At 41.6% G+C, this 135,552-nt stretch overlaps 2 protein-coding genes across 5 annotated transcripts; one reads left to right on the top strand and one right to left on the bottom strand.

The window, feature by feature from the left end:
* Positions 1-31,226: 31,226 nt before the first annotated feature.
* On the bottom strand, positions 31,227-40,419 carry LOC113600107 (uncharacterized). Its single transcript, XM_053207113.1, has 3 exons — positions 40,338-40,419; positions 39,791-40,141; positions 31,227-31,619 (listed from the first exon to the last, which is right to left on the bottom strand). Exons 1-3 carry the CDS (start codon positions 40,417-40,419, stop codon positions 31,348-31,350), a joined length of 705 nt encoding a protein of 234 aa, XP_053063088.1. The 3' UTR covers positions 31,227-31,347.
* ERCC6 (ERCC excision repair 6, chromatin remodeling factor) lies at positions 39,740-116,444 on the top strand. 4 transcript variants are annotated; one of them, XM_015088018.3, is made up of 21 exons: positions 39,740-39,895; positions 44,687-45,122; positions 46,967-47,087; positions 49,650-49,761; positions 53,787-54,504; positions 72,376-72,501; positions 78,394-78,552; positions 85,194-85,329; positions 94,399-94,569; positions 95,018-95,194; positions 99,809-99,925; positions 103,933-104,028; positions 106,504-106,719; positions 107,643-107,753; positions 108,160-108,279; positions 108,709-108,803; positions 110,483-110,628; positions 110,714-111,421; positions 113,168-113,372; positions 113,961-114,039; positions 115,411-116,444. In XM_015088018.3, the coding sequence occupies exons 2-21, from the start codon at positions 44,701-44,703 to the stop codon at positions 115,828-115,830; spliced, it is 4,455 nt and encodes a 1,484-aa protein (XP_014943504.3). In that variant the 5' UTR covers positions 39,740-39,895; positions 44,687-44,700; the 3' UTR covers positions 115,831-116,444. The 4 variants fall into 4 exon arrangements, 3 of the variants coding, with proteins under 3 accessions (XP_014943504.3, XP_053063811.1, XP_053063812.1); XR_008292398.1 differs by lacking the exon at positions 78,394-78,552 and having other exon boundaries at positions 113,701-114,039; positions 115,411-115,480; XM_053207836.1 differs by lacking the exon at positions 78,394-78,552.
* The last annotated feature ends 19,108 nt before the right edge of the window (positions 116,445-135,552 follow it).

Below are 135,552 nucleotides of genomic sequence, written 5' to 3'. Positions count from 1 at the left end.
CAGCCGGCAAAGAGCCCCCGAGGTGAGCCGCCGCTGCGTCCATCTGTTCTCGCAGCTGGAATGTGGGGCTGCTATCGGTGGGGGGCCCGGTATAGATCCCCCCAACCCTTTCTCCGGCCCCACCCCCTTGGCCCCTTCCACCTTCGGGAAGGGAGGGGGAGACGCAGAGACTGCTGGGCCGGGTTCCGACAGACCGGCCCTTCGGGAGAATGTCATAGCAGAGAATTCCTGACTATTAGCTTCTGGGGATCGAGGGGAGAAGTCACCCTCCTCCCACCCGGGGCCCCGAATATCAGCCTTGCCCCTCCCATCCTCCCGTACAGCTTCGCCACCCTCTCCCAGCCCGTACTCCCCCTTTCAGCTTTAACTGTCCGGGTTTCCCAGCTCCGCCTCTTCTCCTTTCCCTCCTCCTGACCCCTCCCCATTCTAACTCCTCCCAGACCCTCTTAGCACTCGAACAAGTCCTCCCTCAGTTTCAGTGAGGTCCCGCCCCCCCGTCTCCAGAGCTGCCTCCAAGTCCCAGGTGGGCTCTGGGAGTTACGTGGCCGGGGTCCTCTCTTGGCAGCTGTAAGAAAGCCCGTGGGAGTGGGTGCGGCGCCCACTCCCATGGCAGGACCCAGCAGCTTTGCTCTCATCAGAGGATGGAGGGAGGCTCACCTGCCGGGAGGGCTGCAACGCCCAGACACCTCATTCTCTGCAGACTGGCTGAGCCTAATGTGTTCCCCCCAAAGAGCGTGGACCCTAGATGGCACACGGAGTCCGTGTTCCAGTCTGCGGGCTGGCAAGGGAAAGGCTCTGAGGCAGCTGGGACTGGGGGACTTGTGTTGTTGAGATTACAGTGTGTCCTTTCCAGAGTCAGAGAGGAATTTTCCCGTTCTTCTGGTCTCAAAAGTAAACTAGCATTAGATCCATCTTCTTTCTCTACTGTGCTCCCCACCCTGAGGGAGGCACTGGTGATGCAGTGCAAAGAACTTGGGCTTTAGAGACAAATGACTGAAGATGGCTCCCACCTCTGCCACTTACCAGTTAGGGTGTCAGGGAATGACTTCACCTCTCTGTCCCCCTGTTTCTTTATTTGTAAAACGGGGTAATCATTGCATCAACTGCCCATAACATAGTAAGAGTGATGCAAGTGCTTGCTATTGTCATTATTATCTGTAAAATGTGTTCTTTTATCTTCCTTTCCCACAGTAGTGGGTCTTGTAAAGAGCAGGTAAAAGATACAGGGACACCTTGGCTTCCTGGCTAGTCCTTGTGATTAGGTGGGCGTTGTGATTCCAGGCTCTGTCCTAGCTGATGGGAGGCCCAAGGGCATTGGGAAGTTATCTTCTATCCCTGAGATGGCTGTGGGGTGAGATGATAGAGACCAGGGTGTCAGGATGACAGCCGGCAGCTTTGGTACCTGTTACTCAATCTCTCCACCTACCCAGGCACCCCAGAGAGGAGGAGAAACCCTTCCACTTCAGGAGTTCCCAGCATGTGCTCTGCAGTGGCCAAACTGCCCCATGTCTGAGACAGGAAAAGAGCCCCTTATGGAGACAGATCTGGCTCTGATTGACCTTGGGCAAGTCACAGCCTCTCTCTGGACTCCAGCTTTTGTCTCTGTTAAGTAAGGGGTGAGAGGAAAGCCCCTCCCCCGCTGCATTTCCTGGGGAAATGGGTACTGGAGAAGGGCTTTTCAGGGTGACAGAATTATTTTAAATTTTATTTGAAGGCCTTGAGTCAGCACACACTCTTCAGCTTATCACAGTGTCCCTCCGACTGATTTTGCACATTTAGGTCACCTACCTGCTTGTCCAGTCATTTGAGTTTGAAACCTGGGGATGAGAAAAACAACTTTTGTTTTTCTAAGTTGCTGCTCAGGCATTTTACAGTTTGATAGCCCTACTCATACCCAGAATCTGGACATTTAAACACTTAAAAAAGTTTTTCTTAATGTCTATTTATATTTGAGATGGAGGGTGGGGAGGGCAGGTGCAGAGGGAGACAGAGACAGAATCCGAAACAAGCTCCAGGCTCTGAGCTGTCAGCACAGAGCCTGATGCAGGGCTCGAACTCATGAGCCAGGAGATCATGACCTGAGCCGAAGTTGGACACTCAACTGACTGAGCCACCCAGGCACCCCCAGAATCTGGACATTTAGATAAGGACTTGAGTTTAGGATTTCTGACTTAAGTTCTCACATGGCTTTTCCTGGGGCACCTTTAAAAATAACCACTTAAAAATAAGAACACAACATGTTAGTGACCTCTGCCTCAACCACTTTATAAGTAAAAAGTGCTTGCTACCCTACTGTCTATCTCCTGCTCACTGGTGACCTGGGACAGAGTCTGCCCTTCCCCCATTGCTCTTTGCAGCCTCCCCTCTGCTTCTGGTAAGTAATATCTGTGACTCTACTTCCTTTGTATGGGTGTATTGAAATTGCACCTTCAATTGAGGTGATCCCATGGGTTTCACTTTCCCAGAGTGAGAGCTCAGCTGCTGGGGAGGTGGGGGGGTGGAGGGTGGGGGGCTACCTGCTGCCCCTGTGTGGGTGGCTTACACTTCCTCATTCAGCAGATCATAATCTGCATATTCTCAGTTGAGTATACCAGCTCCAGCTTCCCAAAGCAGACCTCTGGCCTCTTCTGACTCTCCCATTGTGAGGCTTTTAAAGGGTCAGAGGGTTGATGGGTGAGGGGCAGGGGAGGGGAAGAAGGGTGATGGACATTGAGAAGGGCACTTATTGGAATGAGCACTGAGTAGTTGTATGTAACCAATGAATCACAAGAATCTACCCCAAAACCAGGAGCACACTGTATACACTGTATGTTAGCCAACTTGACAATAAATTATATTAAAAATAATAACTAACTAACTAAATAAATAAATACAAATAAAGGGTCAGTCTTCCAGCCTGCAGAGCAATTGTTATTTATGCATATATTGTTTGCCCTGTCTGCTTTAATGGGGGGGGGGGACGGTTTAAAGCAGATGTTTTTCTGTCTATTGGCTGAAGAACTTAGAACTTAGAGGAATCTTAGAGAAAGGAAACTTTTCCAGAGACTTCAAGGTGCAGACACCTCTCCCAGCCCACTGGCCCTCATAATTCATGACTCTTCTTGAGCGTGGAACCAAGTTATCTCTGAGATCATGCCCAACTCTCCAGTCCTCCGTTCACCAATGGCAGGAAACAGACTCGTTTATTGAGGACTCTGTGCCAAGGGTGTTATGTGTGCTGTTATTTAATTTCACTCAGTCCTGGGGAAGTGCAGGTGTTCTTTTCCCTGTCTTACTGATGAGGAAGCTGGGCAGAGAGAAATCATGTCACTTACCTAAGGTCCCAACAGTAGAGCCTGGATTTAAACCACCTGTCTTGTGATTTTCATGATGCCTACCTATTTCCTGTGCTTCACTGTGCCTCTGCTGCTCCAACTGCAAGGCAGCCACACCTGGCAGTGTAGGGGAGAGGGACAGATCAAGATCCATGGGAGGAGGAAGGCTTGGCTGGTCCCTAAAGAAGCTCCTGGGACACTAAACTCCCTCGCCCTCAAACTTCCAGTTCAGAAGACAACCCCCTACCCCTTTGATCAGCAGCCCCAGTAACTAGGGAGCAGGCATCTCTGGGAGTTGAGGACCCCCTGCTTCAGGGAAAGGCTAGGGCCCTAGCCTTGGCAGAACTTGGGAAGGATTCCCTTCCCTGGCTGGCAGGGAGCTGTCCAGGGTGCTGGTCCCTGCTCCGTCTCTGGCCAACCAGCCTTATACAGAGGCCCTGCTCCTCTGGGCTTCCTGTGTCTGTGGCTTGCTCTTCAATAGAACTCTTGGTAAATTCCTTTCCAGAGACTTCTCTATCTGACCATAACTTGCAGGCAAAAGAGAACTTCCCATAAAATCCTGTTGGAGAAAATGGCAACATTTTCTTCTCTCCCTTCTCAATTAGATATAGGAACTGTTGCTACAGAGTACCTATCTGCTACTCAATGTAAGTCAAATGAGGAAAGGAAAAAAAATTATTTTTTAGACACATAGAAGTACTTATAACATTCTAGACACTGTTCTAAGCATTTTACAACATTAACTCATTTAATACTCTTATCAAACTTCATATTGCCTTTTTACAGGCAAGGACACCAAGGGACAGTAATTTAACCACAGTTGGAGAGTTCATAGGTGGTGGAGACAGGATTCAAATGCAGGCTATCTAGCTCCAGCATCCAGCTCTCAACTGCCATGCTGTCCTGATCCAGGGTGGCTGAAGATTATGAGTCAACTTACTTGAAAGTATCTAGTTCAATGCCCGATACTTAGTAGGAGCTTAATTATTATTGTTTTGTGTAGGTAGAGACAGCTTGGTGATTTCCTGACAACTTTTCTTCTCCTTTTATCCATTGGATACAGTTGTGGCCTCTGTCTGCTAGAACTTAGTCCTTTCCTCAAGCTTGACCTGGTGTCCCAGCGTTGCTTGCTGTGGACTTGGGGAGTAGTGGTGTCCATGAGGAAGGTGTGGAAGGATAGCCTTCCTGCACCTGTGCCTGGGTGAGGTATGGCGTGTGTATTCCAGAATGGATCTTGAGGGACTTGTAATGTGGGTGCTGCTTTGGAGGAAGGCATCAGCCCATCCTGGAATCTTTTATAGAAGGTCATGGGCCAAGTTAATTCCAGGGCCACTCCATTTATTGTTTCACTGAGACATCTGGACTCAGAGACTCAAAATGACCATGTTTCTGTAGAGAAGCAGGTTGATAGTGGTGGTGGCGGTGTGTGGGCGGGGCACCTGCTTCTGATTTATTATTTCTTTGTCTCCCTGGAACCACTTAAGTGCAGGCTTAGTTCCAATGAAGCTCAGAAGCCTCTTTGGATTCCAGTACTGGGGGAGGGGTGCCGTTTACCCTGATCTTACTACTCACCCTGTGTGCTTCCTCAGGAAGGCCTCAGGGCCTCAGAATCACTTAATTAATTTAGGCTTCCTCAGTCACATATTCTCAGATTCAAAGGAACAGAGCAGTCCCTGTCAGCCTTTCCTGGAAGCCTGTGAGTCTGGTGGCTAGAAGCCAGGAGGACTACGTGCCTGCCTGCCTGCCCTTGGCTAGTGTGTCCTCAGGACTCAGACCTGTCTTGTGCACTGCACATCTGGGTTCTAATTGGGGAATAAGGGGGCTGAAGTTCCTGTACTGTGAGCAGGACTTGGAACACCTCTCTACAGCTCTCAGAGAAAAAGCTGCCCTTACCTGCTTTACTTCTGGCTCCTGACACTTAGGAAGTGGGAGCAGGGCCTCAAAATCACTCCGTTTCTTTTCCCTCCTGTTTTCTCATCACAATCCAATGGGTCTCTCAGGCTCATTTTCCTCCTCCATTGAGGCCATCCCTCCCCAGACCCCTAATCTTCCCTTAAACCTAATCTTCCCCCAAACTGTGGAAGTCAGTCACCTCCTAGTTTGTCCCTTGCCTCCTGACCTGACCAATCCACCTGTGCACGGATGCCAAACTTCTTTTCTGTAAAGTTTCAGGCAGGTTCCCGTGTGATTATGGACCTTGCAGGGCCCCCTGCTGCTTAGGACTGGACTCCAGCTTCTTCTTCCAGCATTGTGGCTTTCCATAATGAGTCCCCAACCTTTCATGTCTTTCTTGTCTTCCCTAACAGTCCCCTGAAACTCCTGCCTCTGCACCTTTGCAACTGCAGTTCTCTTAGCCCATGCCCAGCTTTGCCTTTCTCTTTCTCCTTCTCTTTCTTTCTTTCTTTCTTTCTTTCTTTCTTTCTTTCTTTCTTTCTTTCTTTCCTTCCTTCCTTCCTTCCTTCCTTCCTTCCTTCCTTCCTTCCTTCCTTCCTTCCTTTCTTCCTTCCTTTCTTTCTTTCTTTCTTGAAAGAGAGCGAGAGAGAGGGAGAGGGGCAGAAAGAGAGACAGAACCTTAAGCAGGCTCCATGCTCAGTGCACAGCCCCTTGTGGGGCTTGATTGCATGATGGTGAGATCATGACCTGAGCAGAAATCAAGAGTCTGACACTTAACTGACTGAGCACCCAGGTGCCTCTAGCTTTCCTTGGTTGCAATAGATGCTTCCCTGATTCCTAATATATTGTGAACACCCTCTCCTTCCCCCCACCATGACTCCTACTGCATTTTTCTACTCCTCTTCAGGAATTTTATTCCACACAGTGCTGGACCTATTCCCTCTACTCTCTGCCAGCCTGAGAGCTTCTTGAAGGCATTATCTACCGAGTGTGTCTAAAAAACAAGATTTGCTTGTCATGTATTCTGCAGAGCATCAGCCACAGCACTTTGCACAGAAGTGGATATGTCAGTGGTTTTTAAATCTATCTCTACATTTATTAAAATGAAAATTAACCATGTAAGTATACGTGAACAGAAATTGCTCATAGAGATACTCATAGAAATTAGAACATTGTGAATATTTGTTTGTGGCCCCCAATCCTGGTCCTCTCTGCCCCCCTCTCAGAAGCTACTACCATTAACTGTTTTTATGTGTATTTTCCAAGATCTTTCTAAACCCTTTTCTAGACTTATCTATGAACACCTATAAAATGCAACATAAGCAGCCTTTATGGTTAAATATGTATATTTTGACATAAAGGTTGTTATAAATGTGTCATTCTGCAGTTCTCTCCTTTTCCACTCAAGAATATTTGTCCATAAAATTTAGTCCATAAAAACTAACTCAATTTTCTTAGCTGCTGCAGAGTATTTTTTGTTATGAACATACCCCAGTGTTTACAGCTATTTCCCTATGATAGACATTTCAGTTCTTTCTTTTTTTTTTTAAGTTTATTTACTTTGTGATAGAGAGAGAGGAAGGGGCAGAGAGAGAGAGAGAGAGAGAGAGAGAGAGAGAGAATCCCAAGCAGGGTCCACACTGTCAGCGCAGAGCCCAACATGGGCCTTGAACTCACAAACCATGAGATCATGACCTGAGCAGAAATCAAGAGCCCGACGCTTAACCAACTGAGCCACCCAGGTATCCCCATTTAGGTTATTTCTAATGTTTAGGCATGATGATGTTGCAATGGATTTCCTTGTGTTTGGGTAGAGGTGCTTCCTCAAGAGATACACAAACACTTTGGTCGATCCCAGAAGTCTATGCACATTCTAAATTTTGAAAGAAATTTCCAAATTGCCCTCCAAAGCATCTGCAAAAATGTATCCCCCACAAGTAGTACAGAAGAGTACACAATTCCCAACACCCTAGCACATTTGTTCTTTTTTGTCTTTTTCCCTTTTGTCAATCTAATGGGAGAAAAATGGTGTTCAATATTGTTTTAGTTAGAGGATTATTTTAACTGGCTGAGTACCTTTTCTTATGTTTATTGGCCATTTGTGTTTCCTTTTTTTGTAAATCGCCTCTTACTTTCCCCATTTTTCTATTAGGTGGTTTTTCTTTTCTTCCTGAGTTATAGGAATGTTTGTTATGTAGAATATCATTATTAAATAGAATAGCTTGATTAAATAAAATATATTTCCCTTGGGCATGTCTGTTGTGGCTGAAAACTTTTGTTACTTCTTCCCTACTGGAATTGATGGTTGATACTTATTGGGAAGGATAGTTTGGGGTGGATATGAAGTTGCAACATCAGTTAAAACCATTCACAGCCTCCTCCTCATCAGTGGGAGAGAGTCCAAATTTTTTAGCTAGACCTAACAGAGCCCCTGTAATCCATCTATTTCCACGGTCACCATACAATACCCAGATCTGATTCCTGATTCCATCACTTTCCACCCATCTAACTTGGAGCTCATTTACTTAAATGCTCTGGATTTAGGTTCTGTCATTTAAAAAAGCATACAATTGTCCCTTCTTTGCAAGTTTCTAACTCTCTGACCTTGTGCAAGTTACTTAACCTTCCAAACCTTACTAATACATCTATAAAATGGGTGCATGGACAAGGCCGCACAGGGTTTAGAATGAGGTTCCTTGTGAAGTAAGGTGATGCTGCTGTGAGTTATTCCGCCTCCTATCTGTCTGGATGCCTCTTACATATCCATTGTGATCAAATCAAGCCTCTTTGTCCTACTTCCCAGATAAAACTGTTTCCTCTCTCCTTTGTGCCAAGACCATGTGTCTATCACTATATTTGTCACACTGTATTATGAGGGTGTGTTCACGTGTCTGTTTCCTCTACCAGAAGATAGGGTCTGAGGTGGGTGGGTTGCACTCAGTGCCTGGGATACAACACCCCATAGATGACTGTGCAATGGAAGAATTAGCCTGTGTGCCACTTTTGGAAAAAAAAATAGGGCTTCCTCATTTTGCCAAAATTTTGTTGAGTTTGGAATGGACAGAGGCACACTTAGGGGAAAGCTAAAGTGTACCTGAAAAATGCCCTAGATGTACCCTGGAGAGAGCCAGGAAATAGATTTGCCTTAAGGCACACTGACACTGCAGCCTAGCCTGAAAAGCTCTCCTGATTGACTAGTTGGGTAGGCAAAAAGATATTTAAGGGAAACTACATTTTACAGTCAGGGTTGGCATGACTGGGAAAATCAGGAAGAGAGATGAAGGCTGCCAGAGATCCCTTTTGGTTTTTAGAGGCTTGTCGTGATCAGAAAAGCAAGCACTGATCAGTCAGAGTCACTCCGATATTTAGACTTGAAAAGTGTAAGTTTGGGGCAGGGAAATCTCAGAGCCCTGAACAGAAGGTGGGCAGATGACTACTCCAGAAGGATGTCCCTTGTGGACGCGGGCTGTGTCAGTATATCCCCATCACCCAGCGCACTGTCTGCATTTAGAAAGGTTCAGTGAGAATGCAAGGGGGATACTTGTTTGGGAGTGAATTGTTCTGAATGGGTATGTAGCGACCGCCTACACTGAGAACTGTGGAAACCTTCTGTGCTTGTGTAGTGTGGCCACAGGTTCAAGATCATTCATCTTGAAGCCTCTGAAGACAGAGACCTTTTCCGAAAACACCCAGATGCAGACAGTGGAGATGCATGGAGGAGGCCCATTATGGTAAGACCGCTGGCCCTTCAGGGCCTGCCTACCGCTTGCCACCCTGAGTCTCCACGTTATTGCGGTTGGATGGGTCTGAGTTTCAGACATGGGCCTGGAAGGGGCAGGGACACTACAAAGTCAGCCCAGTCTCTCTGACTTGTGTCTGAGTGGCCAGAAGTTTGTTCTTTCCCAGGCTGCTTGCCAGGGCCTTTTCCAGGCGTATCTGTGATGTAAGAGAGAGGTCAGCAAACAGCCCCAGTGCGAGCCCTGGCCCTGTACCAGATGCTGCAAAAGGCTTTTACCATTATTAGCTTTCAATGTCATAAAACTCCTATGAGCTAAGTCCTCTTCTGGGCCCCACTTTATAAGTTGGCAGTGTAGGGAGTTGACTAATGTGCCAAGGTCACCCGGCCGTCTGATTCATGTCCATGGGTTTATCCATTTGGCTATGTGGCTTCCATTCTCTGGAGACCTGTGGAATTTCTCTGTGGTCTTCAAAGCACTGCTCTCCCACAAATCCTGTGTGCAGGGTCATGACTACTATCCTCCTCTGGGTATTGGGGACCATCTAGCTCCAGGCACAGAGGCTATATCTGTTTCCTCCTTCCTGAGACAGTCTTACCTCTGTCCTTATTATTTCTTGCTAGGACTATTGCAGTAGCCTCTTGGTAGATTCTCCCTGCCCCTGGTGTTACTTCCAGCTCCTGACCCCCTTAACTGCTCTCACAGTCAAGTTTTTAAAACATAAATCTTCCCCACAGTAGGCACTTAATAGATATTTGTTAAACTGGTCATCCTCTTGCTTTAAATCCCCATTGCCTATGGCCAAGTTCACAAGCTAACCATGGCTTTCAGAGCCCTAAGTGTATGTCCCCAGCTCCTCCTCATGCTGCTTCTACTAGCACTCCCTGCCACATGCACATGGTGGCCTGCCCAGGACACCTGCATCTTGCCATGCCCAGTCCCACTGTTGTCCATGTTCACTTTCCCGGCAGAATGGGTTACTAACCGTGGGGGACATTCTGGCCCACGTACACATACCTTTACCCTTGCATTGGCAAGAGGGATTGTAGGGCTTGATTGCATGTCTTCTCCCCACCTTGGCCTATATTCAATCCATCTAACATCTCCCAAGCCCACCATGGGGCCTCACAGGAAGAAAAGCATCTGGGAATAGTTTCTGCCACACACACATATAGATGTGTATACTGACCTACTACCCAAAGTGAGGCATACTCTTGTTTCTACTATAGTTATGTGAAGTGCTGGTCACAACCCACTAACTTGCTTTTACAACCAACAAATGGTTGGCGACTCGTGGCTTGGAAAGCTTACGCTGGCTCACTTATTCCTCACAACAACCTTATCGTGCTGGTACTATTATTTTCTTCCATTTCATATTTGATGAAAGAGAGACATCTCACACAGCTAGGAAGCAAGAGCCAGGCTTAGAACCCAGGCAGGCGGCCCTAAGAGCCCATGCTCTCAACTTGCACGAATGTAGCTTTGCTGATGGATCAGGGCTCCAGGGGCTGGGCAAACGTGGTGGATAGGAGGCCACGCAGAGCCCACTGCAGGAGTGAGTTCCAGCTCCCTACACACCCTTGGGAAGTGACCAACAGGAAAGTAAGAGCTAGAGTATCACCTCCCCTCTAGGGTTGAGCTATAGCTCCGGGGTGACTCTGTCCAGAGCATTGGTCCTGCACTTCCAGGAGTGAGAGGGAAGTTAGCTTGTGCCCGAGTGAGGAGCATCAGGATCCTCTCCTCCTCTGTGGTCCATGCTCAGGGAGTGAGCCTAGGGATCAGGTAGAGAGCATGGATGCCAGGGAGGGTTGATGATGGCTAATGCTTCATATACATGAGCATTAATGACCCCCTCAGGTCTGCCACCACCGTGTCCCCAGCAGCGGGCACCATGTCTGCACACGTGGAACAAATGAATAAAAAGTCACTCTTTCTGGAGGTATTTACAGGGAGGAAAGTGACCAGAGTTCTGACCCCTTCTTGTTGAGGGACAAAGATGTTAAAACACATCTGAAGAGCCTCCGAGGCCTGCTCTGTGGCCCAGTGCCAAGATGAGGCCCCAGAAGGGGGTCTCTGTGAGAGAGCAAGTCTGGGCTGGGAAGTTGGGAATCCCATCCCTCAAACTCCCGGTGATGTCGAGGCAGGTTCTGGAGCTAAAAAACAAACAAACAAACAAAAAAACAACTATATTGCAATGGAAAGAACTGGCCCCATGAGGTGTGGGCAGGTGGCAAGGGACACCTCTGATTGACCCTACCTCTAACCATACTGGCCACATGAATCCAATTCCATAGTGAGGCCTGACTCAGGGTTGTGTGAGAGGGAGAGGGGATCCCCTGACTAGTACTGGAGCTCCAGGCGGTGACGTGGGCAGGGACACAGGGACTTTGTAGGTGCAGATGTGGTCTCCGTCTCTCCACAGGTGTGTGGGGACTAGGCAGCCAGGAGTGGCAGCTGTGGGGAGGACAGCGAGGCACTCAGATTCAGTTGAAAACATGATCAACTCTGAGTGTCAGGAAGACTAACCAGAGCATTGTTTTCTTAGGCAGTAAGATGCTAGTTTCTTAATTTAATTTTTAGTTAAAGGAATTTTTTAAATTGTATTTTATTTTTGAAACAGACAGAGAATGAATGGGGGAGGGGCAGAGAGAGAGGGAGACACGGAATGTGAAGCAGGCTCCAGGCTCTGAATTGTTAGCACAGAGCTCCATCCGGGACTCGAACCCATGAACCTTGAGATTAAAACTGAGCCAAAGTCGGATGCCCAACTGACTCAGCCACCCAGGCGCCCCTCAAACTAATTCTTGATGAGAAATGCACACATCCCTTATAAGGACTGTGCCCATGTCTTGTGTCCTGTGAGGCCTGAGCAGTGTTTGGTCATCAGCAGGCTGCATGCTAACAAAGAGCGGACAGTCTGTGGGTTTGTAAATGGACAAGAGACAGGAGGACAGGTACCATTTCCTCACTTGAACTTCTCAGATGCCATCTGATAGCAGATTGAATGAATGTACCTCTTGTCTGACCCCAGGTATTGAGCAAACTCCAGCCTCCTTTGTGAGTTAGTCTGCAGGGTTGATGGGCTCAGAAAGCCTCTGTTCTTCCTCTAGTGGCCAGAAAGAGAATAGCAGGCCCAGGCGTTTCTGTGAATAGCCCTCCTCAGCCATCCCTAGTGAGCCCTGGGACACAATGAGCACTCCCAAGGGGCTCAGGAAGGGTCCAGGCTATACCCCACATGGGAGACCACTAGATAAGATCCTCTATTTGTGGTGAGAGTGAGAGATGCCCAAGTTGTCCCCTCTGCCCCTGTCCAACAGGCCCAACTTCAGACCCTTGCAGGAGGGATGGAGAGATGCACCTGTTACAAGATCAGTTCCGGGCATTTTGGAAAGAGAGAGGAAGAGAACTCATTCCTGAGCGGGGGTGGAGCATGAGTGGGCTGTCCAAGGCCAGAGGTCAGGGGGTAGAGGCACACCCTGAGCAGTGCTGTCCAGGTAGAAGATGGAGACCACATCCGGAGGAAGGTGCCTCAGGTGGGAGGTCATGTGTGGGAATGGGGAGGGGATGAGATGTTGGCGTGCAAAGCCCTGGGACTAGAGGGGCTGTGTGCCAAACCTCTGGGAGCCAACTAGCTTTCTGTGGCGAGTTGAAAGGAACAATATAAAAATCCCTATACAGTATTTGTTTTTTTTTTTTAAGGGTACAGTCCCAGATATGAAATGACTCCTCCAATCAGTAGGGCATTTTTACATCTCATAGCACATAAAGCCAGATGGCTTTCTACAAGTATGATGTCACATTCCATTCCCATTAACCATGAGGTGACTCTTTTCCCCCCAGCTGCACCCAGAGTTATTACCTTAAAAAACCAACAATCTGGGGCACCTAGATGGCTCAGTCAGTTGAGCGTCCAACTCTTGATTTCGGCTCAGGGCAAGATCTCACAGTTGTGGGATCAAGCCCTGCATTGGGCTCCGGGCTGAGTGTGGAGCCTGCTTGAGAGTCTCTTCCTCCCTCTCTCTGCTCCTCTCCCCTGCTTCCTTTCAATCTTTCTTTCTCTGTCAAAAATAAAAATAAATAAAATTAAAAAGAAACCCTAACAATATAATAGGGGGATGATGTCATCTGTTTAATTATTGCCCTCTGATGATTAGACATCAGGACCATGTCCTTCCAGTGGCCTCCAGGCCCTATGGTCTAGATCCCAGCCTTACCTCTGCAGGTCCTCTGCATGGCTGTTCCACGCACCTTGGGTCCTTTTCATGTGCTCTCCCCTCTGCTTGGAAAGTAATCCGTCTGCACATTTCATTTCCTCACCTTGTGATCTGCATTTGTTAACAAAGCCTTCCCAGACCACCTTGCTTAAAATTGCACCCAGCACTTATTATCCCCCTTGGTTGCTTTTATTCTCTTCCAGTGTGAATCCTCATATGCATAGTTTACAGATTTTGTTTACTATCTGTCTCCCCTCCCCGGAATAGATGCCCCCGGAGGACACATGAAAAGGGGGAAAACTGACTCGTGTTTGGTTGCAATTTCCTGAGTGGGCATCAGAGTTACCAGGAGGGCTTGTTAGAATGCAGAGTACTAGGCCCCACCAGTTTCTGAGTGGGTTTGGGAATCTGTATTTTTAACAAATTCCCAGCTTTGTTTGCCCTTGCCTGAAATTATCTTAGACCGTTCCTGAACAGGCTGCTGGTTCTGAGACAGTACTTTGAGAACCACTGGCCAGTTTAATTCCATTACTGGTCTTTGCTGCCACTGCCTGGTGACTCTTGAGAATGGCACACTCTTTCTCTCACGTGCCAACTATGCATCCATTCACTAGCTCTTGGTTTTAATGTTTATTTCATTGAAAGTATCTTCACTGGGATGAATTCTTTTCTTGAAAATTCCTTGATGATTTTATTTATTTTTTACAAAAATTTTTAAATGTTTTTATTTATTTTTGAGAGAGAGAGAGAGAGAGAGAGAGAGCAAGCAGGGGAGGTGCAGAGAGAGAGGGAGACAGAGAAAAAGAAGCAGGTCCAGGCTCCAAGCCGTCAGCAGAGAGCCTGTCATGGGGCTTGAACCCATGAACCATGAGATCATGACCTGAGCTGAATTTAGATGCTTAGCTGTCTGAGCCACCCAGGTGCCCCAAGATTTTATTTACCCACTGGGCTTTAATAATCCATATTAAATTTCACCAGTATAACTTCTACCTCTGTGAATTTTCTTTAGGGGAGGATTAATCCATTCTTTAATCAATTAAAAATTTTTTCTATGTTGTTTTACCAATTGTATTTTGTGTTGACTATTTTTCAAAAATTTATCCCTCCCCCCCCCCCCCGCCAGAAATTTGGTCAAAATGTTGCTGAAGTTAGGGGCATTTGGGTGGCTCAGGCGGTTAATTAAGTGTCCGGATTCAGCTCAGGTTATGATCTCACAGTTTGTGAGTTTGAGCCCCACGTCAGGCTCTGTGCTGACGGCTTGGAGCCTGGAGCCTGCTTCGGATTCTATGTCTCTCTCTCTCTCTCTCTCTCTCTCTCTCTCTCCCACTTTTGCATGCTCTCTCTCTGTCTCAAAAATAAATAACTTTAAAAAATGTGGCAGAAGTAAATAGACAGGGTCAAAATGTTCTGCTTTGTCTGGGTAATTTCAGAATTATAAAATGACCTCTTTCTGAGATGACTCAGGAAATCTGAAATCATCACAGTTGGAAGACCTAGTTTTGAATTTAGGATCTGCTGTTTGCTGGTGTGATTTTGGGTGAGTTATTGATATTCCATTTCCTGAGGATTTAGTAAGATGAGGTCTGTAAATCCCTTGGCACATTGTAGGTGTTTTAGGATCTGCAAAGGCCTGGACTGTGTCTGTCCCTGCCCGGGCTGGGCTATGTTCTGATGCTTTGTTCTTCCAGAAATGGAAACAGCGTATCACCTGGAGACCAAGTGTAGTCTGAAGTTGTCACTCTTGCGTGCCCAGACATACATAGTACCATGTAACATCCACGCATTATCTCCAGGGACAGCTCAGATTCAGAGACAATCCACACACATGGCTCTGGTCTGCAGAACTGGTCAGGGGGGTTGCTTGGCAATGGGCTGGGGTGGAGGGACTCATTGGGTTTTCCTGTAGCCCTAGTCAAGCCCCTCTAAGCAGCTGTTTCAGCAAAAAGTGGGGATTGTTCTGACCAACATCACCTTCTCTGGGGCAGAATTGTAGGCCCACAGAGACAGCTATGAGACATCTCCTTAGTTCTATTAGGACCATAAAGAAACAAGCTCTTTCCCTAATTTATTTAAGACATATATCAAAAGCGTAAGCAAGCATGTTTTTAAAAATGGATTATGTATGTCTTTATTATATGTAACACATTAAACTGGTCTTTAAAGAAAACAAGCAGAGTTTTTAAAGAAAGGAGCTTTCAAACGTCTACCTGAAACAGAAGATACGTGTCCTCCTTCCTCAGAGCAGATTCGTAGACCACTTTTCTTTCAGAAATCACAGAGGTCTTGGTAGGTGTGCTTTGATGAAGGACAAAGGACACTCTACTGTCCATCTATCCCCATGAGCGGGAGGATCACTTCCCAGCTGTGCTCAGCCCCAACCAAGGCATTTTCCCAGGCCTCTCAGAGCAAGGACCATATTATTTTATTTAGGCTTGGGGAAATGCTGACACTAAATGCCCAACTATTTAGTGATTGAAATTTGACTTTTGCTTGCCTAATTTCTAATTCCCTAAGTTCTTCAACTTCTGTCAGTGGGTGCATCATTTTATGAAGATATTTCAGATTGAGAATGAGGAACAGGGTCCTGTGCTACATTAAACAAAGTTAAACTTGGATTTGGAAGTCTTACTCTTACTGTTGAGATGTATTTTACTGCAGAACTTCTTGGAAACCTTAATGAACTAATCTACTGTCTTCTTTTTTTTTTGAGAGAGAGAGAGAGCGAGAGCGAGTGCACCAGTGAGGGAGAAGGTCAGAGGGAGAGAGAGAGAGACAGAGAGAGAGAGAGAGAGAGAGAGAGAGAGAGAGAGAGAGAGAGAGAGAATCTCAAACAGACTCCACGCTTGACACAGAGTCTGCCATGGGGCTCGATCCCACAACCCTGGGATCATGACCTGAGCCAAAATCAAGAGTTGGATGCTCAACCAACTAAGCCATCCGAGTGCCCCTAATCTAGTGTTTTCTAAACTTATTTGATCGCTAAGCCTTTCTACTTTTCTTGAGGATCATTTTAAGGGATTAAATGTTGGATAAGTGTTGGTGTGTTGAAAAAAAATGATTGGGGATTGTTGCTCTGGGACCCTTCTGTGTTCTGAGGTTTCCAGTTTGATCCATGACCATTCATAGATCATTCCCAGCTCACACCATGGGGCTCTAGGGAGGGTCTCACACTATGGGAGAAGGTCAGAGGTTGGGCTTCAAAGGACAAATGTGCTTGATAGTCCATGAAGAATGAGTCTTCCCAAATAAGGAGCAGGACTTTATTTGTCTTTGTCTGAAAGTATCTTTTACTTTCATAAACACACCATGAGCAGAGCACTGAGTTAGGTGCTGGGGACGAGGGTGAAGGTCAATAAAAGTGTGTGATGTGTATATCTCTTCACACAGTCCCACCATTTAGTGGGGTTGGTAAGACTAGCTCTTTGTTGAATTCTGTGTTTCATGGTGCTATTTATGAGCTGTCTTCCCCCATCCATTCTTGTCATGGCTCGCTGGTAGACTGTATTTCTCTGCCCACCCTGAGGTGAGGTTTGGCTGATGGAACTGTGATCAGAGGCTTTCATGTGCTTGCATGATGTAGTTGAGAATCTTGTGCTTCTGTCTTCTTCCTTGAGAAACTTGTGCCCCAGTGACATTTGTCCTAGTCTGGAGCCAACCCTACCCAATCCCAGATAAGTCACAGATGCCCACCACCTGGAGGGAGAAATAAATGCTTTATGCTATAAGCTGCTGAGCTGGGCTGTTGGTAAGCAGAATGGCTGTGATGGAAGGTGCTAACCCCTCCTCTCCGTGGGTCCTTGGAAGTGATGGGAAGCACTGTTACTTATGAACTGAGAGCCCTTGGTCTCACTTTGAATCGACTGTGGTCCAGATCCTGGCCATGCCACTCAGAAGCTGTGGGATAGGTGCTCAGATGCGGGGAGAGCGAGTTGTTCTTTGAGTACCAAGGAAGGGGCAGCTACTGCGGTGTGAGAGAATCATGGATGGTTTCCCTGAGTTGAGACTTGGTCTGCACTCTTAAGTTTCTAGTTCTGTCTGTTATGCACTCCAAAATTTATTTTCTAACAAATTCTCCGGTGATGCAGAAGCTGCTGGTCTGGGGCCACTTTGAGAATGAATGCCCTAGTTTCATAATTGAAGCTGGATCCCTGTCCCATCTGGGTTGCAGTCTGTGGGAAGGTGAAAGAGCGATGCTTCCCCTGATTCCAAGGCCCCAGTCTCTCTCTCTCTCTCTCTCTCTCTCTCTGTCTCTCTCTCTCTGTCTCTCTTTTTTTTTTTTTGCCATTATTCTCCACGCCCCTGTTGGGCTCTTAAGAGGATGGTTCTTCCCAAAAGGGGACTGCCCATGAACCTACACAATCCTCCAATGAGAGAACACATTGGCAATTACACATCTAGTATTCAGGGGTCACTTTTACTAGATGACCAGGCATTTTGTACCTTCTGTTAATTATCTCTCCTTTTTGGTTCAACATAGTCCAGCCATTGGTGGTAGTGGGTGCAAAACTAGGAAATATTGAAGATGACTACGTTCTTCTCTATGTGAACCTCATCTTTCAGGCTTCCTGTAAGTTCTTAGTTTGGAACAGGTAGGGCCTAAAGTAGAAGGCGGTTTTAAATTGGATAACTTCAGAGGTGCCTTCAGAGTCAGTTAAGAGTCTGCCTTTAGTTCAGGTCATGATCTCACGGTTTGTGGGTTTGAGCCCCACATCAGGCTCTCTGCTGTCAGCCCAGAGCCCACTTCAGATCCTCTGTCTCCGTTTCTGTCTGCCTCTCTCTCCCCCTCTCTCAAAAATAGATAAATAAACTTAAAAAATAAATTAGATAACTTCAGAAATATGATTGTTGCACTGTAATGAAATGGACTGCTGGGACTTATTTTATAGCCCAGAATGTTTTGGTAAATAGTTCCATGAGCACTTGAGAAGAATGAATACTTTGCTATGGAGCATTCTACACATGTCAACTAGGCCAAGTTGGTTGAAAATGTTCAAGTTTACTGTATCTTTGCTCATTTTCTGTCTGCTCGGTTTATCAATTATTGAAGGAGGAGTATTGAAATTACTGAGTAGAATGTGGATTTATCTATTTCTCAATAAAGTTCTATTGGTTTTACTCCACATATTTTGACTTCTTTATATTTATGAAATGACCTTCTCCACCCCTGACATTATTTGCTCTGAAGTCTTCTTTGTTTGATATCGATATAGCCAACTGAAGCTCTCTTTCATCTAGTGTTATCTTGGCATATGTTTTTTCTCACCTTGATCTTTAATCTATTTCTGTCTTTATATTTAAAATGCATTTCTCTTAGCATGTAGTTTTGGTATTGCTTTTTACCCAGTCTGACAATTTCTGTCTTCTAATTGGAAGTGTAAACCATGTACATTTCATGTGATTTTTTTATGTGGTTAAGTTCAAGTGTATCATCTTATGATTTGTTTTCTAAGTATTCTGTCTTTGTTCCATTTTAACCCTTTTCATGTTTTCTTTGGATTGAATGTTTTCTAACATTCAATTTTATCTTCTCTGTTGGCCTATTAGCTCTTTGTTTTGTGACGTTAGTAGTTGCTCTAGGATTTATAATATACATTTTTAAATCATCAGTACCTTCAAGCGATACTAAACTATTTCACATAGAGCAGTGGTTTTGAATGAGAGGCCATTTTGTGCTCCAGAGAACAGTTGGCAATGTCTAGAAGGTAGAATTCAGGATGCTAAAAATCCTTCAATGCATGTGAGGAAAATCCTCACAATGAAAAATTCCCTGGTCCAAAATGTCAATATTGGTATGATTGAGAAACTCTGACAGATAGCATAAAGAACCTCATAACAGTGTATTTACTGTCTCCCCTAGTCTTTGTACTATTGTCATATACTTTACATATGTTATGATTATTATAATACATTATCATCATTTTTGTTTAAACTATGTTATCTTTTAAATCAACTTAAATAAAAGAAAAAAAAAAGCATTACACACATAGCCATATAGTTACCTTTTATGACATTATTTGTTTCTCTATATAGATCCAGATTTCTATCTGGTATTATTTTGCTTCTGTTTGAAGGATACCCTTTAACATTTCCTATATTGCAGGTCTACTCATGATACATTCTTTAAGCCTTCCTATGTCAGAAAAAGGCTTTATTTCACTTTTGTTTTTGAAAGATTCTTGTGTTGGGTATAAAAATCTAGATTGATGTTTTTCTCTATCAGTACTTTAAAGATGTTCTCCACCGTGCTCCTGTTTGCATCGTTTCCAAAGGTAAATCTTAGGTTACCTTTATTGTTGTGTCTCTGTACATAACATGTTTTTGTTTTCCTCTGACTGCATTTGAGATTCTCTCTCTCTCTCTCTCTCTCTCTCTTTTTTTTTTTTTTTACTTTTTTGAATAATTTGATGATAATATGTCTTGGTGTAGTTTTCTTCATATTTCTTGTGCTTGGGTTTGTCAGGCTTCACGGATCTGTGGGTTCATTGTTTTCATAAAGTTTGGAAACTTATCAGCCATTATTTTTCAAATTTTTTCTGCTTCCCCACTCTTTCAGTGACTCCAGTAACACACAGATTAGGTTGCTTAAAGTTGTTCAATAACTCAGGGCACCTGGGTGGCTCAGTCAGTTAAGCATCTAAGTTCAGTTCAGGTCATGATCTTGCAGTTCCTAAGTTTGAGTCCCACGTTGGGCTCTGTGTTGACGGTGCAGAGCCTGGACCTTTCTTCTCATTCTGTGTCTCCCTCTCTTTCTGCCCCTCCCCTGCTTGCACTCTGTCTCTCTCTCTCTCAAAAATAAATAAGCATTTAAAATTTTTTTTTTAATTTTCCTATAAGTCAATGATGCTCTTTTCATTTTTAAAGTTCATTTTTCTCTGTTTTATTTTGGGTAGCTTTTATTGTTTACAAGTTCACTAATCTCTTTTCTTTATAATTTATATTCTGCCATTAATCCTACCCATCGTATTTTTCATTTTACACATTGCAGTTTTCCTCTCAGAAATTTAACTTGGGTCTCTTTCTAACTTCCTTATCCTCATTACGGATCATGTTTTCCTGCTTCTTTGAATGTCTGGTGATCTTTGAATGTCAGACATTATGAGTTTGCCTCCTTGGGTGCTGAATGTGTTTTATTATTATAAATCTTCCTGAGCTTTGTCCTGGGATGTAATATAATTCACTTGGAGACAGTTTGATTCTTTAAGTTTTGATTTATGATTTGTTTGGTGGATCTGGAGTAGTACCCAGTCTCAGATTAACTATTTGGCATTATAAGACGAGACTATTATCAGTACTTCTATCATGAATTATGAGGTTTTCCAGTCTGCCTGGTAGGAACAGGCGCTATTCCAGCCACTGTATAAGCATAGGCATTATTTCCTCCAATCTTTTTGGATGGCTTTTTCCTCAGACCTGGGTAATTTACTTACACAAACATAATGGTCAACACTCTGCTAAATACTCAAAGGATACTGTAAGTCTGTAAGTCTCTGTAGTTCTCATCCTTTTCTGGTACTCTGCCCTCTAAATTTTAGCTGCTGTTGTTGTCCCAGATTCTCAGCTCCCTGTTGTCAAATCAGAGAGTCTTCTGGTTCTGTTTGGGTCCCTCCTCTTTGTATTAAAGGCTGAAAATGCCCTCAAGGTGGAAAGCTGAGGCAAGTTTAGGGCTCATCTTGATTGTTTGCCACTTCTTAAGAATTTCTATATTTCATTGCCTGGTGTCCAACGTATTAAAATCCATTGTTTCTTGTTATTTTGACTGGATTTTTGGCTGTTCCATTTGAGAGGGTGAATATGGTCCTTATTACTCCCTCTCAAAATCTGGTTTTGTTATATTCTGATTTTCTCATTATTTCTGACTTCTTAGCATCAAGTATAGGATCTGGAACTGAGAAAGTGATCAATAAATGCTCACTGGATGGACAGGTGGGTGGATGGATGTTGTGTTGTGTATAGGTTAGTGAATAATTGGTTGACTAAAAGCAGAACATGGTCCAATTGAGCTGCCAGGACCAGCACAGGGTGACAAAGCTGAGAACCAAAGACTGGGAAGAGGCTAGAGAACACTGGACAGTCAATAGAGTCCAGTGTAATGTCAGAGAAAAAGCCCACTCAGACCCAGTCAAAGAGCTGGCATGGACATGAAAACTAGCCAGGTAGCTCTGTGGTATTTAACAAAGGAGCAAGGCAAAGGAGCAAGACCATGAGAGTGTAAAGTCTGTGTGAAGTTCTGATGTGATGGGACTGTTCCACAGGCACCTCTGTGCTCCCTCTCAAGGTGATAGTCAGGTTAGCATCAGCAAGAGGTATAAACCAGCTACTAATTTTCATCTTTGGCCTTGGTTCTTTTATTTATTATATTTTATTTTTTAAGTTTTATTTATTTTTTTAGTAATCTCTACACCCAACATGGGGCTCGAACTTATGACCCTGAGATCAAGAGTCATAGGCTCTTCCAACTGAGCCAGCCAGGTGCCCATGGCCTTGACTCTTTTAAACAGATCGTATACTGGGGCTAGCTTGGGGTCTATGAGAATGCAAAAGAATCTGCATTATTTAAAAAAATAACGATTTAGGGGCACCTGGGTGGCTCAGTCGGTTAAGCATCTGACTCTTGACTTTGGCTCATGTCATGATCTCACCGTTCATGGGATCAAGCCCTGCATTGGGCTCTGCACTGACAGTGCTGAGCCTGCTTCAGATTCTCTCTCTCCTCTCTCTCTGCCCCTCCCTTGCTCTCACTCTCTCTCTCTCAAAATAAACACATAAACTTAAAAAAAATTGAATGAAAGGCTTTAAAAAATAGCAATTTATTTGTGTTTTCTTTTTTTACTTAGGATAGGGAATACGATGTAGGACCTTGTTTAGCCAGAAGGAGTTGTATCTGTAATGTCAAATTTTAAAAGCCGTCGTACTTTGAGAAGGAGAGAGGGAGAGAGGGTTAAAAGATTTAAGCAGAAACATCTTACACAGTATTTCACACAGAAATAGATTTTCAAAAGGTTAATTTATCCCCCAACTTGACTCTCTTTTGTGAATTTCCTCCCCTCTCCTGTACACACACACACACACACACACACACACACACACACACACACACAGACACTCACACCACACATGCGAGTCAAGTACTTAAAGCTCATGGGTGTTGTTGTGAACAACATGTGTTGTTAAAGCTCATGTGTTGTTGTTTTCTTGTGGTTTGTTCAAGACATGGAGGAACAATAGAGATGTTTGGAAATGACTGGGCTATTTTACCTGTTGAAATAATAGTTTCAGATTGCATGCTTTTTAACAAAATGTCCAAAAGTTACTGACGTCTCTGTCAACCCAACTACTTTATAGACAGCCTATTTTATCAATCAATGGGCAATCAGGACTAATGTTTGGTCTCAGTGTCTTAATGAGGCTTAGAATGATCCTTTACTCTTTCTTTGGCAAAATTTGTTTTCTGCATCCTTGGGGAAAATTCCGGTTCTCAGGCATGATCTTTGAATTTTTATGTATTTCTGTTTTTATTTTTTTACATTAAATATGATTTATAGTCAAACTGGTTTCCATACAACACGCAGTGCTCATCCCAACAAGCGCCCTCCTCAATGCCCTTCACCCACTTTCCCGTCTCCCCCACCCCCCATCAACCCTCAGTTTGTTCTCAGTATTTAAGGATCTCTTATGGTTTCAGGCATAATGTTTATAAATTCATTCCTCTTTCCATTCTCCTCTCTCATTTAAACCTTCTGGGTCATTCCACTGAAAGTTTCTTGTTATCCAATGATCACTACAATTTCTCGTAGTCCTGAGGGAAACAGTACTGTGATTGTCCTTCCTTGCATAAAATCACTGGCAATTTGGGACAGAGTGGCCCACAGGGACACAACAGGAACCTCATGAGAGGCAGACAACATAGGGCCTTTTAATAGTAAAAGGTGGACATTTGGGGCATGGCCCATAGGGGCTTTTGCAGACACCGTTCAGTTCTTGAAGCAGTACTATGAAGTGGGTGCTATAAAAACAATGGATCAGTCCCTAATTCTTGAGACACTCTCTTTCCTGGCTTTTGCGACATTTTCTCCTTCTCATTTTTTCTCCTACCTCAGTTTCTCAGTCTCCTTCGCTCGTTTGTCATGCTTGACCTGTAAATGTTGGAGGCTCTAGAGCTTGAGCCATCTTTTTTTCCCTAAATTTTTTATGGTTTATTATTTTTGGGAGAGAGAGAGAGAGAGAGAGCACGAGCGAAAACAGGGGAGGGGCAGAGAGAGAGGAGACAGAGAATCCGAAGTAGGCTCCAGGCTCTGAGCTGTCAATATAGAGCCTGATGCAGGTCTTGAACTCATGAGCTGTGAGATCGTGACCTGAGCTGAAGTTGGATGCTCAATGGATTGAGCCACCCAGGCAGGCACTCTGATCCATCTTTTCTATTTATATATTGCTTTAGCGCCCTCGTGTTGGATCTCATGGCTTCACTTTCCATCCACCTCTTGAAGACTTCCAAATTTAAGTTTCTTTCTATTTCAGACCTCTTTTCTCACCTCCAGGGAATCAGAGATTGTATCTTTGTTACTTGCTGCTGTCTCCTCAGCGCCTAGAACACAGCAGGTGCACAGTAGGCATGGTAAATAGTCACTGAATGAATAAAAGATGAGGAAATCAAGGTTCCAAGATATTAACTCTTTTCCCAGGGCACACATCAGTGACTGAGTCAGGACATCAGGCCAGTCGTGTTGTCATATGGCCTCAAAGTCTGTGCCTTTTTATATATTCAATGACTGTCATGAGGAAGCGTCCCAGAAACCCCTCCACTAGTTGCATGAATGGACAGGGAGTGTGCACATGCCCAGGAAAGTGGACCAGATCTGATGTCCTTGCTAAGGATTCTGGGATCGGCCGCTGGAGGTGGGGTGGTGGTGTGTGCCCAGAACGCTGTGTGCTGCAGCTGAGTCTTGCGGAATAAGTCAGGCATCTAGCCACACACAGCATGGCTGGCAGTGTGTGCAGAGGACTGGAGATGTCAAGGTACTGGTTCAGATGCCAGCGCTGGAGTGACGTGGTGTGGTCCCTGCAGGGAGGACACTGTTCCCACAGAACCTAGCTATGCATAGCAGAGGGGCCTGGCTGTTCTTTCAGGAGGCTTTAACCATGGAGGGACTTTCTAGGACTGATGGGAGTGTGCGGTCCACCATCAGCATGGAATCCGTCAACAGAGAAAAGGTGGATTTCAGCTTTTCAAACCGGGAAGTTCGGAAAGCAAATAAGCTTTCCAAACCAGGAAGTACCTGGGGAGTGTATGGTCAAGAGGCCATGGTCTGGCTTGCCATGCCATCATGATTCCCTGAGGAGGAGGTTTGGTATCTTGATGGCTGAGGGTGGCAGGCGAACGATACCTGTGGCACAGATTACCTTCCAAAACAGCCTGCGATTTCCAGACAGCACATGGGCCCTCAGCTTCTTCCTGATTGAGTCTGGGAATAATCAGACTGCAAAGGGAGAGATGTGAAGAGATTTTCGGGCTCAAGGGAAGCAAGGCTGTGTGTGAGCAGGTGTGGGTGCACAACAGAGAGGAAGGGCTAATTCTAGGTGGAGGCTGCCCACAGGATCTGATGACAAATGGGAGTGGAGAATCGGCAGCTCGGTTAGTTAGACACAAGGCCGTGACAAACCCTTTTCTCTGGGGGCTGGAAACTTCTGAAGGTCCTGCCTCATGGAGATCCTGTCCTGGCCACGCTCTGTGACCCTCCTCTCCCCAGTCTCCCAGAAGCTGATGCTGCATCCCAGGAAATCCCGGGGGATGATGTGTTTGGATGGAAACACTGTCTCCCTGGGAGCTCCGTGTGAATAGAAGGAAAGGGATCCCTGAGGGTAAAAGGTGCATGAACCCCCACACCTTTGATTTTCTCCACCCCAGCACCCAATCCCAAGTCTCCATAGAAACAGACCTAGGCAGCCCCAATGCAGCCCTTTTTCTATTTCTTCTGCTGTGCTAGGCCGAATATACCCGAGAGCTGCCCACCACCGTGCACTTGGGCAGCCCCCATTTTGCTTCTTCCGAGCATGCACAGATCTGACAAGCTACAACCTTGTATTTTTCAAGTTTTATGATGTCAAAGATGACTCATTAGGTCGATGCTAGCTTTACTGATTAATCTTACTTATGCACATGTCTTAGTTCTCCCTGAAGGTTTGCCGGGAGCATTTATTTCTGCTACACTAGGAACAAAATCACAGGCAGGTCTCTGGAGCATTGCATATTGCAGACTCCATCTCTTTGGCCCCCACATTAATTTCCTTCAAATGACACCAAGGGGCCAATATGTTGCACACACACCTTTGCTTTGACGAAATTTTTGCTTTCATTTCTAATCATTTGTGTTAAAAGCTCTGGTTTGGGTTTGTTTAGACCATTTGGGCAGGGAATTGATCTCCAAACCATTTCCAAATTGCTTCCACTTTGGAATCTTGCTGAGCCTGGCATTTTCTCCCCTGGACCAAAGGCCTCAATGCCTCTATCAGTCAGAAAAAAACAAAACAAAATAAAACAAAAAAAAACAAGACGCATACCAACTCCCATCCCCAGTAAGGATTTAAAAATTACAAATTAAAGCTGTGATCCCAAGGCATTAATTGTTTGAGAGGGTTTTGCATTCTTTTCTTGAATGTTATTTTGTTAAATTTGGGATTTGCCCTGGGACCTTTGCTAATTTCTGTACCTTTGTTCCCTGGATCCCTACCTGTATCAGTTCTGTACTGACTCAGGCGGGAACAGCCAGCTACAAATAAAACACCACATCTCTTGAGTGGGAAATGTGACACAGTGTAACTTTGTGAACCATATTACCACTGGACTTCACAATAGTTTGGTGTGATAGGAGGGAGATAACCCAGAGGCAGGGGGAAAATGTGAGGAAAGAAAACAGCCGAACATGGGAGGGTCTCAGTGAGGATGAGAATGAAGGAGGAGAGGAATTTCCCTGAGGGTGGAGGGTTCAGAAATGGCTCCTCTGGTCTGGAGCTCTGGAAGCCACCACTCAGCACGTGCCAGGAGCCACAGGAGCCAAGGAGCTGGGAGACAAGCCTGTTCCCAGCCCACTCCTGGGGATTCCAGTTCTGGTGGCCTGAAGGGAGCCTGGGAATTGGCCTTTAACAACTACATCCACGATGCTGATGCAAGTGTGCCTCACGCTACATTTTGGGAACCACTCTTCCAAGCTAAAAGAGTGTGCTAGACCCAGGAGGTAGAAGGAAACCCTGGCAGACAGACCCCTTTGGGACCCCACATGCCAGCTTCACATCCATCCATCTCATGAACACTAAACAGAACCACATCTGAGGCATGATTAGGCAGGGAGGATGTGGAGGTACAATGGGTTCTTTTTGTCCCTGCCTTCAGGCTGAGTAAGAAAGGAACACATTTGCAGGCCTTATAACACAGTGTGATCCATGCCCACACTAATAAAGCATCATGCTGTATTTTTAAAGTATTATTTATGGATCATGGAAACAACTGTTAATCAAGAGAAAAAACAAGTGCCATGCTTATCTCCGCTGTTTCTTAAAATCCAGACTTCCAAATACTTGAAGTGTGAGTGGCAGATAGGGATATGGTTTGGAGCGTTTGGCAGGTCCCAATGGGTGAACTGAAATGCAAGCCCTTGGGATTTGGGGGCAAAGCCCTGCCATCCTCCACAGAAAACTACTTTCTTCTTGAGAGAAAGCTCTTGGCCTGTTACTGGGTCTTAGCAGAGACTGAACACTTAACCATGGGCCACCAAGTTAGCATGCGATCTGAGTACCTAGTAAGAGCCAACCAATTTCCTTGTCTTTATGATCACTACTTCTTTTGAACTTCTCAGAAGCCCGAGACATTGCACCTGTCATAACCTTTTCCCACTGTCCCATTCCAGTGCAGGACTGGTGAAATTTAAAAATTGCACTGAGTGAGCATACTAGGGACTGTCTAATCCTCCTGACCCAGTTATGGGGTCCTCATTGTCCTAAGATCCCGTTTTCAGGTCTGCTTCCTTGAACAACTCCTGAACCTGACTGTTTTAGGTCATGATCCCTGGGAACCAGACTCTCAGGCAGAGGAAGTTTATTGGAAAGTACTCTTGGTAACCCCACAGTATGGAAGTGAGGGAAGCAGGCAGAGGGAGGCAGTTCAACTGGAAATGCATTTGCAAGAAAGGCAGCACTAATCCCTTCAGAGTCCTGGAGGTGGGCTGGCCCTTTGCAGATGTTTTGAACTGTGGCATAGAGGCTGCTTTCTGTGCACCTGCATGAGTCAGTCATTAGACGTTGGACAAAGTAGCTCCTGTCAGCTCAGTGAACTATTTTTGTGGAAGGACTCACAGGCCCACCTGGCGGTTATTTCCCTAATCCCCAAATGCATATCTGGGAAGCATATACTTGATGGTTGATGAAATTCCCACAGTGGTTCCTTGGCCTATGGAGTACTAAGAGCTCTTGCAAAAGGGAAGGCCAACTAGGGGTTTCTGGAACCGCTGCCCTCCCACCTCCAGGCAGGACAGTAAATCAAAAACAGTGTTGTTCCCTGAGGGAAGAGGCAAAAGGTAGCATCCCAGGGCCTCAATCTGGAGGGCTATGCCAACCGCAAAGCTCCATGTAGAATAAGCCAAGGCCCATGTTGACACTGCACTGTGTTCCAGTTTTTCCCTCTGCCCAGTCTGGTTTCCTTCATTCTCTGTAAGTCTCCAACGCACAATCTCTGCTTTAGCACCTATTTCCTGCAGGACCCAACTTAGGATACCGCCCATGACCTTTTACCGAGAAAAGCAGTTTGTATAATTGCACCCATTGTAAAATCCCGTTTATGCGAGGCAGTAGAGAGGTAACAGTTAAGACTCAGCTTCTGGAGTCCAACTGCCTGAGTTCTGATCCAGACTTGCAGCCGAGTGACCACGGGAAAATTATGCAGTTTCTCTGGGTCTCAGTGAATGTGCTGTAAAATGGGGATAAGAACTATACTTCTCATCGGTACATATGAATACGTAAGTACTCCTAAGTGTGGTAAGGATTAAATGTTAACATGTGTAAAGCGTTTTGCATAGTACTGACCCATGGCAAGCCTACAACTAAAATTAATTGTAATTATTGTGTCAGATTGTTTACTTTCATATTGCATAGATACCCGAAGGGTGTAAACGAAAGTTGACAATGGTTGTCTGTCAGGGTTGGGATTTCTGGGTTTTTCTTACTACTTTTTGGTGGTGACTTTTCTATAATAAAGGAAACATTTTATTTTATTTTATTTTATTAAGTTCATTTATTTTGAGAGACAGAGAAAGTAGGGGAGGGGCAGAGAGAGAGGGAGGAAGAGAGCATTCCAAGTAGGCTCCACATTATCAGCATGGAGCCCAACTCGGGCTGGATCTTACAAACCTTGTGATCATGACCTGAGCAGTAACCAAGAGACAAGCGCTCAATGCACTGAGCCACCCAGGCGTCCCTAAAAGGAAACACTTTCAAGAGAACTGACCCCTGCTTGAACCCTGTCAGTGTGGTATACATTGGCTGGTTCCCCCCGCCACCTCCACCACAACTTGGACCTTCCATCTTCCTGGCCTCTGGTTTCTGCCTCCGCCAGGTGTTGAACTCCCCACAGGCACTACTTTTCAAATCCTTCTTCAAATATCTTGCTCTGTTGTTGTCAGGAAAATAGTGCCTGTCTGCATTAATTTCCTATCGCTGCACAAAAAATTACTGGATTTCTAGCAGCTTAAACAGCATCAACTATCAGCCACTTCTGTAGGTCAGAAGTCTGGCACAGCACGACCAAGAGAGCATGACTGTGCAGAGCATCATGGGCTGAAAATCAAGGTGTCAGTGGCATGGAGTTCTTTTCTGGAGGTGCTGGGGCAAACATCCACTTCTATGCACGTTCTTATTCTTGGCAGAATTCAGTTTCTTGTGGTTATAGGACTACAGTCCTTGTTTCCATGCTGGAAGTCAGCTGGAGGTAGTTCCCAGTTCCTAAACACCACCTGCATTCCTCAACATGTGGACTTGTCCACATGTTGGATACAGTAGTGGCAGGTTGGAAATCTCTCCAACCAAAGAAAACACTGCTTTTAAAGGGTTCAGGTGATTATATCAGGCCCATATAGAAAATCTATCATAATGTCAGCTGTGCTGTATAACATAACCTGCTCACATGGGTAAAATCCAGTATACTCACAGCCCCGGGGACTATGCAGGGCATATCCAGCAGTGTGTTGGGGGAATCGTGGGGGTCATTTTGGAATCCTAGCCTGTCACATTGTCCTTGTGTCCAGGCTCAGTCTGGGACTCCTACCTCTATAACCCCAAACTTCTGGACATAATAATGAGTGGAAAAATAAGGAAAACCAAATAAAGAACATTCTTGGGCTTCTTCAAGAGCCATGGGAGCTGGATTGGGTGTAGGGCATGTGGGGAGAGCGCTGGGGAAAGAACTGAGCGTGGCAGCCAGCTGGATAGAGGGTTTAGAGTTGGCACTACTTGCCAGGCTGATGAGCTGCTCCAGGGCCTTGGAAATGACTTCAGGAAGTGTCCTCAAACTTGAATCAGCTCTGATGAGGTGGTGGGGACAGGGAACAGAAGGAGCAGTGGGAGAGACACTCTCCAAAATTCTCTCAACCATCTTCACACTCACATGTTGGCAAGAGCAGTGGTTCTCAAAATCTCAAACTCATATGATCTGAAACACCCATTTCTTTTTTCTAATGTGTATTTATTTATTTTTGAGAGAGAGAGAGAGAGACAGTGCTCGAGCAAGCATGAGTTGGGGAGGGGCAGAGACAGGAGGAGAGAAAGAATCCCAAGCAGGCTCTGCACGGTCAGCACAGAGCCAGACTTGGGGGTCCAACCTATGAAATGTGAGATCATGCCCTGAGCTGAAATGATGAGTCAGATGCTTAACCAACTGAGCCACCTAGGCACCCCCAACGCACCCATTTCTGTAACAAATATTTCTTCACACCCCCTACACACAGTGTTTAAAAAATTGGTATAATGCCCAAGCTGGGTAAAATACAAGGGAAGTAATTCATAATAAGTTAATATTCATTTCAACATGGAAATACCCCGGCAGGCCTACACTTGGACACAAACAAATAGTAACATGCTTATACCTGTGTGTGGAATCGCCTTAAAAGTGACAGGCTACAGGAGAACTCATGTAGGTGTTATACTTGAGATATAGAAATTAAGAGGGCTGTTGCCACTGGGGATGTGACTTTTAAAATGCTGCCAAGCAAAGTCCTAGCTTACCTCACTCACATGGTGGTAGCATGTCCTCAGTAAAATTGTGCAAAAAAGGACTTTATGTTTACATGGAGCTCAGGTAGAAGCCCAGATAATTATAAATAGCTTTTTTTTTAACCTACACAAATCTTTGGGAGTGTATTCGAAAGTCAAGTGGAATGGGGCGCCTGAGTGGCTCAGTCAGTTAAGCATCTGACTTCAGCTCAGGTCATGATCTCACTATTTGTGAGTTCGAGCCCCATGTCACACTCTGTGCTGACAGCTCAGAGCCTATAGACTGCTTTGGAGTGTGTGTGTGTGTGTGTGTGTGTGTGTGTGTGTGTGTGTCTGCCCTCCCCCCACTCACACTCTGTCCTCTCTGTCTCTGAAAAATAAATGTGAGAAAAAATTAAAAAAAAAAGAAACTCAAGTGGGATGTAGGACAATTCTCCCTTTTATGTCCCACATGCTGAGAATGTCAGAATTCCAGATCCCTGCCCCTGAAATGCCTGTCGTGCCCCCTGCTCCCCTCCACAAGGACCAGGACATTAAGGAGTGCCCTGTGAAAGCACGTGCCAAGGACACACAGAGAATGTGCATCCTGTGTGTTACTCTGTTCTTTCTTTCTTTCTTTTTTTTTTTTGAAAGGCCAGAAAACTGGAGCAGTTTCTGCAGAATTAATTAATAAGACACATAAAATGGGGTTTCCACCAACTTGCAAATTGCACCTTGGGTGGAGGAGCTCTCTGTGGCCTCGTTTCTGCTGGCCCTACACTTCTGCTAAAACATCTCACTCGCTGTGTGACACTTTCATTATTTACTGCTCCGAGGCTCAGAGAGCAACGCAGCCAGGCTGGTCTCCGCTCACTCATTCATTAGTTTTAATTAAACCCTCTAATTTTATTTATGCTGCCACAAACTGATTAACAATTTGCCAGCCAAGAGCAGGAAGTCTTAAAAAGCATCTTGAGGAATCTGTGGGTCTCTAAACACAGACCTCACAGAAATGAGGTGGGTTGTGGGTAGGGGCTCTGCCAGGCGGGAGGAAGCGTGCTTTTGAAGCTTCACCACTTCCGACAACCTGAGAACAGCTGTTGGCTCTGAGATCTGTGGTCCCCAAGGGGCTGCTGCATTGAGAGTCAGCGACCATGTCTCTTTATCTGTAGCACCTGACGGTCCTTGTGGCTCAGGGAGAGAGGACAAAGCTGGGAGTGGCATCTGTGTCCCTGGAGGGAAAGGGTCAAAGTTGCAGGAGCAGCTGAGATGGAGATCTTGGGAAATGGATGGTGACCTGGCCAATTACAAAGCTATCTTGGGGGGGGGGGCGCGGGCGGTGCTGTGCTGAAGTTGAGGACAAAGAACAAAGAGAATTTCCTGCAGACTGAAGTTGGGCATCAGGAGAGCTTTATGAAAGGGCTGAATTGAGCTAAATCATGGAAGACTTGTAGGATATCCATCACCACAGAGGAGAAGGACATGAGCAAAGACTCAGACATTTATTCCTCTGCTTTCCAAGCGCCAGGCACATGGCTAGCACCACATATTAGGGAGAGAAAAATGAGTGACAGAAGGTAATAGGCTGAATTGTGCAGTTTTAACTTAGCAAGGTACAAATGTGATTTTTGCTTCCCCTCTGATCACCATTACTATCAACTTTGCATTTTCAGGTTCTTTTGCTGTTCCTGAAAGTGGAGAGAAAGAGAAGGTGGTCTCTTGCCAGACAGTATTACCCAGGTCACATCTGGCCAGTATTCTAATGTGGTGTTAAAACCGTTGCGTCCTTTCGGGTAAATATGCAGGTTATTTGGGTGTTAGGATTCTCTGCCCAGGTCTTCAGAAGCAGCGGGCTGCTGGCAGAGGAAAGCACGTGGCATCCGTCCCTCCTGGCCTCCCCTCCTGGCCCTAGGTGTCTGCGCCCACCAGGCATGGCACAGGCATGTGCCTGTGCACGGAAGGGCCCCCCTTAAGGACCACCTGCTCTCAGTGGGGGAGGAGTGGTTCTCTTATTGTTTGCTCATGCCTGCATCCCCTTAGAATGTCAGCGATCTGTGCAGCCTTTGGAGTCCCCGTGGGTATGCTTGCTCTATAGGTAACAGTGCAGTGACCTGCGGGCTGCCTGTGCCTTTGTGTAAATGACAGGTCCTCTCTGCTATGGTGAGCCCTAAGAAGCACAAAATTGTGCAAACATTACCATTACCACTAATTTCAGAACATTTTCATCACCCCCAGAAGAAACCTGTACTCTAGCAATCACTCTCCAACTCCCCTTTCCCCCAGGCCTTGGCAACTACTAATTAAAATGGTTTTGGGGGCACCTCGGTGGCTCAGCTGGTTAAGCATCCGACTTTGGGTCATGATCCCATGATTCATAAGTTCGAGCCCCACATCAGGCTCTACACTGTCAGCGTGGAGCCTACTTCAGATTCTCTCTCTCTCTCTTTTTCTCTCTCTCTCTCTTTCTCTCTCTCTCTCTCTCTCTCCCCCCCCCCGTCCCCTTCCCCCCTCTCAAAAATAAATAACCATGTAAAAAAATAGTGGTTTTGATTTGCCTTTCTGAAAGGACTAATGATGTTGGGCATCTTTTCATGTGCTTCTTGGCCATTTATACATACATTTTTTGAGAAATGTGGATTCAGATGCTTTGCCTGTTTTTAATTATTTTGTTGTTGTTGTGTTGGAAGAGTTCTTTATATATTCTGGATTCTAGTGCTTTATCAGATATGATGTGCACATATTTTCTCCTATTCTGTGGGTTGTCTTTTTATTTTTTAGACAGTGAGTGTTCTTTGATGCACACAAGTTTTACATTTTGATGAAGAGCAATTGATCTAGTTTTTCTTTTGTCGCAGTGTTTTTGGTGTCATATCTAAGAATCCATTACCAAATCTAAGGTCTAAGCTTTCTTCTAAGAATTTATAATTTTTGCTCTTACCTTTAGGCCTTTACTCCATTTGAGTCAACTTCTGTCCATGGGGTGAGGTAGATTCCAATGTCATTCTTTTGCATGTCAGTATCCAGTTTCTCAGAACCATTTGTTGAAGAGACTATTCTTTCCCTATTGAATGGTCTGGGCACATGTATTGAAAGTCAGTTGACAGCAGATATGTGGGTTTACTTCTGGATTCCTGATTCTATTCCATTAATCTATATGGCTGTCCTTATGCCAAAATAATACTTTTAAAATGTAAGTTTATAATGTCACTTCTTTACTTAAAACCCTTCAATGGATTTGATTTGAATAAAATCGAAATTCTACTCTTTAAATTTGCTAGGTTTGTGCCTGTCTTAGCCTCTTTGCACTAAGGATGCTTCCTGTGAAGAATCCTCTTCTACCTAATACTCAGGTAGTGATGTTTGTTTTGTCATTCAGATTGCAGCCAAAATGTCTCCTATTCAGAAACTATACCCACTAAAGAGGTATTCCAGTCACTCTCTCACACATAATCCTATTTTATTTTCCTTAATAGCATTTAGTACGTTGTATTTTTATCTGCTTAATAAATTTATTGGGTTTTTTTTTCCCTCTCTGGTAGAATGGAAGTCTCAGGAGAGCACGGCCCTTGTCTGCCTTGTTCACCTCTGTGTCCCCCACAATAACAGAACACCTGGCTCAGAGAAGCCGCTCCATAAGATGCATCTCTTAGAAATGACATTACTCTAACCCATTAGTTGGTGCTCTGCTTTCCCTAGTGGCCATTTGTTGAATAGCTCTCTCTGCGAGTTGGCTGCTCAAAGGGGGCTTCACACATAACGAATAAACAAGTGCACTGCCCCACAGTATTCAGCATACTAAGATCACGTGATTCTTCTTTCTTCTGACAGATTTTATCTGGAATTAGATATCCTGTAGACATGTCCACATCCTCAGGTTATTGCCAAATTCTTCTTTGCATTATACTCTCAATTAGTTTCCACTCTTAGGAAGACTAGGTCAGCAATAACTTTTATTCTCATGTGTTCAGAGTCGTCATGATTCCCGTCAGAATCTCCTTAACGTTCAACTGCAGACCTTAGTTACAATGCTGGTTACCGCTGATAAAATTACACGGAGCTAGTGGAGTCCGCTAAAATCAGGGCACGCTGAAATTAACCTGTACCTTTTCCTAAAGTTTGAGCAGAGCGTTGTTCATACATATCTGTTCTTTTCTTCTTCTTTCCTATTTATTTTTCATTAATTTTATCATTTTTGTTTTTAATATTTAATTGAAGCATTGTTGATATATTAGTTTCACACATACCACATAGTGATTCGACAATTATATACATTATGAAATGCTCACTACTTTAAGTGTAATTACCATCTGTCACTATACAAAGTTATTACAACATTGTTGATGGCATTCTCTATGTTGTACTTTGCATCCGTGTGACTTATTTTATTTTATTTTTTTAACTGTTTATTTTTGAGAGAGAGCGAGCCAGCAGAGAGAGAGGGCCCAAACCCACAAACCGTGAAATCATGACCAGAGCTGAAGTTGGACACTTAACCAACTGAGCCACCCAGGTGCCCCCTGTGTGACTTATTTTTTAACTGGAAGTTTGTACTTAAAAATTTTTTAAATATTTATTTTGAGAAAGAGACAGAGCACAAGTGGGGAAAGAGCAGACAGAGGGGGAGACGCAGAATTTGAAGCAGGCTCCAGGCTCTGAGCTGTCAGCTCCCTCCCTTCTAGCGACCACCAGTTTGTTCTCTGTATTTACGAATCTATTTCTGGTTTTTCACTTGTTTGTTTTGCTTGTCTTGTTTTTTAGGTTCCACATACAAGTGAAGTAATATGGTACTTGCCTTTCTCTGTTTAACTTATTTCATTTAGCGTAACACCCTCCAGGTCCATCCGCGTTGTTGCAAATGACAAGATTTCTTATTCTTTTCTTTTATAGATCAGCTCTGGAGAGTAAGGTGCTTGCTGAAGACTACTGAAATGGCCCTAAAAGGTTAGGAAAAAAGCAGTGCCCAAAATTAATCAGGGAGGGATTTGAGAAAAAGGGCAAAGATGAAGTTGGACAGAACATATGGAACAGTGAGACTAAGAGAGATAATGACACAGAATGCCATGGTGGAGGTGTGACCAAAAAAGCAGGGAAACTGTTCCTCATCTCCACTCTGTACTCCCCCACCATATATACACATGCACATAAACACACATATATACATATATATTTCAATGGAATCATATAACCATTGCTCATTGTTATATATTATTCACCTTTAAAATTATTTGTTCATTTATTCAACATATATTTAACATTATTTTTTGTAGTGTTTGGTAACATAATTCTAAATAATATGCTTTTACTGCTATTTTTAGATTTATCAATTTTGCACAGTGTTCAATGCACTTCCAGTATATTTCTATTGTTGTTTTCATTAGTTTTTCCATGTTTATGGGGGATGGGGAACAAAATTGGGGCGTTGACACTACCCTGAAGTTTTGAAAAATGGGAGTCAACTTAGTCCTTCTGCTTTGTAAGCATAGGGAGAGAGTTTCTTACACTGAACACTAGATAGAAAATAAAGGCACAATGAAAATTCTGGTCATATTTAAATGAGTTAATATTTGTAAACCATTCAGGACAATCTGGCCCACAGTCAGGGCTGTAAAAGTGCTTGTAACATAAAATGTGTTAAAATCCAAAGTAGTAAGTGCTACAGTAGAAATATTGAAAATACCGGTTCAGGGTGTGGAGCTGCTACAAAGGCCTATTTCTGTTTAGAGGGTCAGGGAAAGCTTCAGAAAAAAGAAACTTTGGGCTGAGTTTGGAATGGGTGAGAGAATTCCAGGAAGAGAGACCCATGTGCAAAGTCACATTGACCTGAAAATAACAAGTTAGGGTAGGCTGGGAAAAAATAAACTGTCCTCCTCCTACCAAAGCCCCTGGTTCACAGATTTTGGCTATTTCTGTAGTGTAAATACTCCTACATGGCCAAGTTGGAGTTTCCAATGTGAGGCCACTGATTCACACGTTGAGGCCCTAACCTCTCATGCGACTGTATTTAGAAGATAGAGCCTTTAGAAGGTACTTAAGGTAAATAAAGTCTTAAGAGTGGGGTGGGTTCTAATCTGATGGAGCTGGTGCCCTTATAAGAAAAGGAAGAGACACCAGAACTCTGTCCACCATGTGGGGACAGTGAGAAGGTAGCTGTCTGCAAGCCCAGAAGAGAGTCCTCACCAGAATTGAATTGCACTTCCCAGCCTCTAGAACCGTGTGAAAATCAGTATCTGTTGTGTAAGCCCCCTGGTGCATGGTATTTTGTTATGGCAGCCTGAGCAGACTGAGACAGTTGGGAAGAGGTGCACACAAACGGCTGTCTAGCCAGTCCAGCCGACTGCAGCACATCACAATTAGAGTAGTAAATACTTCCTTAAATCTTGAGCATAGGCATCCAGAGAGAAAAGGACAGAAAAATTAGATTGGGCAGGATAATGAAACGGCTTGGACAACATGTTAAACAGCTTGGGTTTTATCCTGTGGGGGTGAATCTGAGGCAGAGGAGAGACGTGATCAGAAGTGTCTGAAATCCCTCTGGTATTGGCATGCAAGTGTATGGGTAGGGAACAAGACTGGAGGTAGGAAACCGGTAGCAGCGGTCAAGATTGAACAGAGGGGATGGAGAAGATGGGATAGGTGTGTAATCTAAGGCGGAGGCAAAAGCAATGGAACTTGGGGACTGAGTGGATACAGGGGGAGAGGAGAGAGGTTTTGGTTGACAAAACCATTCAGGCACCTAAGCTCATAAATGAGTATTATAAGTAAGTTACTAAAACCCTTACTTCTTGTATTCTTCTGCCTAGCCCATTCAAGCTGCTAACAAATTACCACAGAATGGGTGGCTTATAAACAACATAAATTTATTTCTCACAGTTCTGGAGGCTGGGAAGTCTGAGATCAATACACTGACAGATTTAGCGTCTGGTGAGAGCTGACTTCCTGGTTCACGGACATTCTTTTTTTTTTTTTTTTTTTTGATGTGTCCTCGCATGGCAGAGGGGGTGAAGGATCTCTCTGGGGCCTCTTTTATAAGGGTGCTAAATTCCATTCATAAGGGCATGAGTGAAAAGAGCAATCCTGAGTATTCAGGTGGGCACAGGAGTCACCAAAATCTGAGTTGTTGCTGCTAATGTGACCTTATTACTACTCTCAGGCCACAGAGGTCAGGAGAAACTTGGCTTAGAGAAAGCGCATAGATCCTTTCATTAACTAAACACAAATTCATCTAAAAAGCTTTACTGAATTAATAGTAGCTCTGTCTCATTACACCTTCTCCAAATTAAAGGGATCCTAAAGGGATAATTACAATTGTGTGGAGTATGACGCATATTTCAGTTTGATGCTCCAAACCTTCTCTCCGTCTCTCTCTCCCCTGCCCTGGGTTCTAAGAAGCTGATCTATACAGAGTAGCATCAACAGGCTCTGTTGCCCTCCGGCTTTGACCAATGGGAGGCAGCAGCAGATGAAATAATGGAAGAGTAGTGAGTTTAGCCTATTTATTTCCCTTGTTCCCCCCGCACCGAGTGACCACGGGTTGGTGCATTTCTCTCGTCAACTGGTTTTTCTCCATTCAACCATTCTCTTCTGAACCTATGTCTTCCCATTACGCTTTTCATGCCTAGGGATGATGTATTCACTTGTTAGTTCTGCCAAAAAATAGTACCACAGACTGGGGGACTTAAACAAGAGAAATTCATTTTCTCACAGTCTGGAGGCTGAAAGTCCGAGATCGAGGGTTGGCAGGGTTGGTCTCCTCTGAGGCTTTTCTTCTTGACTTGTAGATGGCTGTCATTTCCCTGTGTCTTCACATGGTCTTTCCTCTGTGCATGTCCATGCCCCAATCTCCTCTTCTTATAAGGACACCAGTTACATTGGATTAGAGCCTACCCTAATAACCTCATTTTAGCTTAATAAAAGTTTTTTAGGGTCTTTAGAGAAACTTTCTCCAAATACAGTCACATTTGAGCTACTGGGGTTAGGATTTCAGTGGAATTTGGATGGGTGCAGTCCAGCTCATAACATATAGGAATAGCTCCTGAGGTCTTGCTGGCCCCAGGGTATTGTGCAATCTTGAGTTGTTTTCCTAACCCTGTCCACACCTTTGTAAAAGTTATTAATTCTCAACTATCCAAGTTTGAGTGTACCATCTGCTTCCTGTCCAAATCCTGATTGATACATATGGGCTCACCAAAATAATGCCCATTGAAAAGAGGATCTCATTCTCAAAATGGTTGGGAACCACTATACATCTGGGAGAAACAGCTTTCATACTCAAGCATTAAAACTAATATTTTACGAATGCCTTTCTATTCTCAATTATTGTATTCAGAAGATCACTAGAATTCTTTATTCCTTTTTTTAAAAACTGAGGTACATTTTCATGTGGAACGACTTGAAGTATATGTAAATTAACCTTGCTAACGGGAGAGATATGGGGGTATTACTGAGCATTACCAAGTAGCTTCCTAGCCCCCTTTTTCTATAGCCCGATTTCAGGCTTCAAAACGAAGAAGGCACTTCCCTACCCAGGACCCAAAGATCCTTCCCTAAAACAAAGCAACAAAACAAAACACACCCAAAAAAAAACCCACACAAAGATTCTTACTCCCAGAGGACTTTCTGGCTTTGGTACCCTCTCCCAGCACTGGGATCCCTGGGCTGAGATGCTGCCTTGTTTGGTACCGTTACCACTGCGGCCGGGCTACATCCTGGGCTATTCCTTAGGTAAAGATCAGTTTCCTCCCTTCCTTCTGAACCTAGGTGTGGACATTTTGTTTCTTCAAATGCTCCAAACAAAACTTCTCATTTTGGCTCAAAATTCTTTTTACCGCTTTGATATCAGGACAGATTATTAAACGATTGACTCAATGCAATGAAGACATTCATGTAAGCCTACTGTACACCGTCCCAGCCCAAGTTATGTGTGTGGGAGGTGGAGGGGCAACAGAGATATACAAGCCCTCTCCCTATTTTTGGCGTGCTAACAGCCGTGCCAGATGACTAACAGGGATCACAACGTCTACCGCGCGTGGCTATTGAAAAGTAACACTCAAGCCAGCTCCCTTCCCAAGCTTACTTTCTTTGGACTTCACGGTTAATTGCAAGCATTTACATTCTTGTGGCACACGTGTACCTTTCTCTTTCTCTCTATGGAAACATGTCTTGTGTTTCTTATAATCGCCTTCCTAGAGCGGTATTTTTTTTGACCACGAGTGAAGCCCGGGCCCAAACCACACAGCCGACCGTTTGCCCAGACGACACTCAAGAACAACTCTAAGTAAAAAGTGAAGGCTATACCGCACCCTCAAATCACGTGACCTCGCCCGCTGCTCCAGGGAGCCTGGCGCATGCACAGTAGGCCCCACCCTCGCACGCTCGTCGGGTCACGCTTGGGGGCGGTGCTTACGGCGGACTGAAGACGCATGCGCAGCAGTTGGCCCCAGTCTAATTTCCACGGCTGGTGGCGGTGGCGGCGTCTCCGTTTCCGTACGGGTGGCCGCGCGGCCCTGGGGTGAGTGTTCGGATGGCCGGGCTAAATGTCGGGCAGGGGATGTTTGGGCCCTACTCGGACTCCCAGGCACCCACGGCCTCGCCTCGGCCATCTGGCCGCCTTGAAGAATCCCATCCGCGGGGGCGGCCGGGAGCTGGCCCTCGGGCCTGACGCGCGCCTTCCGTGCCAGCGCACCTGCGGCCGGAACTGACGAAGTAGCGCGCGGCCACCTGGGGCGGCGGGAGGTAGCAGCCTTGGGGCCACAGGCTAGCCGGCCAGCCACGGAACATCACTTCTGAGCTTTGTGTGGGCTCCGGCGCGTAGGGTCAGCGCGGCCCTGTTTGGAGTTTGTTACTTGAAAGAGAGGATCGGGGTAAATTCAAGTCAGGCGCTTTGGGCATTGACATAGTCAAGTGGGAGTATGTGGAGGAGGATTGAGCCGTCCACATATAAATACTGTTACATTGGTTTCCCACGTAGCATCCATCGTCATAGCTGTCATCCTTTTCCAAGCTGCCGTCACTTTTCACCCGTGCGTCTCCCATCATCTCCTTGTACTGTTTCTTCTAATCCATTATCCATACAGTAGCCCAGGTGGTCTCTTACAAACGTGAAATAGGTCATAACCATCATCACCCTGTTTAAAACCCTTAAAAATCATTCCATTGCTCTTGGAATAAAATCCAAGTTAATGTTTTCCCAGGTCCTTTGTGACCCAGCCAACTCCTCCATCTTCGCTTGTGCCCCACTCCATCCCCAGTTAGGCATGGTTACAATAAAATATGCATACCACAATTCAGCTCTTCCCACAGAAGCCCTAGTGCTCAAAGGGGAGGATAATGAAGATACCGTTATTCCAAGATGATTAAGGGTTGCAGAGTGTTAGAAGATATTCTGTAAGATTTACACAAGGAATGGAGTCCTTATCAGCAACTTTAACTCAGTTACTCATGTAGGATAAAGTAAAAAAGTTTCACTGTGTTCCACCTTTCTTTCATTTTCCCAAATGCCCCAGCTCATCAGCCTTAGAAATTACACATTTCTTTGCAAGATGTTCACTCCACTTTTGGCCTGATTAATCCTGTTCATCCTTCAGAGACTGGCCCGAGTATCACTTTATCAGCCTCCCTTCTCACACCTACCTCTGCCCTGTCAATTAGGTTCCTCTGTTATTTTGTCCTGAAAAATCCTGTTTGTTTGTAACAGTTACTATAACTACATTTGTGTATATAATTTATATATGAGCATAGATTTTGTATGTGCAAATATGTATACGTGTGTATAATTCTTAAAATGTATGTTTTCCCCAAGAGACTCTAAAGTCTATGGGGACAGAAACTAGTTAACCTAGTATGTTGCCTGGCATAATTGAAATTGTTGAATGGATGATTTATTTCACTTCTGAAACCCTTTATCTTCTGATGAGAACCTCCTGGGTTCAGCTCTCATTCCCAGCTTGCCCTTTGGTCCACAGTCATTCTTCAAGTGGCTTCTTGATGTCTCCCTCTCTCCTTCCCTGTCTTCCTATTCCAGTCCCTTCTGGCCTCCCCCCCCCACCCCCCCCCCCCCAGCTTGGACCCCAAGTTCAGTTACTTGAACTAGTCTCCTCCTCAGCATCTGTATCCATGCCCTTTTGTCCTCTGCTACTTCTGCTCAGAAAACCCCCAACAGTGACATTTCCCCTGGGACTGTTATGTTAATTACTGAAGGAGGAAATTGTACAGCCTTGGGGATTGTTTTGGGGGGCCCTCCACACCCATCACCAGTGTTTGTTCCCCATCAGCTTTTCTCTTCTATAGGACATTTATTCCAGATTTTTATTCTTCTCCAGCCTTCATCCCAACTTTGTCCTTTGGCTCAGGAGATGCCCAAACTTCCTGCCTTGCAGGATATTTTCTCTGTGGTCCACCTCAGCTTTCCTCTTCTGCACTTACGGATTTAGATACATTAAGATCATTCTTCTGCCAGAGTTGGAGAAAGATGTTTCTTCTGTTTACATCTATACTTGGTCTTTCCCTGCTTCTGTCTCCTGTACAACCTTCTCTGTAGGTTATCTCCCTATACAGCTCCTTGCCCCTTATTGCATTCTATAGTTTTTCTTGACTTAATTTCCCTCCCCCAACCCATTATTACTTTGTCATTCCAGCTGTCTCCCTTCCACAGCCAGGTTCCTTAGGGGGGGTAGGTTACCCACTTGTGGCCTCCATTTCTTGATCTACTCACCTAACTCACTGCAGTCTGGTTTTCGTCCCCATTGCTCCACTGAAACTTATTTTACTAAGATAATTAGTGACCTAATTTCCAAATCCCTTCTGGCTTCCTTACATGAACTTGCCATATCGTTTCCCATTTTTAACCATCTTCTTTTCTATTATTGGAAATTTTTTCCAAACATCGTAATTTTAATTTTGTTTTTGTACTACAGTATTATTAAGATTTGTGATTGAATTAATGTCTTTTTTTTAAACTAAAAAAGGAATGTTTGTATATGTACAAATAAGAACAGTGACAACGGAATTATTAATTCCAGCCAGTATGAAGGCCCTGAGCCAGGATCCTGCCCTCTGTGTTGAAAATGCAGGCTAGCTAATGATAGAGCACCAAGTTGATCCTTTCTTCTGAAAATAATCAGAAGGCATAAAAAAGAAAGAACTTTTTACTCTGCTGTTCACTTTTAACCTTTGCAGTGTTAGCGTCTTACCCTCTGAAAGGATTTCTGGTACCTGTCATAGTCTTAGGATTCTTTGAGCTGTTTGCTCCGCTGATACATCCACATCTCCTTCAGACCTTTCTCTTGAGCCAAGATTTGCATTTCTGACTGCGTGCTGGACCTGTTACCTGTGGCTTATAAGCTCTCTACCAGCCCCTCCTTCTGCTTCTCATCTGCTTTCTTTCTGAGATTCTCATTTTTATGACTGAATTCACCAGTGACTCAGTTGTCACATTGGACTTGTTATTTTAGACTCTTCTCTGAACCTTACTTCCATTCAGCACATATGGAGTATGTTCTGTGTATCAAACTTTGGGCCAGGTGTTCAAATTTTAGCTTGTATATGTTTGGTTTTTTGTTTGTTTGTTTGTTTTTGTTTTTAGTTCCAGACCCAATGGATTGTCCCTTCCTCTGTATCCAGGTGGCCTCTTGTTGGTGGCTCTTCTGCAGACCTGCCCATGTTGTTGACATGTTTCTCCTCCCCTAGAAAGTGAGCTACTCTGGAGGGGATGGTGCTAAGTTCCTGGCATCTTTGTATCCTAGTGTTTGGCCACTGGAATGGTTTTATTTAATGAGAAATCAGTGGGGCTTACTGGGAGATCTTCTGGTCATTTCATATGAATAAAATTTCAGTGGTGAAAGATACCTTCCTTTATTCACAGTTAAATAAAAAGCAAGGCTGTTGGTTATTGGATTGTTTTTTGATGTATTTATTAGATAGTTACGCAGTCAATATGGTGAATACATTTTCATTCAAGGAGTTCCTGAGTATGTGGAGTAAAATATAACAGCTTCTTTTATTCCTCCCTATTCCTTCTGCTTCCTCTTCCCCAGTAGTTTAATATGTATCTCCAGATCACTTTGGATGCATTCCATACACACACATACAGATACACATTTTTTTAACCAACATAAATGTGTTCGTCCTAGGGGAATTTTTTTTTCACTTTACAAGACTTTTATATCCTTGTCACTGAAAATACTTAATGCTTGTATTAAATTATTGACATGCTACAATACACATCCTTATATACATGTGAGTACTTCTCTGGAATAAATACCTGGTCATGTACATTTTAAATCTTGATAGATACCGTTAAATTGCTTTCCAGAAGAGCTTTAGTATATCCCTACCAGCATTGTGTGAGGGTGGATCTTCCTCATCTGTACTGGATTATTATCAGGCCCAAACTGTTTTTGCCAACCTGATTTGCAGCAAATTGTATTGCACATTGAAATGGGGTTATTTTTGAGAGTATTTAATCTTTCTCAGATTCAGATTTGAGTGGTGCTCTTATGTCTTGTTTGTAGTTTGTGTTTATTAGAGTAAATGTTTAGCCTAAAAATTTCTAGTGTCAGAGTCATAGAGAAGCTTGTTCCTTACTTCACTAAATTTGCATATCACAGTTAATCATGCCACTGTATTGGGAATCTTTTGTGCCATAATGCAGTGAAAATGCTAACTTGGAAAGCAGCAGTCAATGACTTCAGTTGATTTGGAGAAGACACTCAGGGCGTCAGTCAAGATTTTGGTTGCCAGCTTTATTGGCTGGTTCTCCAAATGTGTTTTGTTGCTGCTACTGCATTTTTTCCTACTGGTTTGTCGCCGTTGTCGTCGTCGTTGTCTTCTTCTTCTTCTTTTTTGGCTAATTTTTTCTTATTTATTATCAAATCTCAAGAATATGTATAGCTTGTACCCTTTTAAGAAAAGTAGTATTTGGAAACTTGAATATACCTAATTGGAGGATTATTATTTGCTCTTTTGAGAAATCAGGCTTCTTTAATTATACATTTTTTTAAAAATTTTCCTTTTAAATGTTTATTTTTGAGAGAGAGACAGAGTGTGAGCAGGGGAGGGGCAGATAGAGGGAGACACAGAATCCGCAGCAGGCTTCAGGCTCTGAGCTGTTAGCACAGATCGCGACATGGGACTTGAACCCACAAACCGTGAGATCATGAGCTGAGCCGAAGTCGGACACTCAACCAACTGAGCCACCCAGGCGCCCCCTTTAATTATAAGATTTTTAAGAAACTATATAAATATCAACTCTTTATAACCAAAAAGCTTATTACATACCTTTTTTTTTTTTTTTTCCTTTTAGATAGTCTGTAGAGGATGCAAAATGCAAGAATCCCCCACTCAAGCCAAGCTCAGGAGCAAGACTGTTTACAAAGTCAGTGTGTCAGTGATAAACAAGAAATGACAATAAAACGAGAAAATGACGGCAGTGCAGAGGTGGAGGAAAGCCTCCACTCTTGTTCCTCTGCCAGCGGACCATCCACTTCTGCCGAGGGCTGTTCATCAGAAGTTCTGAGGAGAGGGCCAGCCCTGCTGCACATCGACAGACATCAGATACAGACGGTGGAGCTGAGTGTGCAGGCTCTTGAACTGCAGGGGTTGGGTGTGGATGTGTATGACCAGGACGTGCTGGAACAGGGTGTGCTTCGACAGGTGGACAGCGCCATTCATGAGGCCAGCCGTGCGGCCCAACTTGCTGATGCAGAGAAAGAGTATCGCTCAGTCCTGGATGACCTCACGTGAGTGTGGACCGTCTTCTCTGATTGCAGAATTTGTGTTTACATGTGACAGAGAAATTCAGATGATAGCTGTAGTATTCCAGAAATTTAGGAAATTGATAGAACCTCTAATTTGAAAGATGACCTAAAGGTCAATTAGGGCAGTCTTTGGCCTTGTGTGTGAACCCTAGCCCTTTGCCTCAGGAGCAGCACTGAACATGGTAGTTAGGGTCCCAGTCCAGCCAACAATAGCCTGTGTATGCATAACGTCCTAGAGAGAAGTACTGTTCCGAGTGCCCCAAAACTCACAAGCATGTGTACAAAATGGTTCTCAGGAGAAGTGTACCTAAAGGTGTGATGTGTCCTACTCAAGACACCAGGAACACACCCACCTCCCCCTCGCATTTTTCTCTTGTCCTATAGTTTCTTTCCAGTTTCCTGTGTCTAAACCAAGTGACAGTCTTTTGGTAATTTTTCAGATTTGTATTTCTAGAAATAATGAGAAACAACTCCTTGTTTTTCCTTTCTTCTGTCCTACTTGTGACTCTGTAGGAAAGATGATGTCCTGTGGAGACTTCATTTGTGTTTTAGAGGAGAAACAGGCCCTGGACCTGGGCTAAAAGGTGGGGCAGGTGGAAGATTGAACTTCCTCCCCATTGCCAGTTTGCCCTGTCATGACCAGTTTTCTAGGCTGTGTCAGGCAAGCAGGAAGGAGGAGAGGAATGGGTGGAGGGATGGTGCAGTTTTGGATGTGGGTGGCTGGGGAGGGGAGAGGTGGGACTGTTGGCTGCCCTCAGTGGGGGAGGCTGAGGTACAGATGCTGTGGGAACTTAAAGGACATGTTTTCTGCCAGCAGCTTCTTGGTGTGTTCTTTTGGCCTCTTGAGTAGCAGGCATTCTGGATTACTTGTACTCTGACCTCCAGGTGTGAGGAGCTCGACTCCTTATAATGAACACACCTTTACATTTGACCTACTGCTTGCATAGGTGACGGCAGAGTGCTGCAGGATTACAACACAGGTTAACAGAGCGATGGTGACACGTGGTTAGACTGCCAGTAACTTGCATTGATAACATCTTTTATCCTGAAATCCACAAAGGTTACAAACAGCAAATTACCTAAGTGTCAAGATTGAATTTGTGTTTTGAAAATTGGGAGTCTACCATTCTGTGGTGTGTGTTTTAGGAGCAGCGTAACATAGGTTGATTTTTTCCCCCTTCACACTGTAAAATGTAATGCTACAGCAAGTAAGTCTTCCAATATTGTGAAAGAAAAATAATTGTCACAGATACCTGACTTGTATAAGAAAATGTATAAGCATTTCTAGTTCTTTCCCAAACTTTGGGTGACTTCCATAATGGGACTTTAAAAACCCATGTATGGCTTGTTGATAATGGGAGAGGGTGTGTGTGTTTGGGGCAAGATGTATATGGGAGTCTCTGTACCTTCCTTTCAGTTTTGCTGTGAACCTAAAAGTGTTCTAAAAAAAATAAAATCTTAAAAAAAAAACCAAACCATGTATACGCATTTTTTCGTCTAAAAGGGTAACTTACTGCACACTGTTTTAGCGCAGTCTCTTGAATAGAGTAGACCCTTAAAATGCTTGTAGAATGAATGAAACAGCTTACAGATGGGAATGTGCTGGTTTAAATCAGCCAGATCAAAGAAAACGCTTAGCAGTTATCTTACCTTCTAACAGCCCTTCAAATTCAATATGTGGCCAAAAAGAATATGGATTCTGGTTTAGTTTCTTTTATCTTTTAGTTAATAAGTAAAAGGACATTGTTTTAGCATTTCTGTCATCTTACACTATTAAAAAAAAATGTTACCAGAGTGGAAAATAGACACTGTATCTTATTTTTCAGGTCATGTAGGACATCCCTAAGGCAAATCAATAAAATTATTGAACAACTTAGCCCTCAAGCTGCCACCAACAGAGACGTCAACAGGAAACTAGATTCTGTAAAACGACAGAAGTATAATAAGGTGAATCCAAATAACACATTTAAGTATTGCATTTTTGAAAAAGTAATCATTTCTGTTCATTTAATATTTAGGAAGTATTTGAAAAGTAGTTAAAATATGTGAAGGATGTGTCTATAATAAAAAATTTTGAATTCCTTTTGTATGTTTAATTTTTCAGCTGTTTCCCTTTAATATCTCCTGTTAAAGAATATTTTTTAGGGGTACCTGGGTGGCTTAAGCTGATTAAGTGTCCGACTCTTGATTTGGGCTCAGGTCATGATCTCGTGGCTTGCGGGATTGAGCCCCGTGTTGGGCTCTGCACTGAGAGCTTGGAGCTTGCTTGGGATTCTCTCTCTGCCCCTCCTGCATGATCTCTCTTTTTTTTTCTCTCTCAAAATAAATAAATAAACATTAAAAAAATATTTTTAAAAATACACATTCACACATGTTTGAGAAAGTGTTCCCTTCTTGGCGTTGCGTGTTGCCTTATTCATGTTTAGGATTATGGTCTTCCTTGCTTTGCCACTTTCTTTTACCCAGCTTAGGCTCCTGTTTGGCATGCTGGCCTCTCATCCAGTCTCCTTGTGTGGTGTGAATTTCCTTTTTTTCTTCTGCTTAGCTCCTGCTAAGCTTAGCTTATAGCCATACCTCTCTCACACTCATGCTCACTGTTCTGAGAGGCCAGCATTAGGTATTGCAGTCATCACCCAGCCACACTGATGGGTCTGCATTGAGGGTTGTACAACTTCAGGCAAGGGAAGATCTGAGATTATGACATTGTTTTTATGAGGTTTGAAACAGCTTTTAGTATTTACTTGTGTTTTATGAAAATATATTGGAGTAGATAGGAATGACTAGTTTTGATCATTTGATCCAAAATGTCATCCAAAATGACTAGCAGATATTTTTGTGCTTGCAGTTGACCCACTGCAGTGAGTAAAGTTCTTACATATCTTATTTAAGCTCCACTAGTGGAAGCATATAGACTCGGTTCCTCCTGCTTTCTGCTCACCAGTCCATTATCTTCACCACCCCATCTTCTCTCACCAGAATAGCAGCCCAAAGGTCAGAGCTCGCAGTGGTTTCAGGTAGCCAGGGTCTCCGCTTTGGGGACATCTGGCCTCTTGTTGGAATATGCAAATTAATGTGCAGAGACCTCTAATCTTGGGCTTCTGGTGAGCTGAGGTTTCAAGGAGCAGTGAGGACCAAATGTTGGGCCATTTTAGGTACTAGTGTAACTCAATTGTATATTCCTATCTTTCTAAAGTAGTCCTTTGATGGTTAGACTATTCAGAGAGAAAGGCTGTTTGTTTTGTTTTGTTTTTTGAGAATGGCTATCGTGTGTGTGTGTGTGTGTGTGTGTGTGTGTGTGTGTGTGTGTGTTTAGAGAGAGAGAGCTGGGGAGATGGGCAGAGGGAGAGAGAGAGAGGGAGAATCTTAAGCAGGCTCCATGCTCACATGGAGCCCAACGCAAGGCTCTGTCCCATGACCCTGGGATCATGACATGAGCCAAAATCAAGAGTTGGACACTCAACTGACGGGGCAAGCCAGGTACCCTGAGAAATGAGATTTCCTCATTTTTAAATGAGATTTAACCTAAAATCTGTTTAAATGAGATTAAATGAGGGAAAGACTAAAAGAAAATGAAATGCAGTTTAGTATAACGTGGCATTTATATCCAGTGTTTCTCCTTGTCCTATACTCATATTTGGTGTTTAAACATTGACCTTGAGAAGAACCAGGTACCTTAGGCCTAATTAATTGGAGAGGCCCTAAGAATGGCTGCATAGCTGAGCTCTGGTGGTGTAGAGGGAGAAAAGACAAAGAGGTGTCATGGGTGGGAGGGTAAAAGGGTATATCAAAATGTGTATTCCTTTTTTTTTTTTTTAAATGTTTATTTTGAGAGAGAGAGAGTACATGCATGAGCGGGGGAGGGGCAGAGAGAGAGAATCCCAAGCAGTCTCTGAGCTGTCCGTGCAGAGACTGACATGGGGCTCGATCCCATGATCTGCAAGATCATGACTCAGGCCAAAATCAAAAGTCAGAGGCTCAACTGACTGAGCCACCCAGGCGTCCCTATGTTCCTTTTAAAATCTTGTGATTGGGTAGAATACTATAAAGGACAATCATAAATATGGTAGACTATCAAAGGGGGCTGACTGTTTCAAGTGTTTGAACGTTTGTGTTTATGTTTCTTATTCCAGAGAATATTATTGACCTCATAGCCCGTTGGTTGGTAAGGTCAGAAACAAAAGCTTAATAATTTGCCCTGTGTGTAATGGGGGAAAACCGAGTAGAGCAGCTCCACCTCCCAAGTCAGTGGGGAGCCAGTGCATGTGAACATAGACAGCTGTGCTGCCCAGCCAAGAGAGGGGGTACAGACAGGGATGCCTGCCTGATGGAAGTGCTTGGAGGCCTGCTTCCTGCTAGAAAAGTGGCAGTAGCTCAAATGAGGTTCTATCTAATAATAGTAACATACGGAATTTCTGTTTTATTTTGCTCTTGATTAAGGTTTTTACATTTATCTTTGGTATTTAGCAATAAATCATTTCTGTTTTCTGTATTCAATATTTACCATTTAAGGAACAACAGTTAAAGAAGATCACGGCAAAACAAAAACGTCTCCAGGCCATCCTTGGAGGAGCAGAGGTACAAGTTGAAATAGATCATGCTGGTCTGGAGGAGGAGGATACAGGTGAGGAACAGTGTCTCCTTGTTCTTGAATTGGTGCCTGATGCCTGAAGTTGGTGGAGGGTATCTCCTTAGTCATGGCCAGGGTTCCCCAAAAATGTGTTTCTTTGCCTTAGTGTTGAAACAGAATTAGGAAAATTTTATTCTCTACTTCTGCAGAACCAAATCTGTTTTAAGTCATGTGGGGTTTTTAAAGAATGAAAGTAAATGTTTAACTGCATCTACTAGAGGCTGCTGGTGCACATAATTTATTATGTTTAATAAATTAGGGAGCTTAGCCTTCTTGTGTAGTTAATTTTGTAGAGACAGCTAACATCTTGATCAAATTACATTTTTAAGCCCAACATCATCAGTCAACATTCATAGAATTGCTTTTACATATCTTTTTGGGACATGTTTGGCAGGCTTTCCAAGCATCACTTCTCGTTAATGAAAAGGCATCTTCATTCAGGTTATACTATGGCTGTAATTTTGTTTTAATTACTGCGTAGGATGAATGTCTTTTGGAAAACCTTTTGGGAAAATGCGTAAGCTCTGAAATGAAATATCTTTGTGGTCTGTGTGTATGTGTGGGTGTGTGTTTAGAAATTGTTGGTAGTGGCTCAGTCATTTAATACTTGAAATATAGATTGAAGCTTCTTAGCATTTAAGCTTTCCAAGCAAATGTCTTCTACCAGCTCCAGAAACTTATTCAATAAGACAGGGGAATTTTTATGAAGAGTTAGGGCAGTAGAAAAAAATACGAGACTGGGACACCTGGGTGGCTCAGTCGGTTAAGTGTCCCGACTCTTGGTTTCAGCCTAAGTCATGATCTCATGGTTCATGAGATCAAGCCCTGTGTTGGGCTCTGAGTTGACAGTGTGGAGCCTGCTTGGGATTCTCTCTTTCCCTCTCTGCCCCTCTTGTGCTAGTGTGCACGCGCTCTCTCTCTCAACAAATAAATAAACATTGAAAAAAAAATTAGAGACATGGACTTTTAAAAGTTCAGTCTCTGAATTCGTTGGGTTTGTAACCAAGGCTTTCTGCTGCTGAGGTTCCATGTTCTCGTTGTTCCTGTCCGGCTGCCTAAAACCTGCCACTGCATTGTACCTTCTCTTGCTTCTTTGGTAAAACTGCCCAGGATTAATAGACTTCCCCAATTCCAAAAGCCCCTTTTCATTCTTGTTCCACCTGGCCTGTCTGTAGCAGCTGATACTTCTGTGCCTTCCAGGATCCCAGTCTCTACTGGTTTTCCTTTTGGCCCTCTGACCATTTCCATAGTGGTTTTTTTGTTTGTTTTGTTTTTGTTTTAGAGAGAGGGTGTGGGGTGGGAAGTATAGGGTGAGGGTGGGGGCATTAACAAGCTAATTCTAAAATTGATATAAAAATGTATTGGGCCAAGAAAAGTTGATTAAAAAAAATTTTTTTTTTTGATGTTTATTTTTGAGAGACAGCATGAGCGGGGAAGGGGCAGAGAGAGAGAGGGAGACACAGAATCTGAAACAGGCTCCAGGCTCTGAGCTGTCAGCACAGAGCTTGATGTGGGGCTCGAACTCATGAACTGAACCACGAGATCATGACCTGAGCTGAAGTTGGACACTCAACCAACTGAGCCACCCAGGCACCCTTCCCCCCGTTCTTTTTTTAAAGGTTATTTATTTGGAGAGAGCGCATGAACCTGGGAGAGACAGAGAGAGAGGGAAGAAAGAATCCCATGTAGGCTCTGCACCGTCAGCACAGAGCCCAATGTGGGGGCTCTATCTTACGAACTGAGAGATCATGACCTGAGCTGAAATCAGGAGTCAGATGCTCAACCGACTAAGCTACACAGGCATCCTGAGAAGAGTGTGTCTTGAAGAGGAACAGAATATCAAGGCCCGTGATTAAGGTGCAGTAAGTAAGACAGTGGGTATTTGCACAAGGAAAGACAAATAGATCAGTGGGACAGAATATAGGGTCCAGCAGACAAACCCACCCATGTGTGATTAGTTGGTTTATGATGCATGTGGCAGTACGGTGCTATGGGGAAGTGTCGTCTTTTCGGTAAGTGGTTCACATGAAGGTAACATGAGTCTTGGCCTGCTACTCTATGTAGAAAGATAAATTCTGAAAGGATTATAAAAATATAAATGTGAGTGGTAACACAAAGCTTTTAGAGTGTAGCGTAGGAAAGTATTTTCATGATTTTGGGGCAAAGACTTAACGAGACACAAAAATGCTTTTTGTAAAGAAAAAGATTTGATAAGTGACCTATATCACAACTAAACTGTGCATCAAAAGATAGCATTAAGAGAGGGAAAAGACAAGCTGCAGAGTGGGAGAAGATATTTGCAATACATGTATAATTGAAGGACACAAATCCAGAGTGTATTAAAGAACTCTTAGGAAAGGGCTAAAGACTTGAACATTGTCTTCAAAAGAAGCTATTCAGAAGGTCAGTAAACCTATGAAGAGGTGCCCTAGTTCATCAGTTAGTAGGGAAACACAAATTACAACCACAAAGTGGTACCATTACATAACTACCAGAATAGCTAAAATGGTAAGAATTGAAACTCTCAAACACTGTTGGTAGAACTTAAAATTAATAGGACCACTTTGGAAAACCATTTGGCAGTGTCTGCTAGAGCTTAACATACCCAAAGAATTATGTATAAATGTATTTCTGAAGGAGGTGTACTGGAATATTCATAGCAACATAATTCATAGTAGCTAAAACCTGGAAACCACCCAAATGTCCATTAACAGTGGAATGGAAAAATTATAGTATACTTGTATAATATAATACTAACAGCCATGAGAATTAACAAACTGCAACGATATTCAGCAATAAGGATGACTCTCACAAGCATGTTTATAGCAAAAAAGCCAGACGTAAGAGTACAAACATTTCCATTTACATAAAGTTCAAAGCTAGGTACAGCTTGTTTGTAGCGTTAATGGTATGGTCAGTTATTATTTTGGGGGGGTGGAGACTGGAGGGTGCCATGAAGGGTGGTGCATCTGGGGGTAGTAGTGATTTCTGTTTCTTGATCTGGATGTCGGTGTATGGGTATGTTTTTTTTCTGAAAATTCACTAAGCTGTACATTTAGTATTTGTGCCCTTTCTGATGTGTATTGTTCTTTACTGCAAGTTTAGTGAAACACTGGTTACAAGAAATGTAGATTTTTAGAATATGGATTCTTCCTGTTCAGCCTTACTTACGTTTGTATTTTGGCTGTGGGTGAAATAATTTTGCCAGAGATTAAGTTCAACTAACGAAAGAGGGATGATATCTGGGTGACTTTATATTGCTCGGCAGAACTTCCAATTTTAGTTTCTCTTTTCTGTTAGTTAACTTTGCACATTTAACACAGTGCTGTCCAGTAGACCTGTTTGCAATGCTGGAAATGCTGTCTGTGTTGTCCATTATGGTAGCCATTAGCCACATATGGCTCATTGAGCACTTGAAATACGGCAAGTGCATCTGAGGAACTGAATTTTCGACTTAAAAAGCCACATGGTGACTATTATATTGGGCAGTGCAGAGTGAATGTTTATGTTTTACCTATGTAGGTGCATGCTGATTCTTTATGTTTTCTGTTTTACTATCTCTTGAATTTAAGTCCATGTGAAAGTTGGTATTTGAAGTGACATGGAAACTTGGGAGATTGCTTCCTTGGGGGCTACTCTTTAATTGATGAGGAAACACAGAGAAATGTGTATGTTGTAAATGAGTAGCTCTGTCTTTAGATACACAGAGAGTGTATTTATAATGCATTATTTTAGAAAAAGTTATTGAGAAACCACCTTTTTTTTTAAAATATGAAATTTATTGTCAGATTGGTTTCCATACAACACCTTTTTGAATAGGAGTGTATTGAACGTGGTATGATGAATGCTATAATAAATTTTATTCTGTTCTTTTATGTACAATATGCTTTAGTACATCCACGGTATGTTTTTTAAATGTGAGTTGTTTGTAGGTGCTGTTTATTGAATAAGTGAGTCCTTGTGTCGTACTCTTGGAAAGGTTCACACTAGTGCCCAGTGCATTGTCGTCCCTCTTTCAGAACCGGGGCCATCCTGTCTCGGCAGCATGCTCATGCCTGTCCAGGAGGCTGCTTGGGAAGAGCTCATCCGCACTGGCCAGATGACACCTTTTGGAACCCAGATCCCTCAGAAACAGGAGAAAAAGCCTAGAAAACTAATGCTCGATGAAGCATCAGGCTTTGAAAAGTATTTGGCAGATCAAGCAAAATTGTCTTTTGAAAGGAAGAAGCAAGCTTGTAATAAAAGAGCAGCTAGGAAAACTGCGGCCTCGAGCACCTCTGAGCTGAGCGCAACACTCAGTGAAAACAAACCAAGTGAGCGAAGCAAAGTTCTCTCGAAAGCAGATAAGCGCTTGAGAAAGCACATCAAGAAGCTGCAGAAAAGGGCTCTTCATTTCCAAGGGAAAGTGGGCTTGCCGAAAGGAAAGAAGCCTTTGGAGTCTGACATGAGGCCGAAGGCAGAGGGCACCTCTGAGAGCGAAGAGTCCGAATACTTCCCCACGGAGGAGGAGCAGGAGGAGGCAGAGGGGGCTGAGCTGACCGGAGAAGGCCCTGACTCCGTGCTGAAACCTGTGCTCAAGCACCGGAAGCGGCAGAAAAAAGTCACGGTGCAGGAGATGGGGGATGACTTTTTTCCAAGTTCTGGGGAAGAAGCAGAAGCCACCTGTGGAGGAGGAGGTCGGAAAGTAGTGAGATGCCGAGATGATGGAGATGAAGATTATTATAAGCAGCGGCTAAGGTCAGTCTGCAGAGATTGTAAAGAGATTGTACTGCTTGCTTTGTCTTAGGCAGCAGGTTTATTAAATAAGGATTCTAGATTCAGGTTAATGTATTAGACCCCCGTTTATCCAAAGGTTGGACTTCCTGCATCCTTAGCCTCCTAAACCAGCAGAACCCCCAAGTCCCCAGAGGAGCTGATACGGAATGCTTCTAATTTCTGTATCTTCGTTCAGATTTGGGACGAGTCTCAGAAGAAAAGCTTGGGGGAGGGCCAGGGCAAGATGCATGCAGAGGACTAAAGTGTGAGATGTATGCCTTTATACTCAGAGAGGTCACCTGTAACGGGTCAGGAGAAGACTGGCTTGTATAGTGGTGGTTTTTGTTTTCTTTTGAAGCAGGGAAATGATTGTGGAGGATTTGTCCCAAAAAGAAGCTGAAATTTAAGCTTTGGTGTATGAAAGAATAAGCTTGTTTTCTTAAATCCCTCCTTTCTTGTCTTGAGAAAGTAGTCACCTACAGAATTATAAACCCGTCATGCTGCCAGAAGTGTATTTCATGCTCATTGCATACCCTTCCTTTTCACGGTCATTTTTATGCTGGAGATTGACTTTGGCTTTTTTCCATGGCTCTCTCAGTATAAGATGCAAATAAGATAAAAGGGAAGGTGAATGTGTTCATTCAGGAAGTCAGCTGCCATATATTTTTTCTGAGCCCCGGAAAATGGTCTGTATGCTGCAGATACCAGTGTGCCCCACTGAGCACGACCTTGCCATGCCTCAGGTCTCCCACATGAGCTTACTAAGCACGAACAAGGTGCAAGGGAAAGGGGATCTGTTTGAAAGATAAATAAAACAGGTAAATAAGATAAAAAGATCCCCTTATTTATTCATTTATTTATTTATTAAAATTTTTTTTTAATGTTTATTTTTGAGAGAGAAAGACAGATCCAGAGTGGGGAGGGGCAGAGAGAGAGGAAGACACAGAATCTAAAGCAGGATCTAGGCTCTGAGCTGTCAGCACAGAGCCCGATGCGGGGCTTGAGCTGTGAGATCATGACCTGACCAGAAGTTGGACGCTCAACCAACTGAGCCACCCAGGCGCCCCAGCAGATTACTTTTTAAGTGTTTGCTCCTGGGATGGCTTTTTCCCAGTCTTCCACAGTTTTTTCTTCTTTTCTATGTAGGGAGGTCTAGTTTATTGTTTCTTGTAGCTTTCCACGGGCCTTTATGAATGCAGATTGTCCTGATATTTTTTCTTCTGTTACTTAGAACTGATGACCCACATCCAGATTGTCTCATACACTCCCTAACCCTTTTATCTATCTATCTATCTATCTATCTATCTATCTATCTATCTATTTATATTAAAAATTTTTTTGTAATGTTTATCTTTGACAGAGAGAGACAGCATGAGTGGGGGAGGGGCAGAGAATCTGCAGGCTCCAGGCTCCGAGCTGTCAGCACAGAGCCTGATGTGGGGCTTGAACTTGTGGACAGTGAGATCATGACCTGAACCAAAGTCGGATGCTCAACCGACTGAGCGACCCAGGCGCCCCATTTATTTATTTTAAAGTTTGTTTTTATTTATTTTGAGAGAGTGTGCAGGGGCAGGGAGAGAGAGGCAGAGAGGGTGAGAGGGAAAGAGAGGGGAGGATCCCAAGCAGGCCCCATGCCATCAGCACAGAGCCAGGACTTGGGGCTCGAACTCCTGAACCATGAGATCATGTCCTGAGCCAAAACCAAGAGAAGGATGCTTAAACTGAGCCACACACGTGCCCCTGCCTAACCTTTTAAAAGCAGAGGTGGCATAGTTTTTTTCACACAGTTTGAGGACCTGTGACCTAAATCCAGTTCTTAGAGCTGTTACACTTACTGTGGTAGACCTTAAGTAGCATCCTTGAGGAGTGGCTTACATTTGTTACTTCTCATTGCAACTTTAACTTTACTTTGCACATTTAATATCTGTAGAGGTATTTGAAGGATATCACTGGATGCTCTTGAATGCTGAGTGGTGTCAGTCTCTTTCTAACTACTGTAGAGAATTAATAAAAGTGTTAATCTCAACATATTGATTGTAAATGAAGCAATATTTTCTTCCCATTCAATATTAAATTAATTTTTAAATGTATTAGTATCTTGATGAGAAGCAGTTTATTTTGATTGAATTTTAAATATGGGTTTAGTTTAAATTCATTGCAATGCGTTTTTCTTAATAACGTTAAGATTGTAGAACAATTATTTCCAAAGCCATACCAAAGCCAGTTTTTTGCTAAAGTTACAGTAAAATCTCAGATGAATTTCAGAAATATCAATAACTCTAATTGACACCAAAATACTATAGCTCTTAAAATTTTATGGCTACAGTTATTACGGCTGTTAAACTGCAGATACCACATTGAAATGTTTGTTTTGCATCTCCTTTGATACTCTTTGGATTGGGGGATGTTAAAAGAAAATGCTTTGGACTGAGAAGCGTTATTAAGAACATTTTAGAACTGCCAGTTGCTTTTTATATTTTGTTACTTCTTGTTGCTGATCTTTGTAGACAGATTGAAATTGTAATGGTATTCCCTTGAGTGAAAAAAAAAGACTTTAGGCTTCTGTATCTTAGCAGTGGTTTGAGGATGGATAATCAGAGTAAAGCCCCATAGAGTTTGCAACACAGAAAATGAGTTTTTCTTAATGGTTAGAGTTTAGAAATGTGTACCTAAGCTAGGTGCCCTTTTTGAACTTGTCCTGGTTATAACTCTGTTAATTATAATGGTCATTTAAACTTAGAAGTGAAAGTGGGTCACTCCTAGACATCTCATCCCCTTTCTTCTCTGAGCTGGAGGGAGCATCTGTCTGAGGTCTTCCCTTAGCTCTAGTTCAGTCCCAACCTGGTAACTTTGTGTTTAGGTGTTGCTAAGTGCGAGTTTCCTATCAAGACTTTTCTACAACGTAACCTTTTCTGGAACAGGATAATAACTGTTAGGATCCTTCTTTTCTCTGACTTTGCCCCAAGACCTCAGATCAGTCTTGGAAGTGTTACCATTTTTTAAACTGCTCATGTGTCTGTCTCACATTTGTATCCTGCTTCTGTCTCTGCACTAAGTTGCATTTTGAGGCTGCCTCCTCAGTGGTGTTCCCTGATTTTCATACTTCTGGATATACCAGGAAGGATGAGCCAGTTCTTTGAAGTAAATATTCCGTCGGTTCCTACTCATGTCATTGGTATGCAGATCCTAGAAAACATCGTTATTTTTTCATTTTAATTTTGTAGCAGCAGAGTTTCTATTAGGCTGTTGCTCTTAGTTGTGAGGTTTAGCTTTTCTTAAAATACATCGCTGTTGTAGAAAGCTAGGGCCTGGGAGCTCCAGGAGCCAAATAAAGACTTAATAGGATTGACACACATGCAGTGTTTGAGTGATAGGTGTCTCTGGTGAACACTTAGGTGTTACTTACCCAGTCTGTACAGCCGGAATGAGTCAAGGGTGGCCTAGAAGACCAGACATTTCATATGTGCACCTTTCCCCTTGAGGTGATCAAAGATCAGCAGCCCTCGTTACCTCGGTGTTTCTGATTGATTTCCAGATGAGATACGAGGCAGCTCTCATTGTGTCATCTTTGCTCTCACTGCATGAATGTGTGTGTGCGCTCTAGGACTGGTGCTAGGGTTTCCGGAGAGGAATTTGTCTTTTAGGGGACATGGGCACAGATGGGCCCTAAGCAGTGTGAAGGGAATAATGAATTCAGACAGGTATTTGGGGAAGACTTTGTGGAGGAGATTCATCCCAGCGCAAGGCCTGGTCTGTTGAGTAGTTCAGATATGTTGAAAAAGACCCTAGGGTGCAGGTTATTGAAAAGGAAAATACATGCTTGCTTTGCGTTGGAGACACATTATTTCTCATTTGGATTGCCTTGGATAGTGGTGTGGTGGCTGTGGTCTGCAGAGATGTCTGGTTTCTAAGCAGTCACTGTAGGAAGGTAGGGCACAAGCCCTCACCTTACCAGACAGCTCCCATTTTAGGCAGTGGCAGTCTGTTCAGGGGGGGAGACTGAGGCCCTGTTTGGATTCTCTAGGAAAGAGTGCTACAGTCCATTAGTGATGTCTACCATGGACACGGGGGCCTCAGAGGGAAGCAGCAGTATTCATGCCAGTTACATGCCAACCTGAGAGATAGCACAGACAAAAAATGTCACCAACTCTGGCTTCCTTCTCCAGCTGCAGTGAGCACTGCTTGGGTCAGACTTGGGTTGTAGGTCAGGTTGTATCCTAAGTGAGAGGATGTCCTTCCAAGTAAGTTTTGTTTCCTGTTGACACAACTAGGGCTAGCATTTATAATTTGACTTAAACCCATACCCTGAAGCTCTTCTTTCTATTTCTGTGTGCCAGACAGTATATAATAGAAACAGGCTTTATTTTCTTGGCAGTGAGCATAGACTGAAGCAGAGGTTCCCAGCCTACAGGCTGACTTTGCAGAATCACCTGGGTGCCCTGCCATTGGAGGTGTTGATTCAAGAAATCTAGCATGGGGCTTCAGGTCGTAATTTTTAAAAAGCTTCTCCAGGTCGTTCTGATGCACTGTCAACTTTGGGAATTACTTAATGTGTATAAGTAGGTTTTATATACTTTTCCTTTTTGAGGTGGTAGCTTTTGGCAGATTCAGTTTTTATACGTTACTTTTAAAAAAATATAATTTGTTGTCAAACTGGCTTACATACAACACCCAGTGCTCATCCCAACAGGTGCCCTCCTCAATGCCCATCACCCACTTTCCCCTCTCCCCCACCCCTCTATCCACCCTCAGTTTGTTCTCTGTATTTAAGAGTCTCTTGTGGTTTGCCTCCCTCCCTCTCTGTTTGTAACTATTTTTTTCCCCTTCCCTTCCCTCATGGACTTCTGTTAAGTTTCTCAAGATCCACATATGAGTGAAAACATATGATATCTGTCCTCTGACTGACTTATTTCACTTAGCGTAATACCTTTCAGTTCCATCCACGTTGCTGCAAATGGCCAGATTTCATTCTTTCTCATTGCCAAGTAGTATTCCATTGTATACATAAACCACATCTTCTTTATCCATTCATCAGTTGATGGACATTTAGGCTTTTTCCATGATTTGGCTATTGTCGAAAGTGCTGAGGTGTATATGTTACTTTAAAATCCTCTTTTATGTACCCTGCACAAGTGGGTTGTGTTTATATAGGAAAGGGCTTGGAGAGGAACTTTGAGGTCAGTTCATTCAGCTAAGTGCTGTGTAAAATAGATCATCTGCTTCTTATCAGAACATATGCTTCAGAATCACCTGGAAAGCATCTTCAGGACTCAGCTTGCAGTGTCTGAAGCAGCAGGTCAGGGGCGGAAGGAGCTGAGTGCTGCACTCGTACTTTGGGCTCCCACTAATTCTGAGGCGAGGTTGGTGGCGTTCCTTAGTATTACAGGCCCTTACTATGTTCCCATTTAGGAAACCCTTGATGCAGTTGGAAAGAATTGTTGGTTAAGGACATTGGGGTTTGAAAATGTGATGCTTTTTTCTCTACTCTAGTCCAATGTCAGCTTGGTATTACCACTGCAATAAATCTCCCCCCTACCCCGCCCCCATTCCACCTCCACCTCAGTAAGTGAAACAAGGTAACAGACTTTTCAGTAGGTGATCCCTGAGTCTCCTCATATATCATCTAGTGGTACTCTGGGCTGAGCTGCTGAGATCACAGCCTGAAACTGATTTGAGCTGCTACCTGCAAATGGTTTGAAGGCTTTCCACACCCCCACCTTGAACTTTGGATGATTCCTTGTTTTTTTAAATAATGAAATTATGACGGTATTAAGATGGAAAAAAAAAAACTACTTACACCTCTTTGTTATGTCATTTGTCTACATTTCATTCTAGGCTTTGATCTTATGTATACGTACCTTTCATTTATTACAGTTATAGTAGGCTATTCAAACACTTGATCATGCCTTGTTCAAATTGATCGACTTGCCAATATGATCTGTTAAGAGGTAGAGCTGGGATTTGAAGCCAGGAGAGGGTTTTGTAAATGTCATTTTCCTTGCATTTGTGAATTGGTGGAATGTGTAATATCTAGATGTGACCACAGGGTGGCACTAAGAATCAGCACTTAGCTGCTTCCCCCTTCCTGTAATGGAAACCAAACCAAAAACTTAAACCAGTTGGATGGGGACTTGGGGTGATTGTAGGGAGTCTAGAAGACTTGACAGGTATGGTGTGGATGGGATAGAATTTGCCTCACGGTCTTGTGTAACCTGCATCTGTAGTCATGCCTGTTGATGTAACTTTTTTTTTAATGTTTATTTTATTTTTGAGAGACAGAGAGAGACAGAGACAGTGCAAGTGGGGGAGGGGCAGAGAGAGAGGGAGACAGAATCCGAAGTAGCCCCAGGCTCTGAGCTGTCAACACAGAGCCCAACACGGGGCTTGAACTCGTGAACCGTGAGATCATGAACTGAGCTGAAGTCGGGCCCTTAAACAACTGAGCCACCCAGGCACCCCTGTAACTGGCTTTTAATAAATACAAATATTTATTTAAATAAATATATTCATTTAAATCTTTAAACCTTAAAGATTTTTCTTTTCTGCCCCATTTTTTTTACCTTGTTTTGTATGACTAACTTTGAGTTAGAAAAGGCTAATGACTCCATATATTATGTAAATCTTACAGATTACCTTCTAACACTGCAAAGCTTAATCATCTGGGTAAACAGTGTCTCTGTTGTCCTTCCCCTTAAGCACTGGAGCTACCGGGGCCAGAGGCGATTTGGATCCTGGTTTGGAGGGTTTGGCTGTATACTTGCATAGTTCTAGAGGAGAAAGGCTGTCAGCATTTTCAGGTGCTTAGAGGGGTCAAGCCAAGTAGGATAAATGTTGGAGAAGTCTCTTGGATTTGGAAATTTGGAGGCCTTGATGGCTTGAGCAAGGGTGGCATGTGGGGGTTGGAAGAAAGGTTCTATGAGAACAACTATAGGTAGCATCACCTAACGCTTACTACTTAGGCAGTGCTTTGTGTCAGATGGGTTCTTTGGTTTAATCCTCACAAACCCTAGGAGATAGGAACCTGAGCCCAGAAAGCTGATATAATTTGTCCAAGACAGCAGTAAATGGAGAAGGCTGGAGAAGAGAAAGGGATCCGAGGAGGATTGGGTCAGGTGGGAGTGATCTATCAGCTTGGTTGGTGTGATGGACTGGGAGGAGCGTTGCCTCAGCAACAGGTTTCTGCCTTCACTTGATGGGGACCAGTTCCACACTGTTTGTGGGTCCCATTCCATGCCTGAAATGCTGCTGAAGGCTGTGCCTCCTAGAACCCTCTCCTAGCTGCTCTGTCTCCATTTTATTATCCCTACAGAGCCTCTGTGTCTTGTTTTGCCTAGAGCTGGCTCTCTTTGCACTGGGATTTTCTCATTTATTCTTCAATTGGATCTTTGTTTGCACTGGATGATGATTTAGCACTTTCAGGAAGGTCACATGTAGGAAAGGCCAAATTACATTGTAGAGCTTATAACTTTTTGTAAAAAGCATTTGATCTCCAAATCATTTGATGTCTACGATCTGAATTTTTAAGTTTAATCTAGATTTATTCAAGAAACCTAAACATAATGATTTGAAGATTGTTCTTACTACCATCAGTTTCTAGGAGTTAATGTCTCAAGAAATAAACCTGTGTTCTTTTTCTCCCCCCCTAGGATTCTATATTTTAGACAGAAGGAAAAGTTACTCCCTTAAAGAGTTTTCTTAGAATCTTGGCTTCTTTGAAATGACAAAGCTAAGACACAAATGAAGACTAATTCTGCTTCGTGCTCTGCACACACCTCTCATTCCCAGTTTCAGTGCATAATTGTCTGCATCAGTCTTAATTTACTCGGTGAGATCTGGACTCCTAACTGAGGGTATTTCATCTGCTCAGATGTGCCAATTAAGTCCACCCAGATAGACCATAAAAAGGCAGATAAGAAAAGTAAAACACTGAGTATCTCAATTTAGCAAATTAGACTAATCTGTAAGGGATTCTTAGCTGTCTGAAATAGAAAACCTATTGCACTACAGAAATGCAAACTATATTAAATACCCAGCTTGGTGCCTTGAATATATTTTTAAAAATCAAATTGTACTCATTGTGCTTCTGTTGTAGATTTCTTTCATGGATATTGCAGTAAGTGCAGAATGAGCCAGAGATTGAAATTTCACCCTGTATTGAGAATGATTTAACAATATGGTGTGTGACTTCTCCCTCACAGTGCAGGTCTGAAGTGCTCCAGGCTTGGTGGCTCTTGCAGTATAAAAATGAAGGCAGAGCAGTAGGTCCCTTGTGAATTTCAAGCAGCTCAATATATGACTTCCTTGGAGTTTTGGAGCAGGCATGTTCATTTTCTTACTATACGGTCTGAAGCTACTAATGTTTGACAATTCCTATTGATAGGTATATTTTGCCTTTTTTTGTGGGTTGGTATAGGCAGTTCATTGGTTTGTCTGTTTATTAAATATGTTTTATGTGTTTGCTCAGTCTAGATTATTTGTAGTCAAAAGAATTGCTAAGCTGATTTTACTGTTGAAAAAGTTGGCAACTGTGCAGTGAAGAGGGAGTTTTGACTCACTTTGTGCAATATTGAGGTAGGGAAGGACATCTTTTGAGACATCTGTGAATTGGACTTTTAGAACTTGGTTTGCTCTTGTACAGTTGTTTTCATTGTGTAGCCAGTAAAGAAGCGATTATTGACTCTTTGGCTTGCACTATGAGAAAAGAGGTGGTTTTAGGGAGTTTGGAAAATACGTTTGAGAGACAAGGTTATGTAACAGGAGTAGACTCTAGAGGTTGATTATCTGAGTTTGAATCTTCATGTTGGTGATCTTGGCCAGGCTACTTAATCTGTCCCTATTTTTCTTTAACTGTGAAAAAGATTAAATATAGTATCTGCCTCACAGGGTTTGCAAGGAGTAAATAAATTAATACAGGTAAATTGCTTAAAACAGTGCCCGGCACACGGTGAGCATCAGTAACTATTAGTTGTTGTCATTCCTTAGTATTTGTTTTCTGACTCTGAGTTTAAAAAATATATGCATAATATGGATGTTTGTATGTGTAGTTTGAAAACACAACTGGTCCAGAGCTAGCCGTTGTTACTCAAGGAGGTGATATGTGACATAGGGGTTAGAAATCACAGGCCATGGAGTCCAGTGCCAGAGTCTCACCTAGTAACCATGAGATTCTGTACATCTTTTCATCTGTAAAATGAGGGTCATAGCAGTACTTTGTTCACAGATGGTATGAGGATTACAAAAGATAATATGTCTAAGATATTAGGCTTATGTCAGGCAGTCAATAAATATTAGCCGCTCTTATTTGCATGCCCACCAGGTAAAACATTTACTACAAAGATTTCATCAAGTTGGTAAGAGGTCTGTGAGAATCATGAAGAGCCTATAAATAATGGTATCTATGAAAAGGTGTCCTGTTTCTAAAGTAAAAGGCAGTTTAACAATTGGTATTAGTATGCATAGCCAGATCATTAGCTATCATATACTTAGTTTTGTTGATATTAGGCTTCTTTTCCCTTTTATACATTTTTTATTAATATGATAAGGTCCACTTAGTGATAAAAAAGTTGTACAAATATAAACACATTTTGGGAGAAATCAAAAAATATTTCTCCTTTGAATGCACTAGGGGGCACTAGACCTCTGCCCAGGGGGCATTCTTCAAACTTCACAGCCTGCTCCTTGCTTCTGAGTGTGGATAGGTGAGGATTACACTTTGCTTCCTCACAGGTTTCTCTGTTCTAAGGTCCATGTTCCAGATCATTCTTTTGTGCCTTGTAAGGCTTGATTTCCACACTCCTTGCTGTGCTAGATATGCAGGACATTGTTCCCTAAGTGGACTGTGATAATCTTAATCTTTGCTGATGGTATGGGTGGAATAGCGTGATGGCCTTCTAGACTAAGGAGCTACACCTAATTCCTGCCTGCCCAAGATTACAGTAGGTGTTTTAACAGTTATTTTGTATTCATATATAACCTGCAATTAACAAAAATTTCTCAGTTTTACTTTTTTTGTGTGTAATCTACCAATAATTAATTGCAAGATAGCATCTAATATGCATGTAGTATATAAAAAAAGTAGTTTCCCAAGGGTGTAGTACATATGTTACCATTTAGTGCTGTGTGAAACTTTTATTTGATTCATTTTGTGGCAGAGGAGACAAATGCAGTGGTGTTAAATGATGCTTCTAAAGTTCACACCTCTCCTTGCCAGTTAGAGACCTGAAATGCAGCTCTCTGCCCACATCTGGTTTTCACTTCTCAGTGGGTATCTTAAATCTGTGTTTTTTACTGGGTTCTCCGTTAGGGGCTGCCACCGAAGTCTGAGGAACTGTAGGAGTTAGAAAACCTCCCCAGTGAATAACGTACTTCATTTTATTTGGTTGCAGCTGTGATTATTACATATGTAGATTAAAGAAAAAGATGGTGGGACCATCAAAAACATTATTTCCTTTCTAGTATTGTCATTGTAGTTTAGGGCTAGTTAAATTTTTTGTTTTCCTCTCTCAGAAGATGAATTCTTTCATTAAAAAGTTGAATCTTTTGCCCACCCTTTTCCACCTGGTCCTAGGGAAGCTTGGATGCAAACTTGGGGCTTCTGATTCTTCCCAAGATCTGGTGTGCAGAAACCAGTGTTGTTACAAAGTGAATCCACTGGAAAACCCAAAACACAATTCAGGACTTGAAAATAACTTACAAAATTTTTATTAATAAAGGAGTTTCCTTTCCTTTCTTGTCCTTTTTTTTTTTTCCTCCTTATACAATCAAGAATTTCTCTGACTTTGTCCTTGTCATGCCTCATTCTTTGTAGTGGACCTTACTCATGTTTACCCAGTGGATGTATCTAGGAGTAGTTCTTTTTTTTTTTTTTTTTTATTATTTTTTTAATGTTTATTCATTTTTGAGGAAAAGAGAGAGACAGAGCATGAGCAGGGAAGGGGCAGAGAGAGAGGGAGACGCAGAATCCGAGGCAGGCTCCAGGCTCTGAGCTGTCAGCACAGAGCCCGATGCGGGGCTTGAACTCACGAACTGTGAGATCATGACCTGAGCCGAAGTTGGGCGCTCAACCAACTGAGCCACCCAGGCGCCCCTAGGAGTAGTTCTTTAACATCATACATGTAGAAAGAGCAGGAATGCAGCAGGAGGTAGGCTGTAAATGAGATAGAACAGGACACTTCCTAGAGTGCTTGGGTGGCTCCATTAGTTAAGTGTCTGACTTTGGCTCAGGTCATGACCTCACGTTTGTGAGTTCAAGCCCCACATCGGGCTCTGTGCTGCCAGCTTCGGATTCTGTGTCTCCCTCTCTCTCTGCCCCTCCCCTGCTTTCTCTCTCTCTCTCTCTCTCTCTCTCTTTCTCTCTCTCTCTCTCTCTCTCTCTCTCTCTCTCCCTCTCCCCCCCCCCCAAATAAACATTAAAAGAATTTAAAAATTTAAAAGGAACAGGACTTTTTTTTTTTCTGAGAGAGAGAAAGAGGGCACAAAGTGAGTAAGGGGCAGAGAGAGGGAGGAAAAGAGAATCCCATGAAGGGCAGAGAGAGCAGCAGGGCTCACCCGAAGCAGAGTTCGTGTTTACCCAAAGCGGGGCTTGAGCTCACCTGATGCAGGACTTGAACTCATGAATTGTGAGATCATGACCTGAGCCAAAGTCAGATGCTTAACCGACAGAGCCACCCAGGCACCCAGAATAGGACAATTCTTAAACTCATTCTTGAATGACCCACTTTGACCATTTTCAGGCCATGCTTCTGTCTGTGATGTCTTCCTTATTTCCAGCCCAATTCTGAACCTCATTCATTCATTCATTCATTCATTCAGCATTTACTGAGTATTTGTGTTTAGGTGGGCATTACACTGGTCTCTAGGAGTATGACTAAAACAGTCTGTGGCCTCAGGTGTCTCCCAGTCTAATGGGGAAGATTAGATACGATTTTCAAGTGGTGCGAACACTTGGTGAGTACTCTAGTAGAAACACCAGGTGTGTCCAAAGTGCTGTGGGGTTGAGAAGGCACCTGGAGGACAGGACACCTAACTCTGATCGAAGAAGGCGTCTCTGGAGGCACGGCTTGGGCAGAGGTCTCAATGGTCCATGTGGGGTGGGGATATATGTGTTTGGGGGGAGCCTGGGGACAGTACAGGAATGCAGATAGCACAGATCTGAGGAAACTGCAAGGTATGGCATAATGGCAGTTAGCTGTGTTTTTCCACTTATATATTTTAAACATTCTTGGTGTTCGGGAAATTCTTTTGAAAATAAATAACCTTAAATGGTGGCAACTAGCTCTCAGGTGTATTCTTAGGGTTCTGTTGACAAGGTGCCCTAGCAACTGGAGGAAGTGTTGTTCCTGGTGTAGTTCAACTGGTTAGCTGTGCCTTGTTGCCAGGAGCCTGGCCCTGGGTCCGAATTGCTTCTGACAGATCATTATTGTGGTATCAGCCCCAGGCCCCACAGCCTGGGCCAGGTTCTCATTCTTGCATGAATGTAGCAAAGCCAGGGAGCATTTTCTCTGCCTGCATCTGATTGGAATTGTAAGTTTATGTTTATTACTGGGTTCTTTTCTAAGTGGCTGCCAGTGGAGTCGCTAGCAGGCTGACTGTGGCAGTCCCGCAAAGAGTTAGAAACCCTGCCAGGGAACACCAGGCCCACTTGCTTTTATGTGGCTGCAGCTGTGACTATTACATGTGCGGAATGTTTTTAAATGCAAGGATAAAAAACATGGAAAAGTTATTTCTTTTCCAAAAATGTAAATATTGGACTCTTTACTGCCCCCTTCCACTTTTAAAATCCATTATCTGCCTTACTTATTGAAACACAGAATTTAGACGTTTTGGGACCATATCTGATTTTTAAGATTTTAAATCACTGGAGCCCAGATCTTAATTTTGACCCATCCCCAACCAATTTAAGTCATTCTGTATCAATTTTTTTGTTACTGTCATATAAAAGGCAGCCATACTTCATGACAGTTTACTGTTTACAAATCTGTTACAGAATTTTTAAATTGAAGTATTCCAGCAGGTATCTTCTGATGGGTAAGTGTGTTTACTCATGTTGAGCATGGTACTCATAATTTCTGAGCATCCATTTGATTAATAAACATGGTTTTTGTCCACACATACTTGTTGAATTCTGTTAATAAACACTGGTGGTGCATTACCTTATCACAGATGGATTATATTGGGTTATATATTGCCTCCACTTCCTCCTCTGTACGTGAACATAGTAACAGCTCTGAGGATTGTGTTTGTGTGAGGATTTCAGTAAGCAGATATGATTACGTGTAATAGTGTAGTTATTTGTTAAGCACTTACATTCTAGGCTCATGCTAAGTGCTTTACATGTGACACCTCATTTAATCCTCCCTAAATCTAGGGAAGTAGATGCCATTGTTCTCCCCGTCTCCTACTTGAGGAAACTTAGGTACTGAAGAAGTGAAGTTACTTGCTGAGGGTTAAAGAACTAATAAATAGCAGTCAGGATTTGATTCTAGACCATCCGGGTGCAGACTTCTGTGTTTTGGCCTGTGGTTATTCTGTGTGTTAAACCCAGTTTATTCATAGCACAGAGATCCCTTTACACCTGCTGGCCAGACAGGTCGCCCGGCCTGCCAGGTTGCAGGACAAGCAGGTTGAGAGCAACTTTAAGACTCTTGATAGCGTCTAGGATGGGAAAGGCATCAGGTGAATGTGATACTCCTCCACCACCCCCCTCCCCCCCGCCCCCAGTCTGCCATGTGGTCCTTCTTGTCCATCAGCACTAGGTGCTGCACTGTTTCAGTGGGCACTGGTTAGATGGTCAGAGGTCTGTTCTGGCTCCAAGCCCCATAAGGAATTACTGCTTTATATAACAGAAGGATCGCTTAGACTGAGCCGCATATGCATGTGGTTTTATAACTCTGGTATTTTCTGTCTTTAATATGTGTGGATGACTCTGCTGGGGCGATTTGTCTTCACAATGGTACAAATTCTTGTAGGCAATAATGATTTTTCCCTACCATCTTTAGTCATCCTTTAGCCAAACTGAATAAATGTTTGGCTCTTCTCATCTTTATGAAGCGGAAGGTACTGGAATGCAATAATTTCTGTGGTGGCTAATGTGGTTTCCTAGGTGCTGTGTACTGTGGAGACATGATGCCTGTACATTTTAGGAGGGAGGAGAAGGAGGAAGCTGAACCCTGTTGACACAGAGTAATGCAGTGGGAAGCTTAACAGCCCCAAAGATTTACTGGCTGAGTTGAAGGAAATAGCTGTTAGCTATCAGTGGAGTTAAATATGTGATACTCTTGTATGTAAAATATTCAATGACCTTATGCCAAACTTGTGAAACCAGTATCTTCTGGTGTTTTTTTTCTCTTTCTGTAAAATTATCTTTGTGTAATTGCAAAGTAGAGTATTTTTAAGTGGATATAATTTTTGTGATTCTTATGAATTATCTTTGTGTAATTGCAAAATGGAGTACTTTTAAGTGAGTATGGTAATTTCTGTGATTCTTATCAGTTTTGTATTATTCATAAATTTACTAAATAGAAGTATCTTTTGTTTTGCAGATGTTTGTTTTTGAGTTCTGATGGTAAGGAATTTGGATACTGAGGAATATCTCATGTGAAATTGCTTGCTTGCTAAATTTCACATAGTAGGTAGCAAGAATCCAAATATATACACAGGGAAATGTATGTACATTATTTTGATTTCTTTTTTTTTTTAAAAGCTTATTTCTTTATTTTGAGAGAGGGAGAGGGTGTGCATGTGCACTTGCACAAGTCGGGGAGGAGCAGAGAGAGAGAGAGAGAGAGAGAGAAGGAGAGCGGGAATCCCAAGCAGGTTCCACACTGTCAACACAGAGCCTGATGCTGAGCTCGAACTCATAAACTGTGAGATCATGACCCAACCTGAAACCAAGAGTTGGATGCTCAACTGACTGAGCCACCCAGGCACCACCCCTCATTTTGGTTTCTAAGTTCCAATAGTGGGTATACTGATCTACCAGGGTTTTTTATTTAGACTTGGCACTATTGACATTTGAGACCAGGTCACATTTTGTTATGGAGGACTGTCTTGTACATTGCAGAATGTTTAGTAGCGCACCTGGCCTCTACCTGCCAGATGCTAGTAGTATATCTCACTCCTCACAGCGGTTGTAATGACCAGATATGTCTCTAGACATTGTCAGATTAACTTGGGGTGGGGGGGAGGATGGCCAGATTGCCCCTGGTTGAGATCCAGTGCTGTATACCATTGCACTTAACTAAATTTGTAGATAATAGGAAACTCAGAAGAAGATCAAAGCCGATTATAGCCACTAAGGCGTACTTCATTTCGTCAGTTGCATGGAGATAATTTTTAAGGAAGAAAAAAAGAGAGGAAAAGATTGCCTTTAGAAGTTAGAGCACAAAAAGGTCATTACAATTTTTGTATAAAAAGACTATCTTACATTAAACTTCATGGCTATATGACCGTTATTAGGCTCGGCTATAAGCTGCCTCTTAAATTTGCTGTTCTTCTCTGGAAATTACCAACAGTGCTTATTTGTTGGTACTCGTAGTGCCCTGAAGGAGTTTCAGATCATCAGCTAGTTCTTCCTTATTGATCACAGTTAAACCTCAGGTAGCCCCTTTGTTACTTGAAGAGTTAACGTCCTCAACAAAGCAAGAATTTATCAGAGGATGTACTTGAAGGTCCTCCAGCAGCTACCTGGATGGGATTGCCTGTCACTCATGTATTTGGCCTCCTGTGCTAATTAATACGGAACACAACATTGATTTAAGTGGACAGTATGTGTGATATTATTTCCACTTTCTCATTTACATTTCCTCACGTATTCTCTTAGCATTCTTCCATAATCGATGGCGGATAAATGTCTTCTTATATATGTTACTGTTCTCATTCCCTTCCTGTGAGCTTTTGACTTTGAAGGCATTTATCTATATTGCTTTATCCTATTCCCACCATTTTGTGAAATTCACATTGCGAGCTGCATGCATGCTGAGCAAGGTCATCCATTTATTTTGAGAGTGAGTAGAGTGTGAGGCTTTTGACGTTTGTATGTATATTTTTTAATTCATGACACCAATATTCATCATAGTTATTTGGATACAGAATTAGTCTGGTGAAATGGCTGCACTTTCTCAATAGTCTTGATGTTAAGACTTTCAGATCTTTAGGGGCGCCTGGGTGGCTCAGTTGGTTGAGCATCCAACTCTTTTTTTTTTTTTTTTTTAATTTTTCTAATGTTTATTTTTGAGAGAGGGACAAACACAGAACCTGAAGCAGGCTCCAGACTCTGAGCTGTCAGCACAGAGCCCCATGTGGAACTTGAACCCACAGACGTGAGATAATGACCTGAACCGAAGTCAGCTGCTCAACCTACTGAGCCACCGAGGCGCCCCTAAGCATCCAACTCTTGATTTCAGCTTAGGTTGTGATCTCATGAAGCATGAGATCGAGCTGAGCGTTGGGCTCTGCGCTGACAGTGTGGAGCCTGCTTGGATTTTCTTTCTGCCCCTGCCCTGCCTGTGCGTGTGTTCTCTCTCTCTCCCTCTCTCAAAATAAACACTTAAAAAAAAGACTTTCAGATCTTTTGACATTTTTTCATTATACATACATGGCATCACCCTTCTGAAATATAAATACTCATCTTATTTTTTTTAACTTTATTTTTTATTTTTTAGAATTTACATCCAAATTAGTTAACACATAGTGAAACAATGATTTCAGGAGTAGATTCCTTAATGCCCCTTACCCATTTAGCCCATCCCCCCACCCACAACCCCTCCAGCAACCCTCAGTTTGTTCTCCGTATTTATGAGTCTCTTCTATTTGTTCCTCTCCCTGGTTTTATATTATTTTTGTTTCCCTTCCCTTATGTTTATCTGTTTTGTCTCTTAAAGTCCTCATATGAGTGAAGTCATATGATATTTGTCTTTCTCTGACTGGCTAATTTCAGTTAGCATAATACCCTCCAGTTCCACCCACGTAGTTGCAAATGGCAAGATTTCATTCGTTTTGATTGCCGAGTAATACTCCATTGTGTATATATACCACATCTTCTTCATCCATTCATCCATCAATGGACATTTGGGCTCTTTCCATACTTTGGCTATTGCTGATAGTGCTGCTATAAACATGGGGGTGCATGTGCCCCTTTGAAACAGCACACCTGTATCCCTTGGATAAATGCCTAGTAGTGCAATTGCTGGGTCGTAGGGTAGTTCTATTTTTAGTTTTTGAGTAACAATTCATCTTATTTTATATCTTAAAAGCATCTTATTACTAAATTTATAACTTAGATTTTATTTAGTGGAAACAATTTTTCTAAGTTAATTGTCAGTCCTTTGATATTGCTGATGCCCCCTCATATGTTAATCTGATATATAGCAGTTTTGACCAAAAATTTGCTTTATGTTGAAGACACTATGCTGTTTTATGCTATGACTATCATACCTTTGGCACAGAAATAGTAATTATAAATGAAATCTATTTTTTGTTATACTGTCATTTTGGAGATTAAGTTATTGAAATTTTCACTGAGTCTTTTCTAGAATTAAGTTCATATATCTTAGGAACTAGTATAGAAATTTCCCTTTAGGGTATGCCAGGAGAGGAACAAGTAGTTTTGATAATGAAATGGGACCTTCCAGAAATATTTCTAAAGCAGCTATAATAATTCAAATAAGAATTGAATTGAGAAAGAAGGAAAAGAGAATTTTTTTTTTTTTTTTGAATATCAGTGTTTTGGATAATGATGGTAGTAGAAAGCTAAAAGACCATTCTAATTTTCTTCTTTTTCTTGTGCATTATCTAGAACTATATTCTAATCATGCAACCAAAATAATGGAAATATGATTTTTATTTTCATGGTAGGAGATGGAATAAGCTGAGGCTGCGGGACAAAGAGAAGTGTCTGAAGCTTGAAGGCGATTCTGAGGAGAGCGATGCCGAGTTTGACGATTTTAAAATCCCGGGTTTTCTGTTCAAAAGACTTTTTAAGTATGTGCTGTGTGTTCTTTCCTTTATGTCTGTCATCAAGCCATTGTGTACAAATTAATATCTTAGGAATTACACAGCAGTTACCTGTGGACCCTTAAGGTACTTGCAATAATGTATTGCAGATACAGATACCATCAAATGAAAATTTAGCCACGTGCTGCTCATTAAAAGTAGATGATAATAAATTGACTAATGTTCACATTGGGCATGTTTGTAAGCTGCTGAGTCTATGTGGACCTGTCTCTGCAGCCTAGAAGCAACACATTTAAAAGCCATCTCCATCAGATTATTTTTTTGCTCTTAGTAAATTTAAGGGACCAAATCTCTAATTTCTTAAGTCAGATTAAGTAAGAAGAGATGTATATTAAAATCAATATTGGGGTGTGTTTTTTGTTTTGTTTTGTTTTTGTTTTTGTTTTTTTACTTCTGTGTAAAAAACTATTGAGAGTAGTATCTAAGTGTTTTATATTGTACCTAAGGGTAGTATACTTCTGAGCTGACCAAATGTGCATCTAAATATTTTATGCAGATGTTGTTCTAATGTCAAAAGAGAAGGTATAGGCAAACACCTTTAGCATTAAGTTGCTATGTGAGACTATGTTTCATGTGTGAAGTGGCCAAGTGTTCCAGATAACTGGGAGCTGTGTGATAGATGCGTGCCTGTAGCCTACCTGGCCTGGGCCAGTCTCTTATGATGAATGTAAATACTGAGGCACATTTTCAGTCTCATCACTCCTGGGATTTACTTAACAAGATAATTTAGGAAGGCTTCTTCAATGCATAGAGGAAGTTAAACCATTAAATAGCTTTCTGTCTAGTAGCATCACTTGGTAGTTGGGTGCAGGATGTGAACTTAATTTCTTTGAGACAGTTATGTTTAATCTCCTTCATAGATTCACCTGTCAACCGTGCAAGATCTCTATTGAAAATAGTCTCATTGAAAACTTGTGCAAGATCTCTATTGAAAAATAACATGCTTTTTATCTTTTCTCTCAGAGGTCTTATAGTTTCAGTTTTTATCTCTATGAGGAGAGGGTGGGCAGAAGGAGTTGGGAGTAGTTACTTTATCCCACTAATGTATAGGAAAGCTGACATCCTGAAAATGTGAAGTGTCTTGGTTGGGTTGTCCTAACTGGACAGAAGAAGACCTATGTGGAAATTCAGGCCAGAATCTCCCTAGTAATTTTTGCAGATGAATCATTTTATAGCCCAGAGAGGTGGCTTCTTTGTTTATTGCTTCTCCCACATGAAAATTAACTATGGAAGGGTTCATAAAGACAGCATTTATTGACAACTCTCTTTTTGTCGGCTCTAAAGTGATTGCTTCTTAAGGAACAGGCCAAATAGTATCAGTGTTGTACAAGCAAAAGGAATACCCAGATTATAAATTAAATTGATTTAACAAATAAGGATGCTTCTACACATGTAGTAAGTGAGTTGGCAAATATGCTCAAGAGGCAAGTTGAGTGCATTTTTGTGAAAGTGTGAGATTTTCTGTTAAGGAAATTTCACAGTCGAACCAAACTTTGATTACTAGGTGCATATAGGATTCAGGGTATTGACTATTAACCCTATAGCAGTTAATGTAAGTACGTTTGCTTGTTTGTTTTAGTCTTTTTAAGAAAAAAAATTGTTTATGTTTGTTTATTTTTGACAGAGAGAGCAAGTGGGGTAGGGGCAGAGAGATTGGAGAGAGAGAGAACCCCAAGCAGGCTCTGCACCGTTAGCGCAGAGCCTGATGTGGGGCTTGATCTCACGAACCGTGAGATCATGACCTGAGCCGAAACCAAGAGTCGGGTGCTTAACTGACTGAGCCACCCAGACGCCCCTGTTTTAATTAGTCTTAATTGCACATTTCTGGAAAGTATTTTGTGTTCATTTCTCAAAAACAGGTTTTTAAATATTTCATAAGTGTTGTTAAACTTCTGTTCCTTTTCTTCTGCTGTATGAGAAAAATTAATAGGATTGATGTGTCTCCATTTTTCTTTGATGATTAAGTTTTAGCCAGGCCAGTTTAATTTTAAGCTGTCGATATATTTTTGCTGTATTTACCGCCCTCTATGGAATTAAATTAACAGGGTATAGTTGTACACAAGGGAGTCAGAAGGTACAATTATCTATTTAAGTGCTATTTTCTGCAAGATCGTGTTTAACTTTTAAAATTCTGTTTTGAAAATTTGCCCAGCAAATGCATTCATCTGTATAATGTAGCAATCAAATGACAAACTTCAGTCTTCTGACCTGACTTTTAGCCACACTAGCAAATGCAGTCTTGGGTTAGTGTGACAGTGCCAAGAAAAACCAATTATTTGTGGTTATTTGGTGATACTTCAGTCTCATGGGGGAAGCACAGTATAGTCATTTTTTACTATTTTATAATAGCCTGTAAAAAATCTTTAACTTTTTCTGAAGGAGTAATTTTTATATGCTTTTTTTTTTTTTAATTTTTTTTTTTTTAACATTTATTTATTTTTGAGACAGAGAGAGACACAGCATGAACGGGGGAGGGGCAGAGAGAGAGGGAGACACAGAATCGGAAGCAAGCTCCAGGCTCTGAGCCATCAGCCCAGAGCCCGACGTGGGGCTTGAACTCGTGGACCGCGAGATCGTGACCTGAGCTGAAGTCGGGCGCTTAACCAACTGAGCCACCCAGGCGCCCCTTTTATATGCTTTTTAAAGGTTCTGAAAACGGAATTGTGTTAACTTGCTTTCATTTGAAGTGTGTAACTGTTTACAGTTTTTATTAGGAAACGAAAGCAACAGAACCTTAGTCTGTCAGTGGTGCTGCCGAAACCAGAACCCAGGGCACCCGACGCCTCAGCCAGCATATGTGGGTGCAGTCTGAGAGCCTTTGTAGAAAGTCGTGATACGACTTACAGGGCCGCCTAATGGAGACTTTTCCTTAAACCATTTCTTTAGTGTTATTCATTTTATAAACACATAATCATATGCTATTCAGGTACCCTTGGAGATTACATTTGGAGGTGAGGAAACACCGGGCACGCTATTACTGCCTCTCCTGGGTCACATAGGATGCAGCTGTCTTAATGCCCTCCCAGACTCCCTTTGGGATACCATGCCGGTTGCCACTTTTTATTCCTTTGATGACTTCTCAAGTGCTCCTCTAGATTTTTCCTGCCTTAAGTTGATTGGCCCCAAACGAAGAGAGGTGTTGCACCCTTATTGGAGGGAGGCCATGTAGTTTAAAAGTGAAACACTAGAATGATCATGGGGAGATTGAGGTCCCTGCTCTGCCTGGAGGAGCTGGTCTCATAGTTGTTCTGCACCTCAGAAAAAGGACGTTTGTTAGTATTTAGTGATTCCGATCGTACATCAGTTTTTTGGGGGAGTTTTTTGAACTACATCTTTTTTTTTTTTTTCTATTTTGAGAGAGAGAGAGCCAGAGAAGGGGAGAGAGAGAAGACCAAGCAGGCTCCCTGCTCAGCACAGAGCCAGACATGGGGCTTGACCCCACAGCCATGAGATCATGACCTGAGCTGAAATGAAGAGTTGGAAGCTTAACCAACTGAGGCACCCCAGCACCCCTGAACCACATCTTTATCCACAGCTGAAATTGGTCCAGTGTAACTGGTTCACAGCAGCTTTTAGCCTAGATCAGTGTTTCTCATCCTGAGCACAACTGACATTTTGGGCAGAATAATTCTTTGTTGTAAGAATTATTCTGTGCATTGTAGGATGTTGAACAGCATCTCTGGACTCAACCCACTAGATGACAATTATGCTTTACTAATTTTAACAGCCAAAAATGACTCCAGGGATTACCAAATGTCCCCTAGGTAACCAAATAACTCCCCATTGAGAACTGCTGGTCAAGATTATCTCCTAAGTGGAGTCACTTTGGAAGGAGAGGTTCTGGATTTCAATTCTGGCTTGCTCATTTTTTTTCCCAGCGGTGTGACTTTTGGCAAGTTATTTAACCTCTGTGCTTTCATTTCCTAACTATAAAATGGGTTGATCATCTTTATGCAGGATGGTTGTGGGGCTGTATCCAAACCACCTGGCCAGCTGCCTCCCCAGCAGTTGGCTTCTAAAGGAGTTGGTAGCCATCATCCTCTGTACATACCGTGTGTTAATAGAACTTGTCCTTCTTCCTGGATCTAAAGTTCTTTTATCCATACTAGACTTTACTATGTTTTGATTTTTAATCCTTAATGAGCAGCAGCATTCTTATTCAGAGTTTTCCTAATATGATAGTAACGGCAACAGTTAGAGTTACACTTTTGGAATTGATTTGCAAACTATTGGGGGGAAATTATAACATGCAATTAAGAGATTAGATAAGTGTGGCTCAGCAAGGACTGGAGTTCACAGAGAGATTCTAGGTAGACAGATCACATACTAGACTAAATATTGACCCAGTAAACCAACAAGAAAACCACCTGTATTGTTTCTTTCTTAAGTTTATTTATTTTGAGAGAGAGAGAGAGCGAAAGAGCATGTGCATGTGCTCAAAAGCATGGCAGGGGCAGAGAGAGAAGGACAGAGAATCCTAAGCAGGCTCTTTGCTGACAGTGCAGAGCCTGACATGGGGATTGATCTCACCAACCACTGGGAGATCATGACCTGAACCAAAATCAAGAATCAGACGCTTAACCAGTGGCCACCCAGCTGCCCCCAAACTGTGATGGGGTGGAGCACTCATCAGCCTTGGTATTTTCTTTGGGGAAAAAAAAAAGAAAAAACTGTAGATTTTATTGTCCTGTAAGTGTTTTTTGCCTTAGATTTTTTTTTTTAAACTTGGTAATTTTCATACCATTCCATGATATTGTCTTTCCTTCACTCTCAGAAATGCCTCTTGCATTATTCCTTTTTTTAAGCTTCATTTTTAGATTATAAATTATGCCTTTAGTGGAGAAAGGAAAATACCAACTTTTTTTTTTTTTAGAGGGGAACATATTATTTCTTTTTGTTTTGTACTCCTTATTTAAAATTTTAATAGCTCTGGGGGCGCCTGGGCAGCTCAGTCGGTTAAGCATCTGACTTCGGCTCAGGTCATGATCTCGCGGTCGTGGGTTTGAGCCCCGCGTCAGGCTCTGTGCTGACAGCTCAGAGTCTGGACCCTGCTTTGGATTCTGTGTCTCCCTCTCTCTGTTCCTCCCCCACTCACACTCTTTCTCTCTCAAAAATAAATAAACATTAAAAAAATTAAAATTTTAATAGCTCTGATCTTTTTGTATTTATGATAAACTCTCTGAATCAAATTCTGCTTTAAAATATTAAAAAGATTTTTTGTATTGTCTTTAAACTGTTCTTTTTTTGCATCTGCTAATAATATGACAGAATCATCTGTCATGTACTAATTTTGTGAGCAGCCCTTTATTCAGACTTGTTTATGGCCTCAAAATTCAATTAAAATTTTCCTATAAAAAGATAATGTAATTGTCAAGTGACTTTTCAACAGTATATGCTGTAAATTGTGGTGTTCTGTCTTGCTTTTTGATGCTGCTGAGATAGAAAACGTAAATGTTAATGCCTCTTTTTCATAGACAAATTATTGAAACTTTATATAACTAAAGATATGTGAGATTTTTTCCAGAAAGATATTGAATAAAAGACAATAAATTTTTGCTTGTTTACTAAGCTATTTCTAATGTTGAAAAAGAAATGAAATAGTCCCTAATTACCTCATCTATCAGTTTAATTAGAAATGTGTTAATGTGTTCTATAAAGAAAAATTTGTGATTTTATGCCTAGGTAATCAAAAATGTATGACCTTATAAATATAATACTCATGTAAAACACACATCCGGCATGTTTCTCTGACTGGTACTAGAACCTAGTCAAATGATTAATTCATGAGTACTTTCTGTTATGATCTGTATTATCCACCATTTGCCATTTTCTCTTTCTTGTTGGTGTTTGTTGTTGTAGGTACCAGCAGACAGGTGTTAGGTGGCTGTGGGAATTGCACTGCCAGCAGGCAGGAGGAATTCTGGGAGATGAAATGGGATTGGGCAAGACCATCCAGATAATTGCCTTCTTGGCAGGTCTGAGCTACAGCAAGATCAGGACTCGTGGTTCACATTACAGGCAAGTGCTCCTCTGCAGACTGTCAGTCTGTGGAGCTCAATTAATATTTCATCAGATGTATTGCTGTGGAGGAGGGTCTTGTGAATTATTGATGACATTTCAATTACAATATTCCTTTAATTCTTTTAGTGGGGGACATCAAAGGAAAATTTTTACGAGACAATGGAGCTGTAGGGCAGGAGAAATTAAACATGTAACACTTTTAATGAATTCCAGGCATTGATGCTTCATTTTGCAGATGAGCCCCACTAGATATTTTGGGTCAATACAGTGTCTAAGGTTAGCTTCTACAAATGGATTGTTTACAAACTCAATTATGTTAATATCGATAGTTTACACAATATGGAATTTTAAATTGGGCATAATACCTTTAGTTCCATTTATTAAATTTTACATTAAAATATTTTGTTCTGGCAGGAGACCAGGTGAGCATTACAGTAAGTGCAAAGTCTATTCATGGGGAAGGTTGGAGCTTTGGAGAAGCCATTCTGCCGAATTTCTTTTATAATCAGTATGCTCGATAGCATTTATAGATAGTGCTTTTTTTTTTTTTTTACATGAAATTACTTGTCTGCTCACTCTGCTTTCTTCTCCCTCTCCTAATCTTCAAGATTTTTATATCAATTCTAAAGCCAAAGCCTAAATGCCTGCCTAAAATGATAGAAAATTATGTTTAGATTGCAATCTTTATTTTCTTTAGGAATTGAAATGAACTATTAAAGCTTTGATATTCTGAAAGAATAAGCATTTAAACTATCAGTTCAGTGTGTTGGGATTGAAGTATTTTATCTTGAAATACAGTGAGCATTTATTTCCGTATTGAAGCTATAAATTGGCTCTATGTAAATCAGTATTGGTAAAACTAATAGTAGGTAAATCGTGTGGGGTATTTATTCTTGAACCCAAATAATCTGAGAGCTCCTTGTATTTGAATAGGTTTATCTAATGGGTAACAATAGCAAGATATCTACCAAATGGTTATGTTGTAGAAACCTCAGACATTTACTAAATAGGGTTTTGGAGATACCTTTAACATAGTGTCAGTGTGCTTGAAGTCAGCAACTGCAGAAAGTTACTGTCCTGCACTCTGGTTTATCCCCAGAGAAATGTTTAGTAGGGAGCCAAATGCAAACCATAAACTATTGAGTAAAGAACTTTTTTTTTTTTTTTTAATCTTCAGTAGTGCTTTATTTTTCTTCGTTACTCTTCCATTAATTTAACAGATCAGCCTTCTCATGAGTGTTACTTAAAATTTTAGAATATTTTAGGAATATTTATATGACATAAGAAAGGGAAAAAACATTTGGAGATTTAAAAATACTAAATATTTTGTTATTACATGGAGGTTATACCGAAGCAGAGGTTTTGCTTCCGATATTAGAATTCTATTACATATTTTGCTTGGAAAGGTGGAAAGATTCCAGCCCGAGGGAAAAGTCATAGTTGAAAATGAACAGTTAGTGTGTTTTCTTCTCTATGAGTGTCAGTTTAGCATTTTAAAAAGTGCTTTCTGTGTTCTAAATAAGCGCTTTGATTGGCTTGGCTCTGCATGTCTACATGGGTGTTTTTTTGTTTGTTTGTTTCTTTCTTTTTGGATAACTGGAATGCCCCAAGCTGCCCCTGATGGTTTCTAAGACTGTCTTTCTTTCCTTAAATGATATCTGGGATTTTCTTATTTCCCATCTCTTATCTTTCCTTCCCTTTCTATTATCATGAAACTTGTGTAGAGTCTGATATGCTGGGCCTAGGAAAACTCAGGTCATCCCTGCAGTGTAGTTTTGATCTAAAAATTAAAACTTGCTCTCTGGAGTGGTGGCAGTCTGACGAGGAGGGAAATCAGGGTTAACAGTGAGCAGCAGCTGTAATCACTTAACCATCAATGCCCATACCCTCTGTTTCATAATGAAATAGTGTGGCATGCTGGACTGTAGCCCAGATTGTCTTTATTACAATAGTATTGGTAGAAGTGGCTTCCCAGGATGCAGTTGTGTATCACCCAAACCACCGGGCCCTTTATGGATAGAGGTGTACTGGGGAGCTTGGTCCCCTCCACTTCCATGTGCCAGACCAAATTGTATCACATTTTCCTCACAAGTTTATAACATGTCCACCTCTGTAACTAGATGAACTTGGAGTTCTTCTTTGTGCTTATGTCCTAAAGAAAAATAGACAAATGGTCACATGAAGTTCTGCATGAGCTGACATTGCTTCCTTGGCTATTTACATTTTCTCTGAACCCCTGCAAGCCGTAGACTTGGGGCCCTGACCTGAGATGGTCTTCGTGTTGCAATTTTATGGTCCATGATCATTAAAACAGTGTAAATCTCTGGGATGCCAAGAAGAAACTTGATGGTAAAGAAGTTCTTTTGGTTTTGTTTTTTAATGTATTTTGCGTGTGTGTTTGGTTTTAAAAGAGGGAGTAGCTTATTACATGCAGTTGTAAAAATCTATCCCAGATCATCATGTATACATACTACCTTCTCTTCCCGGGGCTGTTCCTGTTATAATGATAGGCCCCCTGAATTTCATGATGGAGAGAAAATAAATTACTTACCTTTCAAACTTTAGTTAATAGAGTCTTGGATATCATTTAGTAATTTTCTGGTTACCAATAAGTGGCCTGAAAAAATTAATGAACTTCCAAAGGTAAATATTTTACTTTGTAATTCCTGGTAAGTTCTAACCAATGTATAGCAGATTTCCATCCTGCAGGTTGAAGTATTTGACTGTTGGAGCTATTGCCTTGCCCTAAACTCATTAGATAATCAATGATAATCAAAGATGAAAGAAATTTTAGCCAGTTTGGTAATTGATGCTAATCATTCTAGTACATTTAGCCTTTTCTTATGCTCATCTCACTGGTATTGAGGATTGGAAAAGGGTGATTCAGTTGATGTGACTGTTAATGGATTTGATTGACCCTTCTGTGGTTCAGGAACAATCTAGGTCTGTTCCTAGATTTCCACTCAATGTGAAAATCTTCATAGTCTTCTAATAGAGGGAAGATGGCAGAAATTAAAGGGTATAGTAATGCCAGATAGATGATTAGCTAGAATAAAATATTGGCCTTAAATGACAAAATGTGAGTCATCAATGTAGCCGTTTGCAGAAAGCATGTGATAAAAAGAAAAAATGCTGTATAACTGAATACAGTGTGTATGTATATTCATGCTTACTTGAAAGTGAGTTTGTGAATATTTTAAAGAGGTTTTGGTTGGTTGTTTCCTAATCCCTGCTAAGTGCATATTGATGATAACTCTTGTTCCCCTTGGAGGATATAAAGAAGCTGGTGCATTTAATCCTTTTAGAAAGGAATGTAGCCATGGAAGAGGCCAGAGCAAAGTCATGCCCTCCCCAGGGAGCTTGAGGTCCTGCATGGGACCTGCCCTTAGTGAGGAGCAGATTCTGGCTTGGGAATTCAGTGAGAAGTGTCAGTCTGTTGTAGCCTCTGACTTCTTGAGACCTTAATATGGAGCAGAGGGGCAGAGACAGTGACTGTAGCTGAAGGGTGAGAGGATTTAGAAGTGGGTGGAGGCATTTTGTCACATTGGAATATAAGGGTAAGCCTCATTTTGGTTATGTCTTGTTTTCTATTAGGTATTTTTGAGTTGTGCAGAAGATTATTTTTAATACATCAAGCACTGTGTGATTTATTCTGAGTAACCTACAAAAAATTTTTTTTAAGCTCAGGAATTATTTACTGAGCTGTAGCAAGAAAATAACAATTACATGATTCCCTAACTCAGAAATCATCTCTTTTAACATTTCAGTATATTTTCTAACAACGTTTAAGAAAATGTTTTCATTTAAAAAGGCCAATATACATTATCTCCTGTGGTCTGGGCATTGAGATCATTTGAAGAAGAGGCCATTCCTACCCTCAAGGAGCTTAGGAAAGATCTAATACACATTTACGATAAGAGTGATCTGTGTCACGGTAGGGTTAGTATGGGGTCCTGTCTAGTGTGGATATACCACAGAAGGATCCTTAACCTATCTGGAGGGAAAGAGGAAGACCCTGGAGAAGCTCAAGAGCTAAAGCACAAGTAGATGGCAGTTAAGAGGGTAAGAGGGGACAAGGGGAAGGTTGAGAGATCAGAGGAGTATGTACTTCGTAGAAACTGAAGACAGCACAGGCAGGTGGAGTGCTGAACCACAGAGGCAGATGTTGGGATGGGGGCAGTGAGAGAGGTGAGGCTGAAGAGGTGAGCGGAGGTCAGATCCTTGTGGTCTCATAGGCCAGCTTAAGGTGTGTAGATTATTCAAGCGCAGTGGGCAAACATTGAAGGCTTTCAAGCAAAGGGATGAGACATTCAGATTTTGCCTTTCTGAAATGACTGTGCTAAAAAGTGTAGTAACCTAGGTAAGAGGTGATAGTGGCCAGAACTGGAGCATTAACGGTGTAGATGGAGAGAAGGGTGCCTTTCAGAGGGATTTAGGAGGTAGACATGGCATGAAGTCAGCATAGGTTGGGTATGGTAGAGAACAAGAGGGACAGATCAGTGAGGAAGCGTGCATTTCTAATTCGGATACCTGGACAGTGGGTGACAGTTCTTTCCATTGGGTTTGGAAACATGGGAGGAGGGTGAGGTAGAGAAGAATGATGTGTGGTGCTGTGGGGACATCTAAGTCAGCCAGCAATTAGACATTCAAGAGTATGGTACTTTGCAGTTCAGGAAAGAGATCTGAGGTGGGGACCTAGATTTGAGGACATCAGTGTAAAGGGAGAAATTACAACTATGGGAATTAATGAGGTAGCTTGGGGAAAGCATATGCAGTGTGCATCTAGCATCAGATATTCAGCATCCTTTTGGGGCAGAAAAAGGTGGGGGAGGGGGAGAGTGGCAGTGAATCTGCCCCAGAATGAGTGAGAGGTAAGGACAGGCAAAGGGATTCGTCAGACAAAAAAGGGATACTTTTTCCACTGTAACAGGGGGAAAGGGCAGGATGGTACACATGCAGTGAGTTACCTGTGGTGTGCAATGTATCAGGATATTTTTACTGCCAGTAAGGGAAACCTTATGTCAAGTCGATGTTCACAGTACGTGTAGTATACCTAAGAACCTATGGAGGAGGTGGGCAGTGGACACAGTATGATCAGCAGCTCAGTGATGTGATCAGGGACCCAGGGACTTCAGTTTTCTCCTATGGCCAGTTCTTAGTCATCAGGTCTCCTTGCACTGTAACCCAACTGCCCATCAGCCATTGGTAGGAGCACCCAAAAGAGCAAACTCTGCCCCAGCCTAGAATGGAAGTCCGTCCTTACCCTGAGTGAACCAGGCTTGCCAGGCCCTAAGTGGAGGAGTGAGCATCACCAGGGGGTACTGTGTGCTGACTGCTGTGCGTGAACCAGGGTTCCTGCTTTTCCCCTCTCGCCTCAGCCAGGCAGTCGTCAGTCCCATCAAGTACATGTGTGGGAAGGAAGAGAGGATACCTAACAAAATGGTGGTTCTGTTAGGAAGGAGAGAGGAGAGATGGATGTTGAGATAGTGGCCACCAGGACCAATCTACCGGCTCTCCGTGTGTAAGTGAGATGGGATGATTCCATAATTTGGTTTTTTAAAAGACTTCTTATGAGTATTATTCCAGCTTTTTAAATATTTTTCAAAAATGATTTTAATGGTTATATGATATTCAGTCTTATTTAACAAGCTTGTAATATTTGCTATCTGGCCCTGTTGTGAGCATTTTACAGGTGTTAACTGATTTAATCTTTATATAACCCTATATGATCAGTACTATTATTATTCCCATTTTAAGATGTGAAAGCTGAGGTTCAAAGAGGTTAAGTTGATGTGCCCAGGATCTTGCACTTTATGTGTGCAAGAGCACACATATGTGTGCAGAGCTGGAGTCCAGACCCACTGGCTTGTGCTGAATTAAAGAAATGGGATGGTTTGTTCAGTCGTTGTCTTTATGGATGTTTAGGTAGCACTCACTTTTTCCACAATGTAAATATGCTACGGTGTGTATCCTGGTACATAAATGTTTCTTCAGGATTGCTGGGTCAGTGGGTGACTGTCATTAAGCCTCTTGCCACGTAGTGCTCTGTTGCTCTGTGAGAACAGCGCAGCTGTGCTCGTGGCATGGGCTTTCCAGTGGAAGCGGTCACTGTGGTGCCCTCCAGAGGAGCGAGCAGCACCACGCAGTGAAGGCAGGCTGTGGTGGGCAAAGACTGGCTCTAGGCCTTGCCGCGTCTGCTGGTAACCATGTTGCCTCAGGCGTGCCAGCCTCCAGAGCCCCGGAACACTGCAGCATTCCTGTCCTGCTTACTTTCTAGGGCTGTGCAGTTGATTGAAATTGTGTGAGTGAAAACTCTTCATAGGCTGTAAAGCTTCAAACAGAAGATTCTCTTTGGTTTGAAGAAACCTGTAATATTTTCCCTTGTTTGGAGAAGAGGAAAGGAAAGTATTTTTGTTATGTAATTTTTGTTCAATTTCCATTTACTTTACTCTAGATTTCACTTACTGGGTTTTAACCTCAATAGCTTTTTCTTTAAAGAAAAAATAAATTTCCATAGCTAGGCTCTTCTTTTTTAAACTGTTAGCTTTCTACTTGTTTCCTTTTTTGTTTTTTAGTGCTTAATCACCCATATGCTGTCATTCATGGTTGTGTTTTCTTCTTGGATGTTTTGGGTGCAGGTTCAAGGGGTTGGGTCCGACTATAATTGTCTGTCCAACGACAGTGATGCATCAGTGGGTGAAGGAATTTCACACGTGGTGGCCTCCGTTCAGAGTGGCAATTCTGCATGAAACTGGCTCTTACACTCACAAAAAGGTAACACTATAATACTTCAGTACCTTATGGTTTGCTTGGTCTTAAAGTCTTCCATTTTACATATTTGTTTTCCCTCTGATGCCTATATTTCTCACATGTATGTTCGTATTTCTTTTCTGCATTAATCTTATTGTCACTGATTTAATTTAGATCTCTGTATTTTCAAAACAATTAGGAATGTAAGCTTTATCATTCTAACAGTTCATAATGGTGTTGAGACATGTTTGTTGTCCAGCAAAATACAACTGGTCACAGACAGGGCACCACAAGCCTACTAGCAAGAGTGGGACCGTACATCGGGGCTTACATAACAGTCAGCCAGCTGGATTTGGGGCATTAGTGGCCTTACACAGTTTAAGGAAAGAGTAATAGAACACCTCATTGGTAAATGCATTTAACGTGCTTTTAAATACATTCTTAGTGACGAAAGAACAATCTTCCTTTTTGCGAATTTCCTAATTTGTTTTGTTGCTTTTTAGTTAAGTTGCTTTTTTGGTCTCTGAATTCTTGGTCATCATGTAAGCATAACCACTGGATTTGAAAGTTGAATTTCTTCACTTATTTGTAGTTTTAGTCACATTAAAAAGGAAGTTTACCTGTGCTCCAGTGGGTAGCATAGAGAGGTTGTATTATACTTTTAAATTCTCATCTCTGACCATCCAGACTCTGCCTAAATGAATAATTACCCTTCTTTGCTGTGGGTTTGCAGGTTACATTATTGACGAAGTGGCGGTTTGTTATGAGTTCTTTCTTTCCCAAGTCTTTGGGGCTCTTGAGTGAGCTCTTGTGTTCCCCCCACAAGAGCAGCGTACCTGAAAGAGCTGCTGAATGTTTGCTTCACTGAGGTGGATGCATGTGAGCCACTAAACTCCACTTTCCGCGGGTTCACCCAGTACCCCTTTCCTCCCAGAGTCCCATTTTGTTCATGATCGTAAGTGGAACTTTTGATAGAAGTGAATAAGGACTGTTTATAATTTGGTAGCTCAAGGTTGGTGAGATGGAATCTTGCTTATAGTAGCTGCTGTTAAAATCAGTCGACTTTGCCCTCAATTTTAAGTGATGGTAACAAACTGAATTAAAATAATTAATGAAGTAGGGTTAATGCTGTGATCAAAACAAAACAAAAAAAAATCCAGTGATTTTTAACAGCATGAAAATAACAGTTCAGATTGTTCTTTCTAGTCAAACTAAATTGTAACTATCTTTCCGTCAACCCTGTAAAACATTTTTGATGCCTTTTTTCACTTGTCTGTCTATTGATGTTTCTTAATGTTTTATGTTGCAAACTCTTGCAGCAGGATTCATTAGTTGATGCTTCTCTTTAAGAGGTACACTCTTCATATGTTCCTCTTCAACCTTTTCTTTTCTTTTGGGATACTGAAGGGCATTTATTCACTTTCACCGTATATCATGGCTTACCTGCATTTCCTCTTTTATTTTAAACTGAAGAACTGTCTTCATGTAAGTGTAAGGTCTCTGTTGGTGCGACTTGCTTCCTTGTTTGGAGGGCAGAACTTTAAAGAATAGATATTTCACTTTTGTTTACAGTGGTTTCATCTTCTGAGGTCGTTTTGCACACACAGACACCTGCATACATATGAATGTTCATAATTTTTTCAGTGCTTTACCATTTACCAAGGACCTTAACCTGAAGTTTCTTATTTAACTTTTGAGGAAAAGCTGTAAGGACTTGTGTTTTTCCTCTGACCCTTAATTAACTCTACCATTTCTTTTCCATTATGAAGTATTCCAGATCTCTAAAGATGTAAGTTGTTATGCAAAAGATAAAAAAGATGTTCATTTGCATCTTACAGACTAGTCTTGACTTAGAAACACAATCAGTTTATTACTCATTATTGTTAGTATCAGTTTGTTATTTGTGATGAGGACACATTGAAAATACTTTAAATCCTTTGCACAGACCTTGTTACTAACACTTCCTGAGATCAGAACTCCAGCTGTTGGATTCAAACACCAAAGTGACATTTGATACCTTTGTCCCTTCCTTTTATATTTATGTGTGAAGATGTTTGTCACCACCCCACGCATTCCTGTTGGCTTACAGATAATGTGTTACATTGCAGTACAGTTTATGTTTTTTAATCATATTTCAAATATTCTGTCATTGCTAGTCTGACGTCTAACCCAGCATGTAATGCCTAACTTACTTTCTGTCCTTATCAGCTGAGATTCTTTTTCTCCATGGTGGGGCTTTCTGTGTCCAGTAGCTGTCCCATCTAAATGTGATAATGGTGCTCTGGCATAGGGACATTCAGTGATAGAGAAAATACAGAAGAGAAATTCTCTTTAGAAAACTTAAAAGTAATAATTCAAGAATTGTTCTCCTTATTCAAGTAGATTGTCTTGATTTTCCTAATGATTTGTTGTAGCTGATATGGTGTAAAAATTTAAAAACTGGAAAAAAATTTCATTTAGAGAACAGACATCAAATGATCAAACCATTTCTGAATGGAACACATCTATCATTCTTCCTTACATTGCCTTGTAGCTTCCCACCTCTCTCACCATGTGACCCTATATTATCTTTGTTACTATTGTATTTGATTGACAGCATAATTTAGAATTATCAAGTGCAGACCCAGGAGCCATGCAAAAATATATGTGGCTAATATTTCAGCCAAACAATCAAATCAGATAAAGACATTTTCAGTCTTCTGAATCATCTTTAATGGTCAATTGAAATCTCATCTAATAGGAATCTAAGATTTTCCATTTCTCATTATGTTTCATGATCCCTTTTTTCTAACATAGAGAAACTTGATATGAGTCAATTAGCATACATTTGTTGAATAACTATAAACATGATATTGTACGTATTTGATGCTGTTAGGGCTCCAAAAAATGGATGTGATGTTTTTAACTGACCTTGAAAAGCTAACCATTTTCTTGGGGAAAGAAAATATATGAAAAGATAATAAAAGAAGGCAGTTTTGTGATACTTCTCACATAATTCACAGTGGGTGGTGGTGTCTTTAGCACTGTTATGAAGTTTAATTATTAAGGACCCTTTTTTCAATTTGTTGGAAGATACATAATGAGAAATTTCATGCTTATATTCTGAAACAGTTGTCACTTTGTCTCTCCTACCTTTTCCTGCTATGTAGTATATAGTAATTATGTGGAATATTTTCGATAATTCAAAGAGTTTAATCTCACTTTGACAAATTTGTGGCACTTAGAGGCAGAAGAGTGGGAAATGCAACAATAGCTTAAAGGCTCCAAAGCATATATTTTGTCATTACCAGACTAGGGTTCCAATCTTGGATTTGCCGTTTGATAGCTTTGTGACCTTGGGCAAGTCATTTAGCTTCTCTGAGCCTAGTTTGATGTCCTGAAAAATGAGTATTTTTTGGTAATTTTGTGAAGAGTTATTGGGGTAATAGATGTACACAAAAGCTTAGTGTTGTCCTTGGCATGTAACTCAGTTAATTCTTACTGTTAGAAACAAAGAATGTTGTAGACTCCTTCTTCTCAGTAGTCAAGAAAAGATGCTCTCATGTTTCTGACTGATTGAGTCTAAATACATTCTAGATAGAAGGTTCACACTTGCTTTATCAAACACGTTCGTGGGCATTCACTTCTAGACCTTTTTTTCTCACATCCAGATACGTTTGGCCCCAAATGGAAACAATGAAATGGCATGTTGAAATTCTTTTTGCAAAATGCAAGGTACGATTAAAGAACAAACCACAGGAAAACGTGGCTGTTTGATGAAACTGCCATCACGTGTTCTTTAAAAAAAGGCCTGTTTTCTGGAATGCTAGGAGTCAAAAGACTTGGCTTTTTAACGAGCTGGAAGGGAGTCAAGTAGAGACATAACAGATAAAAGTAGAAAAGGACCACATGGTCCCTCAAGCATCCTAAATATTTCAGACCCATTCCAAGTACACAAATTATAACACAAAGTGATGTAATTCCTATTAACTTTAGAGACAGTGTATACACCTGATACAAGAAATGATAGATGCTATGCTTGTTCTGTGAAGTATATTGTAAAATTATGTTGCTGGAGCCCTTTTTTCTTCATTGTCAGCACAAATCCTTGTTTATTAAAGATTTAGCTTGAAGGAAATTTTAATTAATTACAGGTGCAGTAAATCCTGCCCGGGAAGCTGCCGTGCTGTGTTTACCGTGAATGGCCTTCATGTGCCTGTGCTCCACTCCGCTCTCCCCACTGCCTGACAGTGTGATTTATGGCTGTTGTTTTCTACCAGTCCACTGTTTGCCCTCTAGGAGGGATTGGTCTCCTGAGCCTCCATAATAACAGCAGCACTTCCACAGACATCTTTTAATGACAACAGCACTGCATTCAGTAAGTCAGGCTAATTGCAGATGTACCCTATTAATTGCAAAAACTAGGAGAGGTTACATATTTTACAAGCTTTTAATTTGAAACCGCCCGAGATGATTTGTCTTAAGTGTTTGGATAGAGACGTCCATAATATTCAACAATTCACCATTATTGAAACTCCAGTCTAGGCAGTTATAGAATTCTGAGATTGAATCAGGTGAAAACAAATAATCTTAGATGGTGTTTTTACCCAGTGGCTGTTAAGTGGAGGTTATATTTTCAATAGGGATATTTTTTAAAAAAGATTCTTACTCTTTTTATAAAAGTGTCCTTTTGATTCTTAATCACTGTCATATATCTTCTGAATATGGTAGAAATTCTGTATTTCTATAGCTTAACATTACAGAATTTTCCAAATAAACTTTGATCCTTATACCTGCAAAAGAAGCTGAACATGGTTCCACTGGTGTGTATTTGACAGGCTTGGCATCTCATTTGTTTAACTCTGTTGACGTGATGTCCAGAATCCAGTTTGGAGCAGTATTCCTGGGGGGTTAATGGAATGACCATCCTGAATCTAACAGGAGTTTCAGGGTCATGAGCAAGTAGACCTACATTTGTGGGGTTTGGCTACAATGCAGTGGATGTTTTATAAACGTGAGTGGTAATTTGACTTGTGCTGTTTTTGAAGCCCTAAACATTTGTACTTGTTTTCACCCGCCTCTTCTCTCTATGTATACACAGAGCTCCAGGTCTAGAGGAGAAATTAAGCACTCACGTTCTGTATTTCAGTTTGCTATCTTCCTGGGTCCTACCTGCTTCATGACTTTGAGCAGCCACTGCTCTCCTGGAGGGGAAAATGGGGGTAGAGTTGTGGTAGCTGCCTGTCCACAGTCTCAGGGGCAAATTTAGATGCAGAGGAATTATTAACATCTACTCGGGCTTCAAAAAATCGCAGGACTGACGGGATGAGGTGTTTGAGGTAGAGTAGTGCTTCTTTGGACAGCCTGCTTTTCTTCATGGGCGCTACCGGTAGCTGTGGTGGGGCCAGTGGCATTGGAATAGCAGCATCGTAAGGGCAAAGTGGAGGGAGGTGAGTCCCAGGAGAACCTATATGTGTGTTTGTAAAGCTGTGAGCCCTGAGGTTTTTACTGTACATTCATCATAAGGTACAAAGTTGGGAAAGGGTTAATCACGTGTGGTCTTCAGTGTAGTACTGTGCAGGCATTGAAAATTGGGAATAGGAGGATGGCAGAGTAGTAGTCATAATAATAATAATAATAATGATAATAACGATAATGATAATACAGATCTCCCGTCGAACCTTTAACATACCAGATATCCTAATTATCCTCTAAGGCAGTTTTATTAACTTGGAAGTTTTGAGTGTGTTATGACATGAGAAGGTCATTTCTCCCACTTTATATTTCTCTTTCAAAATTCTTTGGCTCCTATTGTACCCTTTTATACTCTATTGAATTGAAAAATATTCCAATCCTAGTTTATTAACGTAATATTAAAGTCATTTTTGAAGATGTTGAGTTTTACAAAATTTGTATAATTGTGATTACATGAATTATTACATCAGGTTTCCTAATATTTCGCTCTTGTATTCCTGTGATGAGCCTTATTAGCTTAATATACTACTAGATTTTATTTATAAACTAATGGATCTCTAGTAGGGAGTGCACACACGTGTGTTGTGTCTATTAGTTTTGAAAACAAGGTTTTACTAGTCTTACAGTAATGAATTGAAATGCGTCCTGTCTTTTCCTGCTTTTTGGAACAGTTTAAACAACAGGATGGATTCTTACTTTACTCATGAAACCCTTTGGGTCTGGTTGACTTCTGGTGAGAAGAGCATACCATCTTTTTCAAGTTCTTCAGTAATTGGTCTGATCGGTTTGTCTCATTTTTCTTGGGTCCATTTTGGTACTTTATGTTTTTAATAGTCATCTTCTTTCTGTCAAAGTGTTCAGGGTTTTGGCATTAGCTCACCAGTGGTGTTGGTGAGAATACATATTTGTGTATTGTCTACATCTGGGTTGTGTTCCTTTGACATTTCTCATGCTGTGCATCTGAGTCTGCTTTCTGGGCTGAGTTTACAGAGGTTTGTCTGGTCTTTTCAGTGAGCTGTTTCGATTTTTACTTTTTTAGTTCTACCAGGGTTTTTATTATTATTTTTTTTAATGTCCACTAATTTTTGTTTTTATTGTGTTCTCTCATTTTCCTTTTTTAGCAGATTGCATTGACTGCTTAGTTTGATTTCTGCCTCAGTGGCACGTAAAGAACGAGTGTTCTCTGTGTGGTCAAAAGCTCTGTGGATAGCTATTACAAGGAGCTCATGGAGAGTGCACATCAGAACATTTGTATCTTAATTTTTGACCTTTTGTTTTCTTTAATCTTACTTTCTCTCTTCTGACCTGTCAAAAACTCTGGGAGGCTGTGGTCGGTTGTCCTGCAGGCTGTGGATGTACTGTTTCGTCAGTGCAGCTCTGAGTGCTTGTGCTCGTGGGTTGTTGTAGGGCTTTTTGGTAGACAGGTGCCTGGCCATGCCTGGCTCCTCTTCCTTGGTGTGTTATCTCCTTTAAAATATCAAATGCCCCTCTTTTTTTCTGGTCAGTTCCTTTTGTCTGATATTTGTATTTCTAGATCTGCCCTGTTTCTGTTTGCATTTCTTGGGTAATTCCCATATTTTCAACTTTCAGTGCCAGTCTAGTTTGGGTCTAAGGGTTTGGCTGTGTGTACCCACCCATTGGAAAGTCTCGCTGCTAATGACCTGCTATCGTTGTGGAGACCCCTGGTACATTTAGTCTGAAACCAGCTATTGTATTTTTTGTGTTCTATTTTCCAGACTTTTTTCCCCTATTTTCTCTTACCTTTCCCCCTTGATAATTCTACAGTCTGTTTCTTTTCTTGTATTTGTGTTGAAGTAGCAACTGTGGATCAGTAGGTGGGCTTGTTTTTTACAAATGTAAATCCAACCTATTTTTCTTTCACAATTAAGAACCACACAGTGTGTGTCACCTGTGCCCCTTTCTGTCCTTAGACAGGGTGGCATTTTTAGTACACTTTTATTTTCTCCGGTACACACTCTAGGTTTTGTTAAACCAAACAGGAATTACAGTGACACTTAAAAATATATCCCTTTTTGTGTTTTAGATTTATTCTGAACAGTTTCATTAGCATTTAAAACAATGCTTTCATATTCACCTACTGTTTTAATATAGGTTTCCCCACTACCCAAAAGTAGAGCGTTCCCATCAAACCTTTCATACACTGAAGTGGCATGAAGTGAAGAAGCCCTTGCCATTAATTTATATGGAAAAACGAGCATCCCCAGACTGCAAAAATAACCTCTCTAAGGCTTTTCTGATACTTTACGACACATCTTGCTAACATGCACAAAACAAGTCAAGATACAGCACCAAACGCATATGGACCCGCTTCCAAGCACGGCAGCTTACTGCCAAGATGCTGAGTGTAGTTCCTGGAGAAGGAGCCTGGTGGCGCCACTCTAGTTGCTGGGGTGCATAATGCTTCTAGAATGGCTCCCTGGTAAACAAACACTGAACACTAATTTTGCTTTTCACCTTTTCTCATAAAAGCGAAATCCTCTTTGGATTTCTGTTGGTTGGCAAAAACAGATACTAATATAGGTCTTTCCTAAAAGTGAAGTGGCTAGTTTGAAGCAGAGGATACCTGTTATTTATATTGAGAACTGGTATATATATATATTACATGTAATTTTCCCTTAAATTTTTTTTTCTTTTACAGTTAAGTATGAGGCAGCATTGCCTAATATTTAGTTAATACTAGCTTTGGAGTTGGCTGCCTTTATACTTTCAAATCGTGACTCCTCCACTTACCAGCTGTGTGACCTGGTCTGTTACTGGTTTCCTCATCTGTAAAACAGGGGTTAGTAATAGGACCTCTGTCCTTTTTCATAGAGTTGCTGCAAGTGCTCTGTGTGTGATGAGCATTTCGGTTCAGGGAGCTCTGCTGTTGCCGTTCTGTAGAGTGCTGTGTGTTCTAGACACACTTTTTTCTGCCTTTGGAAAGGTACCATGTTCTTTGGTGCAGTCACCTCTCACTGGCTGGATATATAACATACCCTACCTAATCTGTCTCTAGCTTGTTTTCTGTTTCTGTCTGTCTGAAGGTGAATTTATTGTTTCTCTCAGGCATGACTGCTAGTCTGGATCAATGCAGAATTCCGGAGTCAAAGCCTTCCCCCTACAATTATGGAAAGATTGTCCCTTTGCTACCTTAAAAAAAAATCATTGCTTTTATGTCCTTTTCTACTCTCTTCTCTCGGATTTCATGTTTTATACTGGTAGAGCTCCTGGATTTGTCTTGTCTGCTTGGTTTTTCTCTCATTTTCTTTTTCTGGTTTTAAAATAATCACTTCCCATCCCTTGTTGATTTAAATTTAACAAGGATTGACACGGAAGGATATTTTAGAAAAATAAAAATTGGGTAAGTGTTTACATATTATAACTTTTTCTAGTCTTCTTTTGAGGCTCCCCCGCTTAATAGTAGATATGGTAGTCTGTGTGTACCACTTACAGATTAATGAAACATAAAGTAAACTTCCAGTGCTAATAATGTATAATTGTGTATATTATGTTTGTATACATATTTTAAAAGTGCATTAGATTATATCATGATTGAAAGGTTGCCACTTAAAGAGTAACACTCATTTAACTTATTTAAATGAGCTTATTTAAAACTGGCTTTTCCATTTTATATTTTAGGAGAAACTAATTCGAGATATTGCTCATTGTCATGGCATTTTGATCACTTCTTACTCCTACATTCGGCTGATGCAAGATGACATTAGCAGGCATGACTGGCACTATGTGATATTGGATGAGGGGCACAAAATTCGAAATCCAAATGCTGCTGTCACCCTTGCTTGCAAACAGGTATGACCTTTTATAACTGGGGGATTTCCAGGTGAAAAATAGTGTTTAATTGAGAGTAACACACTTAGGGGCTTTGCATAAAGGATTTGAAATACACATTTTGCTTTAATGCAGAAAATTCTTTATTCTTGCCCATTATCATATTTTTAAAAATTCTAATTGTTCATATCACTAAATGTCTCTTTTAGGGGTCATTTGTTAAGATGTAACCAAACCTGACTCTGATCTGTAGTATTCAGCTTGAACAATAAGAAAAATTCTTCCCTATTTATTTACATGTAATTGAAGAATTAAAATTGCATAAAGTGTCCATGTTTTGGAGATGACTAAAATGATATGTAAAAGTGTTACAATTTAAGAGGATTGCATGGGAGTATTTTGGGGTTGGGATGGTAGTCATCCCTTGGAAAGTGAATTTAATAAAAAAGTGTTTTCTTTCCCGAAATAGTTCCGCACCCCTCATCGCATCATCTTGTCTGGCTCACCGATGCAAAATAACCTCCGGGAGCTGTGGTCGCTCTTTGACTTCATCTTCCCAGGAAAGTTAGGCACGTTGCCCGTGTTCATGGAGCAGTTCTCGGTTCCTATCACCATGGGGGGATATTCAAATGCCTCTCCAGTACAGGTAATGTATTGGGCAGGTAACACTTCAGGCATTTTAATATTTAAATGTGCCTACTAAGTACTATACTTTGTAGCCAAGTCATTCATAATATAAGGGAAATGGCCAAGCTTATAAACCAGTATCTGCCAAAAATCACAAAATCATTTGTGCTTGATAGCATATATTTTTCCAGATGAGTTTTAAAAACTCATGTAAAGTATTCAGGAGCAGTCAGAATTATGAAACAAGGATGAATCAGTTCTGGACAGTATATAATTTAGTACATCATACAAGGTAGTGTAAAAGCTTAGAAAAGGGGAAGCCAGGGAGGATTGAGTTGTTCAGAGAGGACTTAATGCAACACTCAAGTGACCCTTAACCTGATTCTGGGAAAACAGGCTAAGAAAAGTGAGAGCACTCTATTTATTTATTTATTTATTTATTTATTTATTTATTTATTTATTTAATATAATTTATTGTCAAGTTGGCTAACATAGAGTGTATACAGTGTGCTCTTGGTTTTGGGGGTAGATTCCTGTGTTTATCACTTACATACAACAACCAGTGCTCATCCCAATAAGTGCCCTCGTCAGTGCCCATCACCCATTTTCCCCTCTCCCCTGCTTCCCCCCACCCCCGCCAATCAACCCTCAGTTTGTTCTCTGTATTTAAGAGTTTCGTATGGTTTGCCTCCCTCTAAGAAGAGCGAGGGCATTCTAGATTAGGGCAGCAATATGAATGCAGCCACGTTATATGGCCACGGGCAGTGAAGAGACATGCCTGATTGCACTGGAGATGCTTGTGAGATATATCACAGGGAAGGTGCGGATGCCAGAAATGGGGGCCTTGAAAGGGATGCAGGCAGAGGTGCTCAGGCAGCAAAGAGCCACAGAAGGTATCCAAGTAGGAGGCTGAAAGGAGGTTGCTCTCGGAGAGTCACCCAGGCTGCAGATGGTTGTGGGAGGGAGGCTGGCTTTGAGGGACCCTCAGGAATCGTTAGGAGTGAGGGTGATGAGGACCTGGGCCTGGACTTGGGCAGTGGTTCTTAGGAGGAAGGTGAAGAGCAAAAGCTCTAAGTGGCATCTTTGTAGGCAGAAGAAACAAGATGTGGGGGCCGACAAGATAAAGGAAATGGAGCAGACGTGGTGAGCTTGCTGCAGCAGACCCTGAGGTTTTAGGTCTGGGTGACTGGGAAAAGGGAGTTGCTCCGAGAGGAACGTCAGGAGGCTGACCTGAGGGCAGTTTGTGGCACTTAGAGGCAGGCTTCGGCCTCGGTGAGGAGCAGGGTCTCTGTACAGACCTCCTGCGGGACTTGTACCTGCCAGGTCATGACTGACCCAGAAATAAAGCCATCCACCAAAAGAGACATTTACGTGTTTTAAAATATTTAGAGAAAGAATTTTAGCCCTTTAAAATTAGAGGATTGTTAAAACCATTTTAATACCTTTTACATTTTGAGATGGAATGACTTATAACTAACTTTTATAAGAGTCTTCTTCCTCCACGGAGTTCTTGTTGTCCATCATTTATACCATTCTCTTAACAAATTTTTACTTTGAAATAATTTCAAACTTAACAGAAAGTTGCAAGAATTGTAAAAAGAACTGTTACACTCTTCACTAGATTCACCACTTGTTAGCATTTGCTGACATTTTGCCACCTTTGTTAGGTCTTTCCTTCTCTCTCTCTTCCCCGTCTCTCTGTACATGTGCATGCAAATTTATACTGATTTGTGTGAATCATCTGAGAGCAAGTTGCAGACATTATGCCCTTTTCCTCCAGATCCTTCAGGGTGTATTTCCTAAGAACATAGCCACAGTAAAAACATCAAAATCAGAAGGAAATTCAACACTGGTATAAGTCTGAAGTGTAGTCATTCACATGTTGCCAGTTGTTCCAGTACTTTCCCTGCTTAGTCCTCCTTTAATCTGCAACAGTTCCTCTGTTTTTGTTGTGCCTTTCATGACTTTGATAATTTTAAAGACTATAGGCCTGTTGTTTTGTAGAAAGTGCCTCACTTTGGGTTTGTCTCACATTCTCTGTGACTTGCGTTTCTCAGTTCTTCACATCTGGAGGCTCATGCTGTTGGCCTGTCCCTTCATTGGTGGTGGTTGTAGTTGGTGGTGGTGGGTAAGGTGGGTATTTACCAGATCTCTAAACTCTTTGAAGTTAACCACTTCCTTCGGAATTAATAAATCACTTATGGGGAGAGACTTTGAGACCTGTAAACATGGTCTTGTTTCTTCTTTGAAGGCCTTGTTTCAGAAGTTTGTGTACTTCTCTTTTTTTCTCTTTTTTGGTTATGAGGTCCTTGGGAGCAGAGGTGTTGTTTTTACATTTGCTTTTATATGTCCATGGTTGCCATCAATTACTGAATCCCAAGAAGATAGTCTGTCAGCAGATAATTTATTGTGTCAGGCTGGGGCTAAAATGATGAGAAGTGGCTGGCAACCAGAACCTTACCTTGAATAGTATCCATTCCAGTGGTGGGTGCACAGTGGGAACGTGATAAACAGATGATCGTAGTACAGGGTAATGAGGACTGTGATCAGGGGAGATAATGCAATATCAGAGCTTGTGGGAGTCAAGAAAGGCTCCCTGGGAGAGAGAGGATTATGCTAGGCTGAGGAAGGTGAGGGAGAAGAACATTAACTGCCAAGAATATGGACTGCTTCTTGGATTTGCATGTTAATACGCTTGTGCGGGGATTTTAGAACTGAAAAGAACCTCCTCATTTCTTGCTCAAGGTTATTGAGACTCAGTGGTTTGGTGACTGGCCTAAGGTCACTCAGCTCTGGAACAGGCAGAACTGGGGAGTGATAATCACTCCACCTTGACAGGAGTAGGAAGGAAGCACGGGCGTGCTCAGCTAGGTCTCCATTATCCATGGTACTAGAGAGTTGGGAGGGATAGTTAAGAGAAATACAGTTGGATCCCCACCATGTATGTTTATTCACAGAGAGACAGAGAGGCAGATGGGGAGTAAATATAGAATCAGCTTTATTGCATGAAGCACAGGATAGCCTAGGAAAGTTGCACTGAGAACATGGCTTGACATCCAGGCTAAAATTGGGTTTCCTGGTGTTCCTTGCTCTCCCATTTCCACCCCATTCCAGAGCTTTAGATCTTTCTTTGAAGAGAGTTGGGTATGAAAAACCGACCCATCCCCAGCCACTCTGAGGTCTGACCCCTGTGAGTTCACCACAGTAGGCCAGGAGCAGGGAGGGGTGGGGGAAGGAGAACTTTCCAGAGGGGTGGACAGACAGAAGAAAGAGTGGGAATGAGTAGCCAGGCGACCCACCAGCCCAGCCCTGGTTTTCCTGAATCATCATCCACTCACCCATGCTTCTGGAGATCAGAAATGTGGGTAGAGGTGGGGATGTGGGGACAGTTTCCTTAACATAATGTATATATTTTTAGGAAGAATTTAAACCGTGCACTTGCTTCCTTGGTGGGACTATAATGTCATGTTAAAATTTTGAAATTTATCATCTCTGTATTACAAACAATAATATGTTCCTGATCATCATCTTCAGGGTAATTTTTATCAGTGTCTGAATGATACATTTATGAGGTTACCTATAATTAAAAGTTGTTTATTGAACTTGTTTGTTTATTGTCTACTATTCCAAGTAAATCCTGTTTTTATATTTATATATGCCCATACACACAAGATACACACACATACATGCACATAACATGTCTACAGACTCGAGTAAGGTGTTCTTAGGGTCTTTTAAAATGTTTTTTACATGTTACTTTTTCACATGAGTTTTTCTGTATGTATTACACAGTCATACTCTTTTTATTGCCCTTCATTTTGCAGCTAACTCTGTTAAATTTAAACTTTGTTTGGAATTTTTCTTGTTTCATTAAATAGTCCTCCTTACTAGGTTGTTAAGCCTATTTAGATTTTTCCAGGTATCAATAATTTATTGAATTCGTTGTTTGCCTTTAAGTGAATTGCAGAGGGAGTGTTTCCTGAGCTGTGGGTCTTTGTTTTTCTACATACAGTTAATACCCATCTCATGTGGCTATGCTCCATTACAGAACCATATGCTCTGTCTTAGGCTAGAGTGACCTTTTATTTCTGGGATCATAGGGCTTTTCTTGAACTTACTCTCCTAAGTCCCCAGTGGGCAGTAATCTCAGCTTATTATCTGGTTGCTCCCATTGCTGCAGCTTTCCCCCAGAGTTAGCTTTTGATCTTCAGTCTTGCAGGGCAGCAGTTTCTTTGTAGCTTTTGGAGAATGCAAGATTATAAACAGATTCATTTGAAAGCTGTTTTTTCTCTAGAGGGTAGTCAGAACCAAACCAATCTCTACTTTAAAGTCTAACTATATAATAATTAAAGCAAAGTATGGAGGAGAAATAGGGCACAGAATTACCAGTTCTTTTTTGTAAATTTGATTAGTAAGTTTTTTTTACTGATGAGATCTTATGAAATCTGCCACCTAATGGAATATATGGAGCTTATCCTAATTTTTCCAAACCATTTTCCAGCCATTTCCAGCCCCTTTTGTACAACCAGAGGTCATTAAAAATTTTTGTTTTAAACATTGGAATCAGTTGAGAGGTAAGAACAAATGTATTTCTTAAACATAAGTAATTGTTTACCTTTTTCTCTTATTAAAGGTTAAAACTGCTTATAAATGTGCATGTGTCTTACGAGATACCATAAATCCATACCTACTGCGGAGAATGAAGTCAGATGTCAAAATGAGCCTTTCTTTGCCAGATAAAAATGAACAGGTCTGTAAATCCAGGAGTTACCAAAACATTTCTGAAGCGTGGGTGTACCTGTCTGTTTACTTTTCATGCGCAAAGTTGGCGAGGCTAACAGGTGTGGTCGCTGGTGCTTCTGGGCTGCTACTTTATGTTTGTATACATCTGTATGTGACAGGTGAGCCTGCTGTGTCATCTGCCCTTGGCGGGACTCTTCCTCTGTCCACAGGCTTTGCTCTTTTGCTTATTAACACACATATTCCTGCAGCTGCACTTGTAAACTTCTCTATTTTCCTCAAGCCCCAACTCATTCTTGCCACAAATCATAGGTGCCAGTCACATTCCTGGGAGATAGGAATGAACAGAGCAAACGCTCACTCTCATGAAACTCACATTCATTCTTGAGGAGGGGAGATAGTCATAGGTAAATATGTCACATGGCAGGCAGCAGTAGTGTGGAGGAAAAAATGAGCAGGGTAAGGGGGATGGGGTGAGTAAGGGCGAGGATTTGGGGAAGGGGGCTTCTTGTAAGGGATGGTTAGAGGTCTCCTCTCTGGTAAACAGACATTTAACAGAGGCCTAAAGAAGGTGAAGGAGTGAATCATGGAGTTTTTGGAAGAAGAGCATTTTAGGTAGATGGAAGTGGAAGGGCCTTCAAGGAAGGCATTGTGGCCTGAGGGCAGGAAGAAGGATGACAGTGGTCAGAGGGAGAAGTCAGATGGCTGGCCAGATCAACAGGGCCTGCTGGTCACGCTGAAGACTGGATTTTACTGTGAGGGAGGAGGTGGTTCACAGGGAGATAAAGGAATGATGTCATCTGACTTAGGTTGTAAAAGGGGCATCCTTTTTTTTTTTTTTTAATATATGAAATTTTTTGTCAAATTGGTTTCCATACAACACCCAGTGCTCATCCCAAAAGGTGCCCTCCTCAATACCCATCACCCACCCTTCCCTCCCTCCCACCCCCCATCAACCCTCAGTTTGTTCTCAGTTTTTAACAGTCTCTTATGCTTTGGCTCTCTCCCACTCTAACCTCTTTTTTTTTTTTTTTTCCTTCCCCTCCCCCATGGGTTTCTGTTAAGTTTCTCAGGATCCACATAAGAGTGAAACCATATGGTATCTGTCTTTCTCTGTATGGCTTATTTCACTTAGCATCACACTCTCCAGTTCCATCCACGTTGCTACAAAAGGCCATATTTCATTTTTTCTCATTGCCACGTAGTATTCCATTGTGTATATAAACCACAATTTCTTTATCCATTCATCAGTTGATGGACATTTAGGCTCTTTCCATAATTTGGCTATTGTTGAGAGTGCTGCTATAAACATTGGGGTACAAGTGCAAGGGGCATCCTTTTAAAGGCCATCCTGGTGGTCTGTTATCTCCACCAATGACTACACCTTCTTTTGAAAGTAAGTACAATATAGATTCTCAGTGTTGAAAATATAAAAGATCTTGGAGATCTGTCACCAAGGCTTTTCTATCCCTGCCTCTTCCCTTCCCCCAGACTTATTTCCAAACTCAGCCCTTGATCTTAGCATTCCCCTTGCAGGTCTCTCTTTCCCACCAGTGTCTCAGGCCACAATGCTCTGTTCTTTGTCTAATTCCAAATCCACCAGTTGCTGTGCTGTTTTATTTGTCCTTTTTCATGCTTTCGCTTCTTTGCTCTACATCCTCCTAAATTAATGCAGCCAGTGTCTGTCTCGTTTCCCACCATTGATTGGCACTCTCCTCAGTATTGCATAGTGTTGCTGGATTAGTTTTTCCAAGGCTCATCTTCCTGCCAGTTATCTTCAGTGTCCTTCTTCCCATCAAGAATACCTGATTTAGCTTATTTGCACCAATTTATTTTTGCTGTGGAGTCCCAGAATGTGTCTTTTTTATATTCCATGTAGTAGCCAAGGCAAATCACTTCTTGTTTTCCAAACATGAGCCACTTGTCTTTCCATGTGCTTGGATGTTCCCTCTGCCTGGAGGTTTTCCACCCCACTGCATCCATCCATCCCACACTCCAGCAAACCTACACACAGGAGTTTTAAGATCCCACGAGGCTCTTGACTAGAATTCCTTGAGGTTGGGACTTTGTCTTACCCATCTTAAAATGCCACGTAACACCTAAAACAGTGATTTGCGTACATGAAGCATCTGGTGAATAATTTGTTCAGTTAACTTTGTAATTAACAGGAAATGCTTTTTCCCTGTTGCCTTTGTATTCAAAGGACTGAAATATGAGTTTAAGAAATCAGGAATTACATATACTCAGGTTCATATTTTAGGAAGATTACTCAGGCAGCATATGAACGCATTGGAGGAGAAGGAAAATGGAGGCACAGGGATGAGTTAGCCGGTCCTTATAGAGTCTGAGGGGAAAGATGAGTCTGAACCAAGGAGGGGTTTCCTTTGTAGTTGATGGGATGGATCTTCTGCCAGAGGCTTCAAAGGACAGAACATGGAGGAGACAGCTGACGAGTTTAATTCGGGTCGTTTGAAGCACCCACGAAATATCTGCCTGCTTAAAAGGCAATTATAAATGAGTCTTGGGTTCTGAGGAGAGTTCTAGGCTGGGATGTAGTTGTGACCTCTGAGCAGGGAAGGGGTGAAAGTTACAAGCAGGGATGAGTTTGCCTGAGGCCCATGCACAGAACGAGAAGAGAAAAGCTGCAGTGTTGTGGAGAGGGTATCAGGAGGGACTAGCCAGGAGGATAGGAGGCCTACGTAGAAAGGCAGGAGGTAGGTTAGGGGAAATGGATCATGAGGTCTAGGGTCCCTGTGTGGCCGGCTGCCAGGAAGTTATTAGTGACCTCATCCACGGCAGTTTCCTGGTGGATGTGCTCCAGGCTTGTGCTGGGTCCAGGAGAGGATGTGGGGATGGTGATTGTACATAACCCATTCAGGGAGTTTTCCCCCTCAGATTTTGGAAAGTGTAAGGTGGTGGAGCACTGTCCTAAGGAAGAGGAGAGGGTTTTCAGATCCAGTGTGAAGGTCAAAGGGTTGCCCTGATCGCAAATAGGAAGCTGTTCTGAGGATAAAGGAAAACCAGGTGAGGTGGATAAAGTAGATGAATTTTAGGAAGTGAAAGTCAGGGAATCATGACTGATAGCTTCAGTTTCTATTTTTGATGTTTTGTCCGTTTGATTGCTTTTAAGTAGAGGTTGAGACAAAGGTGGGTAACAAAGGTGGGTAGGTGGGAGGCTTGGGGAGAATGAGGAGTATTGTCACAGTTGTTCTAGGTTTACAGAAGGTGCTGAGTGGGGAGTGCATAGAGACTTCCCCTGGAGACCAGGAGCAAGAGTGGCAGGACACTGCCCCGATGGGTAGTGTTCTTCAGCAGTGCTCAGTACTTTACCAGAAAGGATTAGAGAAGGCAGGTGGTTGAGTCAGTCTTCATTTGAAAGTTTACAAGGCAGACATAGTGGGTGGCAAAGGGGTAGCTGAAGGAGAATGTCTTGTTTTAATGACTAAGGAATAGTGTCAAGCCATGAGGTGGCGGCAGTGGACGTGGAGAAAGGAGGATTGAGAGGCAGAAAATCAAGGAATGTTCTGGCATGGAGTAACAGGCACAGTTGGGTTGGGAGGGTGGGCGAGTCTGGTAAACTTACGGACCTGTGCTTCCATCTCCAGGAAAGGGAACAAGTCAGGCGAGGGTAGGGTCCCTGGTCAGGTCTGCGGAAGTGAAGGTGGGAGCGGGGCACAGGTGGTGACATGGTCTGAACTCTTGGAGGCTAGGATGCAGGAGGCTCTGTGCACCTGTCCCTGAACTTTGTTGTGGAGAGGAAGCCAGTCTTCAGGGACTGTTGGGAGAGTGGGTAGGAATCTGGAGGTGGATGGATGACAGAAATGGAGGGGCTGATGTAAAGGGGTGACTGTGTTTTTGTTCAGCTTGAGCTGTGGCACAATTTTGGCTTTTTAAAATAAGAGGTACATTGTTAAAATTGTATGTGTTGTGCTTTTTTAATTGGAAAATTTTGTTGATATTTTAATTATTTTCATAGTTTAAAAAAAAAAAAATTCTCTTTTTTTTTCTCCCCTATAGGTCCTATTTTGCCGTCTTACAGAGGAGCAACTTAAAGTCTACCAAAATTTTATTGATTCCAAAGAAGTTTACAGAATTCTTAATGGAGATATGCAGGTCAGCTAAATAATGGAAAGTAGAGAAATGAATTGTGGAGCAGGGAAGCAGGGGAGGAAAGGAAACTAGGACTAGTCAAGGATTCATGGTTACCTCTTAGAAACATTCGGGTGTGCACCGTCACGTAATTCAAAGCCCTTCCAGAAGTAAGAGAACATACTGTTCCATTTGAGCATGCTTCCTTTTGCCTGTATTGCAGCACGGTTACACTTGAGCCCCACGTCTCATGGTCCAGAAGAGTAGTGCTAGACACAGGGTCTGTAGTGGTGAGTCCTGCAGGGATGTCTGGTCCTTTGCATGCAGAAAGCAGGGGAGTGGCCCTGGACTGCTGGGGTTAGCAGGTGCATGAAGGAAGAATTAGGATTATAAATGTTTGTGCGAGTGATAACATTTTAGTTACTGGCAGTACTCAGCAGTAGATGGGGGTAAAGGTTTATTCAATAAGCATAGTGGCTTTATAATCAGCATTTAGTTTGAAGCTCCATATAAACTGTTCAATTTCATTGTGCTTCAGTGTCCTAAAGTGTGAATTGTGTTTTGTTTATTTGACACATAAAACTTCCTTAGTCTTTGGTCTGTCCTCATGGGAGGTACAGCTGAGTGGCAAGCACCTTACTCTCCGAAACACACTTCCCTGCTTATACACAGAGGTTGACAAAGAGATGAGAATGGGTGACGGGCTGCCCGTGTCCTGTACTGTCTGCGTGCTGTTTCTTCCAGATGAAGTCATTTCAGTTCTTTCAGCCATGGCGCACAGTTTCTTACTTCATCTGTCTTTGGCATCTATGGGAGGTTCTTCAATGATTCACATTTATTCATCTCTCCAAAATCGTCCCTTAACTTAACTTCGTGTGCCTCTGAATTGGGAAGCCGTAGGTGGTCTAGATTAGCACCAACCCGTAGATACACAATGCCAGCTGCATATGGGATTTTAAATTGTCCTAGTCACATTAAAAAAGGTAAAAGGAAGTGAAATCAATTTTGATAATGAATTTTATTTAACCTGATGTATATATCTAAAATGTCATTTTAATACATAATCAAACATTTTAAATTATTAATGAAATATTCTACCTTTTTTAAAACTACATCTTTAAAATTGGATATTTTACATTTGCAGCACATCTCAGTTTGGACTACCATGCTTTATTATTTTTTTAATTAATTTATTTTTGAGAGAGATCGTGCGAATCAGGAAGGGGCAGAAAGAGAGAGAGGATCCCAAGCAGGCTCTGCACTGCCAGCACAGAGCCCGATGTGGGACTTGAACCCATGAAACCGCAAGATCATGACCTGAGCTGAAACCAAGAGTTGAATGCTCAACCCACTGAGCCACCCAGGTGCCCCTGGACTAGCCCCACTGTGTGTGCATAGTAGCCCTCTGTGGCTTGTGACCACTGTATTGGAAGCACAGATCTAGAGGCAGACGGGGAGTTACAGATGACTCTTAGGAGGAATTTTGACAATGTTCCTGATTTGTTCAGATTTTTTTATTGTTTATTTTGTTTAACTGTTGTTTGCTAGTTAAAACTACCATTGTTGACTTCACTTATGGTTTATCTTTTTCTACTTGAGCTTTTATACTCCTGAGCTTGATTTGAGTCATACTCAGAAAGCTGTGAAGGATGCCCTTCTGCTGGGAGCCTGGAGGGCAGGCACTCCTGGTCTCTTCTTACGCCCTTCTGCTGAATGAACCACCCTCATGTCTTTCCCATTTGCATATTTTCCAGGCAGACACGTTTTCTGATATTCTAATATAAAAGTAAATGGAACTTGGGGCGCCTGGGTGGCTCAGTCGGTTAAGCGTCTAAACTTTGGCTCAGGTCACGAGCTCATGGTTCGTGGGTTTGAGCCCTGTGTCGGGCTCTGTGCTGACAGTTCAGAGCCTGGACCCCGCTTCAGATTCTGTGTTTCCTTCTCTCTCTGCCCCTCCCCTGTTCGTACTCTGTGTCTCTCTCTCTCTCAAAACTAAATAAACATTAAAAAAAAAAAAAAAGTTAAAAGTAAATGGAACTTCAACCTCTGACTCATGTTCAACTGCAGAACTTTCAGTGAGGTGTACTTAGTGATATTTAAATGCATTTGTTCAGTCACCTGCCCGATTTCTCCAAATTTAGATGGGCATTTTTTTATTCACATAAAAGATGAGTCAGTTTTTATATGCTGTGAACTGCATACCTTTTTTTCTAGTGAGAGAAAATAAATCATCAGTAAATTAAATATGACCAGTAGATGTTCAGTCCAATAGGATGTTTTTGTTTCTAGAGAACTTACTTACCTTAGCAAGATAGAAGATGAATGAAGGTTGATTTCTTCCAGCTCCTAATATGCTGTGGATGTGGAGGAAGCTAAGAAGCTGGTGAAGAATTCCTTTTTAATCTGTGTTGCATACTGAATATCATCCTTCCCTCCCTTTCCACGCGAATGTTATTTAAGTGGGATAATTCAAATGCACGTAATTCTTTTATACCATAGATTTTCTCTGGACTTGTAGCCCTAAGAAAAATCTGCAACCACCCTGATCTCTTTTCTGGAGGCCCCAAGAATCTCAGAGGTATTCCAGATGAGGAACTAGAAGAAGATCAGTTTGGATACTGGAAACGTTCTGGGAAAATGATAGTAGTTGAGTCCTTGTTGAAAATATGGCACAAACAAGGTCAACGAGTATTGCTATTTTCGCAGTCAAGACAAGTGAGTATACAGACCTCATACAAGAAACAATTCTTTAAGACTTAACAACCAGTAATTTTAAAAATGAGATGTAATTTAAAATAATGATTTTAAAAGCAAATTCACTCCCTGATACTAAGGTGGAAAACCTACAGATCTCTTTGGGAGCTTGGATCTTTCTCTAGAGTTGGTGCCTAGAAGTTAGCTTTTTAACATTTTTTTTTTTCCAACGTTTTATTTATTTTTGGGACAGAGAGAGACAGAGCATGAACGGGGGAGGGGCAGAGAGAGAGGGAGACACAGAATCAGAAACAGGCTCCAGGCTCTGAGCCATCATCCCAGAGCCTGACGCGGGGCTCGAACTCCCGGACCGCGAGATCGTGACCTGGCTGAAGTCGGACGCTTAACCGACTGCGCCACCCAGGCGCCCCGAAGTTAGCTTTTTAAAAAGGTTTACCAAAGGGGTACCTGGGTGGCTCAGTCAATTGAGTGTCTGACTTCGGCTCGGGTCATGATCTCGCGATCCGTGAGTTCAAGTCCCACGTCGGGCTCTGTGCTGACAGCTCCGAGCCTGGAGCCTGCTTCAGATTCTGTCTCCCCCTCTCTCTCTGCCCCTCCCCGACTCATGCTCTGTCTCTCTCTGTCAAAAATAAACATTAAAAAATTAAAAAAAAAAAAGTTTACCTGTGATTCTAGGGTGTGGGTACGTTTGGGTCTGAACTCAAATAGATGTCCTGCTCTTTACAAAACTGAGAAGAATTAATAGTAGAGAAATGCCAAAAATACTCTTGTAGTAAGTATTATATTTATCTGCCTCAGAACAAGAAGCCCCTTTTAATTTAAGCCTGTTGGGGAAGGTTTGACTGTAGAGAAATGTGAGAGTACTCACTGCAAGTGTATTTTTGATTTTTAAACTCTTTTCCCCTCCCCCCTCTCCCAAACAGATGTTGGACATACTTGAAGTATTCCTTAGAGCCCAAAAGTATTCTTACCTCAAGATGGATGGTACCACTGCAATAGCTTCAAGACAACCACTGATTACAAGATACAACGAGGTAACCAGTGTATATAACAGTACAACCAAGTAGTGCTACTCCGTGCAGAGGAAGGAAGGAGAATAGCTTCACTCACCTGAGCCATGCGTACATGGGGAATAGGCAGTGGGTAGGGAGAGACTTACTGCTTTAAACTCTGTGCATTTCTGTATTTTGTGTATGTTTGTGTGTCTAAACAAAGAATGTGTATTCCTTCTTGAAAAGCCAACTCTGAGATATTTCTAATATAATTGATACTAAAAGTAGGAGTTGTGGGATGAGATCTTGACTGACCCACGGTCTCCAGGACATAACCCATTTTTTGTATTGGGAAGAGGTTTCCATGTGTAGAGTATGTAAAGACAGAGGTGAAGAGCTGTAACTAGTCTTAGATGAGCACGCTAAATGTTGCACATCTTACCTCTAGGACACATCTATATTTGTGTTTCTTCTGACCACTCGGGTGGGTGGCATAGGAGTCAACCTGACGGGGGCAAACAGAGTCATCATCTATGATCCCGACTGGAACCCAAGTACAGACACACAGGTAAGGGAGTGTATTAGTGGCATACAGGTGAGTGGCCAGCACTTGGGAGTGTCCTTCGGCGCCCCTGTCAGCTTCTGCATGGAGCTGACATCTTGGTTGTTGCCCAGTCTTCAGCGTGGAGGAAGATACCGTCTCTGGCCTCACAGACAGGAAGAGTCTCCAGCAGTTTATCTGTAACATTCATCGCTACACCTGGGGTACAGAGAGAGAGTGCAAAGTTACACACATTGTTTTTCAGGTGGAGATGGCTCCGTCTGCCTTTGTCACCTGCCTATTTATCTTCCTTAATAGGCCTTATATATATTTTAGCATCAGTAGCCAAAATTTTAGCTTTGGCAGGGGAAGGAAGCAACCGGCTGTCTCTCTTTTCTTTTGGTAAGTGCTTGTCATTGGGAAGGGTGCTCATTACCATGCATCTCTCTGCCGCAGGCCCGGGAGCGAGCCTGGAGGATCGGCCAGAAGAAGCAAGTGACGGTGTATAGGCTGCTGACTGCAGGCACCATCGAAGAAAAGATTTACCACCGGTCAGTACAGATGGCTGCTTGCTCCTTGACTGGAGACTGCTCTCCCCGCTGCGGCGTGTGCAGGATGTAGATCTAGAAGTATGCCTCCAGGGCTTGGAGCTGGGAATTTTTTTCATGCATTGCTTAAAGAGTCTTTTCATCTTAGAGCACTAGTTGCTGTAACTTAAAGGATATGTGGGGGTTTTGGGGGGTTTTTTTGGTTGTTTTGGTTTTGTATTTTTTCTTATTAAAGTAAGCTCAGATGGCTTATTTTGAGTTTTTAGAAAACGTCTTTGGGGTGCCTGGCTGGCTGTCAGTAGAGCATGCGACTCCTGATCTCGGGTTCATGGGTTCAAGCCCCACATTGGGGATGGAGTTTACTTAATATTAAAAAAAAAAAAAAGTAAAAGTCTTTGAACCTGAATGTCTTCGTACCTTATTAAACATCAAGGACTGCTTATGTGTAAACTTCATGTTAACTGTTATTTAAGAGAAACGTACCTATCTACTATAGTGTACCATCTTTTTTTCAAAAATTTTAAGAAGTGACAGAGTTGAAATACATACTGAAATTTTCACATAACATGCAGGTGTGATCAGCGTGGGGTAGCCTGGTTCAGATGCCCCTGAGAGACAAGTTGACCAGGATACCTGTTTCTTTTTCCATCTCTCTCTACAATGAGTAGGGGTTTGGGCAGAGGTCGCTTTAACAGTGGGGTGGAGATACTGCCACCTTCTCCCCCCTCCTCTGCTGAAGACTTTATTCTCAAACTGCACCCTAGCTCTTAAAGCAAGGCTCCCTGCTTTCTACCCTGCACTGGGTTACTGCCAGATAGGTATGTGTTCTTCAAGTCCTTATTCTTTTTTTTTTGTGTGTGTAATTTTTTTAATGTTTATTTTTGAGAGAGAGAGAGAGAGAGACAGAGTGTGACTGGGGGATAGGCAGAGAGAGAGGGAGACACAGAATCTGAAGCAGGCTCCAGGCTCCAGGCTCCGAGCTGTCAGCACAGAGCCCAACGCGGGGCTCGAACTCATGAACCGTGAGATCATGACCTGAACTGAAGTTGGACACTTAACTGACTGAGCTACCCAGGCGCCCCCTCAAGTCCTTATTCTGAGAGGGCTGGAGATGAGCTGAGTCCCGTGAGGGAGAGCTTCCTTTTAGAGAGACATGTTGTAGCCTGGGTGATAGAAGCAGGACTGCTTTGTGGGGACGTCTGGGCAGGGGTGATGATGGTGTGGAGCTTCAGCATAGAGTGAATCAGCAGGCAGAAGTGGGTGAGATGGCTTCAAGTACAAAGCTCAGTTAAGAGAGTTTCCTGAATGCCATCATGGAAGGGTCCTGAAGAGGGCAGGGCAGGGGACCTGCCAGGAAGCTGACTCCTTCCAGCTCAGAGAGGCTGTGAATCACATGATTACATGTAGAAAAGTGTTGTCTGACATGTGATGAATCTTGGAGGTTGAAAAAGCTCACTGGGTATAAATAATATGACATTCTTTGTATTTTAGATTCTATAAAACATGGGAGACCATCCAATGTTTTATGTACTTTCTGAATTGTAATTTTCCAAGGCAAGAAGTTTGGGTATTATTTAGACATTTGTTCAGCTGCAGTTATCATATCAGTCATAGTTTTATAATTAGGATTTTGAGGCACGGCTAAGCATTGTTTTATACGAGTTTAATTTTTATCTTTTTAGACAAATTTTCAAGCAGTTTTTGACAAATAGAGTGCTGAAAGATCCGAAGCAAAGGCGATTTTTCAAGTCCAATGATCTTTATGAGCTGTTCACTCTGACAAGCCCCGATGCATCCCAGACCACTGAAACAAGTGCTATTTTTGCAGGTATTACATAAAATAACTTAACTTAGAGTAATAAATCACAGCAGAATTATGTAGTGTAACTTGAGTGTGCTTTTCCCCTTTATAGGAACTGGTTCAGATGTTCAGACTCCCAAACGCCTTTTAAAAAGAAAACTTCTGCCAGCCTTTGGAACAGACCCTGATGTTTCAATATGCAAAAAGTGCCCTGATTCTAATGCATCTGCAAATGATGCCACATCATCTGAAGAGAAGTCTACAACGACAGGAGCTGAAGTAAATGCAGTAACATCTGATCAAGTAACATCTGATCCTTTGAAAGATGCCCCTCGAACGCCTAGAGATCTGACTGGTGGTGATGGGCCTGGAGAAGAGGCGAGTGCAGTGTCTAGACCAGAGGAGTCATCAGTGATTAGTGGACATGGGGAATGTTCAGATTCTCCAGGAATCAGCAAAATGGATGGACTGTCTAGTGAAGAAAGCATCCATGAAAAACAAGGTCTTTCTGACAAAAGAGAAAGCTGCCAGGCTCCAACAGACCCTCTTCGGGAGAATAAGCAAACGGAAAATAATTTTTATAAGCACAAGTCTAAAACAAAACATAGTGCACCAGAAGAAGAGACCCTGGAGCACCATCGCAGGCTGAAGCAAAAGCCTAAGAACTCTAAGCATCGCAGAGATGCCAAGTTTGAAGGAACTCGAATTCCACACCTAGTGAAGAAAAGGCGGTACCAGAAGCAAGACAGTGAAAATGAGAATGAGACCAGCCAGCAGAGCAATGACGATTATGTCTTGGAAAAGCTTTTCAAAAAGTCAGGTAATCTTTTTGCTGAATGTGCCACAGGTGTGCTAGGAACAGAAGATGGGTAGGCTCTTTGTAGCAGTAGCAGCCTTTACTCACAGGGCCAAATGGGCTCTCAGCTGGAAGTAGTTTTTCTTCTAAAATTCAGATTTGGAATATAGTGACATTTTGAAAATCTTATTCACCTCTCTTTTCTGAAGACCTCAAAGAAATTGAACCTTTGGGGAACAACAGTACTTGACTTACAACCACATACAGGAGGGGTGCAGTGCTTTAAGTAGATTTGTGTGACCTGAACACTAATAGGAAGTTTCTGGACATGCTGTATTTATGTCATTTTCCAGCACAGGAGATTAAAGTAACCGTCATAGGGGAGAGGCAGGGACGTGGCCAGAGGCAGGCACTCTGGAAGTGGGAAAGCTGATCACTAATATCGTGGGAGAACAATCAGGAAAGCAGATTCCACAGTTGCTCAGGACCAGGGAGGACAGGCAGTCCTGCACAGCGTAGTCATCCCTGGGAATGTTGTCTTGTTCAGGCCTCTGCAGTCATCGCGTTCACAGTGTGATGGCCCGAGTGACCAGAGATCACCGTTTGTGGGTCTCAATTCGGGAGGGCAGGTTTCTGTATGGCATTTCAGAAGGAAACCCTCTGGGCCTCCTACGTTCTATTTCTTTTCCATTTACTGGTGTGTTTTCCTAGGAAATGATCTCTTTTGTTTAGTTTTCAAGTTTATTTGCATAGAGGCATTGAAAATGTTATTGTAATTTTTTAGAAACTTGCTTCTGTTTCAAGACAGTGGCTCCCTTGTCATTTCTAATTTTGTAGATTTCTGCCACACTTTTTTTTCGGTCAGGTTAAGCTAGTGGTTTGTGATTTTTTTTTTTTAAATCAGCATTTTGATTTATTAATTAGGTCTATCGTTCTCTACCTCATTAATTTTTGCTTTTATCTTTATTATTTTCTTCCCCGTGCTTCCTTTATTTATTTATTTTATTTTATTTTATTTATTTATTTATTTTGCGTTTTGGTGAGTTTTTTTGGCTTAATTTTTATAAGACTGACTTAGAAATTTGTTAATTCATTTGGGGTGCCTGGGTGGCTCAGTCAGTTAAGTGTGTGACTCTTGATTTTGGCTCAGGTCATGATCTCACAGTTGTGAGATCAAGCCCTGAGTCGGGCTCCGTGCTGGGCATAGAGCCTGCTTAAGATTCTCTTTCTCCCTGTCCCTCTGCCCCTCCCCACCTCGTCTGTGCATGTAGGGGACAAGCCCAAGGGTACTCTCTCTCTAACTCAAAAAGAGAAAAATGCTTTTTTAAAATAAAAAAAGAAATTTATTTTTATTCTTTCATTTTTATTGATACATAAATATTTAAGGCTATGAATTTACCACTGATAACTTCATTAAATTCTGCTGATAAGTGGCATTTTCATGGTCATTAGTTTTTAGAAACTCTGTAATTCTGGCTTATATTTTTACATTTTTCCCTTCAGTAAAGAATTAATAGATGGTTTTAAAAATTTCCAGGTAGCAGATATGTTGAGGGTCATTAGTAATCCCCACATACCTTGTAGGGTGGTGATGAAGGTGACTAGCAACAGCATTTATAAAGTTCCTGGGTTGTGATAGTCAACTTGGCAAATGGCAGCTAAAAATGTTCATTGTTTTTCCTCCACCCACAACAAGACTAGCCAATATAGAAGAAAACATATCGTGTACAAACCGGAATAACACATTACTGTTTCCTTTGTTCTTGCTAGTTGGTGTGCACAGTGTCATGAAACACGATGCCATCATAGATGGGGCCAATCCAGATTATGTGCTGGTGGAGGCAGAGGCCAACCGAGTGGCCCAGGACGCCCTGAAAGCGCTGAGGCTCTCTCGTCAACGGTGTCTGGGAGCAGTGTCCGGTGTTCCCACCTGGACAGGCCATCGGGGGGTTTCTGGTGCACCAGCAGGAATAAAGTAAGAGATTGCTGCTCTCCCATGCATGTGAGGTGGCCAAACCGCCTAGGCCAGGAATAAAGCCAGGGCAGGCGTGGTAGAAAGTCTTGCAGGGAGGGGTTGGGTCAACCGGATTTGCATGACTTGGGGAAAAACATTTATAGTCTTACGTTCTTCCTCACACTGTCTCCTGCCTTCCAAAGCTGAGTTTTCAGGGAAGGCGGCATGATCTGTTTTGCTCAAGAGATGTTAAAAATAAGAGATACAGAATAATAACTAAACTTAAGTAAGATGATTAGCCAGTGTTCAGCAATCAGTAACTACTATGCTATTCGGTTCATTTGTTCAGAATAATCTTTCTACCTGGAATTTGTGGGTAGTTGCTATCACTTGTTGAACAAGATACTGAGTGGTTCTTACTTGAGATGCAGCTGTGACTTCCCAGGAGAGCAACGTAGAAAGACTGAAGGGGATGAGCCTCATGGTTATGAAAGAGTAACCATGAAGAAGAAAATTTTCCAGCAAAAGATTAAGTTTTGAAAGGGCATTTTCATCTCTAAGTCCACAAGAGCAAACATTTCATCTACTGTGGCTCTTTTCCTTATTTAGGAGTAGATTTGGTCAGAAAAGGAATTCCAGCTTCTCTCTGCAGCATCCTTCTTCAACATCTTCAAAGGAGAAATGCCAGGTAATATGATAGCCTGTCTGCTTTTCGTGTGTGAGTCTTAATTGATAGAACTGCTGTGAAAATTTAGCCTGATTCAGATGTGAAGAAAATCGCTGGCATAATGGCCCCCGGTATCTGTGTTGTATGCTCTGATTAATGAAGCACCTTCATGTGAAACTGAAAGGACCAGCCAACTTTGTAAAAGACAGTCTTTAACCCAAATCTACAGCAGAATCTCTGTTTTGCCCTCAGAAAGTTAACACAGGGATAGAGGATGTGGGAGTTGCTGCCCCTGCAGCCTGCTCCATTCGGTGGTGACGTACCAGTTCTGGAGAGCCCTACCCTCTAACGTGAAGGTTGAGAAAACCGCCTGGGATGTTGTTTGTAATTTACTAGCCACTAGAACCTTGTGCCCATCTCTCCCTGTCCTGTAACCCCCAGATGCCCTGAGTGCTTCACTGAGTAAAGACTGGACCAGACTCTTATCATTCAGTGCTCTCTTTGGTCTTTGCTAGTTAAGGGTTATGTTACTGATAAAAGTTGAAAACTCCCCAAGTTCAGACTCCTGTTTCAAACTTAAAAAAAAAATTTTTTTTTAATGTTTATTTTTGAGAGAGAGGTACAGCATGAGTGGGGGAGGCACAGAGAGAGAGGGAGACACAGAATCCGAAGCAGGCTCAAGGCTCTGAGCTGTCACCACCAAGCCCGATGCGGGGCTCGAACTCACAAACTGTGAGATCATGACCTGAACTGAAGTTGGGTTGATGCTGAACCAACTGAGCCACCTAGGCACCCCTCAGACTCCTATTTTAGATTAATATGAACACATGTAGAACAGAGAACGTTTCTTTGACTTTCCATGTTCTGTTCTTTTAGCAATAGGGATGTGAAAAAGGTTAGATTTGTGTTGCTGCTCTAGGGAAACTCACATGAAGTGTAAAGTAGGAAAGAGTCAAAAGATTTAAAAGTGAAGAGAAGGAAGTGCAGCTCTACGATTGTTCTTAGCCCACGGTGCCTGGATCAGGGTGGGCTCACGAGGAAGGGCAGGAAAAGTCTGCACAACCCGCACCTCCTAGAGCCGGCTTTCCCACCCAAGGGAGGCTGCAACCCCGCCCCCTGCCCATCCCCCTCCTCTCCCCACACAGAAAGGGATGGAGTGAAGAGTGTAGTTTGGGGGAATTGGGTTTTTAAAAAAATGGTATATAATGGCGGGTGGGTTTCAGTGCTTGACATGCCCCCTGCCCCTTTTTGTTCAATGCCATCTCATTCTTTCCTGTCAGCCTCACTACCCTGGGCTCTAGTATTTGCTTATGGCTCCTCAGTGTTTTGGGGGAAGTAGTAGGAGCGTGAATTAGAAGCTGGCATATCACTGCAGTGGTCTTCTTTCTCCAGGACGGCGTCACGAGAAAGGATGGAAAGGATAATGCTTCTGAGCACTTCAGTGGAAAAGTGGAAGATGCAGAATCTTCACCCGGGGCCCTCCCTTCGTCTTCACTGTTGGCTAAAATGAGAGCTAGGAACCACCTGATTCTGCCAGAGCGACTGGAAAGTGACAGTGCGCACCAAGAGGCATCTGCTCCGCCATCTGCCACCACGGAACACGATGATCTGCTGGTGGAAATGAGAAACTTCATTGCTTTTCAGGCCCGTGTTGATGGCCAGGCCAGCACTCGGGAGATCCTGCAGGAATTCGAGTGCAAGTTATCAGCCTCACAGTCTTGTGTCTTTCGAGAACTATTGAGAAATCTGTGCACTTTTCATAGGACTTCTAGTGGTGAAGGAATTTGGAAACTCAAGCCAGAATACTGCTGACATTACTTTCTAAACTTTCGATTGACTTTTCCTAATGGAAATTTCTGGTTATTAATCCTATAACTAATAATCATGTTTGTCAACAGAAGTTGGCTGCATTTGATGTTTACTTTGAATGATATCTACCTCATAATTTAAAATTTCAAGGAAGAAGACATTCATCTCCAAAACTTAAAAGTTTTAAAAATACTTGGGTTGATGTTTTCATTTTGGCACTATGAATTATGTTATAAAATCAGGGACCTGATAGTTAATCTTTGGATCGCATTTGTTCCTCTACCTAAAAGATGCTGTCGGGGAGCACATTACTGCTCGTTTAGATGTTTGTAGACCAGAAATCTCAAGAATTCTTTTATTGGTGCTAAAAACATGTCTTATATTCATTCAGACCTGTTCAATAAATTAGTTCATCAATATCTGGTAACAGATACTTATTTTGGAGGCATAGGTTTTAAACATTTAAACTTATTTGTTACTCATAAAAAATGAGATTTGGTGTCTTATGAATATATCTGTCTCATAGTCTTCCTTTTAAGATACTGTTAAATCAGCAGGCATTTTCATTAGTAAAGCATGAAATAGCTTGGTAATAAATAAGACCTATACTTGCAAAAGGTTGTAGTGTTACTAAGCTTATGTTGGCTTTACTTTAAGCCAAGTGCATCTTCTTCCCCCCTACGGGGACTGTCTTTTAGGAATATAAAATGTGTTATCTTAAAAAAATACGCAAAACTTTAAGCAGAACCAGAAGTAAGTACAAATGAAACCACCAACATACACGTGCACACAAATGTCACTCCAGACCACAGCCGATATACCATGATTACTGTGTAGTGACCACCCTGGCGGCCTGCTCCCTCTGTTCACATGCTGAGCGGTAACTTGGAGCATTTTTTATTTTATTTGTTGTTTGCTTTCTGAGGATGCTGATTACTTTGTGTTAGGCACCGTCGTTCCCCTTGTGTGTTATCTTCTGTCCAGCGGTTTTCATCTGTCTTTGTGCTTTGCGTTTGCTGTGACTCTCCTGCTCCAGAGGTTTGCTTTGTAGCTGTTTCCTGGCTGTTGTGATGGTGTTGTTCCGATCCTCTGTTTTCTTAGCCTTGATTTTCTCGTTTCCTGCCCTTTGTTTTATCATCTCGGCTCTGAAATCTTGTTTTAAGTTCGTTGTATTGCTTGCATTTCTTCTAGAGCGGTCACAGTGCAGTTTGTTTCTTGGATTTGTTTTCTCTGGCCTGCTATATTTCCTGTCTGCTTTTTCTGTATCATGCTTGCCTTCCTCCTATGCCATTTCTTTACATCTTGCTTCTGCTGCAAGAGAGCCGCTCTGCCCATATCTGTATGTTCTTCCCTGTGACGCAGAGGGAAGGGAAAGGACTTGGGTTGGGGGTCCGGGAGAGCCTCTGCTGGGCACCACACAGCCCTGGTTGGAGGATTTGCATTTTACCTCTCTGGTCTGAGGTTCTGTTTGATAGCCTGGGCCCAGGCATCCCTACCCGTAGACAGGAGATGGCAGAGAGTCATTCCCGCTAGGAATTTCTGCTTTTTAAAAAAAAATTGTCTTATTCATCTTATTCTGTTTTTAGAGTGATTTATATGTTAGAGGAAGAAGATGCTATTATTTTCTTTAGTCTGCTGTCTTTATCCAGAAGTCATAGTTGGGATTTTTAAACAGCTCAATAAATCCTGAACTTGAGAATTTGGCTCAGAAGGGAGTTAAAACTCCCTGGGAAGTTCTTTTTTTTAATTTAATTTTGTAATAATCAGCCTATAAGAAAACTACTTCCCCCTTGTTCTTTGATTGAATTTAGTTCATTCTATCTTTCTTGTCTGAGACCTGAACTCTGCTGAGCAAGAGAAGTTGCACCCTTCTTGTCAAGTAGAAAATGCTATCAAAAGGGATGATGCAGTCAAAGCAGGGTGGTCCTCACTCCAGTTCTTGTCTCAGCACTACCACTGGCATGCTGGGACCTCGGGCAGGTCGCTGCTCTGCCTGTGTCTCAGTGTGGCATCTATGAACACTGTCACCATGCCTCCCAGGTGGACAGGCTTAGAGGACGATGCTCTAAGTGTCATGATTTTAATAATAGTAACTTATTCATTTAGATAAAATCTACTTTTTGCAACTTTAAAGGCTTTGTACAATGTAGATAGATTTAATGTATTTAAGATGTTATATTGGTATCAAGCTATAAAATTTTCTGAAATTTTAAAACTTCCTTAATTTATACATGAATATACTATCACTGTGTAAAAAATTTCAGGCAATACTTTGTCTCCTCACTGTTCTTGCTCCTGTCCCAGAGATAAGTACTGTATGTCGTGTGTATTCTTCCAGGCTGTGTCCCAGGCATTTATAAATACCCATGGCAGAGACTGCTTCTCTCATGTGCATTTTCCCCTTTTCCTTTACTGACAAGATTTCCTGAGTTTTACCTGGCTGGGTACGTGACTACTCAGCTGCAGACTTGACTTCCCAGCCTCCCTTATAGTTAAGTGTGGCCCTGTGACTGGGCAATGGGATATGAGCAGAACTTCCAGATCGGGCCCTTAAATAAGGGACTGGTGTACACTCTTCTTGCCGAGATGTCCGGGGGACCTTAAGCAGTGACATGGGATCGACATAGGTCGTGTGTTGAGGCTGGAAAAGCTGGCCTGCCAGCCTTGAACTGCTTTCTTTTTACCTGTTCCTTAAGAATAAAATAAATTCCTGATTTAACCACTGCCTTTTACAGTCTGTTTATTACAGCCTCCAGTTTTGTTTTGGATATGTGATCTATGTAGATTATGTCATCCTTTTTGCAGCTAGCTTTTCATTGGACATTATATGCAAGATATCTTTTCATCCCTACAATTATGGCTTTACCTTCATGGAACTGCTGGTTTAAAACTTAGATTTTTTTCAGGGTGCCTGGGTGGCTCAGTCAGTCGGGTGATCCCAAGGTCGTGGGATTGAGTTCCGGATTGGGTTCTGCACTGAGCATGGAGCCTGCTTAAGATTCGGGGCGCCTGGGTGGCTCAGTCAGTTAGGCATCCGACTTCGGCCTAGGTCATGATCTCGCAGTTCGTGAGTTCAAGCCCCGCATCGGGCTCTGTGCTGACAGCTCAGAGCCTGGAGCCTGCTTCAGATTCTGTGTCTTTCTCTCTGCCCCTCCCCTGCTTGTGCTCTATCTCCGAAAAGTAAGTAATTATTAAAAAAAAAAAAAAAGATTCTCACTCTCTACCTCTGCCCCTCTCCCTGACCTACACTCTCTCTCAAAATTTTTTAAAAAATTACATAGATTGTAATTTTAATGGATATAGTGAAACTGCTTCCTTCCATTTATACTCCATCCATGAAAGGACCCCATTCTCCACACCCTTGCCAACAGTAGGTAGCATCAATCTTGGGAGGTTTGTTTTGTTTTTAACAAGTCTTGTGTTTGAAAATACCTTGTTTGAGCTTGAATTTCCCTGAAAACCAAAGATTTCCATGTTTTTTGGCCATTTGTAGATTCTCTTGAGTGTTGCTTGTTCATATCATGTTTGTCTAGTTTTACAATTGGTTATTAATCTTTCAGGGTCCCTCCCCCCAAAGAAAAATGAAGAGGCAATTGCCCCAACTATTATTGAACTTTTTCATTCTTCGTTCTTTTCTCTGTTCATTCTTTTCTCCACCGATTAGAAATGCCAGGTTTATCATATGCTAAATTGTCTTTTCAAGGAGAATGGATCTAGATGTCTATTCTACCAACCACACTCTTCACTGTCATTTGATTTTGTACTATGTTTTGCTTTCTATAGGCAAGTCCCTAGTCCTCCCTGCCTCTGCCCCCATTGCCATCTTGTATATTTCCTGTTCCAGGTGAGTCTTAGAATCAGTTTATAATGTCACTAAGATTGTATAGTTCTTTTGATTGGGATTGCATTAGTTTATTGACTTGAGGATAATAGACTTCTTCAAATTAATACAAATTTTCCCGTTAGGATCATGATAGGTCTCATTTTGTTAATTAAAGTTTTTTATATTCTTGGATACATTTTTAATAACTTTCTTCATAAAGATCTTGCCACTTTTCATATTAGGCTTATTCCTAGGTATTATATAGATTTTTAGTTTTCGTTGGAGATCTTTCTTACATAAAAATTTGGAGAATCAGAACATTCATGTATCTACTTTCCTTATGATACCATTTATCATACAGAAGTTTTAAATTTAAGTGTAGTCAAATTCAGTCTTTACATATTTTTCCTTATTTGAGGATCCCTTTCCTAACCTGATGTCATTATTACATTCTCATAAATTGTCTTGTAAATTCCATATGGATAGTTATTTTTCTAGCACGTTTAAAAAAAATAGCTCATCCTTTCCTGATTTGTGAGGCTATCGCTATGATTATATCCAATTTTCATGTAACTATGGGAATATTTCTGGGCTTCTGTTAAATTGGTCCACCTATCTAACTTTGCCAGTAACCCACTGTTTTAATCATTGTAGCTTTATAATTGGTTATTGTATATGATAGAATGATTTCCCTCATCTTCCAAAAATGCCTTAGTTCCTAGTTCCATATTTTAAATAGGACATTTTTAATACATATTTATTATGAAGACATAATTCCACCGGGTCTTTCACTTACAATAAGATTATTTATCTTACATTTATTTCTAATTATCCTATAGTTTTGGTTGCTACAGTAAATCACATTAGAAAGACATTTTCTAGTTGATAAGAATACTGTTGATTTTATATATTCGTGTGTATGTAGCAACCCTGCTAAACTATTTTACTAATTAGTCTATAAATTGTCGTGTATGTAACAATTGTGTCAACTGCAAATAATGACAATTGTGTTTCTTTCATTCCAATTCTTATATACTTTAAATACTTCCAATATGATAACCTGATAATGTAGGTGACAACCATTGGCATCTTTGTCTTATTCCTGACATCAAAGACAAACTTCTGAAGTTTTACCATTAAATATGCAATTGCTGTTATTTTCTAGCACATGGTCTTTATCAGGTTAAGAAAATGCTCTTTCCAGTCCTAAATCCAGTGCTGAGTTTTATTAAATGCTTTTTCTGCATCTACTGATCTGTTTTTCTCCTTTAAATATCTCTCTTAGTGTCATAAAGTACAGTCAAGTTTTCCAGCATTAAAATATCTTTTAGACTTCCAGATTGACAGTGTTAGGGAGTCCATGGACCTGCTATCCAGAAAGCAACTATAACTGGACAAAATATCAAGAGAGCCCCCCCTCCCCTGCCAGATCAATTAATGTTTCTGGAAATAGTCCTAAGGACATACTGCAAATGAAGACACAGTCAAGAAAAATCAACTAAATCTTGGTAAGAACAGCAAGAGTCTGTGACTCTTGAACCACAACCCATTTCTTCCCTGCCTTTTCCCACCTCACTGTGATGACAGATGCTGTAATCCAGGTGGATTTAGCCACGAAGACAGGGCTCCCTTCGTCTGTTCCCAAAGGGTACAGTATCTCACTGGGAGGAGTATGTGACCAGCATTTCTCATTCCCTCCAGCTCCAAGTTGCAGGGATTAAGTTCATGGAGGTAAAAAGTACAATAACAGGAGTGCCTGGGTGGCTCAGTCAGTTAAGCATCCGACTTTGGCTCAGGTCATGATCTCACAGTTCGTGGGTTCAAGCCCTGCATTGGGCTCTGTGCTGACAGCTCAGAGCCAGGAGCCTGCTTCAGATTCTGTCTCTCCCTCTCTCTGCCCCTACCCGGCTGGTGCTCTGTCTCTCAAAAAGAAATAAATAGTAAAAAAAATTTAGAAAATATAATAACATTTAAAAATTTAGATGGGCTCAGCAGATTTGAAAGGGAAGAAGGGTCAACCAACTTACAGATAGATTGATAGAAATGATGCTATCCAAAGAGCAGAGAAGAATAAGAATGATGAAAAATGTACAAAGCCTCAGAAAAATGTAATATACCATTAGGTACACCAATGTGTGCATAATGGTAGTACCAGAAGGAGAAGAGAAAAAGAAAAAATATTCAAAGAAATATGGCTGAAAACTTCCCAAGTTTATTGAAAAACATCCATGAAGCTCAAGGAACTCCAAGCAGGGTAAGCACAAAGGGACCTACAGGCACATCATAGTAAACATGCTGAAATCAAAGACAGAACATCTTGGAAGTAGCAAGTGAAAGATGACGCATTATTTACACGGGAACTTCAGTAAGATGACCAATTTCTCAGAAGAAACAATAGAGGTCAAAAAGCAGGGACAGGGGCGCCTGGGTGGCGCAGTCGGTTAAGCGTCCGACTTCAGCCAGGTCACGATCTCGCGGTCCGGGAGTTCGAGCCCCGCGTCAGGCTCTGGGCTGATGGCTCAGAGCCTGGAGCCTGTTTCCGATTCTGTGTCTCCCTCTCTCTCTGCCCCTCCCCCGTTCATGCTCTGTCTCTCTCTGTCCCAAAAATAAATAAACGTTGAAAAAAAAAATTAAAAAAAAAAAAAGCAGGGACAACACTCAAAGTGCTCAAAGAAATAAAACTATCAATCAGGAATCCTAGATCCAGCAAAAATATTATTCAAAAATGAAATACATACTTTTCCAAATAAAAACAGGAAGTTTGTTGCTAGCAGTCCTGCCTAGCAAGAAATACTAAAGGAAGTTCTTCCAACCGAAAGCAAGTGATTTCAGATAGAAATGCAAGTCCACATAAACAGCCCCAGTAAAAGTAATCGTGTCATTATAAAAGACACTATAAATGCATATTTTTTCTCCTTTCTTTCCTAAACTGATTCAAAAAGCAATTGTATAAAATAGTATGTGTGTACTGTATTGTTGAGCCTATAACATGCAGAAATGTAATATAGGTGCAACCCTTTGCCAATAACAACACAAAGGTGGGTGGGAGCAGAGCTGTAATGGGCTAATGAAATGGCGACAGGTGACAAAATAATAATTATAACAGTGTACTGTTGGGTTTGTAACATTAATAAATCTGTATAACTGTAATACAAAAAAGAGGAAAAGGCAATAGAGATATAGAGGAATAATGTTTCTATACATCATTGGAATTAAACTAGAAAAACAATCTTTAACAGATTCTGTTAACTGGTATATGGTAAACCCTAGAGCAACTGCTAAGAAAATAACTAAAAAAATAGTGAAAAATCATTAATGAAATTAAAATACTACATTACAAAAGAATTCAATGCAAAAGAAAAGAGTAAAGGAGGACAGATGAATGGATAAATAAAATATAGCATGCCCATGACATGGAATATTACTCTGCCATGAAAAAGAATGAAGGCCCGATACATATTATCACATGGGTGAACCTCAAATATATTACGCTAAGTGACAGAAGCCAGACAGAAAAGACTATATATTGTATGATTCTGTTTACATGAAATGTCCAGAATAGACAAATCCATAGAGCTAGATGTAGATTGGAAGTTACCAGAGGCTGGGAGTAGGGGAGTGGATGTGGAATGACTGCTTAATACGTACGCAGTATTCTTTGGGAGGTGAGTAGGATGTTTTGGAACTAAACAGAGTTGGTGGCTGCACAACATTGTGAATGTACTAAAGGTCACTGAATTTTAAGTGAAAGCACTTAAAATATTTCCAGGTGTTCAATATTGCTTTCGGTCAATATGGTAAGTTACATTTTTTTCTGCAAAATCGTGCATTTTATCTAAGTTTTCAAAGCTGTTCCTTTGTGGGTATCATCTCTTTGTCATTGGTGTTCTGCATTTCATTCTGGTTTGTGTGGATTTATTTTGATCTTATATGGATTTTGTGCTTCCTGAATTTGAAGATTTGTGTCTTTCAATAATTCTGGAAAACTGTAGGCATTATTTCTTTGAATATGCATCTCCCAGTTTTCTCTATTCCCATCCTTATGGAACCCTTTCTTTCTAGTTTTCTATTTAAGCCACCCATTGCATTTTTAGTTTTTTATTTTGTAACTCCATTTTTAGTTTTAAAACTAAAATTTTTATTTCTAAAGCTGCTCCCCACCCCAAACCTTCCTGAGTTTGTTTCACACTATCTTTCTCTTTCAATTTTTCTTTTATGGTTATAATTTTAAGCAGTTGTTTTAAAGACTGCATCCAATTACCGCAAGGGCTGAAGTTTTTGGTATTTGTCCTGTTCTGTGTTGTGTCTGTTGGCTCTTCCCCACAGTGGATTGTTTTGTGTGGTTTCTAACGTTGGATGCGAATTCTCTTCAGAGGGATGGTTATCTGTGGGTGTAAACCATGCCTCTCCAATGTGGTTTTGCATTTGTTGATGTCCCATGATATTATCAGCCTGAGACCAATTTTTGTGTTAATTTCTTGGCTTGAAGCTTCCTGGATCACATGGTAGTGTGTAAATTTGAACTCTAACCCATGTGAGCCTATAGTTATAAATTTTCAGAGAGTGGGTGTAGGGGTGAGGTATGAGGAGAGGAAAACACCCCCAGGAAGAATTCAGGCTCAAAGAGAAATGCTTCTTTGTTCCAGGAGGAGCCCATTGTTTTTCTGAGGATTGTGGCTATAAGTGGGGGTCCTGCTCTGACTCCCTTGTCTCTTATCCATGTTTTGGTGGTAAATCCAAATTTCTAGATTTCAGGAACAGCACTTTTTTTTTTTTTAAGTTTATTTATTCGCTAAGAGTGCGCGAGTGAAGGAGAGAGAGAGAAAGAGGGAATGAGAGAGAATCCTAAGCAGGCTCCACGCTGTCAGTGACACTGACAACGCAGCCCCCCAACGCAGGGCTCAAACCATGAAATTGTGACCTGAGCCGAAACAAGAGGTGGACGCTCAATGGACTGGGCCCCCCAGGTGCCCCCAGAAATAGCACTTTACACTGTGCATGCACTACTCTATATTCTTCAGGTTCTTTTTCATTTGTAGGCTCTGACATTTTACTTTGTGAAGAGCTCAGCTTTTACATTATAGAATGTTTCTTATTTACAAAGACCTTTAGATGATCCTATGTGTTATATTGCTGAAACTATGGTATTTTCTGATTAGTCATGTTGGTAAAAAGGGTTTACAATAGTGCTTGGCACAAAAAATAAGAGCTTAGCTGTTATTATTTTGTTGTTGTTGTTACTGTTGAATTATCTTTATAGTTCTAAGATTTTGACAGCTGATTCTCTTATATATTCTAGGTCTTTCAAATATCATCTATAAATAATGACAGAATTTTCTCTTGCTTTTCAATACTATTACCTCTTATTTTTTTCTTACTTAGTTTCTCAAACCCACTGATAGCCAGGGTTGGTGATAAGGGTGGCCACTTCCCATATTTTAAGAGTATTTGTGCTGTTTCTGGTTGATACTTCTTTTTTTTTAATGTTTATTTTTATTTATTTTGAGAAAGAGAGAGCACGAGTGAGGGAGGGAGAGAGCGGGGGAGAGAGAATCCCAAGCAGGCTCTGTGCTACGTGGAACCCAACACAGGCCTTGATCCCATGAACGGTGAGATCATGACCTGAACCAAAATCAAGAATTGGATACTTAACTGACTGAGCCACCCAGGTGCCCCTCTGGTTGATACTTTTTAGTGCGTTAAAAACTTTTATTCCTATTCCTAGCTTACAAATTATTTTTTATTAAGAATGAATGTTTAATTTTTCATTTGCATTTTCTGCATTTACTGTGATGACAAGATTTTTCCTTAATTTGCTACAGAAATTAGTATAGTAGATCTAGTTTTTGTTGCATCAATTCATTCAATCAATCCTGGGATGTTCTCAAATACTGGGTTGGAGGTGGGGGTTCCCTATCGGGTCATGATAATAGTTTGCTTTTAAATATATTGCTGGTTTCAGTTGGCTAATACTTTATTTGATTTTTAACCCTTTAGTTCATAAGGGAATTTGCTCTACAGGTTTTTTTTCTCATTTTTTGATGTGCTCTCTGTGTGTGTACGTGTGTGTACGTGTGTGTGTGCGCGCATGTGTGTGTATGAAGGTTATATTACTCTTGGACAATGAATCGGGACACTTCTCACCTTGTTCTAAGAAGATTTCATACAACATGGGAATTTATATGAACATTTGATGGAATGCTTGTAAAACTCTTTGGGTTTGGTCCTTTTGGGTGAATGTTTCTGCTTGATCCTTCCATTCATTAAATTGATCTTTAGCAATGTTAATTCTGTTAGTCTGTCTATGCCCTGCTGTGTGTCTTCTAATTTCACAAAATACTGCTCATTTCTGAAATTTGTCATTGGTCCTTCTTTCCTAATATCCTATTCCTTTGTCACGGATGCATTAGGCTCTTTTATCCCTCCAGTGTGTTAATTATCTTTAATATCTCCTTTCATTGCCTCTAGTCAGTTCCTTTCCTTGAACTCCAGTGCTGCAGTTCATTGTTTTGGTACTAATTTTTATGGTGCTGGTTTTCCTCTTTGATGATTGATTCTTAGTTAATGTTTGCATCGATATCTCTGAGCTCCTCTGTCGGTCTGTCTACAGATGCTCATGTTTATCCTAACCTGTCTTGAGCACTGTGGAGGGAACCGGGCTCTGCTGCTAGGGAGGGAGTTCCAAAGCAAGTCTCAGGTGCGTGCGGGCCCCCTTTCTCCTGACTGCTTCCAGCAGAGGGCATGGCAAAGCCCCTCTGTTCAGGTACCTGCCTGCAAGGCCACAGTAGGGGTGGGCGAAGGTCGGGGGGAGAGGGCCCAACCTCTGCCTCATCCTAACAAAATGACCTGCTGCTGCCTGCAGAACCGCTGACTGTGGGCTCAGCACCCAGCCACTCCCACACTGGCAGCCGCCACCTGCTCTCATCCCATTGTGTCTGCCCTTCAGGGATGCTTCATAATTTCTGATTCACAGTGGGCCCTCCTTTATTCATCTTCCAACACTTATTGATATATCTATATATCTCATACAACTATATATAACTATTTTTATATGTGTATATATATTTTGTCTGGAAGGGGTGTCAAATATTTATGCTCAGTCTACCATTTCATTCAGTCTCCATGTAATGACTCCGATTTAACTTCTTTAACCTAAATGTATTAACATTTAATTCATGGGAGTAATTTTAGAACATATTTTTTATCTGAATCTTAATTTACTGCCCAAGTGGGAATGGTTCTTTCAGAAGTTGAATTTCACTTTCCCATTCAGTGTCCTCTGTTGTTAAATCTCTGGGAGCTTCATTTATGCAGTGAGGGAAGGGAAGGGAACCTCCTGATGATCCAGTCACACCAAGGGGACATTTTATACCTCCATTGGCACAAGTGTCTGAAGTGAATGCAAACTAAGTAACTATCTACAGGAGAAGAATGTCAACTAACATTTTTAGTCTGTTGGACATGTTTTAATCCTCAAATTAATGCCTGGAATATAATTTTGAAATTGTTTTCCCTGGAATATAAAAATTTCATTTTGCTAAGCAAGTAACCTGAGAGTAAATGGAAAATACTTTTCACTAACTATAGGAATGAAATTTGGGAGGTGAAGAATCTAACAGGACCATAATCAGTTCATCCCCACAGAAGAGGCTCTTTGCAGTTCTACGACCACCTGCCCCCTGGTAAGACCAACCCAGCAAGAGTGTGGGAGACCTGTGCCCCCAAACCTATGTATTGCATCTGTGTATCGTAGATTTCAGATCTAAAAACCTTTGTTCTGCCTATTTCCTTTACCTGTTTTGTGGATTTCAGATTTGAAAAAAGTCAAAAACCAGCTTCGATTTAGATTATGGCTTTGGATAGAGTCTGAATTTAAGACAAACACATCTTTACATCTGACTGATGCATCTCATTAGTATTGTCACTGTCAATAACTTCTTCTAAGCTGCTTGTTAGAACACGCTGCTTCTTTGGAGGAGAAGAAAGGACAGCGCCTTAGCTTGAATCTTGGTTTGAGAAACTGTGTATCTGAATATTGGCCACCTCCATTTATCATTTTCTTTTCCACAATGAATTTGGTGCTTTCAAGCTTGTAGGCACTGTACAAAGAAATCTACAAACATTTCTTGTTTTTCACGACAGGGTAGACCAGACCACTCCCACTCAACATGGGGACCCTCAGGGAGGAGGCCCAGAGAGGAGGGTGGTTCACATTCTCTGGTAACCTTGACCTTAGGGCTCTAACTGTAATTTGGAAAACAGGGATACGGCTTCTGAAAACTAGGCGTTTAACTCTCCAGCCTTGGCCGGAGGTTGGGCGGTGGGGGAGGTGGTGGGCGGTGTGAGGTGGGGAGGTGGGGGGGGGTGGGAGTTAGACCTTTGTAACTGTGGCTGTCCACTTTAGTTTTGGGGAGAGGCCGACACCTCCAGGGCAGGGGTCTTGGGTGGAAGAAGATGGTCAGCAAGGGACAGAGGTGCCTCAGGTTTCCCTTGCTCCCAGGAGACCGTCCTGGCTTATCTCACAAGGTAAAGTTTTACTTTAAATTTGAAACACCATCTCTCCCCACTTTCATTTGTTTCTTCCTCGTTCTTTCACATTTCTGCCTCCTCTCCGTTTGGTTTTTAGTGGGTCATAACCAGTAATCGCAATAACCAAAGCTCCATTTTTAAACCCATGATATCAGGAAAATGGCTTTGTAAAGCTGTGCTGTAGTCGGTACAGGCTGCTGGTGCTGTGGATGGAACTCAGCCCCGAGGGCTCTCACGGTTGGAAAATCTGTGCCCTGGGTGACACCTGGGGTGCACAGAATGTCCCCCTGGGAGAGTGGCTGCAGAGACCCTGGGAACTGTGGGACCACACGTTTCACTGTTAAGAAATCAGGATGCAGAATTGTGCACCATATAAGATGAGTTTGTATCCAGGTAAAAGGCAGAGGAACAGGGAAAGATGTAAACAGCTGTTCTGCCTTTAAGAGGACAAAGTGGGTTTAAAGTTCTTTTTCATTTGTCGAACTTTAATAATAGGTCACATTTTAGAATAATTTTAATTTGCATTAAAAAGGAGTCTCCCTCCATTTAATAACCACACTTTGGAACCTCAAACATTCTGAGATATCAAGGCAAGAATGTGATATATATAATTTTAATGTTTATTATTTTGAGAGAGAGAAACAGAGCATGAGCGGAGGAGGAGCAGAGAGAAGGGGAGACACAGAATCCAAAGCAGGCTCCCAAGCTGTCAGCATAGAGCCCAGTATGGAGTTCGAACCTATGGACGATGGACCATAAGATCATGACCTGAGCCGAAGTTGGAGGCTTAATTGACCGAGCCACCCAGGTGCCCCAGGAAGGTGGTATCTTAATAGTGTTTCCAGCTGCTTCTCTCTGCCTCCACCCAGGTAACTCTCTGCCTTACTGCTCACCTGTTCTTCAGAGATTTCAGCCCCGACTCTCAAGCTTCTCACTCCTGGGGATAAATCTTCATTTGTATGGTGCTTTCCCTACCCCCTGCATTTCCCCTTTTTCTAAGTAGATTCTTACTAGTTTTCGATGAAGTACCTTTTAAGTTATGTTCTTTCATGAAGGCAGAATATTTTGCCGAGCTTTTGCAAATGTGAAGATTATGCAAAATTTGTTTCAGATCTGTTTCTTAGAGAACTAAATGTGACAAAGGAATCCACCATCTCAATTCCTTTTCACTTCCTCTCTCCGAGGTAACTAGATTCGTAATGTTGGCATATGTTAACCCTCTAAAATTGACCTGTGTTCTTCCAGGCATATTTTTATTTATTGACTATATGCCTAGCCATACACTAAATGGAATTTTTTTGTTCATTTTTGTTGTTGTTGTTATTTCTTTTAAGAAGGAGGGAGAACGTGAGTAAGAGAGGGGCAGAGAGAGAGGGAGAAAGAATCCCAAGCAGGCCCTGGTGCTGTCAGCACAGAGCCCAACGCGGGGCTCTAACCCATGAAACTAAGATCATGACTTGAGCCGAAGTCAGATGCTTGACCCACTGAGCCACCCAAGCACCCTCTGAGTGATTTTTAAAAATTTTTTACTTATTTTTGAGAGAGAGCGAGAAAGAGCACATGAGCCAGGGAAGGGCAGAGAGAGAGGGACAGAGAATCCTAAACAGGCTCTGTGCTGTCAGCACGGAGCCTAATGTGGGGTTCGACCCCACAAACCATGAGATCATGACCTGAGGCAAAAACAAGAGTCTGATGCTTAACTGACTGAGCCACCCAGGAGCCCCTAAAATATATTTTAAATGGATAGTGAAATTGTATCTCGTTTTATTTTCATTTCTCTGATTACTAGGAACGTTGAGCATCTTTTTATTTGCTCAAGAGACTGTTCATGTTCCTTTTCTGTGAATTGGCTGTTTATATCATTTGCTTATTTATATTACTCTTTTCTTACTGATTTTAGGACTGACTTACATAGTCTAGACACCAGTCTTTCTATCTGTATGTTGCAAAAGCTGCTTCTGAGTAGATTGTGTTTTTACTTTGTACAAGGTATCTCTTATCAGAGAAGTTTTCAGCTGTTAGTCTTTTTATTTAGGGTTTGAGCCTATGTTTATTAAATCATTCCCTCTCCCCAATGTCATAAAGATCATCTGTATTTTCTTTTTTTTTTTTTTTTTACATTTTTTTAATGTTTACTTATTTTTGAGAGAGAGAGAGAGAGAGAGAGCAAGTTGAGAAGGGGCAGAGACAGAGAGAGGGAGAGAGAAAGAGAATCCCAAGCAGGCTCCACACCACCGGCGCAGAGCCTAACGTGGGGCTCAAACTCACGAGCTGTGAGATCATGACCTGAGCCAAAGAAGTTGGATGCTTAACCGACTGAGCAACTCAGATGCCCCAGATCATCTGTATTTTCATTTAAAGTTTTAAGGTTTTTTTATATTTAGGTATTCAATCTGTGTGGAATTTGGTTTTGTGGATGATGTGAGACAGGAACCTGATTCTTTTTCCATATGGATAGCTGATTGACCCAGCATAATTTATTTATTTCTTCTCCTCTGATAATTTTACCTCTGTCAGATAACAGGTTTTACATACACACACATACAATATATGTGTACAGGATTTTATATATATATTTATACATATATATAAAATATATAAAAATATATATAATATATATAAATATAGATAAATATATATAAACATATATATATAAATTATATATATAAACATATATATATGTATATATATATATATATATAAAAAATCTCATGGTTTCAATTTCTGTAGCATTGTGGTAAGACTTGATATGTGAAGTAGAAAGTCTATCATCTCTATCTTTAGAACAGACTTGGCTTTTCATGTTGTTGGGTTTTTTCCTCCCATTGGAATTTTAAGATCAGCTCTTTGGGTTCTATGAAAAATCCTGTTTGGATTTAAGTTAGAATTGCATGGAATTTATAGATTATTTTAGTAAGAATTGCTGTATTTATGATTTGAATAGTCCATTAATCATGGTATGCTCTCCATTTATGTAGGTCTTTTATAGCCTACTGTAAAGTTTTATACTTTTAACAATAAAAGTTCATACACATATTTTGTTAGATTTAGTCAAACGTATCTATAGATTTTATTGCTTATTGGGATTAATACTTTTTAGAAATGTACATTTTCTCATTATTTGTTGATGTATTTATCAGCTGGTGATTGAATCCTCTGATTAGGTCTATTAGTTTTATCTGTAGGGTCTCTTGCTTTTTCCTCTGCAGAAAATTCTTATTCCTTGTTTTAAAGGTAATGATTTCAAGGTTTCACTATTATGTGTGATATTTCCTTTAGGTTCTGGTAGCTGGCCTTTGTCAGACTAAGGAAATTTCCTTCTCTGATTTTACTAAGAATGGTAATCACAAAAGGGTTTTTGAATATTATCAAATCCTCTTTCTACATCTGTTGAGGTGATTGTGGTTTTATTTCTTGCTTTGATCTTTTCATGTGATGAAGCGCACTGCTCTGAAGTCTAAGGTGAAACCATCACTGTATTCCTGTGATAAATCCCGCTTTGCTACTATGTTTGAATATACTGTTAGGTACCATTTGCCACTATTTTATGTAGGGTAGTTGCATGTGTGTTCATAAACGAATCCAGAGTATGACTCTCCTTTTGTGCACTATTCTTGTTTAGAATACATGTTGGTTAGGATAGTTTTCTTGCTTTTTCAACTCTTTGGAGTAATATGTGTAAGATTATCTGTTCCTAGAAATTTTGAAAGAACCCACCTGCTTTACTGTATATGTCTGTATTTGTGTGTAGATTTTCAACTATTGATTCTACTTAAATAGGTACAAATCTATTCTGCATTTTCATTCCTTTTGTGTTACTTTATTGTTATAGTTCTGTAGAAAATATATCATTTTATCCAGGTTTTCAAATTTATTGGCGTAAACTTATCTGATTTTCAAATGGTTATTTCAATTTTGACTGTACCTGTAATTATGGTCCTTTGTGTTTCTGAGATTGTTTTTGTGTTTCTCCTTCCTTAATCTCACTATTGTGCTAGAGGTTTGTCTCTTTTATTAGTCTCTTCAAAGAACCAGCTTTTAGGTTTTGTCATTCTCTCTATTATTTCTTCGATTACTATGTTATTAACTTTCTAATGGACCTCAGGTGCTCAGAATTGGATAAGCGAGAATTCTTGGCTCAGGATGCTCATCATTATCCTGCCATGGCCTGTTTTATTGTGTTTATGTATGTAATAATAATCAGGCTGGAGCCCACTGCTCAACATTAGAGAGAGGACAACCCCAGTAGTTCACATCTACCCATTTATTCCTCTCCCTTCCCTCAGGTTTCTCCTCCAACTGAGTACTACTATTCCGGACCATGTGCTTTTCATTTTGTTGCTTCCGTATTTGTGTATATTTCTAAAAGAACATTGTTTATTTTGGGGTGCTCTTAATGTAATGAAAAGGGAATATTGCGGTACATGATATTCTGGGATTTATTTTTTATGTTTATTTATTTTGAGAGAGAGAGAGAGAGAGAGAGAGAGAGAGAATCCCAAGCAGGCTGCACGCTCAGTGGGGAGCCTGACGTGGGACTTGATCCTACCACCACAAGACCATGACCTGAGCCAATATCAAGAGTTGGACGCTCAACTGACTGAGCCACCCAGGCACCCCTCTGGGACTTTTTTTTTAATGTTTATTTTTTATTTTTGAGAGAAAGAAAGTGTGAGCAGGAGAGGGGCAGAAAGAGACAGGGACAGAGGATCCAAAGTGGGCTCTTCACTGACAGCAGATAGCCCAACATGGGGCTCGATCCCACGAACCACAAGATCATGACCTGAGCCAAAGTCTGATGCTTAACCCACTGAGCTGCCCAGGTGCCCCGGGACTTGTTTTTTTAAAGTCAATATTATCAATATTATACTACTGTGTCTCATCCATTGTTGCTGCATGTAGCTGTACTTCTTCAATTTTCACCATTGTATGACATGCCATTTGGTGAATAATTTATTCACTTATTGAAAGGCATTCAGTTATTCCCAGGTTTTTAAAATTATAAATACAGTACCTATCAATATTCTGATATATGCTTCCTGGTATTACATGAGTAGGGCTGTCTCTTGGACATATTTTACTGGACAATAGCCAGGAATACAATTGTATGAATTGCTCCAAAAATCATCCCTTCAAGCAAAGTATAAGAAATCCTATTAACTCATATCCTTTCCAACAGTTGATGCTATTGACGTCTTAGATTTTGTGGATCAAATGAGTATAAAATCTCCTAATCTTAATTTGATTTTCCCTTGATCATTGACTCACAAATGATAGGGAACATTTCCTAATATGTGTTTTCTTTCTTCTTCATTTCTTTCTCCTGTTCATTTTTATTGGGTTGTTTGTCCTTCTCATTGATTTGTAGGAGTTCTTCATATTCTTAATACTAATCTAGTGTAGGCTGTGCATGTTACAAATATTCTCTCCCAGTTAGCTTGTCTTTGCTCTTTTTTTAAGGTGTTTATTGATAAACATAAATTCTTAGTTGGATACAGTCAAATTTATCAAACTTTTATTTTAATGCTGGTACCTGCTATCTCCTGGTTAAAAGATCTTTTCCTACAGCAAATTCAGAAAGATGTTTACTTACATTTTCTACAAAAAAATTTAGTTTGCCATTTAAGTACTTAATGCACCTCGGAATTAATTTTTATGCATGGTGTGAAGTAGAGGTCCAATTTCATTTATTTCCCCAAATGAACTTGTTTTTAAAAACCATTTTCTTCTTTCTATGCTTTTGGAGTTTTAGCTTTTATTCTTTTAATAACACTTTGAGTTGGATTCTTGCTTCATGAGTCTTCAATCTTCCTTGTATTTTAGTGCATGCAATTAAAGCTATAAATTTCCCTCTAAGTGCTACTTTAGGTGGATCCTAAAGTTTCTAAGCTTATATAGTCATCATTGTTTGCTTCTAATTTTTTATTTCCAGTATTATTTCTTCTTCACCTCATAAGCTATTTAAAGTGTTGAATTTTCAAATGCATTTGCAAGGTTGACTGTCATTGATTTTTTTTTTAAGATTTATTTATTTTGAGAGAGAGAGAGGGAAAGCGTGAGTGGAGGAGAGGCAGAGAGAGGGAGAGAAGAATCCCAAGCAGGCTCTGCACGAATAGTAGGGCCCAAACCCACAAACTATGAGACCATGACCTGAGCTGAAGTCAGATGCTCAACCAACTGAGCCACCCAGGCACCCCTGTTATTGATCTCTAATGTTATTTTACTGTGGTTGGAGACCATGATCTGCATGGTATTGATTTTTTTTGTATTTGTTGAGGTCAGTTTTGTTGTGTAGATGCTGATTGTTGGGTATACTGTAACTGTTTGTCAGATAAAACCTGTAAACTGTGTTGTTTAAATGTTCTGTGTCCTTACTAATATTTTTTTCCCTCTACTTTATCAATTACAGAGTGGGGGGTTATAAAATTCTATTATGATGTGGAGTTTTCAATTTCTTTTTATAAATGTATTGATTTTTTTCTTTGTTTTATAACTATGTTGTTAGAAATGTACAAATTTGGATTTTTTATATCTTTATGTTGAATTGTTCTCATTATCATCATGTATGATTTTTTTACTCTAATAATGCTTTTTGTCATGTCTATTTGTCCAATATAAGTATGGCTACAGTTGCTCTCTTTTGAATAATATTTTCCTCCTATATTTTCTCACCTTTTTACATTCATCTGTTTTTGTGTGTGTCATAGTGTTTAGCTGCATCTCTTACAAAATAGCATATAGCTGGGTTAAAAAAAATCCCATCTGAAATTGTTGTATTTTAATGGGAAAATATAGTCAGTTTATAACTGAGGTTACTAATAAATCTGTATTTACTTCTTTTTTTGTATTTATTATTATCATGCTTAGTTTCAATCCTCAACTTCATTTTTTGTGTCCTGTCCTCTATGAATTAACCGAATTTTTGTTATTCCCTTTAACTTTTATTTACTTGTTATATAGTTTATCCCTATTCTTTAAAAGTTGAATATGCTTTTTAAAAAATCAGCATTTTTATAATTTTTCTGAAAAATAAAAGAGCCACAGGACCTTGAACTGTTTTTGTATCTCTCCCCCTAACTTGCATGCTCATTGTCTTGCTTTTTGGTCTGTCTTGTTTCCAATGATGCCCACTGATCATAGTGTTACTTTGTACAGCTTAAGCTCACTTAGATGTACCTGTAGATCACTCAGTTCTTTGTTCATTATTGCTGTGAGCATCTCACTACTTCTAGGTCCAGTGTTTTTGCTTCAGAAGTACATTTCTAAATAGTTATCACAGTGAGTGAGTAAATGAGTGACTGTAATGGCATGTTCTACTTGAATGAAAAATTACTTTATTTCCCCTCATTCTGGAACTATTATTCTACACCAGG

The sequence above is a fragment of the Acinonyx jubatus genome, chromosome D2 (genome assembly GCF_027475565.1).
Source record: "Acinonyx jubatus isolate Ajub_Pintada_27869175 chromosome D2, VMU_Ajub_asm_v1.0, whole genome shotgun sequence".
Taxonomy (NCBI): domain Eukaryota; kingdom Metazoa; phylum Chordata; class Mammalia; order Carnivora; family Felidae; genus Acinonyx; species Acinonyx jubatus.
The sequence above is the reverse complement of the archived record's forward strand: the minus strand, read 5'-3'. Positions and strand labels throughout refer to the sequence as shown.

What these genes read in the sequence shown, in the direction of transcription:
- ERCC6 (XM_015088018.3), top strand. Translation starts at nt 44,701, where the DNA reads ATGCAAAATGCAAGAATCCCCCACTCAAGCCAAGCTCAGGAGCAAGAC. An exon ending in AACGACAGAAGTATAATAAG is followed by an intron (nt 47,088 to 49,649) that starts GTGAATCCAAAT and finishes TTACCATTTAAG; the next exon opens with GAACAACAGTTAAAGAAGAT. An exon ending in GAAGAAAAGATTTACCACCG is followed by an intron (nt 108,804 to 110,482) that starts GTCAGTACAGAT and finishes TTATCTTTTTAG; the next exon opens with ACAAATTTTCAAGCAGTTTT.
- LOC113600107 (XM_053207113.1), bottom strand. Translation starts at nt 40,419, where the DNA reads ATGGGAGACGCACGGGTGAAAAGTGACGGCAGCTTGGAAAAGGATGAC. An exon ending in ATGCTACGTGGGAAACCAAT is followed by an intron (nt 40,142 to 40,337) that starts GTAACAGTATTT and finishes CTGGCCGGCTAG; the next exon opens with CCTGTGGCCCCAAGGCTGCT. An exon ending in GCATGCGTCTTCAGTCCGCC is followed by an intron (nt 31,620 to 39,790) that starts GTAAGCACCGCC and finishes CTTTCCCTCCAG; the next exon opens with GGACACAGATGCCACTCCCA.